At 42.2% G+C, this 121896-nt stretch overlaps 1 protein-coding gene across 1 annotated transcript; it reads left to right on the forward strand.

The window, feature by feature from the left end:
• The first annotated feature begins 41874 nt into the window (after positions 1–41874).
• LOC144688508 (myelin transcription factor 1-like) lies at positions 41875–121438 on the forward strand. The gene is made up of 23 exons (XM_078555166.1): positions 41875–42125; positions 49754–49860; positions 52390–52444; positions 52855–52885; positions 54869–54931; positions 55229–55509; positions 56529–57422; positions 59302–59436; positions 61083–61173; positions 63450–63557; positions 65200–65411; positions 65853–66055; positions 66713–66973; positions 71884–72038; positions 72620–72682; positions 72813–72881; positions 73454–73516; positions 75163–75246; positions 101792–102013; positions 109859–109950; positions 111037–111140; positions 113088–113231; positions 119940–121438. The coding sequence occupies exons 3-23, from the start codon at positions 52390–52392 to the stop codon at positions 120081–120083; spliced, it is 3474 nt and encodes a 1157-aa protein (XP_078411292.1). The 5' UTR covers positions 41875–42125; positions 49754–49860; the 3' UTR covers positions 120084–121438.
• The last annotated feature ends 458 nt before the right edge of the window (positions 121439–121896 follow it).

Consider the following 121896-nt stretch of genomic DNA (forward strand, 5'->3'; position numbering starts at 1 on the left):
ATGCCGGGTCGCTGGCAGAGCGCCACTTGATTTGCCACCCCACCATTACCTCAGGCCTTCAGTAAACCGGGCACCATATTTAAAGGCAGCCCCGGCAAATAGCTAGCACTCTTCAAGCGATAGGAAGCTGCTGGGAACTGATGGCTGCCAGAGGGAGGAATCATGCTGCCCCTGAGTTAGTGACGCCTCCCTCAAGCGGCTACTGGATGCAGTGCAGTTATGTCCTGTACACCCCATGCTCTGGATGAAGGCCAACAAGCAAGGTCACTAATCCAGCATGGGAAGCGGTGGCAGCAGTGATCATCACCAACGCCCTGCAAAAGAGGACAGCCATTCAGTGCAACAAATGAGTGAATGGTTTAATCCGTTCTGCCAGGGTAAGTCACTCTTCTTATCACTCTCAACTCACACACTCACAAACCCATCACACATCCACTGGAATCTCACACCTCAAGGGACAATGCCACTAACCCTCACACACACTCTCATATCTCCATCAGGCTCATATCCTCTGGTGCTCGCATCCTCATCCTGTCCATGGCTCTGCTCACCACACAAACATCCCATGCAGGGCCATGCATCCTGCTCACACTCTTGGCATCTGTTTTCACGCAGGAGAAGCAGGCTGACAACAGCAAGGAGAGGTTCCAGACTAGGGGTGGAGTGGCCCAAATTAGACACCTCACTCACTGTGAGAAGCGTACCATCATGCTGACTGGTGAGGACATGGACCGTGCCTGCGGCAACAGTGAGATCGGCAGTGAACGCCCATGTTAGGATCCTGCACCACATCATCCCTCTCTCAATGCAACTGTGAGTGCTCTCTCCCCTAATTTTGATTCTGCTGCCATGTACTAATTATCTCAACTTTGGTTCACAGGGAGCTCTGCCGAGTGACCGACACACTCAGCCAGCCAGTCCTTCAGCTCCATCCAGGTCCGCACCTCCAGCGAAGAAGACACTTCCTCCATTCAAGAGCTGGAAATAAAGAGCCTGGGAGACCCATCACAGCGCTTACCCACACCCTCCACCAGCGCAGAGACACATACCTCGATGGGACCTAGATCTAGAACAGCCTTGGGTTCACAATCTGGTGATCAGTGCACGGACACGTGTCCGCAGCAGAAAGAGGCAGGTTCAGCCGAGCTCCCCAGCACTCGGAGGATGCTGGGGAAGAGACATCTGTGATGTTCAAGTCAGATGATGAGCCTCTGGGTTAAGCTTTCCAATTCATCGAGGAGAGTCAGCAGAAAGCAGGGGAACATCGCGCAGAGCAGTTGGAAGCCCTCAAGTGCCACATGAGTCAGAGGAGTGCTATTGCCTGCTCTGTGATGATGTGATGCCCACATGTGCGCGAATGGAGGTCTCCATGGGAAGGATGGTGGATGCCAAGGAGACCCTGGTCCAGCAGAACATGGAGATGCGCGCAGACCTGCACTCCATCCTGGTAGCCATAGGTGAGTTCCTGTAATGGCAATGCAAGAGGGAAATGGGGCACCTCGATGTCCCTCCAGGTGCTCCTTCCCTTCAAGAAGTCAGGCTGGGGCCCTTGGGACCCGAAGGGAGGAGGAGCAGTGGCAAGACACCACAGGGTCATCCATTCAGGAATCTCAGAGGTTGCTCTCTCTCTCTGAGTCCCCTTTGCCTGTGATCTCCTCAACCTCGACCTCTGTCACTGCAGAAGGAGCAGCTGGCCCACAGGAGGACAGCCAAAGCAAACCGGAGCCCTCAAAGCCTCGGCTCTCCAAAGGACCCATGCCGAAGTCATCAGAGCCAACAGGACCAACCATTGCACAGGCTGTCTCCACCCCTGCTGCAGATGTCAGGGCAGCAATTAGAGGAAGTGGTAGGCCTAGAAAATTTAATTTCTGATCACAAGTGATTGCACGGGTGAACACGTTTTGTCACTTTATAATCTGAAAATATATTCACTTTCACTGAATAATGTGTAATGGTGTGTTTCAGCTTCATTAACAGGCTTCACGAGTCCTCCCACTGTATCCACCCCCCGTCATAGCAGTTCAGCAGCACGCAGCTGGCCCACGAGTGATTCTGGAAGGAGAAGTCTGTGTGTGTGGTAGGGCCCTTCGGAGCCTCGTGCAAGCATTTTCTCACGCATGCGGAGCCTTCCTTCATCACACTCAACTCAATGTCCTGAGCATTTTCAGTGATGCCTGCTGGGGTTCTCTTTCACTTGTCCGCCTGAGCTAACCTGTGCCTCCGGCCACCCACTGATCGCACTCCCATGCAGCACCTGTTCCCACCCAATACGTGGCTCCGCTCACTTTTTTGACTTTTGAAGTATGGTGGTTGTTAAGTATGTCTTCAGCTCCCCATGCTTTCCCTTCCACCAGGCACCTATGTCTTTTTCCCCTGTCACTGTTCCCCCCCCTCTCCGGCATCATCTTCCAGCTCCCCACCATCACCTACCAACCAGAACCCTTTTCTTTCCGGGATGTCTAAGTGAATGTGCACGTTCCCTATCTTCCTGAGAATCCCACCCCCATCCACATTGACTTCCACGTCCTCTTCCTTCCCATCCCCAAGGTCCGTGCCTGCCTCCAAGTCCCCACCAACCACTCTCGCCATCCATTCTACCATTGCACGCTCACCCTCCCACCCTCCTGGCTCACTGTCCTCGGTCATTCACACCATTCCCTTCTACCATGCCCACCATTATTTCCCTCCCCAGGAGGCAGTCATCAAATCCACAGACCCCTCCCTTGCATGTGCACCTGGATATCCCCACTACTTTACTCTTTCCTCCACCCTTACTCCTTCCTCCACTCTTATTCCTTCCTCTAACCTTACTCCTTCCTCCCCCGGACCCCTTCGCCCTTCCGAACTCTTTCCTCCCCTCAGACTCTTTACCCTCCTCCGATCTCTTTCCCCTTCTGAAGTCCTTCCCTTTCACCCTCCTCCCCCTTACGCCTACCTCCTCAGTTGCCACATTCTCCCCCATTATATCCTCTTGCCCCCGTACTCCCTCCCCCTCCCAACATCACCCCCCACAACACCATCATTCCCCCTTTCCTGCCACCCTCCCACCTCCCCCCTGTGTGGCATACCTTCCTCTCCCAGTCAAACCTAGACCTTCCTCTCCACCCCCTCAACGATCATCCATGGCCAAGACACTGATGTCCCAAAGCAGACTCCAGACATCAACAGTGAATTTCCATCTTCTGAGAGCTGCTTCGCGGCAGAGCCATGTCCATCAGAATCCACCCAGCATGTGGTGCACATGTTCCTCCAGGGTCCTGTAGCTGTAGGGCTCCAGCATCTTCTGCTTCTCCGATGTCCGCGATGTGAGCAAGGCCCTAACGGTAAGTCCCAACTTCTGCATGTCACACTTGTCAAGACATGTTCTGGGCTGGCATGTTTTCCCACCGACATGGGCAGTAAATTTGATGTGGGGGGGATGGTTCTGGTGAGCAGGGCTTATAATTAGATGCAAATGTATTAAAATGATATTCACGACGTGCAGCGGGAAAGGCAGCCGTCCATTGACAGGTGAAGCCAACAATTACAAACTGGCTTCACGTCGGCTTGAAACCGATTTTTGCCCTTTCCATCATATTGTCCGCCCATGCCTGTCATGACACCCGATGCCAACAGGGACGGAAAATTCCGGCCATAGAGGCCGACCAAGAGGATCTCTGCTCAGTACAATAACAATGCCTTCCCAGTGGCATCGCTTCGGTCAATCAGAGTCAACTTGCGAACCAATCAACACCCTTTCTCCTATATGATAAATTGTTGTGATTCTTTGAAACTTGACATTCGTGTGTTTGCTCTGATGAGTGCAAAACAAAAAGCTTCAACCACATAATTCAAGAAAAGAATGCTAATTCAAAACAGAAATCTTTGTACTTGTTCAATCCATAAAGAAAATTTTGATTTTGAGACATTGGGCGGAATTTTAAGTTGTTGGTCCCTGGTGAAACGACAGGACCTGTCTCAGGAACTTGATTGTTGCTGGAGTGGGCTTTAGTGTGGCTCTTTAACTGAACCACAGCATTAGCATCCACTTCCAGGTTTCTCGACCAATCAGAGAGGCTGGCAAGATGATGTGTCTCTCAGCCTTCCCTGGAAGTCCTGCTGCTGGATCCAAGGGCCTGCACTGAGTTGAACTCTCCCAATGATGTCATGAAGAGACTTCTATCAGACTAAGTAGGCATGCTTGGAAAAGATAAAGGAAGTCAGCAGTAGGAGTGCGGTCCTTCTAAACTGGAGACAGTGCACCAAGAGAACCCAAGACATCAGGAGGTTTGGAGAGCTGAGTGGCACAACAATTTCATATGCCAACCCTACAATTTGATTTTCCTAGCATTTTCCTGCACATCATTCTCATGCACAGCACTCCTCACAACAACACATCTTGCAGCTGCACTCATTCCTCACTCCACTTCATATCCCCATCTGAAAAGCCAACAGTCACATTCACCCTCATCTTTGTGCCATCTCACAACCATGCCTCACAGTCACCCTTTACAAATGTTGTCCTTCCCTCTTCTCCACGTAAACTATTTCAAATTGTCATAACTCTCCACTTTCTCTTCTTTCACCAGAAGACAGTGCACAACTTCAGGGAGAGGCAGAGACCCAGGGGCAGGGGGTGGCGATGCATGCCTACCTGGTCCACAGGGAAGGAGGTCTTGTTCCAGGAGGCTGCAGATGTCACCAAAGATCTGCTGTGAAAACCTGAGCCTCATGAGGAACTAGTGCTTAGACATGTCAAGAGAACTGATCCTCTCTCTCTCTCCCTCTAGACTCTGTGTTGGGCATATCATCCCTTTTGAGCTCTGTGGCCACCCCCTCTGCCCTTTGGAGCGGCATGTGCTGAGAAGAAGACAGCTGGGACTGCTCCTGGTGCTGTTGCTGGCAGCTTTGTTCTTCATCAGAGGTGCAAGGTAGAGCTGCATAAGTGATTCCTGTACCATGGTGCAGACTGACACCAACAAAATGCAATTCAAGGTGACAGACTGGGTGAAGCGACCAATATTCAAGGAGTTATCAATCGTCTGTTAAGCAGTGAAACCACACTCCCAAGGGAAGTGTTGTGAACAGCAGCCTCTTGCTTGGCATGGCTGAAGCTTGTCAAAGCTGTTCAGAGCTTTCCCAGCCTGCCATTTTCACTGAAGAAACACTCACTTGGTTGGTTCTGGGGTGTTGCTTACAGCTCAATTGTGCTGGCTGTTAAAGTTAGAATGATTGGTCAAAAGAACAGTTAATGTTCTATTTGCACATGACAGTTACTTACCTGACAACCACAAGCAGGCTCTCTGCTCGCATGAAACCTGGGTAGGTGAAACCCGGAAGTTGGCAGGATGAAGATATTGTGATCCTGATGCAATTTAACTCTTAGCGCATTTAATTCTTCCCCCCCCCCCCACCCCACCCCACAAATGCTGCCCATTAAGTTGCAGCTGTGTGGAAAGGATTTTGACTGGCAGCTTGCTATAATTTATCACCTTTTTCTGTGGCCACAGTTTAGTTTGAAGCTGCTAACTTGGAGAAACTTTTTTTTTTAACAAGCTGTAATTTGAAAAGAAATTAGTTGACCTGTATAGTTTAATGTAAGATGGTGGCATGGTCTGTCCCACTTCAGCTGGCAAAGTGGTTATTCTGATTAAGTATTCAGTTTTTGTTTAAAGATAGCCCAATATTTTTCTCTATTCATTTCTGTCAAAACCTGTTGTGCTAAGTGTACAATAATAATTGTAATTTTGTGTTAAGTGTGTAGTTCTGTAGTCCATTAGTTCCACTGTTACGTTGGCCTCACATCCAGCTGACAGAAGTGTAATACTAAATAATAAGTGGTAGAAGCAACTGAGGAAAATCAATTCTACTGAACTCCTAACAAGAGCGCATTGTAGCTCTTGTTTCAGTGTGTGAGGGAGAGAGAAATTGGGCAGTGTATAACAGAAACTGCTTCACAGGTCCAGTCTTGGGGCATATTTTTCTCTGTTGGCTGTTATTTAGTGAAAGATTAGGCACAAGTATAAGGCATTAATTGTGTTTCTGTTTATTCTTGGGATGTAAATGACACTGGTAAAACTACCTCTATAGTCCATTCGTAGTTGCTCTTGAGAAGGTGGCTGTGGGCCTTCCAGAATTGCTGGTGACGGTGATCCCACAATGTTGTTAGGTAGAAAATTCCAGGATTTTGATGATAAACAATGATGATAATATATTAAAGACAGTGGGACTTAGAGGGCAACTTATAGGTGAGGGTATTTTTATAATGGTAATGCTCTTGTTCTCCTCATCAGCCCTAGACTCACTGAAGCCCAAATGTGCAAATGTGCCCTAGTTATAACTTCAGTTCACCCCCAAAGAACCCACATTTTTTTTCTTAAAGCTACATAACAGTATTTGGCATTTAAACTAGATACCAGATTTAAGATTTTCTTATCAACATACCCCAAAATTCACAAGTCACCTCAATAATGCATACAGATTAAGACTTTTCATCACTAAGCTTATGTAATGGTATAATTTGATAATTTAAGCCTTATTAATTACACAAATGTGCCAACAAGGTGAAGTCTAACATCTTTAGTCACACAAATAGTTCTAATCCTATTACACCTTTCCTATATCCCTTCAACCCCTTTCCCTTTATCCACTTATACAATTTAATCTTCAATGTTAACACAGGTTCTGCCTCAACCACAACCCGGCTATGAATTGCACAGTCTCTCAATGCTTTGTGTAAAATGTTTTCCCTGCTCTCTGTTCTAAATCTCTTACATTTAATCTTCTACCATGGACCCTCATTCTTAATCACCCAACTATCATTATTGATCACACAGCTAGTCGAAAAGCCTGCTTCTATCTACCCTGTCCCATCTATTCTAGTTTTAAACACTTCTATCATATCAACCCATAATGTGCATTGTCCTAATGAAAAAATTTGTTGTCAAAGTAAGTTTGACAAGCTGCTGCAGTGCTTCCTTGGGATAGTATATATTTTACTTGCTGCTTTGTCCTGGATGCTGTCGAGCATGTCTAAGCATTACCAGTTATACTCTACAAGATACACCCCATTCAGAAATGGAATAAAAATTGGAAATTGCAGTTTAATTCTTTCAGTCAACTTATCCAACAACAGAAAATATCCTTTAATTGACCTCAGGAAATACATATTTACCGCAATTAGACTAGCGATATGGCAGATTACGTACAATTCCACTTTAGAAGCAGCATAATCATTTGTGCATTACATGGTGTTATGCTCCTGCTGTAATAAAATAACATGGCCTATGTATCTCATGCTATATTTATTAAAGTGACTTCTAATATCCAGAATGCCTGCTTCAGGTCCATTGCCTAGGCAAGTCAGGGACCTAATGCCTTCAAGCCCCTTTCTGATATTAATTGCAGCATGTGGCATGTATGCCGCAGTTTTCTCAGGTGAACAAAAACCAAGCCGTTGTTTTTTTTTAATTTGCTCATCTGACTGTGAAGCCTGAAGGAGCAAGAGTGCATTGCTGGCATCGTTTACCTGCTTCTGATCTCCTGCCTCACTCTATGGAATCACAGTAGGTCCAATGTCAATGTACCCACTGGCTGATTAGCACACTGCTTCTTGGGGCACAATTGCCATTCCTAGCATGTCCATTGCAACCTAATGATACAAGAGGACTAATTTCTGATGCTCCTCTTGCTCATCAGTTCTGGTGGATGGTTTATGTTCACCCGAAGCCGGATACAAAACTCTTTCTTAGCTCCATAGCCTCAGGCTCAATGTCAGCAACACCATGGGACAGCTAACAGTAGAAGTAAAGAATGTTAATGGTGCCAGTGACATTGCATTTGCTTAACTGTATTTATAGTGTTAAAATAAATTCTGAAGGGAGTGCAGCATTGTTGGAGATGTTAAACCAAGCCCCATCTCCCTGTTCAAGTAGATGTTAAAGATCTCACGAGTCTCTTTAAAGGCTCCATTGGACTACTGCTGGTATCCTAGCCATCATTCTTTCCCCAACCAACATCATCACCAACAAAGACTAGTTATTCATCTCATAGCTGCTAGTGGCATTTCGTGCACAAAATAGATGTTGCATTTGCAAAGCAACAGTGATAGCAGTCACTGGATATTAAACGCCTTAAAACATTCTAAGTGTTGTAATAAGGCACTATGGAAATTCCAAGTTTATTTGATTTTTTTTTGGACAAAAGGGTATCTTATATTTATAACTATCAGATGAATATATAGAAGAAACATGATTTGTAGTATTTTGTACCAAAAGCTCTGGTGAGTATAATTCTCTTATAATTCTCTTATTGCTTTTTATTAGTCACTGATTGGGCACCCAGAGACAGCGCTACGTGTGCCATGTATTTTTTTCTGATCTGACTTAGCTTGTGCTGATAAGGTATTTATTAAGTTATTAAGCTCTTATGTTATCTATGTATATTGTCATTATTTCCAAAATTTCAATCTATGAGCTCCCTTACGGATATGTGAACATAGATCTACAAAAATAAAATTTACAATAAAAATAAGGTTTTTTGAAGGACTGGATGGTGCAGTGGCCTTTTAGCCTCTTATCATGGGACACAGATTAAAATCCAGCCCTAGCTGATGGGGTGAAAGTTTTCCCTGTCCACTGGCTGCAGATGTCGCCAAGATATGTGAGTTTGGGCAGCCTTAGTACAGTTCCTAGTGGCCATACACTTACAGGACAAGATACCTTAATTCAGCATCAATTGAAAGAGCCCACCGAATAGGCTGGCCTGGGAAAGAGAGGGTGCTCTTTAGAAGCTGAGGAATATTGTTGGGGCAGAGCAGAGAGAGCTTTACTCTACATCTAGCTGTGCTGTACCTGACTTGGGAGGGTTTGACAACTAACGTGCTTCAGCTTAATGATCATAAAGATAAGCATGGCTGTGGCTTCAAGATTCTTTAAGATTTTTCTTCAAGATATTTAAACAATTCTATGTTTTGTTATGATCTCAGCCGATGTTTTTACTGGACAAGTCAGATCCCAGAATGGAACCTGGCTTGATAGATCATAACTTTTTTTAATGTTTTTTTAAACTGTGGAGGGTACTTACTGAAACAGGTTCACAGGAGTCAGCTGTTAACTTTTTAACAAAAAGATAAAACATGTATTAAGCAAGAAACATTAACTATATTACACTAGACAACAAAAAGGTTGGAAAGATTTCAACTCAGACACCAAGAAAAAATTATTCGAACTCACACTATCCCTTTTATCACAGCAATAACCTTACAGATCCAACACTCCAGTGAAGAGGTACCACTATTTCCACACCAGGGGTAGAGTTGGTTCAATTGCAAGGAGATTTCTTTTCTAATAGACTTCTGAACATTCACTGGAAGTCCTTCCACAATTGGTATCTCCCTTGAGATAACCAGAAAACTCACTCTAAATTCACTATTACCTTAACTTTAGAGCAATACATATGGGTTCCTTAACAGTCTGGCACCATTTCCAGCTAAAGAGAGTCTTAGACCTTTTCTGTCTTCACTCTGTGGTATACACATAACCAACTGAACTAAAATCTGCCTTTCTGTTTCTCCCTGTATCTCTGTGGGTCTCTCTCTTATGCCCTGTTGCTAGGCAACAGCACAGTTTTTTCCTACTTATTACGTTTGTTAGCTTCCCTAAACTACTGACCCTTTGGTAACCCATCTCTTTACTTCAAGAGTTGTAAAACCTCATTAAAAGTGCCTGTATGCAAACAAGGCCTGGAGACTTCCTGGTTCCATTTTTTTTAAAAACTCTAAAATGAAACCAAACCCGGATTTCACCTTTCTTAACATACAAGTTTAAAAAACAATATATTAAACTTAAAGCTATATCTTGTTCCTAATATCCACAAATACAAATACAACTTACTTAAAACTATACCTAGTTCCTAACAGCTTGTATGGTTACACATTACATTATGGTTAGTGTAATATTTTCAAACTAATATGTGCTTGGCCGATTGCTCAGCCCTCCCAATCTCAGTTTTCCAGTGATCTTGTCCTGGATTAAATGCCAAAACAGTGCCAGATAAATATTATTTAAATATTTTAACCTGAACCTTGTCATTGCTAGTGGCAAAATGACAGAGGTCTAAAATTAATTTTATCTTTCATGTTTAACTCTTTGTGCCCAACCAATGAAAATATGTTTGCTCTGCAGCTCACAAAGTGTAGCAAGTCAACAGACAACAAGCACATTGTCCACAGGAGACACCTACAGGTGTACATGATGCTGAAGGAGAAGCAAGGGGGAAGGTGGTGGCATAGTGGTATTGTCACTGATTAGCATTCCAGGGTAATGCTCTGGGGACCCGGGTTTGAGACCCACCACAGCAGATGGTGAAATTTGAATTCAATAAAAGTCTGACGATGACCATGAAACCATTGCTGATTGTTGTAAAAACCCATTTGGTTTTTAGGGAAGGAAATCTTCTGGCCTACATGTGACTCCAGACCTACAACAATGTGGTTGACTCTTAAATGTCCTCTGAACAGGGGCAATCTGGGATGGGCAATAAATGCTGGCCTAGCAAGCAATGCCCACATCCCATGAATGAATAAAAAAAATGTCTTAGTACCATAATAGCATTATTACCAACAATAAGGAATACAATAGCATTCAATCCTTTGCAAATAGAAATTTTTGAAGTGTGATATAAATGTATTGGTCGGAGTACCCAGAGTTTTGTTATTGAGAGATATATAAGCGTAACCATGGAACCTCAGGAGCCACACGTAAAGTTTAAATCCAAATTGCTGTCAATTCGCATAAATTACAGATGCTAACAGATCTTCCTGTTCCAATTTAGGATTTATCCACCAATAAGTGAACAACTTTCTCCAAACCCCTAGACTAATGTGACTCAAACCAATGAGTTAGAAAAATAAATACAATAGGAAAGTGCGTTGTCTCGAGTTTGGGTTGGTTTGCTTGGCCTTGCATGTGGCTACAGTTTGTACTGAGGCATAGTATTACATAGTTTTTAACAGTACAGAAACTGAGCACTGGGAGCAACAGTTCCTCTTTTTCCTTTTTATAATATGGAAACCAGAACTGTTCCAAGTAAATTGAAAGGCATCTTCTGGGGATGCCACTGATTTTCAACTACAGTATATGACTTTCACCTGGATTACATTTATATTTTTCCATATAAAGGACCCAAGTCTGTTATGTGAATGATAATTTCTTGAATTCAGCCTCCCGATGAAGAGTTTTGTTTCAGTATTCTGAAGTGGATATCAAGAATTTTGGTGTTTGCGACACCCTCAGATTTCCATCTATAATGGATGGAAGATCATGGGGATATGCATACAAATTCTCAGTAAGCATTCCCAGCAGGAAAGCTCCTTGCTGGGAGTGTGAGTTCATGAAATTTTCATTCACATCATAGGCTCTTGTCCTTTATATGGAGGTATATCAATGTAATCCAGGTGTAATGTTAGGGTAAAAATTACAAATTTGCATGCCTAATACAGAACTTTGCAAGATGGGAAAACGTTGAGGATTTTGGCACAGAGTTCAGAGGGTGCTACAGGATTTCCTGTTCATTAAAATCCTATGGGGCAGTGTAAAATGCTCTGTGGCAGGGGAAGAATCTCAAGAAAATCTACCTGGTAAGCATTACAGTTTGTTGCAGGACATTTGACTTTTGACTCGGCAGTTCTCACTCTTTGCTTCATCCTGTGAAAGTTACTCTAACATTATTAGAAACTGTAATGTCTTAAGTTCATTGTATGATCATGATGGTAGGATAAGATGATGTAAGGTGTGAGGAGGCTCATATGGAGCATAAACACCAGTATAGATCTGTTTAGCCCATTGGCCTGTTGCTGTTCCATAAAATTCCATGTACTTTGGTGTATTCATGTTATCCAATCCACCTTCTTTCAATCCTTGATAAGATGGACTCGAGTTAAAGACAGTAGTCGGGTTCCATTTTTGCCCATGTGACCAGCTTCAGTAGCTGATGCGACTATCTCTCCTTATTAATTAACACACTTTTTAATACATCGGTAGCCATACATTCAAATCTCAATAAGGTGATCACCAAGAACTAGATTTCCTGCATATTGAACAAAAGTGGGTTGAAATATTAGCACAAATAATTGGGTCCAATTTTCCTGTGTGTTGTGTGTAGCGATTGCATATTTTCTGGGCGCATGAAATAGGGGTGGAAATCTATGATCTTGATTTTCTGTCCCTGGTATTTCCAAGGATTCCCCCAGCCGGAGAGAACAGCAACCCAGCATCTACAACAGATGCAGGAAAGGTGGGCCTTTTAAATGAGGCAGGAGCAGGTGTGGTTGATTGACTGTGTGACCTAATTTTCCTCAAGGCTTGCTGGAAAAGCATTTTATGTAGGGGCACTCAAAGAAGCCGGCATTTTTAGGTGCCTTTCTCAGGTATTCTTATTAGACCTTACCTCCCTGATCAGCATATCTGAGAAAGGCAAGCAGCAAAGTGAGAGGTCCTGAAAAATAAGGATTGCATTTCTGTTCAAGCCTGGAAGCCTTCCGGCTCCTGCTTTGTAAAGGCAGGCAGAATTCCCAGGATCAGCGACCAGGCTCAGAGTGGCACTTGTGGGCTGTGAATCAGACATCTGTATCCAAATCACTGAGATGTACTCCTGTCTAGCAACATTCTGCACTGGGAGATCTGTATTGTAAAATTTATCCTATGCCTTCTCTCATTAACCAAGCAATTAGAGGATCTCCACCACCTGTGTGGGTTATAAGGCACATTTTTATGTGAGTTACTCATGAACAATGTCACAAGAGATTGGCTAGTATAAATATGAAAAAAATGTACATCAAATGTGAGTGCTAAATCCATAAATACTGCAGATGTGAGTGAGATTTTAGGCACTAAAGCAACTTTGTTTTGTGAAGCCATAAGGTTCTATTCTCTATCCTATTTCAATGGCTATAACAAGTATAATAATTCTTTAAAAAAAAAGGAATGTTGTATAGGTTTTAATTTATGCTAGTTTGTTACTGTTTTCAGATATAATTGCAAAGATAGATTTCATGAATTTGTGCTTCGGGTGCTGAACTTTGCATAGGGGAGCACATAACAGGAATTTGGGTACATCCGGAAAAATCATACTGACTTCTGCCTAAAAATTTCGGATATGCACTGCCAGCATGTGAAGTTCGGCGCTGGCATTGTGAATTTGGAGTGTACCCTGCTTTGTTTAACTGAGCGATGCAGGTGATGAGGCCATAGTCTGTGTTATATGGTAGTTTTATTTTACAGTATTTCTCCACATCCTGCAATCCTATATTGTCATAAAAAATTAAGAATAAAAAGTGCCCTGAACAAGAAAAAGCCACCTAATCTATTAAGCTTGCTTCATTCATAGTCCATGTATGATTATTTGATCACGAACTTCACCCCCCCCTTCTACTTCCCGTTGATTCCTTACTTTAAGAAATCTTCTAACATTTCCATAGTGGTATCTCCCTTTACAAAAGATACCAACTAATTTCCTGTACTAGCCATTCTGTGGCTTCTCTAAACGAGAGATTACCGATTAATGCCAAATTAGGAGCAGTTTTGTGCCCAATGGAAACTGAATTGGGTCTGATAAATTCATACCCTTACAGCCAGAAGGCAGAGGATACTTCCATCCCATTTTGGATTTGAAAACAGGTCACAAAGGAGAAAAGTCACCCAGTTCAATTTCCTTCTTAATTCCATAGAACTTTTATTGATGGGGTCCTCGAGTTCCTTGCTGTCACTAAAAAGTGATTCATATGAGAAAAAAAATTGAAGAATTAAATTTAATATTTGTGACGAGAGAAAATTTGAACAATTCACAAATCCTTCCTTGATTCTTAGCATTTGGTGTATCGTTTGTCTTTTTAGTTTCTCCATTGAAGACCCCTTTGGAATTCAAATGACTGGGCTTCTACTGTACTGTAGAGTATAATTGTATTTGCCATCTCAAATTAAATATTATTTACCATGACCTTTATGATTTGAAAATTATTAGAGATTTATTTCAGTGTATTAAAATTACAGCTGAATGTCTGCTCAGCACTGAACTCAGAAAAATAGTAAGGTTCATATTGCTTGTTTATGGCTGAGTGCACACAAATTTGTTCAATAAGTTTCTGTCCGTATATAATCAGAAATAAGTTTCTGTTTCTCTGATAACTGTGTTCTAATTTTGCTCTTCAACTAGGTGAAATAATAATAAAAAAAATTACAGCCATAAAATCCAAATGATTCTGTTAACTTGAGAAAGCAATGATCTGTCATAAACATTGTTTTTGTTAGAAATTTTTTTTGTTATTTCGAACCCACCATTTACAATACTCTAAAGTAGATTTTAAATGTTGTGTAAATCAATGTACAGTCACTTTTTGTGATTGCTAAGCATTTGTTTGCTGCTCAGCTGGAATGTGACCAATGTTTTAAAAACTGCTTTTCGAGGTTAATGTTATTTCTTGGGCAATATACAGAGTTATTAGAATGTGTTCATAAACCTTAGTTTACTCACATTTACTCTTATATGCATTGATTTTTATGAAACATGTTAAAGACACTGCCGGGTTGCTGTAACTGCTCTATTTCCTTTTTACGAGTCTGTTCAAATAGACCATTGTGAAGAGTAAATAAATTACGCACTGCTTTGTTGGCTTTTTGCAGCAGCAGGCATAGTTCCAAGCAGCTGCTTTATTATAGATGCAGACCCAGCTGAACACAAAACAGGCAGCAGGCCGCACACTTCAAGGTCAAAGGTTTACAAACTGATGGCCTCATGCATCATTGAAAAGTTTTGTTAGCTATACACCTACATGCCTTCTGTATGAGTTTTGCTTGTCTGTCAGCAGCTCAGGCTCGACAGCTGAAATTCTTGGGGGGAAGTAAAGATAAAGAAAGAATAATCATGACCAAAAAAAGTTTGTGTGTTTGTTCCAAACCTACGTGTTCACTTGTGATAGTTATTGCTAGTGCCAACAAAGGCCCTTCATGTGGAATTTGACAGCAGACCCTGGTTCACTTTGAGTGCAATGTGGCATTTGATATCAGCATGACAGAGCATTCTATAGCGCTGTACTGACTACAATTTAAGTGTGTGTTTGTGGTGTGTTTTTCTAAACTAAATGTCTACTTCAGAAAAATAACTAAACTAATGATTTTTTTTAATTCTGCATCTTTGCTATCTAGCTGATTTTCTAAAAATGGCATTATTTTCAATATTCAAAATAAATTTTGCATTAAATATTCACTGGAACCTTTTGAAACGGAAAACAATGTCGCACACCTAAGACAGACATTGTGAATATTTGCATGTGAGCTGACACTTAGAATTATTTCGAATTATTTCTGTTTAAAAGAGTTATAGTGAGCATTACAGCCTGGCAATTATGTGAGTGATGCCAATGTACAAACATTTAATATCTAATCCATGTCTTCACTATTTTAACAGTGCACCAACTCATTTAAAATAAACGGATAAACCATCTTTTAAAATAGCATAGAGTGAAATTTGATATGAGCACGTTAAACGTTCATAGAATGATATCACCCACAAGGGGTAATCTTACAAGTCTGAGCTGTTGGCAGGCAGCCTCATCTGACGGCAGGATAGACTCATAAAGTTACGCCTACAGTGTCAAGCAAAATGGTGAAGCAAATCATCTGTTGATAAAAAGTAATTAGTATTGAATGCACTTCTAACAAAATCATTGGTTACAGTGCAAGCTGCAACAAACTGTATCTAATTTATATCACCTGCAAAAAAAAATGTTTCTCACTTAATGTAACAACTAAAACTGTTGCAATAAAGCCGCAGGATTTAATTTGGCAGTTAATTTACAATTTTTAGCTAAAAGAGAACCAAGCCCAACCTGACTACAGTGCTCAGTAATGCATGGCTGTCTTTATATTATTGTTCAAACTTAGTAAAAACTAGATGCTACAAGCTTTGCTTTCAATGGAGCTAATAAACCAGGAGATTAAACTAACAAACTTTGTATGATGTATGGAAAAAAAATCCATGAATTGAATTGTAAACAATACCAACGGCAGGTGCTGTCCCAAATTTGTTCCAGATGGAATTATTTGTTTTGTAGCTAAGTTTTTGAAACTTCTTTGTGTAAGTTAAGACTTTATTGTGCAGGTTAAATGAAGGCTACCCCAGGCAAGGTTTGCTGCAACAGGTGTTTTATAAGACCATTTACACCTAATACTTTGATGTGATTGGTGAATGACAGCAGTCACCTGCAGAACAGCATGAAGAGAAAAAAGTGGAAGAATTTGAGTGTTTCTAGAAGCTGTTTACGGTGTCAATTCTATGATTCAGAGTAAATGAAGGGAGACTAAGCACTAAAAGCACTACCTACTAAGAACTTTTGTTGAGTTTAGACCTTCTTTCTCTTCTTTGTTAATGAAAACTTTTGAACATTGCTATAAGTTATACACTTTTGAGGAAAAATTCGATTTAAGCCTGTTTTTTGGCAAGGGAATGCGATTCACGATCTGCTGACACCCCATTCCCTTTGAGACGGGCAGCATGCAAGCTTCATGCTGGCCCCTCATTTCCATGATTTCTGCCTGTAGCCCTGGGCGACCCACGCTGCTGGAAGACTGGAGGCTGCATCTGTTAGGGAAGCTGCACTGATTCAAAGGAGGCACCTACTGACTGCCAGTGTTGCAATTGGAGACTATTCAATGGAACGCCAGGGCAGTTCACTGATGCACTACTGGAAGCTTCAGCCATGGAGACAGGACGAGAGATGCCAGGAGTCCCTCAGGAAATTCTCTCCAAAGAGAGTAAGAGCAGGTGACCAGGGAGGTCAATGCAAGGAGCTTGGTGATGATGACTTGGCAGCAGTGCCAGAAGAAGTTTGATGACCTCACATAGGTGGTCAATATCGATGAATGCATCTTCACACGAAATCTCATCCTCACTACACCAACTTCTCACTGAGTCCAATACACATGCTTACCCATCAACAGTCCCTAACACTCAGGTCTCAGGCCTAACATTCAGGTACTCCAGCTGATATTCACAAAGCTTCCAATGATGCCTGCCTCACACCCACCTCTCACTGCACATAATTTCAACTATGTAAGTCACATCACCCAAATACACTGCAACACACTAACTGACATACAGATACTTTGCTCTCTCTTACAAGATAAAAAGGTGGGGTGGAATACAGGGGAGCACCAGAGAACTGGGTGTTGGGGGGGTGGGGCCAGGCATGCATTCATCCCTGAACCCAATGAAGGAGATTGTTCTCCATATCATGGGGCTGACTGACAGAGCCTGTGGCATCCTGCATCACCGAGAGCTTTCAGGGTGATGGTATATTCATGCCTTATGCCCCTTCTCAACTCTCAGCTCACCCTCATCCTGGTATCTGACATGATGTGCCATCTGTAGATGGTATGACCATTTGCTTTACGCCCCATCAGCCGCCTAACCCAATACCACCATCCCACCTCCACTTCTGATTTTATACTTGCAGAAAAGCAGGAACTGGCACCAGGCCAGCCAAAGCAACTAATAGCCTTGCACGTACCATAGAGGTAGTATAGAGACAGGATCACATATGGTGAGATACCAGGCATGAATGGGCTGCAACGGGCAGTGGGATAGGATAACTCATGTACCAGTTCACTGGAGGGCAAAGTCGCAGACAAGTATTGCTACATGGGTCTTACATGAGGACTTTGGTGTTGCAGCATACAGGAGAACACATGATGATGCACTTTGAGATGCTTGGGTGCATTGGCTGGCCTACCAGGCAGCCTTCTGTCACTATCAAGGAGCATGGGGGAGTTCAGCTCCAACATGGCAGTAGTTGTCAACTCCATGACAGCATGAGCAGACCTAGATATGACGCAGTGTCTGTTGGGTGCTGTCTCAGCTTCCTCTGCTGCACAGGTGGAAGCCATCCAATGTCTCAGTGCTGCAGTAGAAACTTAGACCGTAGTCATGACATCTTTGCAGACTCAGAATGCTGCTATCACGGCTGCAGATGTCAGTCCTCAAAGGGGCATGTAAGCTCTCACAGCAGTCCAGCAATCTGTGCTCCAGCAGATTACTAGGATTGCTAAAATGCCACCCTGTGAGAGCAGCACTGTGTGGCACCATGGATTATGAACCTCACGGCACGATAGTATTTATGCTGCCACCACTGCTGCTGCACTAGTGCCTTGCTGTTGTCTCGCAGCGAACCAACCCAGAATACTGCCGCCTACGCCAAGGTGTGCATTCCGAAGTTGGGCCCTCAAGGACCAGAGCTACTCAGGTTCATCGGCTTCCTGCCCGGTCACAATTTTTTGGCAGACAGGAGGAATTCAGGAATGGGAGGGGGAAGCTCGGCAAATCACCTTGCTCAGGCCCTCTCCGGCATGAAGGTGGGAAAACGTGACCCCTCTATCAGTGGCCCCATCTCCAGTTCAGATAACCTCCCCGCCCCATAGCCTGACCCCACCACCACCACCTCTATCTCCCTACCCCCCACCCCCACTCTCCGCCGCCCCACTTGGGTACTCCATCCCCTCTCCCCAACACCCCCTTCCTTCCCCTCTGTGAGACCCCACACCTACTCCTTCCTGTAGAAGACTGCTTCTAGTCCCAGCAGTGGCCATCACTCTGGTGGAGCTGCTGGGACTACAGAGCTACCAGCTCATCTGATAGACTGGCAGCTCTCTGAGACAGGTCTCCCACCCGATCGAGGTGCGGAAATCCCACCTCCAGCCAATTAATGCTCCTAAATGGCTGTGGGGCAGCCGGCATCAGTGAGGATGCGTTCCCCGCTGACTGTTTGGGCAGTGGGGCGGGGAAACCTCACCACCCGCAAAATTCTGTCCCTTATATTTAGCAGTAAACTTAGAAAATTGGGGTGGGGGAATTAAAATGAATGGGGACAAAGAAATCAAATGAACCATTTGTTGAGATTGTTGTCAAAAATTAGCACAAACAACTCCCCAAGTTGGGATAAAGTCTCACATTCAAGCTCATGTGGACTTGCTGCATTAACATAAGAAACAATGCTTATCCTTAAACTGAACTATACTGTAACTGAACATTTGATCCCACTAAAGAGCTTGTGGACCAACTGCCCAGAACCAACCAACCTGGGGCTGGACTTTGGGGTTAGGATTGGAGATGAGCAGGCCCTCAATTTTGTGTTGCCAGCCATCATGCCAGTTTGGCACTACAGTCCTGACCCTGAGATGTTTTTGGAGAGGCCAGGTTGGGGTTGGATTGGCTGCTGGCCAGCAAGTGGTGGGTAGGAAATTAGGGCTAATTATGGAGCCTAGTAAGGCCTCGTTGCTGTGCTGAGTGGGATTTCCAGTCAGCAGTGTGGATAAGAGACACCAGCCCGGACCACAGCCAGGAAACCATGGAAGGCTCACATCGGGAAACAGGGGAGTCCGTGATTGATCCCGTAAGGAATGCCTCCCCCCACTCCACCCCTACCCCCTGCACCATTCATGGCCTCTGAGCTACAGCTGCAGTCACTGGCTGTCCCGTGGAGGGGTTGTCCTTTCACAATCACACCCAGGCAGCTGCGGCCATTTTAAATTTTAAAAACAACTGACCTCTTCTTCAGAGGGCACCTCCATGCTAAGGCTCCATCTCTCTCTCTCCCCATTATGAGTCAGCTGCTCCCATCTCGGCCGGTGGGGCTGCCGATGTATCAGTTCCAGAGGGCCCCCTATTGCTTCTCCAGCTTCAGCCAATAGGGTGAGCCCAGCCCCTGCCATTAATTGATCAAGCCCTTTAACAATCCATGTCTGGAACACACCATGCGGAGTCATGACCCCAAAACTGGTCCCAACTTTGGGTTCCCAAACCCAGACTGAAAATCCAGCCCTGGTATCTGCAGAACCTCATCTTAGTTATGGCGAATCATCACCATTTGTCCTGGTACATCCATACTCCTGCTTATTCCAAAACCCACTGTAATGGGAGAGGAAGGCCCAAGCTCCAAAGGCCCGGAGTCAGATTTAGAAAAACGCAAGGATTACGATGTTGAGCATCAGATAGAGAAGCTAATGGTCAACCCCAACTTCAAGCATGTTTTTAATGAAGATTTCCACTTTTCCTTAATTGCCTTCTGCTGGAAATTCTTGCAAAAGCAAGATTTTATTCTGCTTTAAATGTGACTATTTTGTTGGGAAAGTATAAGCTCAACAACTGCTATCTAAAATGCAGGAATTAGAAAGTGCCTTGAAAGACCATATTCACTCTCTGTTTACCATTGCAAGTCCAATGTGAGACTGGCCCAGTATGAGGTTCAAGTTTTTTTAACTACTCTGCTAAAATAAATGGTGCTCTAGACGTAGCACTGTTTTCACAGAGAATATTCCTGTACAACGAATTGATTGGAGATCGATCAGTAAAGCTGTAATCTCTTTCCAGGATAGAAATTTCATAGCATGCCAAAAAGCTGTTTCTGTACATTTGGAGAAAATTACCCACTACAAACAGACATGACAAAAAATACTTTATTGCAAGAATAAGTATTGTAGTGTACCTTTATTTCTTTACCTAGTGACATTTTTTGTTATAAAAGTATTCTCACCTCAAGGCAACTTTGCTATATTATCATATCAGAAAGCTATTCCAAGTGTTCTGTTCACACTGTTATATAATCTGCTCAGAATAAGGCAGTGCTGTAACTTCTGCAGCTCTGAGGAACCTGGCTAAGATCCTCAAAAAAGACTGGTCATGCTACCTATCATCATCTAGCTATTTGTTTGGTGCTATCATCTGAAGAAAAATGCCTGGTGAGATCTTGGATGTTCCTAAAGTTTCAGGTGACAAGCACCTTTATCAATAATTGCTCCTTGGACAAACTTCAGTGCACAGTCAGTGTCTTCACAAATGTCATTGGTAATCCCGCACCTGTTCCTGAGGGCAGAGTTCGCCTTCAGACAGTCTCAGCCTAATGGGCAATAGGCTTTATAATGAACCCAGAGAAGTTCCAAATCAAATTCGCAAGGATATTAGTTTTGTCCAGACCACTTTCCAGTATTTCCCGATGTATCTTGACTGGTTTGCTGAACTGTAGGACATTTGTTCTCGGGTCTTTACAAGCAGGTTAAAGGCGGGTTGAGTTTCCCGCCAATAGTGTAACAGTGTCGGGAAGCCCTTTTGCATGCATTAGCATCTCATGCATGCTCATTAAAAGACCACCTCGCTGGAATTAAATTCCCTCCCCAAATTAAGTTCTCCACCAGCAAGAAATTAGAACATTCACTTTTAAGACTGTATAGAAATGGTATGCACCTGGCAAGATTGACTTCTTCCATGAATAACAGTGAGTTGTCACTGCATTGCCCTCTTTGGGGAAGCATCTGTAAATGCCAGTCTATGCTTCAGACCTGGTGGTGGCAATGGAGGATAACCAAAGGAGAGAGGAAGAGAGGCAGGTTTAATGGGGAAGGGTGGAGCAGTGGCCAGGCAAAGGTGGAAGGGATAGTGCAGGCTGGCTGGGGAAGGAGAGTGCAGGAAGTCCAGGGATAGTACAGAATGTCTCGGGGTAAGAGAGGCAGGCTGATCTACTCCAGTGGCCATCAGTCCAGTCAGCGTATGGCATCTGGAATCTCTGCCTAATGTTCCCATGCTTCTCTCTGCATCTCCATCAGGTCTCTTATGGCTGAGTCCAGAGGCACGTCATCCGCATGGGGCTGAGCAGGTGCCTGGTTTCCAGCGGTCCTCCAAGTGTCAGAGACCTCGGTTGTCACTTCCTTCATCAGCTGAGACCCGTGTCTGTGATGTGCTTACCAGATTGCTGGGCCAAGCCTACTCTAGAATGTGCACCTACCACAGTGACTATATCTGCGAAGGTGCAGGTGAAGACTGTAATGGTCCACCCTCTAAGGATTCTGAGGCATTCTCCTCAGAGGTGGTGATGTGGCTGATACGGTGGCTGGTCTCCATTGTGGACCTCCCCCTTTTCTTGCTTGTACCCAGAATAGAGAAAAGAAAAATTTAGTGATTGACTAAGCAGGTTCATTTTTTTAATATTCATTTATGGGATGTGGATGTCGCTGGCTAGGCCAGCATTTATTGGACATCCCTAATTGCCCTTCAGAAGGTGGTGGTGAGCTGCCTTCTTGACCCGCTGCAGTCCATGTGGTGTAGGTACATTCACAGTGCTGTTAGGGAGCGAATTCCAGGATTTTGACCCAGCGACGGTGAAGGAATGGCGATATATTTCTAAGTCAGGATGATGAGTGGCTTGATGGGGAACTTCCAGTTGGTGGTGTTCCATGTGTCTGCTGCCCTTGTCCTTCTAGGTGACAGTGGTCGTGGGTTTGGAAGGTGCTGTCTAAGGAGCCTTGGTGAATTCCTGCAGTGCATCTTGTAGATAGTACACACCACTGCTACTGTGCATCAGTGGTGGAAGGAGTGAATGTTTGTGGATGTGGTGCCAATCAAGTGGACTGCTTTGTCCTAGATGGTGTCAAGCTTCTTGAGTGTTGTGGGGATTGCACTCATCCAGGCAAGCAGGGAGTATTCCATCACACTCCTGACTTGTGCCTTGTAGATGGTGGACAGGCTTTGGGGAGTCAGCAAAGCAATGTGTTACTCTGCAGGCACAGCTGACAACAACATACTGGAGGCATCCTCACTAATTTCCTGGGGGTGCCCTATCTTGCCTTCAGCACAGGCATGGTCCTGCTCCTCCCTGGCTATCTCAGCAGCTTGCTCCTCATATGGGCTGAGGCTTCTAATGTCTAGAATTTTGCCCCCAGTCTTGGGCCGTTCCTGCTTATTGTGGGCCTTCTTGTCCTGCAGAAAGACAGAGGGATTGAGTGTCATCCCAATGGTTGCATGAACTCCAATGCCTGCCATTGAACTTAGACTTCAGAATGGATGATTCCGCCCTTAATGTCTGCTAGGGTAATCTGGTCTATCCCACTTTCTGACACCAGGGCAGGCATTGGTGCAGGGTGTATAAAGTCTAGAAGTGCTTTAACATGAAAGATGATGTCATGTTCTGTTCTGATTTCCAACTGCCCATGTTACTGAGTTCCAGATCAAGAAAGTATAGTTTTTGGGAAATCCAAATGAAGCCCCTATCCATTTAGTCCCCAAGTCTGTCAAGACAGAGGATATGCTGAGTCAAGAGTCTGCATAGTCCTTGTATAAGCAAGCCTGAGAGATGCTATTAGCAGTGTTAAAGACATCTGCGGTGGGGAAACTTAGAAGCTGCATCCAGTGATGTGACTGCAAACTACATGGTTGACTGCAGAATATCAATGCCATGTGCAAGAATCCCACAAATGTTGGTAAAGCACTCTACAAAATGATTCTGAAACTTGGTAGCAAGCAGCTCAATACATTCCGCAATCGTTAGTGACTTGGAACCATCTTTTCTTCAAAAGGCTAAGCCCATAAAGTCTGCAATCTGCATCCTATTCAGCAGAGCTGAGGGATGAGCTGGCTCTTGAGCTGTTCTTGATACCACTACCTGCTCCTATTCACTTGTACTTGGTAAAACCCGTTGTTCAGATCCTTCTACCTCACTAAGGCACACCAGTAATATCATCTTTCAGGGATATTTGTACTGAGGTCACAAAGGCTCAGAGCTCACCTCTCTCTTCTGCCTTCAATAGGCTGGGAGACCAAAGGATTAAAGGCTTCAGTCAGATCACAGATGCTCTGCTGTTTGCTCTCTCCTATTGCATAACAGCCTTCCTGAAAAAGTGGAAGTGGGTTAATACATATGAGGCAGCTTAACATAGTTTGCATGATGACAGGAAGAAGCAGCAAGTGAGGGCGAGCAGGAAAAATTGTTGTGAGATAGGTAGGGCACTTCTCAAGCAGACGTTTCTCAGTTTTCATATATATGTTGACAACATCCTGTTCTATCTCACCACCACCTCTCTCGACTTTTGCACTGTCTCTAAAATATCTAATTGCTTATCTGACTTGAGCAGAAATTTCCTTTGATTAAATATTGGAAAAACTGAAACCATTGTCTTGGGTCCCTGCTACTAATTCTATTTCCTAGCTATCGACTCCATCCCTCTCCTTGGCAACAGTCTTAGACTGTGAACAACCTTGGTGTTATAGTTGAGCCGCCAACCACATATCTACTCAATCACTAAGACTGCCAATTTCCACCTCCATAACATCACTCGATTTTGTCCCTGAAACAACTTATCTGCTGATGTAACCCGCATTTATGGCTTTGTTATCTTTAGACTTGACTATTCCAATGCACTTCTGGCTGGTCTCCCATATTCTACCCTCAGGAAACTTGGGATCATCCAAAATCCAAGCCCATGTTCTTATTCACAGCAAGTCCTGTTCACCGATTACCTCTGTGGTCACTGACTTACCTGGTTAAGCAATACCCCTATTTTAAAATTCTTAACCTTGTTTTCAAATCCTACCATGGCTTCACCTCTCCCAATCCCTGTAATGTCCTCCAGCTCTACAAATTTACACAATATATGCACTCCTCTAACTTGGCCTCTTGGGCATCCCCTGATTTTAATCGCTCCACCATTAGTTACCGTGCCTTTAGCCATCAAGGCCTTGAACTCTGGAATTCCCTCCATAAACTTTAGCACCTCTCTACCTCTCTTTCCTCCTTTAAAGTCCTCTTTAAAACCTACTCCTTTGACGAAGCTTTTGGTCATCGGCCTTACTATCACGTTTTGGTTTATAATGTTCCTGTAAAATGCCATGGGATGTTTTAATGTATTGAAGGCACAATATAAATGCAAATTGTTTTTGTTTCTTAAGACATTCCTTGAAACCTACCTGTATGACCAAGTTTTTGGTCATCTGTCCTAATATCCTTGTGCATTTTGATGTTTGATAACACTGTTGTGAAGCATAGATCCTGCCCACCAGGTTTCCACAAGCACAAAAAAATGCCCTCCGAATTCCTTAGGATTCATAGGAGATGCCTTTCTTTCTGATCGTAAAGGACACAGAGGCCAGAATTTTACGTTCAGCGGGCAGGTGCGCGTCCGACCCGAATGGACATGAAATAGCACGAGACGACATTGGGCGAGTGTCCCGACATCATTGCGCACGCACGCGACATTTTGCTCAGCAGGCGCACACAGCAGTTGGAAGCGTGCCCGCTGACAGTTAAGCAGGCAATTAGGCCCATTATGCAATTAACAGTGATTTTACGTGGACCATCCGCATTTACAGTTGGCGGACAGGGCATTGTCCCAGGTGGGATTCACATTTTTGCTCAAACCTCGATCCAGCATGGGTTGAAATCTCCGTGGGGAAATAAAATAAAAAGAGATATCTGGGTGCTTTTTTTCATGAGATATGCTTTCAGGTGCTTGATTGTGCTGCATGGACATATGTTGCTGCATTTTTGTTGTTTACTTTATTCTGTGGAGGTCTACAGCTCCCTGGGTAGTTGTCTGCCTTCAGGGAGCTCACTAGAAGCACTCACCCACCCCCTGAGTTAGGTTGGCACCCGCCCTCTTCCCCAGCAGCGCTCAGCATTCCTCAGTGCACGTTTCACACTGGCTGGCTGTAAATTGACCAGCCAGTGTGAAATTGTGGTTGGGAGCTGATCGCGGCCAGAGGCCCATTTCCCGCCCGCTTCCGGGCCTGCCAATTGCGTGCCCTAAGAACAAAAAAATTCAGGCCATAAAAATAGATAGAATACATGATACCATTTAGGATTGTAGTACCATATCAATAAATTGTTGGCTGTGACCTTATTCTAGATTATTATCAAAAGGCAGAGAGAGGGCCACAGGCAAAATGAAAGATAATTCTGTAAGAATAGTACTTGATATGCGAGATATGTCGAAGCATTTGCAGTACAACACATTTCAACAAAACATTATTATCTCAACCTGATTGCAAAGGAGAATATACATTTTAATTTAAGGCAGAATTTTGATTGCTTCAGCCTTCAATCCTGAACGGACAAGCCCTTTTTCTGTTGAAATGGTATTGATTTAGGACAATTGCCCATGGGATTTCAAAAAATGTTAAATAAATTACTTTCAGTACTAGTAGCCTTTATTCTCAAGGCATGCAGCAAATTTCCGACCCTCCCTTCCTTCCATTCTAGAAATTACAGTTAACAATATTACAGACTAACATTTAACACATTCCCCTGTGTTATTATAGCTCAGATGTTAACTTATTTATTTTAAATGAGTTGATGCCTCTGCTAAAATATTGGAAAAAGGGAACGTTTGTGTTGATATTTGCAAACAGTTATTTGGTGGTTTGGAGATTTGAAAATTATTCTATTAATGGATTGTTTATTTTGTTTCCTATATTAATTTAAGCTTTTGCGATCCAGGGGTTGAAATTGGGCAACACCAGTAATGCAAGGTAGACTGATTGTGATTCTGCTGCCCATTTTATACCACACCCAATTTTTATTAGCTGTTGACTTCAAAGGAAAAGAAAATCAGGTATGTTGTAAAATAGGCTGCTAAGTTGCCTGTTTTGTGCTGCTGGCAATGACCAATTGCATGTTCCTTCCGCCCAAGTATATTTTTAAAAAGGCTTAATGTTTCCCATCATTACGAACATATGAAATAAGAGCAGAAGTAGGCCATTCGGCCCCTCGAGCCAGCACGCCATTCAATAGAATCATGGCTGATCTTCTTGTGTTTCGAGTTCCACATTCCCATCCACCTCCGATAACCTTTGGTTCCCTTGCCTAACAAGAGTATATCTACCTCTGCCTTAAAAATATTCAATGACCCCGCCTCCACCGCCATCTGAGGCAGAGAGTTCCAAAGTCGCACAAGCCTCTGAGAGAAAAAATTTCTCCTCATCTCTGTCGTTTAAGGGCGACCCCTAATTTTAAAACAGTGCCCCCTAGTTCTGGACTCACCCACAAGATGAAACATCCTTTTCACGTCCACCTTGTCAAGACCATTCAGGATCTTATATACTTCAATCAGGTCACCCCTCATTCTTCTAAACTCCAGTGGAAACAAGCCCAGCCTGTCCAACCCGTCCTCATAAGAAAACCCATTCATTCCAGGCATCAATCTAGTAAACCTCCTCTGAACCACCCCAGCGCATTTACATCCTCCCTTAAACAAGGAGACCAAAACTACACACAGTATTCGAGGTGCGGTCTCACCAGTGCCCTGTATAACTGAAGTATAACATCCTTACTTTTATGTTCAATTCCTCTCATAATAAAGGATAGCATTCCATTAGCCTTCTTGATTACATGCTGTTCCTGCATACTAACTTTTTTGTGACTCATGCACAAGACCACCTAGATCCCTTTGCACCTCAGAAATCTGCAGTTGTTCTCCCGTTAAGTGATACTCAGCTTTTTTATTTCTCCTGGCAAATTGAACAACTTTGCATTTTCCTATGTTATACTCCATCTGCCAGATTTTTGCCCAGTCACTCAACTTATCTATATCTGCCGCAAACTTCTTATGTCTTCTTCACAACATACTTTCCTACCTATCATTGTGTCATCTACAAATTTAGCTACCATGACTTTGCTCCCGTCATCTAAGTCATTGATGTAAATTGTAAAAACTTGAGATACCAGCATAGACCCCATGCAGGGCTCTACTCGCCACATCCTGCCAATCAGACAAAGACCCATTTATATATACTCCCTGTTTTCTGCCAGCCAGCCAACCTTCTATCCATGCTAATATGTTATCCCCTGCACTGAGCTTTTATCTTCCGCAATAACCTTTGATGTGGTACCTTATCAAATGCTTTCTGGAAATCCAAGTACAGTATGTCCACAGGCTCCTCTGTATCCACCACACATGTTACTCCTTCAAAGAGCTCTAATAAATTGGTTAAACATGACTTCCCTTTCATAAAACCATGCTGACACTTCCCGATTACCTTGAGCCCAGCTAAGTGCCCAGCTACAACCCCTTTAATGATCGACTCGTAACGCCTTGCCCTCGACAGACCTTCAAGCTAACTGGCCTATAATTTCCTGTTTTCTGCCTCCCTCCCTTCTTGAATAGAGGGGTCATTGTTTTGAACCATGTACTGGTGTGTTTGTTCCTAGATTAAAAAGTGGAATTTTTTTGTCTACCAGCTAGCTTCATGTTACCTAGGATAAATGGAAATGGATCTTTGGACCTTATAAACATATTTGGGGTTTGCAGTTTGCAGTTTGTCCATCCACTCAAGGGAAGTCATCAAATTGCTTTTAATTATGTTGCCTTTTCTGATCTAAGAAACTTGAAGGTGACAATGTGAGTCGGACTGTCTTATGAAGTATGCAGGCAGGGAAATCAAATGGCACAAGATACGCTGGGGATTATTTTCCAAATGTCAGAGTAACATCATTGAAAAATTAGCACTATCTACATCCTTTTGTGTGCATTCTGAACCATCATGACCAAAGATAAAATTCAGATACTAATATTGTTGAAAACCTTTTGCAATTTATATATGGAGATTTCCGGATTGATTAAATTTTCATAACCTAATCTATTTAAAATCAAATCTTTAGCAACAGAAATGTTTAGTAATTATTTGAACACTGAGATAACTCTTCATTGGACTCCTTAGAATTAGCTATTTATGTACCACAGCTGTTTTAGAATGTTCAATTTTCCTACTCCAAACTACTTTTCTTTCTGCATTATACTTTTCACGATGCTGCAGTAATTTTCTAAAGTTTCCACTGTGCAGGCTAACTAGCCTTGCCAACCAATACCCCTTCTGGATCTGGGTGACTCAGTTACAAATTGCTAACTTCTTTCACTTACAAACAATGCGAATAAGTGAGGCAAAAAATTTGGCAGAATTTTCAACTGCGGTGTAAACCATGTAATATTGGATCAAGCTACTGTTAATGCACCCAATCCAAATTTTACTTAAAGTAAGTTTAAAGCACGTCTTATGCCCCCTGCCAAAGTTAAAAGTCCCAGTTTATGACCGGAATTTTATGGCCCCATCGCAGTGCGGACAGGGCCATAAGATGCTGCGAGCTAATCTAAACTCCATTGCCTTCGGCAGGGCTGTAAAGTCCCGCTGGCGTAAAATTCTGCCCAATGAGTATTGCAGATATTGGTGAAGTAACCTGGGCACATCATGGTGTCAGTGAAATAGGAGATTGCACTCAAGCACCATGAGAGAAAATATCTTGAGAACAATGGGCCAAATGATCACATTACTTAAGATTGATTCTTAATAGTAGTGTCACTTTTTAAGTTGCTTTAATGCAGTTAGTGCAGATCAAGATCTCAGGTCTCAAGAAGCCAAAAAAAGGTTGGTTTTTACACAGAAGGCACTCGCTAGACCAGTGGTATTGACACTCTGGCCCATGAGCCATATATAGCCTCTGAACTAGGCCTCATGCTGAAAGCGGTCAGCAAAGTTTGGGGTAGGCGTCAAGCTCTAAACCTTAAAGGCCTGGCAGCTCATTCCTACTTGTATTTATATTTCTTATTCTCTGGTTCATCAAGTTTGGAAAGGGCTGTTCTGTCATTGGTGAATAAGTTATAAATTAGGACAGTAAGCTCTAATATTATCAGCAACTTGATGAGTTTCCTCGAGTGGATGGGCAAACAACTTTGCCACTCGCCCCAGATGTGTTGATGAGGCCTGACAATCCATTTCCAATTATCTTTAGGCCTTTTAGTGTGGATATGCGCTGCTCATGAAAATGGCCCCAAACAAACTTTTACTCCTTTGCTAGGGACAATGAGTACCGACATATTTCCATTTGTGTTCTTATCAAACAGCTGTGATATGGCATTAGTACATACTGGAAATACACAGCACGTCCATCAACAACTGCAAAGAGAAAAGACAGGTTAACATTTCAACCAAGTTCTAATGAAAAGTCTACCCAAGTTGTTATCCTGTCTTTTCACAACCTACTAATTGTTTCTAACCTTTTTTATTCTTTTCTTTCAAATTTTCAACTTATCTCTTTATTTTCATTGCTACACTGATGTATCCCACTCAAAGGGCTGAATTTTGCCCTTGTCGGGCAGGCGTAGCTGGCGGGCCCAGGAGCGGTCGCAAAACCGGCTGCCGCCCGCACTCGGGCCCCAACATTGATTCCAGGCTGGCTGGCCAATTAACGGGCAGCCAGGGTGAAACACGCTACAACGCTGAGCGCTGCTGGGATGTGAGGAGGGCGAGCATGGAAGTCTGCACACGCACGCAAGTGCGCGCAATTAAAGCTCCCTGAGGCACGGAGCTTCCTCAGGGAACTGAAGATTTATAACAGTACATGACAAGATTTTTTAAAAATATGAACATGCCCCCTCATGTGACTCTGTCTGGACACTCACCCGACATCACCGCGCACTATTTTACCCTTGTTCGAGTTGGGCATGCGCCCGCCCAACGAGAGAAAGATTCTACCCAAAGGGATTTTCCGGACCCTCCCACCAGTGGGATCTTCTGGTCCCACCGAAGAACAGGAATTTTCACTAATTGCGCTAAGTGTGGCAGCGGGTGTGAAAAATGGTGTTCTACGGTAGGTTTTTGCACTGTATCATCTGCTTCACGCCGCATTAATTATGCACGCGTGAAAATCACGCTGGATCATGGGCGGGCGGCCTCTGATTCGCCCACCCCACTGTGAGCTCACTGCTTCCTCATTCCAGACACCATATTTAAACAGCTTTGTAAATGTCTGCAGCCCAGGACTACCCCAGATGAGAGAGATGGACCTGAAAGGGAAAAGGACGGCACCCCCCAAGTTTAGTGACACCTCACTGAAATGCCTGCTGGACACCATGGAGACCCACCGCGATGTCCTGTATCCCTATGATGGCCGGAGGAGGCCCACCAATCTCGCCATTCTGGCTTGGGAGGCAGTGGCAGGGGTGGTCAGTGCTAATGCTGCCTAGAGGCAGTCAGCCCTCCAGTGCAGAAAGAGAATGGATCCATTCCACCAGAGTAAGTCAACCATCTCATCACTCTCAACCCGTACACTCACAAACCCATCAGACATTCACAGGGATATCACACACTGCCAGCTCAAGGGACATCACCATTCACTCTCACACACACCTTCACATCTCCATCTGAGCTCATCTCCTCTGGAGCTTTTGGCCTCATCCCATCCATGGCTCCACTCACCACCCACACATGCCAGGTGCCCTTGTCATCTAGCATGCATGCTGCTCACGCTCTCCATCTGTCTTTATGCAGGACAAGCTCGCACACAATTGCAGGGAGAGATCCCAGACTGAGGATGCAATCCCAGAAATCAAGGTTCTCACTGCCTTCGAGAACAGAGCTATTGAGCTGGCCGGAGAGGATGTGGAGTGAGCCTGCGGCGATGGTGAGGTCGGCGGCAAACACCCACGTGAGGATCTTGCACCAGCTCATTCTTCAGACAACAATACTATGAGTGCATTGTCCTGTTTTACAGCTACCTGCCATGCACTAATTATTCCTACTTTCTTTCACAGACTCTTCTGCAAAGCGCCCGCAACCCTCAAACAGCCAAGCCCTTAACTTGAGCCCGCCGACACCTCAGATGAGGAACCTGAGGACAGCATCGTTGAAGACTCGTCACAGCGCTCACCCACACCCTCCAGCAGCGCAGAAACTCACACCTCAGTGGGACCTAGTTCTAGGGCAGCATCAAGATCACAATCTGGTGAGCACAGCACACAATATGGTCCACAGCGGGCAGAGGTAGGCACATCTGAGGTCGCCAGCACTCAGAGGGCTGCCGGAGGCCATGATTCTGCTGAGTCTGAGTCAGATAACGGGCCTCCGGACTTGGTCCTGAATCAGTTGGTGGAGCTGCAGTGACAATCACAGGAACATCAGGAAGGGATGTCAGCTGCATTCCTTAGATTGCAAAGGACGATGGAGGAGTCTGTCCGCATTCAGTCTCAGGTGTTAGCACCAGCATGCCAACAGACCAAGGTCAACACTGGTAGGATGGTGGCTGCCATGGAGACCTTGGTGCAGGACATTGGTCCTGCGCTGCTGCAGGGGCAGCACTCCATTGTTGCAGCCATTGGTAGCATCCATCAGTGGCTACACGAGAGGGGGGCAGGGCACCTTGATCCCACTCCAGCTGCCCCTTCTCCTCAAGGAGTCAGCCTGGGCCCTCAGACACCCAAAGGAAGGAAGACCAGCAGCTGAACACCCTGGGGCTATCCACCCAGGTGATTCTGGGACTGCCTGGCTGATTCCAATACCCTTTTCCTGTGACCCGTGTCATGTCCAGCTCCATGGGCCGAGGAGGGTGCACCTGCCCCACAGCAGGACACCCAAAGCAGGCCGGGGTCCTTCAGGCCTCGGCCCTCCAGAGGACGCCTGTCAAAGTCATCACAGACAACAGGGTGTAGCAGTCAGCAGGCTGCCTCCATCTCCACTGTGGATATCGGGGATGCACCAAGACATAGCGGTAGGGTTAGGAAGATTAAGAAAATTTAGGAACACAGATGTGGCCCGGGTGTTCTGAATATGCATAGAATGTTCACAAATGTAAATAGAATCGCACCCATTTCATATCTCCTCTTGTGTATGCCTCCTTTTTATGATATGAGATCATGGCCCCTCCCCCACTTATCGTAGATGTCACTACCATGGGCTTCTCGTCTATGTAGTGTGCTTCCATATCACCACAGTGCGTGCCCCTTTTTCAGATCATTCTCGACATTAGCGATGCCTCAACCTTCATGTTAAGTGTGCTTGTGAAACAGACCTCATTCACATGCTTTGCAGGATCATGTCTTGTTTATTCTTGATGGTGCAAGATTGAGGCAGAGGTGTTCTCCAATCCGTTCTGCATTCTTGAAAGGTGAAGCTGTAGTGTACGAGGAGAGATGTGTTCACGAACAGAGAAGGGTCATATATCATGCAACTCCATGTGCTCTCTGTCCCTTAGTCACCAAGGAGCCAGCCCTGGATCCCGTATAATCCCTCGAAGATGCCCGGGATCTGTAAACTATTCAAGATGTATGAGTCGTGGATGTTTCCTGAGCATCTGGCACAAACCTTAATGATGAGTTTCTTATGGCCGCAGACCAGCTGTACATTGAGCAATTGAAAGCATTTCCTGTTTATGTATTGGAGTGCCTGTTGCCAGGGAGCTTTTATAGCCACATGAGTGCAGTCGATGACATTGTGCATCTCTGGGAATCCAGAAATCTCTGCAAAGCCCAGTGCTCTGGTGTCCTGGCTTGCTTGACCTCTGTCAAAGTTGACATAACTGTGGGCCTTGGCAAAAAGGGCATCTGTTACATCATGTATACGTTTGTGCGTGGGTGCCTGAGAGATCCTACAGAAGTCATCAATGGAGCCCTGGAAGGAGCTACTGGCGTAGAAGTTCAGTGCGACCGTTACTTTCACAACCACTGGCAATAGATGCCCTCCCAATCCCCGTGGCACCAATTTCTGAAGAATGTGGCAAATGTGAGTCACTAGATCCCTTGACACGCGGAGGCATCGGCAACACTGCCTCTCGCTCATCTGCAGATGAGACATGCAAGTTCTGTACACCCTCAGTCTTGCGAGCCATCTACACAGAACGTTTCTGTGAGCGTCATCCTATGTGTCCGGAGGGTCCCTTCTGCTCCTTGGACTTGAAAGTTTTGTTGCTCCCTTTGGCGAGCCAGGCACCTCTGCCACAATCTTCCCCGTTTTCTCTCCTGTCTGTATGGAGCTCTCACCTCATCGGGCGGGCTCGGGGGGAGTGGTCGGGAAGCCGACTGCCACCCCCGATCAGGGCCAGACCGTGATTCCATGCTGGCGGGCCAATTAAGGCCTTCCCAGCATGAAACGTGCACTGCAGCACTCAGCACTGCCTGTGTGAGGGGGAGTAGGGCAAGCGCACAAGTTCACACATGTGCACAAGTGGGCGCAAGAAAAGCTCCCTGAGGCCCAGAGCTGATGAAGATGAAGATATAAAAAAATTAAAATGAAGCATTTTAAGATGTTAAAAAATCATATCCCCGCTCATGCGACTCTGTCACATGCCCAGGGACATGTTAGAAATTAGTATGAATTTTTTTTTTTCTCAAATGATGGATCGAAACCTCATCCCGCCCCTGGATGAGGTTTTGCAAAAAAGTGCCGAGGCCGTTTGGCCTTTTCGCCTGCCCGCAAACCGTAAGACATTGAAAATTTTAATTGAATTGGATTGTTAATGGCCTTAATAGGCCTTTTAATTGTCAGCAGGCACATTACCGACTCTCGCGTCCCAACGTCATCGTGTGTCATTTTACGCTTATTTGGGTCGGGCGGGCACCTGCCCGACAAGGTAAAAATTCAGACCTATGTGATAATGCAGGCAGCAATAAATCCAGGCTTCATCTTCCTGATGGTCCCCTCTCTGCAGTATTAAGAGGAACAAACATGACTCAACATCAGCCTACAAAGGTCCAGTTTCTGTCAATGACTCGTCAGTGAATGTGTGTTCAAGGGCTTGGTTCCAATTTGCCCCTGAAATCCTGGCCAACGCATGGCGTATTTCTAGGTGCTCCTTCCGCCCCCCCGCACCCCCACCTCAATCCTTGACATTACCGGCTGCTATGAGATTGTTTTGGCCAAGCGCTTGGATGTGCTGCTTTAAGCCCAGGCGTTGGGATCCTCATTCGCTGCACTCGAACACTACACCCTTTGAAATAAACACAACGGAAGATGTTTAGTAAGGACATGAGATTATCTGAGAGGTCCTGAGGCTTCTTTTATCTGAAACTGCCAGCACCACAATTCTAACACACATCTGAAGGTTGTCCAGTTGCCCAATTGCTCTGGAGTTTGTTATCGCACTGGGAATTTTCCATGTTGTGAACAAAGGATTAATACAAGGAGATCAATTAGAACCACTTTTCTGGATTAGTCTTGAATGAATGCACATCATTGTTTCACTTTCCTGATTCCCTGAAATGTCATTGAAAGGCTCCTAACATGCTCACCTCTGCATCTCTCCTCATTTGGGAACGCATAGTTTAGTCGGGTGCCCCTTTAATCGCACCCACCCCCCCACCCCTCGGTGCATGCACCTGTCTTCCAATAAGACCATAAGACATAGAAGCAGAAGTCTGCTCTGCCATTCAATGAGATCAAGGCTGATCTGATAAATCCTTAGTTCCACTTTCCTGCCTTTTTCCCATAACCCTTGATTCCCATACTGATTAAAAATCTGTCTATCTCAGCCTTGAATATACTTAATGACCCAGCCTCTACAGCCCTCTGTGGTAAAGAATTCCACAGATTCACTACCCTCTGAGAGAAGAAATTCCTCCTTATCTCTGGCTTAAATGGGCGACCCCTTACTCTGAGACTATGCCCTCTGGTCCTAGACTCTCCCACATGGAAAAAAAGCCTTTCAGCATCTACCCTGCCAAGCCCCCTAAGAATCTTATATGTTTCAATAAGGTCACCTCTCATTCTTTTAAACTCCAATAAGTACAGGCCCAACCTACTCAACCTCTCCTCATAAGAAAATCCCTCCATACCCAGGATCAACCTAGTGAACCTCTGGACTGCCTCCAATGCCACTATAGCTTTCCTTAGATAAGGGGACCGAAACTGTTCACAGTATTCTAGGTGTGGTCTAACTAGTGCCTTGCATAGTTTTAGCAAGACTTCCCTATTTTTATACTCTATTCCCTTTGAAATAAAGGCCAACATTCCATTTGCCCTCCCCATTACCTGTTAAACGTGTATGCTAGCTTTTTGTGATTCATGCACAAGGACTCCCAAGTGCCTCCAGCTTTCTGCAGTCTTTCTCCATTTAAATAATATTCAGCTCCTCTATCCTTCCTGCCAAGCTGCGTAACCTAACATTTTCCCACATTCTATTCGATCTGCCTGTCTATATCCTTCTGTAGACTCCTTGTGTCATCCTCACCACTTGCATTCCCACCTATTTTTGTGTCATCCGCAAACTTGGCAATAGTACATTCACTTCCCTCATCCAAGTTATTAACATATATTGTAAATAATTGTGGCCCCAGCACTGATCCCTGTGGCACTCCACTAGTTACAGGTTGCCACCCTGAAAATGCCCCCCTTATGCCAACTCTCTGTCTTCTATTAGTTAACCAATCCTCCATCCATGTTAATATACTACCCCAAACACCATGGGTTTTTAATCTTATTAAGTAGCCTGATATGTGGTACCTTATCGAACACCCTTTGGAAATCCAAATTACATCTACTGGTTCCCCTTTATCCTTCCTGCTTGTTACCTCCTCAAAGAATTCTAATAAATTTGTCAGGCATGATTTCCCCTTCATGAAGCCATGCTGACTCTGTTTGATTATATTATGTATTTCTAAATGCTCTGCTATTACATCCTTTGTAATGGATTCTAATATTTCCCCAATGACAGATTGGCCAATAGTCCAGGGTGAAGAAATACTGTCAAGACTGGGTAAAATTGTAATTGTACTTTTCGTTTTCTGACCACAAAATGCCTTGACAAGAGAGTGAAAATAAAAAGTCAGGTACTAGTGAACCTTTAGAAGACTTAAAAACATTAATGCATTGTTGCCAAAAAAGAATGCTTGTCCCAAAAATATGTTTTAAAAAGCATAGTTTAAGGTAAAAACCATATACATTTTAGTTCAGCATCTTTACCTAATTGTATTTAAAACAGCTTTACTTGTTCAAAGTTTAACTTTCATGTTTTTTAATTTACTTCTGTGATTACAGTAATTGTTACTTATGGTCTTAGGGGTATAAAACACTATTAAAGGAAAAAATATATAGCTCTACCCTGAAAGTGCATTAGAACACAGCACTTTAGAGAAGGAACTGGCTTTAGTACAGTTGTGTTGAATAATTCATGTTGTATTTTGAGTGCCTTCTGCTAAAATGGATAAAAGTGGTAGCTGCATTTAAGAATTTGAATAAATTAGAGATCTGAAAAAGGAATAGGATAAAAATAAGACTCAGAAATGAAATGCTGCTGGAAGGAAAAGGGCTATCACAGTGGAACCAGAATGATACTAAAAACTTGAAAAGTACCATTGCACGTAAAATACAGCATAGAGAGTTAAAGAGTACTGTGCAAACATCACACATGAGAAAGCTGTTGGAATACTAGCTCAGTATAGCACCTCTGCATAAAGTACTCTCACATCAAACTCCAAGGCAGAATGTGATTTGCATACAGATGCCAAAATCTCTGGCTCGGTTAAAGTTGAGAGTTGCATGTGTGGCCACCTAAATCCCCTGTAGTACATGAGCGTGCTGACTCAGGGTGTCCAGGTGGCTGGACAATGACCATTCATTTGGAGCCATTATTTTCCCTGGGGTTCCCCCTTGCTTGTAGTTGGTAATCCTAAAACCCAAGATGAACACATGGCGAGGCATTATGTTTTGGTCTGTGCTGATTGCTCTAGATTTTTATCGCGGGGAGGGGAGGGTGGGGAGAATGGGTGGAAGGCGGTGGTTAGTGGGAAGGAGACGTTGTTGGAATAATTGTCATTGGCTCACAGGCTGACAGTCTTAATTCACTTTCTTCCATGACTGAAATTTAAAAGAATGCAATTTTTTTCACTGAAGTGTGCCACCATTACTTTAGGACATCTGCTAAGCTGATTTATGGGGCTTAACTGCAAGACTATCAAACAGATTACTTGTCGCTACAACTAATACAGCAGCAATTTCATTCTTTTATATGGAGCTGGCAGCAAAGTTTGGTTCTTTCTAAACACTGTGGTAATTTTCTGAAAATACAGTGCACTTACTCTGTTACAGAACAGTAATTTATTTGCCTTTGCAGTGCTTGTTTCTTTTAGAAAATCAAATATTCATTAAAAGGATAGACAAGCTATTCAAAGAAATACTTCCACTACACTTGATTCAAAAAAATGGTGGGGAAGAAGATTCAATGGGTATTCATCATGAAAAACTATCTCTTTTATAAATAGCAATTAGATAAAATACTTGCTTCATTTTTAAATCATAAAGAAATTACTGGTATTCAAGTTTATTCAGTCTACATGTCACAGTTATACAGCAAGTGATAGTTTCTGCCCACGGAGAGCCATGTTAAACTCGTACTGTGCTTTATATCCTAAAGTGCTGATTTGAGTAGTACCCTTGACCAACTAAATTTTCTTAGTCTCTTTGATTTATCATTGGACACAATCAGTAAATTGTGCTCAATTCATTTGTTTTTGTATTAATTGCTCCCTTTCACTGGCTGTCCTTAAATCCACAGTCTGGATCATTTTGCTATTCTATAGTGACAGCTGGTAATGGAAGCCTAGGCTTCTGTAGAAAGCCTATTAAGTATGCCGCTCACTCAGTGGCCTGTGGTCCGGGATAGAGAGCTCCTCCCATAAGTGTGGCAGGCTTTTGTCATTGTAATTGGGCTCTGTTTGTAGAGTGCTGTCTGTATTTACTCTTTGCCAAGGCTCATATTTACACAGCCTGTTAGGGGGCTTGATGTCTCCCTGCCATACCACAAATGCATGCAAATATTGCTACAATGCCTTAAGGCACTTCTGCTTTCTTGTAGGTCTACTAAGTTACTCTGTCAAAGGGTACAGTATGTGTGCAGTAGGAGTAAAAGGCCTAGAGGGGTTGGGGAAGTTAATAGGTTAATGACCCTTAGACTTTGGGAATAATATTAAAGGTGCCTGGCGTTATGGGATTTAAAAAAAGCTATCCAGATACATTAGCTGGCCATACCTCTTTCACTGAGCTCATTCATTCAGGAAGCAGAAAGCACAGAGCTAGCAAATTTAATAAGCGCTGCATCCATTACACATTTAGCTTCTGCCATAGCAACAGAGTCAGGGCCATTCAATCTCCTGTGCTCAGCCATCATTATCTCCTGAGCCATCTGTTGTAGAGGAGTACAATTCCATCTTATTTAAATGAAGTGAAGCTAGCATCTATTTAGCAGGACATATGTCACAGAAAGCATGCAACTAGAAATATAGCTGCATAGATTTGGCTTGTCCTTTCTTTTGAAATGTTTGTATGCTATTGTGTTTTATGTGACAGACCAAGAAGAATTTCAGGAGTAACTCTATTATAGTAAAGTGTTCATATTCTGACGTAAAGTGGGATGTAAAATGAGTGTGCGGTGACTTTGCATTTAACCATGGTGTGTGTCATATCCTGGGGAGCTGTCGTGTGAGCCCTTTGTAACTCTAAAATCAACAAACAACAAAATAGGAGAAGGGAAGTTTTTAAGTCTATGGTGAGGCTGAGTCTAGTTTTTGTATTGTATTCTTCTTGAATGACAATTGTGTTGTGTACACAGCATTGCTGCAACATGATTGGCTCTTCTGTGTTGCATTGAATTTTAATTATGTGCAAAATTGGTTGTGATTGGTGCAGCTGTCAGGCTGTGCTGCCCCTTCAACTGATAAGTTGCATACACTTGGCAGTAACTTTCCAGGAATGATACTCACTTCTGTACTGTTCTTCCAGATATACAGAGACTAGCAAGAATGAAGCTGTGTGGAACATTTCTTGGTTTGTACAAAACATAACTTATTTACTTTCCTTACAGCTGTTCCTCTGATAACACAGTTGATAATTCATGGAATTGGTCAAGCTGTGGGGATCAATTGTGGACTTTTTTGCAATTGCTAAAAGGAATAATTATATTTTTTATACAATTCTGTGCAAAACAAAAATGTACATTTGATCTACTCCTTGCATTATATTATAGTCTCTTAATGATACTTTCCAGGTTCTTTTTGTTTATACTTTCTTCAGGTAGTTTGGAGTATATTAGTTTACACTGCAGTGTTAGATTCTGTAATCTTGTGTGGTGGGGATATGCAAAATTAACTTTAAACTTTAGTTTCCTTGAAACTAATCCTTGTGCTGAAATAGAAAAGGATAAATACTGTTCTTGGACTTTGGACAAAGAAGTTTTGTTTCTTCAGTGATTCTGATATGCCCCTGACAAGGATCATTAAGACAATGTTAGCCTGAAGGCTTATTAAAAGTTTCTGTATGCTGTTTCCATCTGCCAGGGTCTGCCACAGGCAGGTTTCACTCCAAATGCTCAGCTGTTACGTATACAATATTAATGCTGACCAGTTGCATCCAGCATACAACAGGACTAATTGTAGTCTGGTGAATTAGGGTTGCCCATCTGCATAGGTTCAAAATCTGTTGTAAGACTAACATGAAAAATGAATTCAGTCCCAGCTGGTAATTGAAGGAGTTGCCTTAATTGATTATGCAAAAAGTTTAACTCAGAACTTGCTCAAAGTAAAACTTCTATTCAGCAGTTGTAGAACTGAAAATAGTTCAGCAATAAGCAGATTCACTTTCATGTCAATTTTTTCAATAAAATGTTTGAAGTATTGATAAAATAACTTTGTTTTTCTAGATATATAAACTCTTTTACTATTACAATATTGTGCAAAATGTTCATGTTTAGCTACTTTATTGTAGAAAAGGTTAGGAAACCCAGTTGGAAAAGTAGCAGATTAATGAGAGTTGTTCAAAAGAGCACAGTCGTTTTACTTTCCAAGACAACTCCACTTCTGAACTGTTAACTTAAAATGTATAAGCCTAAAAATTACTACTGATGAAGTTATTGTATGAATGCTTAAAATGCTCAAATCAAATTGCTGTCTCTCTCTCTCTTTCTCTGTATTTTAACAGAAGTATTAGTCCAGTTATTGTAAATATTATTTAGTTAAAAGTATTGATATAATCATACAATAACCAGTCAAAAAACCTTGGGTATCTTGAGTTTTTGAAAAGTTAGGAATTGCATGGCAGCTTTTCAACAAATCTTCATAAACTACTTTTACTAGTGTTTTTACTATAACTCTTCAATAATTGATATATATTAATATTTATACTTTCTCTTTGGCAATATTTCTGAAATTGAAGTCATGTTTACAGTAGCAAATTGAGGTTTGTGCAGGAAATAGAAATCTCTGGAGCTGACTGAAGTGCTGAACCATGTTTTTGTCCTGCACTGATCATACAGACTGAAGGGAGCTGTCCAAGGTGTCTATCTTGTAGAACTTCTCGTATAGGGATCCTTGTTTAAAAAAAACTTATACATAACCCGTCTAGTTTAGTTGATAAAATGATAAGGTTTACTGATTGTGTTGTAATTATTTTAATTTAAATCCATGACTCACTTCAGATTCCTTCCTAAATGAGATTTTTTTTGTGAAAATGTGTACTTTTTCTCTCTGTGCTATTGTTCAACAGTGGTTTGTTTAATTGCACAGCTAGTAGTACTAATGTGAGTTAAAAGTATATTGTAGGAAACCAAAGTTTTCTTGCATCTAGAGATGTCCTTTGGTTGAGGCTTGCCTCTGTGCTTAGTGCTTTGTGGTCTCTGTTAGTTGTTTGTTTCTTTGTTATTCTTTTAAAAATGGCATGATACAGCTGATCCACACCAGACACTGCTGATTGATTTCAGCCATAATGCATAACAAAAGAAGTGCAATGTATAATACTGCCTGGTGCTTTGAGATAAGAATTTAATAGAATTTTGGCAAGAGGAGATTGGCTTGTAGGAGCTTACTATATGCACAACCTGGTAAAGTGAGATAGAAAATGACATTTGAATGCAAATCTCAAATGATCTTAATGAATGGCTGCTGTCCTTTGCCTCTAATAAGGTTTGAAGCCAACAAAGGAAGTAGCTTTGATAACCTAGGGCATCTGTCATATCCTGGGCCGCTTACAGTGTTTCTAATAGGAATCCTAGGACTCTACCACAAGTATGGTTAGAGGGGGGGAGGTTGACAGTTGTGACATTAACAAGCTTTTAGTTCAAAGCATAAATTAAAGTAAGTAATCTTACCCATTAAATTTTAATCAGATTGGGTGCATTAACCAGTGGTGTTTAGTGTTCCTTTTTTACACAGTAGGTGCAGGAATATTTGAAACTATAGTTCTGAAATGTTTAAATTTCAAGGACCACCTATTAGATAGTATACAGTAAATTCATTTCTCCTCATAGAGTAAACAGATATATTGCAACCCCAAGGGTTTATGGGTAGTGTATTTACACAGAAAATGCATCAAGCCTTCTCTGCCATCTAACTAATGAGACTGGTCATTAAGTAAATGACACACAGCCTTTAGCAGGCTTATACGACACACTGGAGTATCAAATATTTAATTCAACCACCACATGTCTCATACTCCGTTGTGGACTGCCGTGGCCCAGCCCCTGCTGTAGATTTCATTATTGCTTTCCGTGATGTCATTTCACCGAGGTGGACAATAGCTGTGGGGAAAAGGTAAGTCAATATTAATGTTCTCCTCCTGACAAAGGAAGACAAAGCTTGTGTTCTTGCCCTCTGTTGAAGTCTGATGAATATAACTGAAACTGCTTGTCCTGCCTTGTTGGGAAAAACTATTTGTTTAACTGGGACAGCTTGGAGAGAGCTTAATTTACAGCTACATCCAGTATGTTGTTGGATCTCTTCTGTTCTCTAAGCTTTGTACGGACACAGCTGATCTGTTTGTCAATAGAAGCCACTTCAGGTTGAATTTACATCACTTTAACTGTATCTCGTGAACCTTCCTTTCCTCATCTGTTTCCTTCATCGTCATCTTCCATATGGTGATTTTAATTTTGGAAACAATGACCAACACATACTAATTCCAGAATTACCCTCTTGGCGAAGTTGATCTGTGCACTCTAAAGTAAAAAAGGATTGTGGTGCCGTTTTGATATGTCAGCTGTTTGTTTGAACTGGTAGGCTCTTGATGCTACAAAAACTATATAACACGATGATAACTTGCTTAGGTTCGAAATCAAGGCTGACTTTTTGATGTTCTTTCTGTAAAGGACTTTTGCATTTGATAAATTGGGTCTACCAGTGAGATTATTTTTCAAAAAAAAACAGAGTAGTAGAGATCTCAGATAAACCTTGAGTTCCAGTGTTGGATTTGCTCCTTGTTTCTCTGTGTTTTCTACTTTGATTCCTTGCTCTTGGAGAACTCATTCTGTGTGATTTAAGCAGGATAGTAACATCTATTCAAATAATAATTCATGAAAAGATTCTGAATTTCTGTTGTAGTATTTCAAAAGAAAAACTCCTTGGGGAATTAAGGCTTGAATTTAGAAAAATCTTGGGCAATCACACAAGAATTTAACTTAGTTGATATACATTTCCTGCTTCATAATATTGCAAAACTAATACATTTATAAATAAGATGTATTATAACTTACCACAGGCTTTAGTTAGCTACCCCAATTTTATTTTGATACCTTAAAGTTTCACTTTTCACATGAACTTTAAACAATATTTTATACACTCTGATAAACTGCAATCACATTCTTTCAAACATGCAATACAAAATAAGTAATTTCATCAAAAAAATCATGGTTTAAGTTGTAAGTCCTGTTAATTTACTGCTTTTTAGCAAAGTGCAAAATTCTAGCTAAGTGCTATTTTGTTCTAGTGTTAAAAAACAAAGACTGCTTTTATGTGGAAGCCTTGCTTGAAGTTAAATAGCTTGAATACTTCCAATCTCCTAATTGTTTTGTATTTTAGTTCGAAGCCATTTGGCAGACTGTTTACGATGCCGACAGATAATTTGGTGGTAGGTGTTTTCTGGGACCAGCTTTGCACAGATTTGTTTGCATGATTTGTGAGAAAGTGCTGATTTCTATCATTGATTACACAGTGACAGGAACAGGTGACTTGCTAATAAAGACCTGGAATAAAAGCAATTAGCTGTGAGAAAAGAACAGCTGTTTCAAGCAGCTCCTTGCTTCTCAGAGAACATGGTCAATAATCGGTGAAAAAAATACTTCACCTATAGAAACAAATCCTATCATTGCAGCAAAGAGAAGAAGCCCATTATTCCCATTAAACCGCCTGTGCATTTGTTATATTATAATTAACAAATTCGTTTCCTAAAACCACATAATTTGTGAATTTGTTTTTAGGGATTTTCGTATGTTTTTTTGGGGCTGTATGATAGAAAAGCCTTCCTAAAACGATCATTATACAGAGGGATTCACTAACAGTCATGTACAAGTATTGAAACTGCTTTACACCTTATACCGCAATGAGAAAATAACCGTGTAACAAAGTTTTATCAAAGCTGTTTGAGTATTATTGAAGATTAGATCCTTCAGTTCTAATTTGAAATAATAATTACACTGACACTGTTTAAAAAAAAATTCAAATACGGGATGAAGTGTAAAACATGTGTTGTACTGTATATCTCCTGCAAGCTGTAAAGGGGCCATTTACATTTGTAAGAAAGGAATCACGTGGTTTCTGTAAGTGTAGTCAGCAGGAAGCCTTTGTTTAACCTCACCACACTTGTCACATTTCAAATTGAAATCTGCTGAACATGAGAAGAGTCACAAAGGATTCATTTTTAAATGTGTATGCAATTGGTCATTTATTTTTAATTTGATCTAGTGATTTGTATATAAATGTTATTATGTTCAGCTGGTAAAAGTTTTTTCTTATATATATTAAAACTTCAACTAGCTAAGCATACTAACTTTTATATATGCACACACATACATATATATATAGATATATATACACACACACATAGACTATGCACTACAGTGTAAATGGAACAACCTAGGGAACTACTATGTGTGTCAGGTAGCCACCTAAGAAGCTTGATTTTATAGATTTTGTGCAGGTTAATACTGATCACAGCAAGCAAACTAGAAGATTTGAACATTATTTATCTCAAACTGAACAGCCAAGATTCCTTAAATCTTGGCATTGCTTTTGCTGGTCTCAGGATTAATACTGTACACATTCCTCCTAATGTCGCAGCATTTTAAATAAAATCAAACTATAATGTTTCCTGTTTTATAATGAGTATTTTTTAGCTCTTCACAGGATTTTAAAAATCACATGTCCAACATTTAGTCCAAAAATTCCAAAAAAAGCAGAAACCAAGGGCCCCCCCGCCATGGTGATTTTGGCGATGGGGTGGCATTTAATCGGGTGGAAGGGTGGCAGCTGAAGCCCGTGAATGGTCTTCCTGCCACCTCTAATTGAGGCCCTTAAGTGGGCAATTAACGCCCATTTAAGGGTCTTATTCTACCACCGCTGGTATTCACCCAGCAGCAGGTGGGGACTTGTCATGCGGGGAGTCTGACAAGCAAACCTTGCTTACAGGCTCAGGGGCAGGGGTGGGGGAGTCCCTCGTTCAAAGGCACTAGTGCCTGATCGAGGGATCCGGCATCGGGAAGTGGCAGGGGGTCCACTGAACGCCATCCTCTGCCCTTGCTGTCAATCCTTCCCTAGCGATAACCTCAGCCCCCACCATCACTCACCTCAATCCGAGGTCTCAGATGGGTATAATACTGATAGAAGCCACTGCCTCCCCAGTGGTGCTGCCAAAGCTTCTGATTGGCTGGCAGCTCTTGGAGGGTGGGAATTCCGCACCACCACCCCCACCCCCCCCACCATGGTCCTTGATCCCAGGGAAGGCTCACTGCTGCCCAGTTAAGTGCCCGATTGGTGCTTAATTTGTTTGCCTTTCCTGTAAAGAGGCAAAGCGGTGCTCTTGCCTACCACCTCCATTAATTATCGCCCTAAGTTTGTGGTTTGCTGCACTGACAGACAAAGTCTTCCAATTTGTCAGGATGAATTTGCTGATGTTGCCTACTAAAATGATAAAATTATAAAACAGCGACTGTGCAGGATAAGAGAAAATAGATAACTGTGAAGAAAAGCAAGATAGAAAAAGCTACTGTTACTGTATTTCCATGTAATGATGTAGTTTATTTCACCAAAATTTAATCTCTATTGACTAGTCATTGGACAACAAACCTGTATAGCATGCAATTGTGTGTTTCATTGTTTATGCACTTTGGTTGTGAGTGTGGTATAATACATTGTGGTATAGTGCATTGTTAATTGGAGCTGTAAGTTCAGTAAGTGGACTTCAGCTCAGTGCAGATGTCTGAATCCCTAAATTACCAAAATGTAAATCAATACATTCCAAAACCATGTTGCACAATGGGAAGATTATATGCAAGGATATAACCATCCTCAGTGCTGATTGGGAGTCTAAAATGGTCATTAGTTGTTCACTGTTGTAGTGTATATAACATGCTGTGCTTAAATACAGCTCAAAAGTGGTGTAGACCTAACATACATGGTGACATATTCAGTAAGGTACAAATCAGAAACACTTTTTAAATACCTGTGCTGCAAGTTTTACAGAAACCTGCCTTACCTTTGCACTGCAATTAAAAATACTGAATTGATTCAAATTGGAGAGTAAATTATATTATTAATAAGGATTAGGATTGAACAATATGGAATAGTTCATTGTCAACAAGAAGTTTAAGATCTTGAGTTAAATGTTGTAAAATTGGATAAGGCACAACTTGTTTAATTGTTGTTGGTGTTCACATTTGTGCAAGAGGTAGTTATCAGCTGCGTCCTACTCCTTTCTTGTTTTCTGGGAAAAAGAACAGATGGAGTTGCAGCCAAGATCACTGCTGCACCCAGAAAATAACCATATGCAGTGCATAAGGAGTGATTTCTGGAAAAGTGGTTTACCCTGGGGAGAAAAAGTTGGTGGAGATTTTCACATGGGAAATAAGTAAAGAAGAAGGATATGTAATTATTTATACACATAACACAGCCCATTGAATGTGTACGAAATGGAGGAGAAAGTAGCGCTCCATGTTTAGTGGATCACATACTGATAATGTGATAATGTTATAACAAATTACAACAATAATACTATGCTTACTTTTGGAACAAATTAGATTGTTTCTGGGCAAACGTCATACATTTATACTCAGCAACCCTGTCAACTGATTGTTTTTAAGATATATCAGTTAACAGATTCTGTGTATAGAATTTCAATCAATTAAATGAAAAATGACCATTGAGGTAATTGCTATCATTTAAGAAAGGCAAAAGCATTTATATTTTTGCTAGTTACCAATATCCACTGATCTGTGGGTTTCATGACATAAAGAGCCAAATCAAGGAATACTGCAAAAACATACAATATAAGTAACCCTTGAAAATTGTTTAACCCCATATAAGAAAAAGGTTTTTTTTTAGTCAGCATAAACCAATGGAGCTAAATTCTAAATGTATGGAATCATGGATTGTGATCACCAAACTGATAAATGGCACAGAATAAAAATAGAATTTAATGTCACTGATTAGAATAGCGGTCCTGGATATCAACAAAGGACACAAACAAACTACTCTGCTAAAATAGAATAAATAGAACATGTTCATTTCACTATGCAGCAAAACTTTGGACACCCATTAAATTCTCAAATTACTGTCAACCTGTCAAGCCTCACCATTTTCGTAGTGAGAGTAGCACTTTTAAATTAGAAAATCTGTAACCTGTTTTGAAGTTTCATCATAAAGAAACAGCTTCAGTAAATTCAGACAAGCTTGAATGTCACCCTGGGCTGAGAGTTGAACTGATAATGTCCTGGTAGGAGTGCAATGCTGCTATCAAGTGACCTCTCAGTTTAACTGTTTCAAAGAAAATGCAAGCTCAAGTCCTGTATCAATTACTTTGGAAGTATTTCTTATTTGAATAGGTGCTGACTGAAAGACTAGTAAACATGAATTTTAAACTGTTTCTTTTCTTGCCAATTTAAGTGATATGTATTTATCTGATCACAGTCCCTTATTTATAATTGCAAATAAATGGACAAGGTAATCAGAGCTACAGTGGTTTTTAACCAATAAAACACAGCTTCTGATGTCTGAGCTACATCTTGCAAGGTTAGAGATTGAGTCAATAGTATGGTTTCCATTTTTATATTCTTTCAAATCGGCTCATTTTTGGTTTGGGAAGAGATACAGAAATAACATTTTATTTTGATTTTTTTAAAGCAGGAGAAAATATTGCAAATCAGTTTTCTGTCTACAACAGGATGATTTATAATAACTCCCTATGTACTACTGCAGATACTGGATAGATAAACAAAGTTTGCTGAATCTTTCCTTTCTTCTGTCTAAAAGTTTGTTGATGCTTGGTTTGTCAACTTGGCTCATGAAAAACCTGGAGAAGCAAATCTGTCAGCAAGGGCTAGGAAGTGATGAAGGACACTTCGAATTTCTTGTCTTTCTTCCAATTCAACTATGCTTGCAGTGTATAAGACGCCTGCAAACAGCTCTCCCTTAGGGTTCAGGAGAAATAGATGTGAAATAGAAGAGTTTACTCTGACCCACATGCAAATTTCAAGATCAGGCTGTGCCACCAATTTGAGTCAAAAGGGGAACAATTGTAGGGAAGGCAACAATCTTGCCCCCCACCCCCCCCCCCCCCAAACCATTAAGTACTCTTGAGAAGGAGCCAGCCTCAGAGTGCACATGCCTCTTTACCAAAGTCCCTCACTTGAGGACTTAGATGAACCAGTTGGAGATGATTATGCGTGGTAAGTGGCCCTGAACTTGGAAATCAGGAACATTAAAGATGACTGGCATGTCACAAGCTGCTCCTTGCATGTTAAACTCCACTACACTGATGCAGCTGTCTGTCATATACCTTATGAGAGAACTCTCAGACTTGAGATAACAACTGCTGGAAAGTGTTACCTACAGATATATGATTAGGTTAGACAAACAACTGCTGCTGAAGTTCCACATCTCTGGTGAAGCCTTTGTTCCATGGTATGTATCCATGCTATGGTAGGAAGATGGTGGAAATGTGCTCCAAATTTTATGGCGGAGTTATGGTGCTCATCAAGCCACTCTTAAGGAGACCCTAGTGCATGTTAACCAGTTAGCAGGACTCATACCTGCACTTATCAGTTGTCTAGTGACCAGCTCAAGACTTTAGGAGGAAGAAGGTGGGATCTGTATGAGGTTGTAGTGCCTCTAAGTAAATATAGCTGCCGATGGAAGTTCAGAACTCTGTGGCAGATTCATTAGTCCAGTACTTAACTTATGCATGTCCTTAGTACCTAAGATGCCATTGATTGACCTGACAACCTGGTTTATTAATGAAACCTGGAAGAAGAGCCTTGTCACTGAAGTCTGAGATTCTTCCCATTTGTTTCCAAAGACCCTGCAAGTCAAAGCCTTAATTGCTAAGGTGGTCTTGCCATTGCTCTATGCTAGTAGATTATGTGATCTTAACTTGCTAAATTGCAACAGTATCCATACACACAGTTAAATGTCCCTAAACTTTTGCTCTGCCAACTTGCATCAAAGTTTTCTGGATTTGCATATGTGCTGTAAGTCCTTACTGCAAGAGAGCTGTTCACTCCATCTCAGGCAAATAGAAACTTGTATGGATTTATCGATAACTTGTATTTGACTCTTAAGCATGGTGCTAGGTTTCTGCATATGTTGGACATTCAACTGTCCAAAGGAAAAATGTCAAATATGCTTTCTGCCACCAGCAACTTGCAAAATAACTAGCACAGCAACCAATCTCGCAGCTTTTACAGAGTTCCATGTAGCGAAAAAAACTTCTGAAAACCTTCAGTTTAATCCAAATATATTTTGTAGCGTTTCATCTCCGTAACATTTTTACTTTGAATTATGACTGCCTTGCCTGTTGCAAGATACAATTACAATAGAGGAATGCATATTGTAGAATTTTGTCGCATAACTGTCAAATCATGTGAGTAAGTTACTAGTAAACGTTATTGCTTGATATAGATTTAAAATGCTATTTCAATCATTTGTACAATGAGCTGGAAAAATAATTAAAAAGAGATGAGTGATCTCATTAATATTATGCAGGATTCATGGGGTAGCAGCTGTGCCATGATGGCCAAATAGATAGTTTGCATGTTACTTACCATACACTAAGCATGTTTCTCTTATGAAGCTTGGCAAGTTTTCAAAATGTGTTCAAGTTGACTGTAAATTGTCTTTTGAGCAGTTATGTGGTGCTTTTTTTCTTTAAAAAAATCTTACTTTAAATCACACAGAAAATGAATTTAGAGGTGAGCTGCTGAATCAAACTTGGACTCAAGGAAGTACTGAAAAGCTCAGAACTTGTGAAACACCCAGTAACCTGCATAACAAACACACCAAGGTGACAAAAAGGTTTCCACTCTCTCAGTGAAACATTTGCTGTAGTCATGTTATAAATAATAGTAGAACTCTGCAATGGCCCCAGCTGCAGCTGGTGCACTCCAATGCCTAAACACTATAAATATGATAACATATCGTATACATATTGCATATAATATGCCTAGTTCCCAGCAAACTGCTCCACATACTTGCTTTAGAGTTATATTCAGAATAGCAATCTGAGAATTATTGCATCTGCAGTTCTAACTCCTGTACATAATGTAGAACCAGAGCACACTTAAAATTATGAAAGTTTAAAATTTAGGATCCTGATTTCCTACATCCATTAGCGTATTATTTCCCATGGTCATTTGTTAATTTCAAATTTATGTTTTTATTCTCTATTTTCCCACAGCCACCTAAAAAAGGAAAATCAGTAGAATTAGATATGTAAGTTAATTTAAGTGGGATGCTACAGCACATTAAATCAATAGATCACTTCCTGCAAAGTAGCAGAATTTAAAAGACCAAAGAGTGTCTATATCTAGAAAGTCTGTGGCCTCAAATTACTAATACTGCAGCACATATAAACACTTATGACCTATGGAGCACTTCAATATAAAACCTTCATTAACAATCATCCTTCTCAAACCTTCTTTGCCTCTTTTCTGTTAAAATTCAGGGAAGGAATACTATCTTATTATTTGTTTCTGCCAGATCAACACATAGATATAAATTTAACAGATCGTGTGTACTACACAGAGTTTCATGTGGCATCTATTTTAATAATTTATTTGCTGAAAGCAGCAATTGCCAAGTCATCGTACATATAATTTGCATTGCTGCCAAATTCCAAATGTATGTGAATAAAATGCTAAACAGGGATTTAGCTGAACTTAGGCCTCCATAATGAAAAGTAACATGTCTATTGTGAAAAAAGCTTCTGCAATCATGGGATTGCTGAAGTCCTGTATATTGAAAGCCTAATAAATAGAATTGCAGCCTGTCCCACACCTGCTCCACTGCAAATGCAGTAAGTGCAAGCCATGTTACCAATGGGAATTTACACTAAAAATAGAAATTAATTGTGTTTCTGGTATTGCTGAAGTGATAATACAGCATTACATCTTTCAGTCTTTAATATAACATATAACATAACGTTAACGTATGCCATGTCCACAAAAATCAAGATAAATCCAACACGGCCAATTGCCACCCCATCAGTCTACTCTTGATCATCAGTAAAGTGATGGAAGGGGTCATCAATAGTGCTATCAAGTGACATTTACTCAGCAACAACCTGCTCACTGATGCTCAGTTTAGGTTCCACCAGAGCCATTCAGCCCTTGACCTCATTACAGCCTTGGTCCAAACATGGACAAAAGAGCTGAACTCAAGAGGTAGGGGAGAATGACTGCCCTTGACATCAAGGAAGCATTTCACCGAGTGTGTTATCAAGGAACCCTGGCAAAGCCAGAGTCAATAAGAATCAGAGGAAAACTCTCACTGGTTGGAGTCATACCTGGTGCAAAGGAAGATGGTTGTGGTTGTTGGAGGTCAATCATCTCAGTCCTGGGACATTGCTGCAGGAGTTCCTCGGGGTAGTGCCTTAGGCCCAACCATCTTCTGCTGCTTCATCAATGACCTTCTTCCATTATAAGGTCAGAAGTAGGGATGTTTGCTGATGATTGCACAATGTTCAGCACCATTCACGACTCCTCAGATACTGAAGCAGTCCGTGTCCATGTGCAGCAAGTGCTGAACAATATACATGCTTGGACTGAGAAGTGGCAAGTAACATTCATGTCACACAAGTGCCAGGCAATGACCATCTCCAACAAGAAAGAATCCAACCATCTCCCCTTGATATTCAATGGCAATAAGAAGATGACTCACCACCACTTTCTCAAAGGCAATTAGGGATGGGAAATAAATGCTGGCTTGGCCAGGGACACCCACATCCCATGAACGAATATAAAATAAAATTAACCAATCTTAAATATATCAGTTATTTTGAATAATATAGCCTGAAACTTACTATCAATGATGTTATCATAAAAATATGTTGATGCCATACCTTCAGCTATAGATCTCAAGCTGTAGAATTTCTCATTTGCTCCTCCACCATCTTCTCCTCCTTTTTATCCCTCATTAAAATCGACGACTAGGTCCAAGTTTTTTATCACTACTTCTAATGTCTATTTTGTGGGCTCAAGATCCTTTTTTGCCTGATTATACCTCTGTGAAGTTCCATGTGATATTTTAGACATTAAAGGCAACTTGTTGCCATTGTTTGTATCAAATTCCTCTTTCTGCTATTTTGGCAGATGAATAGATTAAAATAAATTGGTTGATGGCTCCATTCAAATAGTGGAGAGAGGATTTTGGTATGAGTTTCTTAAGCATTTATACCATAATAATTTAGAATAAATACTACAGTAATTTCTCTTTTATGTCTTTGGAAACCGATCTGATCATGCTTAATATAAGCTGCGCATATTTGAGGCAAATTAAACCTACAGTCCATTAACTGCAATTTTTCGTTTTACAGATGAACCAAGATGTTGATGAAAAGAGGCTGCGCACCCGCTCAAAGGGAATCAGGAGTAAGCATAACTACCTTTCACTTTCTATTATGTTTTGGTAATCACTGATAGTTTACTGGAATGTTTTGCAATAATTTTGCTGCTAATTTTATTACTGCAAGTTCACTAACCAATGCAGGTACAATGTAATTTAGTACAACTGACCTTATAATACCCTGTAAAACCTATATATACTGATGCTGCATTTTCCATCATGCTTTGTAATGCAATAGCCTATTGCATAGATTTATCCATCTATTTCAGTGTTACTCTTGTGGTACTATGTTTGAAACTTTGCTGCATGATTAAGTTTAAATTTCGGTTACATCACATATATTGTATGATGGTTCATTAGCACCAATGTTTGATATCAAACGCCTCTCAAAACTGAGTCATGGTTATTCACTGTTCTTTTTCATCAAATTGCCCAGTACCCGTGGAACCTGTCGGACAGGATGTAAGGTACGATGAATTCTTAATATTCAATTGGACTTTAGCTTGTTACATTTTTCAAGTCTCGTTAAGATTGTTTCTGAATAGTCATGGGAGAGGTTTACACTGGTCCTGCCAGGCAGAAATAGGCAAATACATCAAGATAATCATGAAAGCCTTATTGTCCTGTTCCCAATCCTTTTTTTCATTCTTTCATGGGGTGTGGGCGTCACTGGTGAGGCTAGCATTTATTGCCCATTCCTAATTGCCCTTGAGAAGGAGCTAATGAGTCACCTTCTTGAACTGCTGCAGTCCATGTTGTGTAGGTACACCCAGGGTGCTGTTAGGAAGGGAGTTCCAGGATTTTGACCCAGCAATGGTGAAGCAATGGCAATGTAGTTCCAAGTCAGGGTGGTGTGTGCCTTAGAAGGGAACTTGCAGGTGGTGGTGTTCCCATGCATCTACTGCCCTTGTCCTTCTAGGAGGTAGGGGTTCACAGGTTTGGAAGGTGCTGTGAAAGGAATTTTGGCTAGTTGCTGCAGTGCATATTGTAGATAGTAGTAACTGCTGCTTCTGTGCAACAATGGTGGAGCAAGTGAATGTTTAAGGTCGTGGATGGGGCGCCAATAAAGTGAGCTGCTTTGTCCTGGATGGTGTCCAGCTTCTTGAGTGTTGTTGGAGTAGCACTCATTCAGGAAAGTGGAGAGTTTTCCATCACACTCCTGAATTGTGCCTTGTAGATGGTGGACAGGCTTTGGGGAACTAAGAGGTGAGTTACTCGTCAGAGAATACCCAACCTCTGACCTGTTCTTCTAGCCACAGTATTTATATAGCTGGCCCAGTTCAGCTTCTGATGAATGGTAACCCCAAGGATGTCAATAATGGGGGCTTCAATTTGGTTAGATTTTCTCTCTAATCCAGCAAATTCGTCCAAGCTCCATAAGAATAATGTAGGTCATTGCCACCCTGGCACCCCACCAAGCCTTCAACCACTCAGTCACCCTCTTCTCCCTGCCCCAGGACCTACATTTCAGTTGGATGAGTTGCCCTCTGGGTTACCTAATCTTACATAACCCTGAGCTGGCAAACTACAACGTTGCATGTTTAGTGCCTGGAGCTCAACAGCAGCAGAATAATGAAGCCTGGCCCTCAAAATGGACTGGATCTTCTGCTGGCACCATTGGATAGCAGGCTAGTTAAAAACTATACCTATCGTTCTAGACCAATGTTGTCCGCTCTCAGGATAAAAAGTCTATTATACGTATAAAGATAAGTGCTGTACACTGAGAAGGAAAAAAACCTGGAAACAATAAAAGCCCGGTTTCTTCAATAACACTTTGGTAAGATTTTATTCTGTGATGTTTTAAATCTGAAAAATTCATCTTGTTAGCATGATTATGGCTTGTCAAAATATAAATTCAAACAGCGATATGGGTGGATGTAATAATTTAGCACAGCAACGGGAAAGAACCAAGGCACAGATAGTTACTGTAATCTGGAAAGTGTGTTGTGACCTCTTTAAAAAAGGTGAGTGTGGCTCCAATCTCAAAGGTAATCAATTTTCCTTGGAGCTTTTGGCTTTTAAAAGAACAATTATAACAGCCAAGTGAAACAGTGTTAGATACAGATCATATAAAATGTCCCCAAATACTGTAAGGCATCTGTATCTGGGGCAGTAGTTCAAAACTGCAGGTCTACTGACAGCCAAATAGTGGCAAAATTGAAGCTTGTGGCTTTTCTTCTACACCAAGGTCCTAAGAATGAACAATGTTTAACACTAAGAATAAAAGGTTAAAAAATGAATATTATTCATCACACATTTTTGTAACTTAAGGCTAGAATGGGCACAGAAGTTGGAAATCCCACCTTAATAATTATCCCTCTTTTCTCATTCAAATTATTGACTAGAACATTGCCATCCCGAAAGCCAAGGAGAAGAGATTGACCGTGTAAAATTGTATTGTGTGCTCTACTTTGCAAAAGTGTTGATCTTGTAATCACTTTATTGTTCAGCTGCCCTACTCCAGGATGTAATGGCTCAGGTCATGCTAGTGGAAAATATGCACGGCATAGAAGGTAAATCTTTCTATTCTTCTAGAGTTAAAGACAAATGGCCAAAAAATTGCATCATGGGATACCAGTATGTTCAAAATGGGATAACAAAAAAAGAGGAGATTAGTTTAAGATCAAACTTTTTGTGTGTTATATCTCATGGTGTAATTTCAGGGCCTGAGATTATTGACAATTTTCATTCTATACTTAAAAACTTGGAATAGTTGACGAATCTATTTAAAGCAAGTATATTCAGACTTTTATGTTTAAAAAAGTTAAGCTGCCTTTCAAGTAACTGTAAAATTATGGTCTTATTATAAGTTCACAAGGCTGCCCTTTAGCCAAGAAAAGGAAAATACAAGACACCGATCCTGATCAACCTCTAACCAAAAGGAAATCCCATCCATTGAAACTTGCTTTGGATGAAGGTTATAATGGAGATAGTGATGGAGTAGTTGAATTGGACTTAAAGGAGGAATCAGTTATAGATGAATCAGAAGAAGCACTTGAAGTTGAAGACGAAATAGAAGAAGAGGAGGAGGAGGAGGAGGAGGAAGAAGAAAAGAATATGGAAGAAATTGAAAGCGCTGAATCAGTACCAGGTGCAGTACAAATTATGAAAATCCATAGTAATATTGAATTAATTTTGAATCAATGCTATAACATAATGAACAAACTTCCAGATCACCATGATAAATGCCACGAGACCTTGTAGCATTTATAACAGTTTAGTGAGCACCTGTTGCAGTCCAGATGTTCCATTTTGCTACAGCTACACACCATCCTTGCTGTTTTTTTCTGAACTGGAACCAATATTTTTATTTCAGCTATTGTTACCTGGAATTTCTTAGTTAGACCTCTCTTCTCCTGTGGAGTATGTGAGTAATGGCCTTGAAGGGGCAGGCCAGATTCTATTTTGGCAGCAAGATAATCCATGCTCCAGATCCCAAGCAAACATAAGCAAAGCTACCAGAGATCTGCTATGTAAATTACATCTTGCAACTATAAGGAGATCCGAGAGACCATTTTGTGCTAAATTATAAAGATAACTACGAGAGTCGTTAACATCTGCCCATTTTGCACTGCAAAAAATATCCAAAAGATCAGTGTAATCCTCAGAAACAAAATCATAAATCAGTTTATTAGATTAATGTAGATGGATACCATAGTACATTTTGAGGACTGAAAACACATCTGTCACACTTTGGGAATCACACCCCAAAGTGCTAGAAGTATAAATAAAGAAAGACTGTCATTTGACGCTAGTTTCTTCTGACCTGCAGCTAGGAATTTACAAACACTTGGCAATCTGAAAACTTCATTCACCAACCTATAATTTCTCTAACCATCCTCAAGATTTTCATCGTTTAGCCTATGTGGCTTTCAAGGGACTAGCTAGTTTAAGCAGTTTCATTTTTGTAGCAAAGGTAATTGCATGGTTATCTGATCTAACACTCCTAACATTATTGAGTGGATATTATTTGACTTCCCACGAGCAAAGTCACAGGTGATCAGCTAGTATAAGTGTAATAAAATATTTAATGACAAAGTTCTGGGATATTCTTCTGAAAGTGCACAGTCATAATTGAAACTAAACATGTATCATTTTCCTTTATTGCAGATTCCAGGCATAAAGGGCCAGATGATAGGCATTATTGGGAGGATGGGGCCAAGCATGTCAGTACTCGAAAGGACGATTTTGTTAACTATCAGGAATTAGTTGCCAAATCACTTCTAAATCTTGGCAAAATAGTAGACGATACCGCAATTCCTTCATTCTCAGATAAAAAGCCAAGTAACAGTGAGTCACAACCTACAGAGACTTGCATTTATACAAAAGACAGCACACATCAGGAGACAACAGAAGAAGAAAGTGATTCTGGAAAGGAAATTATTGAAAGTGAGACTGTGACTGAAGATTCTGAATGCGAAAAGGAAGTTGACCAGGATCATGACTCGATTGAAGAAGACACAATCGAAAATGTGCTTCCATCTACTGATGAAACAAATGAAGAACAGTGTAAAGAATTTAAGGGTACAACTGATTCCTCTCACTGCGGTGAGCAGAGAATTGTTTTCCAACAAGAGGTTGATGAGGCTGATAAGCAGGATATGGAGGAGAACAAGTCCACTGATGTGCAATACAAGGACAGTGCTGAAGTAATAGTGCAGCTATCACAAGAGACAGAACAGGAAATTCAATGTGAAGGACAACCAAAGTCAGAAAGCTCAGCGATTGCAGAGGACAATCTGGAGGAATGCACTGATGAGAGTGAGAGTTTACCTCCAAAGTCTGCAATCACTGAGGAGTTAGAAATTTATGACATGATGACAAAAGGAAATCTTGGGCTCCTAGAACAGGCCATTGCTCTGAAAGCTGAGCAGGTGAAGATGAAGAGAGAAGATGTAAGCAGAGAGCCCAGTAGGATATCAGGGGAACAAATGAGGCATATCCACATGGAAGACAAGCCAAATAAATCTTTGGATTCCATCAGGAAGAACCTTTATAGTAAAGGTAAGTGGCAGGCTGTAGCCTGGATGACAATTACTTGATTATTCTATGTACATGGATTTAATTTTCAGTGCAGTGTACATTGTTATTCCACCACATTGAGCATAAAACGTGCTGTACCATATGCATAAAATAACTGATCACACACTGAGAAAATTACACATGCTCTGCAGCTGTGCTAGTGCTGAAGCCAGAGCTATTAAACACATTGAAGCATTTCTCAAAATTATTCAACCTAATGCAGCTTAAAAACACAAAATATTGTAAAAACAGCAGTTGATTATAGCATTTTGGTATTTTACTTTTGTGAAAAGCGAAGAGAACTTTAAAGTGACTAATTATTTATGCATAACATATCCAGCTGGTAGTCCACAGGGTGACTTTTGTGATGCTATGTAGACAAGAGAAGTCCAGTTTCTGTTCATAGTATGCAGTGATCTTAGGAAGGATGGCAGTGGGAGGCCAGAGTTGGCCTCTGCATACGGGCAATAGGATGATAAAGAGTTACTAGAGACTCTGATTCTGATCTCTATCAATCTCTCCTCTGATGAATGTCTATCTGTAAACGTTGGTCTATCCATGGTTAAAAAGTCTTACCAACACTTAGTGTCCAGGGTCATTCTGTAAAAAGATCCCCTCTCTTCGGGGTACAAACGGTTGTTGCTGCCAAATGCCAGCATGAGCCACAGTGTTCACCAAGCAAGGACAAATAAGGAGAAAAACAATAAAAGGCTCTGAAATTGAGATATAATGATATAGTACAGACACTTAATATGTTTTTTTCTGGAATTCCTGACTCTACTATTTTATGGAGTCATTCACCTGTTTAGAATCAATGGATAGTGCCTCTGCTGAAATAGCAGAGAAGCATACAGACAAAGGCATTAAATGTTTATACGTTAGTGTCACGTTATAATTTCAATATCAGAGACCCAATGCATAAAGCATAAGCCATTTGTGACTGTGGTTAGAACAGTAAATTATTGCAGGGGACTTTGATACAATTGGAAGAACATCAGTAATATACCAATGAATAATGCAGTAGTCTATTTATTCCATGTGTGATTCATTTTTAAGATTTAAATCCTTCTTGAAATGACCATTAAGTAACAATTTGCTGGAGTGAACTATATATATTTTTTTAATTTCACATTGCTGAAGAGTGGAATTATAATTCACATCCTTGGAATAATGGACTTTTACACTCATTATTAACCATAATCAACTGCAACCCATGTAATTTTCCATATTTAATTGAATTACATTTTGTTCAGTGAAGATTGTATGAAACAATTATCATTTAAAATGTATCTTCAGATGTTCATTAGCATACAGTTAGTTCAATGTTTTTATATTTAACTGGAATGAAACTTTCTAAAATCATCAGCAAAAAAATTACCTTTCTTTGGAGTTGACTGAGGGGACTTTATAGTTGTGTATAAGAAAACAAGCAGGAAGTTCCTGTTCACTCAAAGAGTAATCAATATAATGGAATCAGCTTCCAGGTAAAGAGGTGGAGACAAAAACCCTGGAATCATTTTGCAAGCTGATGGGAGAACATATGGTATTTCTGGATGGATGAGATGCTCCTTCGACATGTGAATCTTATCTTGTGATCTTCCCTTTGATTAAATTATTCACTGGTTTAGTTTACTAAAAAAAAGAAAAAAAAGACTTGTACCAATAAAGTAAATAGATCTTAGTATTTTATCAGCAGCAGAAATAGTGAATGTGACAGGGACACAAGCTTTTACTACAGTTCTCTGCAGCTTACACAAATCTGTACTTCACAAGCTTCCTGTGACCTTAGAGGATAAGCTAATGACAGGGAGCACACAAAGGAATTCTTAGTATTGGTGTTTTTGTACACACTGTTGTATAGATCCCTCAAGGTCCGAGAAGAGGGAGATCAAGTGCCCTACCCCAGGCTGTGATGGCACCGGTCATGTGACAGGATTGTATCCACACCATCGTAGTCTTTCTGGCTGCCCGCACAAGGATAAAATACCTCCAGAGAGTGAGTAGTTCCTTTTTTGTGAGATTGATCCTTGTTTGATTTAACTTCACAGCGCTACTAAAAAGGGTTCGTTTTACCAATTGGTGCTTTCAGCCCAGAGCTTCATAGCTTTACTAAGGCAATTCTACCTCTGTTATTTTTAATGGATGGAAAACCATGGGAGTTTTCACACAAAGTCCCAAATTCACTCTGAGAAGACAAAGCACTGACCCAGGAGTGCCAATGTGTAAACTCACTCTTGTGTGTCATTGACAGCTCAGAATACAAAAATCATTGGCAGCAATTATATTGTACAAACAAATTATTTTATCACATTAATTATCACTCTGGTATTTTAAATAGAAGTGTTAACCCATTTAAAGTAAACGGGTTCATGCCTTTATTAAAAAACTGGAGGAATTTAATATGACTATGTAAAGTATTTGTGCACTAACATTGCTGACAGAAATTGTCAGATCTAGCTTAGTAATTTTTCTGCTACTCATGCGTTTGGGGTGACCATGATGAATTATTATTTATAACCTTACAATAAAAAATGTGTAAAGGTTAATATTGGCTCAGCTACTGATAATGAAGATCACTTTTAAATCAAAAGCCTAGCATCAAAAATTAACTGTGTGAAAGCAGTCTATTTTGTTAAGAAAAAGTAGCCTTAAATCAGCAAATACATTTTACAAAGAATTACATAAAATATGTAGCACAGAAACAGGCCATTTGGCCCTACCTGTCCATGCCAGCATTTATGCTTCACTCAGGCCTCCTCCCATCCTTCTTCATCCAAATCTATCAACTAACCCGCAATTTCCTTCTTCCTCATATGTTATCTAACTCGCTCTTAAGTAGATATATACTATTCACCTCAACTACCCACTGTGATACATGTGTGATAATAATGAATCTGTATGAACTGAACAATTTGACAAAAAATATTAAATAAAAATCAATACTTATGAGCTTACATTGACATAAATGCATTTGTCCTAATGTTGGAATGATTTACATTGCCCATGGTATTATCATTAAGCCCCAGTACCTTGATTAGTTGAAAGCAATCCTAGTAATGACAGCCACAGAGATATGATACTCTTTTTGTTCACTTTGTGTTCAGGTTAAAACTTCCCACATTTTAAAATATTGATAATGTAAATTGGTGCTATTCAGTGTCTCGGTGGTTTACTTGTATATAACATAAGCTTATAACTGAATCATACAGACCAGAAGGTTCCAAGTTCCCTTGCTAGTCGGTGCTGAGTTAGTAGTGGTTAGAAGTGATACAGTTGGCCTCTGCATTCCTGAGCAAGGAAGATGAAAATCATTCAGGGTTCCTGTCCTTGATCTCTACCCAATAACCTCTGCTGCTGGAAAACTGTGAATGTGAATAATATGTAAAGATAGAATCATATTCCCCTGTGTTTCCCCCTCCCAAGGTTAAATATCCTGCAACACTCACATATAAAGAATTGCCACTTAACTGATGGTTATGATTTGATCCATGAAACTAAAGCTCAGACGAAACTGGCCAAAAATAAAACTGCCAAACAACTTACATTTTACAAGCTTTATCTGAAAGCCAGCATGAAGTGATGATGCTACTTACAAAAAGGCAGTCAGTGTTTGATACTTTTTGCTTTCACTTGCTTATTCAGTCCTTGCCATGCATGAAAACGTTTTGAAGTGTCCCACACCAGGCTGCACAGGACAGGGGCATGTCAACAGCAACCGAAATACACACAGGAGGTAGGGACGTTTTCTTCATTATACATTATATTTTGACATAACTTAAAGGTGAAAGATACTGCAGAACAATTGTACTACGGTGTATTGGAATGGATGTTAAATCTAGCTAAAATTTATTGTTGAAGCATTTAGACTCAATGGGCCGAATGGCCTAATTTCTGCTCCTATGTCTTATGGTCTTAATTATTTTCAATATCTGAACCTTTTGTTCTTTATTTAGCCTTGGGAAAAAGATGTTTTGTGTCAATTCTTTTGGATTTTCAAAGAGGATTGAACAAATGATTTCCTAATTTAGAGAGCAGGCAAGTAACTGGCATTGCACGTTAATACTTCAGTGCACTATACCATGCAGTCATGGTTAATCTGTCAGCAGGGGCAATGCTGGACATTTCCCTAATGCAAGGGAGGGAAATCAAGACGTACCTAAAGGCAGAGACCTGGTAGCACATTGTCACCAGTTCTCTCAGGCAATATGTTTGATTTCTGAAATAAATTAAAAATTACATTAATTATGGCAAAATAGTTTTTCAAAAAAGAGGAAACAAATTGCCTTCTTCCAGAACTCACTGTCTCAGAACAGGTTGCTAGAAGCTGTGCAAGACTAACCAGTTTAGACTTTGCTGGAGGAACTTCTGCTACCTGATGCCCCAGCCAAAGTGGAACCCTCATTATGTTGACACAATGCTACTCATTTGCACTGTACACGGCTCAATGCAAGTATTTAGTGGGCAAAATATTGCTGTCAGCGTGCGGGGGCGGGCCCGACACACCGACGTGTAAAATGATGCGAGATGACGTTGGGCATGCGTCCCGACGTCATCGTGCGTCATTTTGATGTTGCATTTAGCGGGCGCGCGCCGCCGATCTGTCAAAGGCCTATGAAGGCTATTAGGAAAGTAATTTACCTGATTAACAATGCTGCCCGTCCGACCTTAAGGTTGGCGAGCAGGCAAAGAGCCCAAGCGGCCTTCACGTTTTCCAGGATACCTCATCCACGGGCGGGATGGGGTTTCCTGAAGGGTTTTATAAAAGTAATAAATAAGTTTGGTACACTTCACAAACACACCCCAGCTCATGTGGGGACACGTTTACATAACTTATTATTTACTCAATCTCCCTGAGGCATTGCTGCACTCTTTCATGAAAGAGCGCAGGCCCTGACTCTCCCTCCTCCCCCCGCCTGCATAGGTAGTGCTGAGCATAACCAGCTGCGCGTTACGCTGGACAGGCCCTAATTGGCCCACGTAAAATGGCGGCGCGCAGCCGATCGCGGACGGCAATCAGCTTCGCGCCCGCTCACACCCAGCCTGCCCGCCACAGGTAAGATTCTACCCAGTGAAAAGTTGAGCCATACAGAACTGCAAGGTCCCATGTGCTGCCCACAGCCAGTGCTGACTTTGCATATCTCCACTGGGGTACATTTGGCCTTCCTTGATTTAGGGCAGAGCGTAAAAATGAGCATTCCTGACTATTATCCAACCTCATGGGAAGTATCACAACTGAACCTGATCTTGTCTTCACCTAACATTCACACACGCATAATGGAGCAGAAACCATGGTTACACGCCTTGGTCAGCTGGCCAGTTGTAGCGCATTCATTCGCATGGCGGAAAGTAATGGGTTCAAGCTTCCGCCTCCCCCCAGATATTTGCGTACATATCCAGGCTGACACTGAGGGAGTGCTGCACTGCCAGGAGGTGCTGTCTTTCATGTAAGGATTGTATTTTTCTGGTAGAGATGAAGTCACGCCGCTGAGGCCGAAAGCGAGAGGCGATTCCGCTTCAGCGGGTGGCAGGACCCGGAGTGGCATATTGCCCGTGAAGTGTTCCAGAGCATTCTAAAGTCATGAAACATGCTTCATAAATACAATTTCCTCATTTTTTTCTTTACTATTAAGTTTCTACAATTTAATATAGAGATAAATGTAGAGAACTTAGAAGTTGATTTAATAATTACCTTACCAAATATAAGAAAATACCGAATACAGTCAGCAACAAAATAGTGTCACAAGTTTATTTATTTACAGCATTCTAGAAATTAAGGAATATAATTTTCTGTCTGGTATTTTTTCTGCATGACACGGTTATAACAAATGGGTTAATCTTTACATTCAAAAAATGACAGAGGATTAAGCACAAGATTGTGAAGGGTTCATACAGGGCCATTTACAAAATGCAGCCCGGAGTAGCTATAGTATAGTTTTTCTTTATACCATTTTGATGCAAAGCTGTCCTCAAAAGTATAGCTAACTTATGTTGCTGCTTTCTTTGTCACAGCCTTTCTGGGTGTCCCATCGCTGCTGCTGAGAAACTGGCAAAATCTCATGAGAAACAGCATAACAGTGAGTCTCCCAAGAGCAGCCAAAGTTCTGACAGAGTGTTGAGGTAGGTTTACTGCACCAAAGAACCCAAGGCAACTCAGCGAAAGCTGCAAAGATTAGAACAAATTAGAGGAAACACTTTCTGTGCTCCGCTATTTAGATAATCAAGAAATAACTATCAGGTATCCTTTTTACATACACAGATCCTGAAATGGTATAGTCTGCAAATTATTCTTTATGTCAACTAATAAAATATTTTTGTATTATCAGCTTAGCATGGAAATTTTGCACAACATTTTGACAAAGCTGATTTTTAAAAAGCAATGTAAACAATATCTTAGGGAAAAAATTTTCCCCCGTCAAGGGGGAAGTGCAGAAGCGGGCGCGGGCAGGCGCGCCTCTGATCGGCGCCCCCAATTGGGGGTGCGCTGCCATTTTACGTGGGCGGGCCAATTAAGGCCCACCCAGCGTGACGTCTGCAAAGAAGTGCTATGCGCTCCCTGTGCGGGCGGGGGCGGGGATTCCCTCAGCTGGGAGTGTGCTCTTTTACACATGCACACGAAAGTGCGCACTGATCTCCCAGAGGTTAAGTGCTGCCTCAGGGAGATCAGCTCGGAATTAAAATTTGCAATAAAAATGATAGAAAAATTTCCCTGACATGTCCCCTCATGTGACACTGTCACATGAGTTGGGACATGTCCATAACCTTAACTGAAACCTTTATTTAAAACTTAAATACCCTCATGAAACCTCATCCCGCCCATGGATGAGATTTCATGCTTTTCCTGAGGCCCGCCTGTTCTCCCGGCCTGCCCGCCAACCTTAAGGTTGGACGGGCAGGCCCATTAATGATCTTAATTAGTTTCCCAATGGCCTCAATGGGCCGTTGACAGGTCGGCGGGCGCACAGCTGACTCAGCTGCGCCCCCGCCGACCTGAAAATGGAAATGAGGTGGGGTGACGTCGGGAGTTCCACCCGACATCATCCCGCGTCATTTTACACGTCGGCGAGCGGGCCCCGCCCCCGCTCACCAACCTGAAGATCCTGCCCTTAAAATAGGCAAATACCTACAATTATGGGTATTTTACAAATTCACGCAGCATATAGCTTTACTAGACCAGGAGCGCTTATTGGGAATTCGGGCACAGAAATCAGCAGATCCAAGCACTGGTGGACAATCCAGCAGATTTGCTGACCTTCATCCTTGAAATAAATTTCCAACCTTAATTTCTGTTGGGGAAGGTCTAGATCAAGTGTGCAACTTTGTAAAATATCAGAACTGTGGATATTACATTCATTCACATGTTTTCAGCCTATTGTTCAAAACTCAAATAATAAATCTGATAAAAATATGGATGGTGTGTATCAATGTCAGCAAAGTTTCCATATATGACATTCAGGTAAATTACTACAAGGTGCAACCTTGATAATGCAAATTTGAATAAAAGAGCTACCTTATTCTTGTAGCAGTCTGAAAGTGAGCTCACATCCAGAAATTTCCACTTTAGAAGAAACTGGTAGGCATTGTCAGCTTGATTAAGTTTCTTTTACATATTTGCACAGACTAATGTTGTTTGCGCAAAATGAATAAAAATGAAGATGGCTTTGTTCATTCAAAATGACACCTTTAGAGGTGAAATAAATGGAATGAGACCTTGTTCAGACATTGCTTTGCAATTCAGTTTTTAACTCCTTATGACTTCCAGGCCGATGTGCTTTGTGAAACAGTTGGAGATTCCACACTATAGCTACAGGCCTAACATGCTGCCAGTCACCCCTCGTGCTAACCTAGCAAAGGAGTTGGAGAAGTACTCCAAGGTTACATTTGATTATGCCAGTTTTGATGCACAGGTATTTGGGAAGCGTGTGATTGCTCCAAAACTTCAGGCCTCTGAAAGTTCACCCAAAACTTTTAAATGTAAGTATGTATTTTGAAACCCAAAACAATCAAACACCAAGATTGAATGAAAGCTAGAAACTGCAGCCTCTGTCACTTGATATTAGGAGTGACAGAAAAGCAATTTATTTCACATTTAAGATTAAGTACTACTGAATTGATTGCGTTATTAGCAATTTTAGCATGAAAATTCAGCATAACAAAATGACAAAGCTGATTCTTAAATGGCATCATAAATAGTATCTTAAATATCTCCAATAATGATTATTTCCGATTGCATCTGTCAAACACAAATGCCTGCATTATACCTGGAAAGGTTAAGACTGTTCGGAATCTAGATCTGCTGAAATCAGCTAAACTCTTGATATGATCCACATCATTTTGTGAACCATGGAATTAATATTGAAATAATTTGAAATTGAATATTTCTGACTTATTTAATATTCTATATTTCCTGTACAGCAAAACCATTCCCAAAGGCCTCCTCACCCAGTCACAGTCTGTCTACAAACTATGTTAAAACCTCATCCTCATCTGGTGGCTACGACTATGCTCATGATGCAGAAGCTGCACATATGGCTGCCACGGCTATCCTCAATCTATCTACACGTTGTTGGGAAATGCCAGAGAATCTAAGCACTAAGCATCAGGATCATCCCTCTAAGGTAGGTCACTGTATTCCACTAACTGCATTCCACTAGATGTGTTGTTTAGGACAAGGCAGATATAATTCAGGGGTTGGAACATCTTAAGATTCTTTGGCAATGGACAAAGCTAACAGTTAAAACTATCAGAATATGTGTGTTGCACTTCATTATTAATCATCAACTCACATAGTTAACAGCAGTATATGTACAGGAATGTTTTGAGACATGACTGTCACAGTTGTCACCGATGTAAATTTTTATCTCACCTATTAAAAAAAAAGCAAAGGCAAAACTATCCTGAAATCCTGATTTCCTCCGAGCTTAGCGAAAGCCAGGGATTTACAAGCTGTCATCCTGTACAGAAACGTATACCCTCCAGTTGACCCCAGCATGTGCCTAGTCATGTCATTTTGACTTGGTGGCCTTCAAGAAAGCAGCTTACACACAGCTCCATTATACAGCAGAATAATACATTGGGTGAAATATTGTGTCGCCCTCTTGCCAATATAAAATAGTATTACCCAACAATTTACTATGAGCAAAGATATGGGGAGATGCATTCATAATATCAAACGATGTTAACCATGCTGACCAAAGCAACAAAACATATGATTGGATTTTCAAAAATAAGAAGAAGTAGTTTTTTGATGAAACCCTTATTCAATTGTTTTTCAGAATATGGATATTGAGGTAGATGAAAATGGAACCCTGGATCTCAGCATGAATAAAAACCGTAAAAGGGAAAATGTATTTTCTGCAATAAGCTCGAATGTCAGGTCAGCCGATTTATCATCCTCCTGCCTTCATGGAAGCAACAGCACATGCAGCAGCGTAATGGGTTCTCCGCAGTCCAGTCAAAATTCTAAACAGGATGAATACGATGGCCCTATTGACTACACAAAACCAAGCAGACCAAGAGAGGAAGAGTCTGAAGAGGTGAGTTCCTGGACAGGTCACACTTGATTGACTACTAATGAAAAATATGCTCTGTTTCCTGTAGAGTCAGTGACACCAACAACAAAAAATTGAAACAAAAATCCACCATTTAGTTTATGAACAAATTCAGTTACCTGATAAATGAAACAATACAACACATCATTAGGTTCAAAATACTTTAGCAGGATTTCCTGCTCTCACTGGTGGCAAGCTTGGAGGCAGGAAGGGCATGTAATTAGGCGGGGTGGTGACATACCTGTACTCCGCCGCTTTCCGTCTCCACCAGAATTAAGTTCTGGTCAGGAAAGCCCATGGTGGACCTACACACCCCTCGGCCAATTAAGGCCCTTAAGTGGCCAATTAATGACCACTTAAGGGCCCCATCCTGTCGCCACAGCGATTAACCCAGCTGCAAGCAGGCCTGTCGTCATATGGCATGCACAACAGGTGAAACTCTGTGGGTCGCTTGTCGCCTTCTGGGGAGGAGGATATCCCTCAATCAGTAGCAATCATTGTCTTATCAAGGGACTGGACATCGGGGAAGTGGGGGGAGGGATGGGCACTACGAGCCAAATCCCTGCCATTGCTTCTGACCCCCCCTCTGCCTGCCTCTCCTTGCATCCCCTACCCCACAAAACCACCCGCCCTCAAATTACTCACCTGTGTCCTCCGCAATCCTGGGGCTCTGATTGGCGGGCAGTTCACACTATGTGGCACTTCTGCCCCCAGGGTCTTGATTCCAGCCTCACCAGTGCCTGTGTGGCTTGTGATGGATGAGCCTTCCTGAAAGAGGCATCTCGGGACTCTTGCCATCTCTCCAGCCAGCAGGCGAGACCCTGACGCTGCAACAAGATTCCGCCCCTCATTTCAGTCATATTTCTGTCAATTCCCCTTTTCTCCTTTATTCTCTTGCAAGCGATGACTGACTCATAAAAATGACCAATGTTGACTCAAGATCCAATTTTTCCTTCTTGCCTGATGAGTCAGCTCAGATTTAGAACTACCCATGTGGGAAATTTTGATTATTGTTATTCTTTGACTCAGTGCAAACAAGTCTAAGTGTCTTGCCACATTAGATCATCTCAAAAATGTCATATTTACCAAAAAGAAGCTTGCTGCGCACACGTGGTATCTCCAATCCTGGAATTCACTTGTGACTGTCAGTGGGGAAATATGGAATATGGAGCACAGTATGTGAACAGGTGCTCCAATTTCAGCTATTCTTTCCTGATCCTTCAGTGAAAACACCTGCCAAGTATGAAAATCTCATTTTGCATTTAGACCCAGACCACAGGGGGGAAATTGGACCCAAGAGACACTGTAACAGCTGAATAGAAGGTGTTTTATGGTGGCATTTACGTTGTATGCTGATCTAACTTAAATATCAAATCACAGCATTTCTCAACATGGAGCATCTGTGAATTAAAAATGCAAAATTAAACTAAATCAGAACCCCAAGAAACCGCATTTCATTTGCAATTGGGCTACATACAGCACTATGTATGTATCTACACACAAAAGGAATAGAGCAGTTCAAGACCACCGTCTTCTCAAGACAATCAGGAATGGACAATAAATTCTGGCCTTGCTGGCAATACCCACAAACAAACAAAAAACACACACAGAGAGGATAACGCATGGAATATGACAGCCTTGCTTCAAAGTTTTATACTTGTATTATAGTTCTAGTTACTTTCACATTTATACAAAGCAGTTCTATCTGCATACTAACAAAAAAGTGGCAGTATTATTCCATAGCCCAGGATTCAATCTGACTTTGGACTGCATCAAATAAAAACTGTTCCCAGAAATCCAATTTCCACCACTTGGCCTGGGCAACATGAATATTGATGTCAGCGTGCGGGGGGCGGGCCGACACAAGGATGTGCAAAATGACGCGCGATGACGTCGGGCATGCGTCCCGACATCATCACGTGTCATTTAGATATTACGTCCGGTGGACACGCACCAGAGGCAGCTCCGCGCCCGCCGAACTGTCAATGGCCTGCTAAGGCCATTAAAAAAACAATTGAAATAGTTATCAATACTGCCCGCCCAACCTTAAGGGTGGGATTAGGTTTCCTGAAGGTTTTATAAAATTATTAATTAATTTTTGCGCAATTCATAAACATGTCCCAGCTCATGTGACACTGTCACGAGGGATCATGTTTAAATATTTAACTTTATTATATAAAAACTTTTATTATGTACTTAATCTCCCTGAGGCAGCTCCGTGCTCCCTCCTCCCTCCGCCCGCACAGGTAGCGCTACCGGGCGCACGTTACGCTGCGTGGGCCTTAATTAGCCCACCCATGTAAAATGGCAGCGTGCAGCCGATTGCAGGCAGTGACCGGCTCTGCACCCGTTCCCGCCTGCTCCCGCCCAGCCCGCCCGACATAGGAAAGTTTCTGGCCATGGAGTATAACATAAGTGACAGGTGAAGCTAGATTCCAGGGTGCCATCCTGACCACCTGTGCTGTCTCCACTTCTCCAACCTGACGTATGTTATGACACAGCAGTTGGTAAAGGCCAAGTTGTTTAAATTCCAGAAGGAAACTTGAACAACTGTCATAACCTATATTTTCAATTGGTATATTTGAGATGCAGCTCTGAATTCAGGAATAAAACCGCCAATCCTCAAGAGGTTTTTTATATACAACTAAATTAAACATTTATTAATTTAACAAGAAATTAAACACATACACATATCTACAAATTACTACTATAATAACTTTTAAACAAATCCCCAAATTAATCACTCCCATGTAAATCTTCACCAAGGCAACAATAACCCATAGACTTTAAACAGACACCAGGCAAAGCACATTTGACCTTATGAATTCAAAATGAGATTCCTTGCAATTTGCAGGCACATTTGTAGGGCTTACAGTCTGGTTAGCTCTTACATGATTCTGCCTCACACACCAACTCCCTTCGGTTTATACCTAGCTTTCTGTTTGAATATAAATTTTCCATTGTATTACTAGGTTTTTTTTAATTTTACCTCTACTAACAATAATCCTTTCATTCCACCAATTTTATTAGTAATATAAACACATTGCTTGGTGTCTCCCAGCTAGGCGCAAGATTTTATCCATTCTTTTGAATGGTTTATTCAACAAATGCAAATGTAGTCTTTACCTTCTATCCTTACGTTGATCTAATTAACATCTCAAACCACTATACATCAAAGCACCCAAACTAGCTGGCTTTAATCCAATTAAGCCAAACACATAGACACAGACCCTGCTACAAGTCCAATTTTAAAATAATTTCCGATAACATTATACACGTTAATATCTCTTCATGACAAGTATGTTAAATGGTTGTACAATATGCATATTGTACAAATTATGCACTTTAATACACATTGTGCCTCCCATAAATGGCATGTTGAGAATGTACAGCAGTAGAATATATGTATAAATGCTGGTGTACAACTTGTCTCTTTAAAAAAAAGTTTTGCAAATTTAATGTCTAAAAAGTATTAATACCTGGGCCATTAATTGTTAAATACTTCCCTGCTTTTACTCATAATCTATTTGTGGTGTTTAGGTTCTTAAAATGAAACATAGTAGAACAAAATACACTAAGGGCTGAATCTTCGGCTTGGTGAGCAGGGATGGGGCCTGCTCGCCGAGGCCTAAAATGACGCGTGGTGACGTCGGGTGTGCGTCCTAACGTCACGGTGCATCATTCAGACTTTCATTTCGGCGGGCGCGCAGCCAACTCAGGCACGCCCAACTGTCAAAGGCCTATTAAGGCCATTCAACTCTCAATTTAAATAATTAATGGAGCTGCCCGTCCAACCTTAAGGTTGGCGGGCAGGCAACGAGCCCAGGCGGCCTTTGTATTTTTCATGGAACCTCATCTATGGGCAGGATGAGGTTTCATGAATGATTTTAAATTTTGACAAAAATTTCTATTGAAATTAATGCACATGTCCCAGCTCATGTGACAGTTTCACACGAGGGGACATGTCATAACAATTTTCTCACCACTTTATTAAACTTTTTGGACTTAAAACTAATCTCCCTGAGGCATTTCTGCGCTCTTTCACGCACATGTGCGGAAGAGCGCACTCCTGACTCAGGCAACCCCCACCCGCACAGGGAGCGCACAGCGCTTCCAGATGCACGTCACGCTGGGTGGGCCTTAATTTGCCCGCCCACGTAAAATGGCGGCGCGGACCTGATCGGGGGCGCCGATTGGTTCCCCGCCCACCCGTGCCCGCTCCCACACCGCCCACCCGACAGGCAGAAAATTCTGTCCTAAAGACTTACTGCAGTTTTATCATTTTCAGAATATGAATGCTCCCACCTGCGTCCTCAAAACATTAAAACCTACCAGTCAGGAAGCAGAGTCCTATATCATGTTACATTATTATTGAAATCAAATTGCCAGTCCCATATGACTACACCCTAGATGTCACCAACTGTGGGACTCTGGCATGATGTGTGATTTTTTTAAAAATCAGCAGCTGAAATAACTATACTCCAAAGAAGCTACCCCAGTGCAAATTATATTTAAGTAATGCAGTCGTAATATCCTACTGGTCTCCTCGACAATAGGTGATACTGTTTGAGCTTGGTTATGGTAGATTTCTGGTGCCTTGTTCAGACTGTTCTATAAGCAAGCAGATGACAGAGGTTGCTACTTGGAAGACATGGTACAATCTAGAAATGGTTTTGGCATCAATTGAAAATAGGAAGTTTGCACACCAATTTCCATTAAATAATAAGACTGTTATGTACCCATCACTCTAAGAGATTCAGAATTTAATGGATTATAATTCCTGACAAGTGGCAGCCAACTCACCATCATCAGAAGTCTTTATGAGACAATGGAAGAGGAAGGGAAGATAGTGACTAATAAAGTATGTTGAAAATAATTATATTCTGTGATCCTAGATGGAACCTGCCACCTCTTCATTCCCCTCATCAGAGGCAGGAGATCTGGAAGTGATGGATGAAAGTATAGAAGATAAAAAGTACCCAGGAGAGGTCACAAGCTCCAGCCTCAAACTGAAATTTTCATGCAAGGATGCCAAGAAAGAATTAATAACGTAAATAACCTCACTGCTTGAGAGCTTTGTTACCTGTAGATAGCAAATAAACAAGAAGGATTGGCATGCATGAAATGTTATGTAAAGTTTCTCTTAGTGCCACAGTGATAGTGTCTGTTTCCAAAGCAGATGGTTACAGTTCTGAGGCCCAGAACTGCTTGGTGTTTCAGCATACCTGTCATTGATACCAAATTTCTACATTCCTATTGTGTCACTAATGATACATGGATGTGTTATCATGGAGAAATTGAGATGGGCAGCTCACTGTGTAGCAAACACCTTTCATCAAATCAGTCACAGATAGCAGATTATCCATTTATTCAAGCTGGTAGTGATAAACAACTCTTCCAGTGAGAGAAAATAGACAGAAAAAATAAATTTTGCATCCACAGAACATTTTTAGGAAAGAAAGGCCAGGCATCATTGTCATGTAATTAATTAGGTCAAGGGCTGAAGACCCTAACGGATTATAAGACAGTTTTATTTAGTTTTGTTCGGGCACATTCCTTTCATACAGTTTCCACAGGTAAAATGAACTGGTGCCATTCTAACTATTCGGTGTTTCTTCAATTTTCTCTCAGTTGCCCAACGCCTGGATGTGATGGCAGTGGTCACATAACTGGAAATTATGCCTCTCATCGCAGGTATTTTGTGCGATTTTTTTTTCCATGGAATTACTAATCAGTTATTTACAACGCAGTAAAAATTTTATAAATGACTCACTTGGCGTTCAAAAATACATTTTATTCAATTCTATTGGTTCTTCTATTGCAGCCTTTCTGGTTGTCCTTTAGCAGATAAAAGTCTAAGAAACCTCATGGCTGCCCACTCTTCAGAACTCAGGTATGATTGGTTTTTATAATACTTGCATTTCAGCCACATCGCATCATTTCCTTACACTTCCTAAAACTGTTTAACACTGGAATCATTTTCTGATATCCAGGGAATTTTTTTTTGCAGCAACTCATGATGACTATATCGTTCATTCGTAAGTGAGTTGCAGCCAAATTTGCTTAGGTGCAAATCTAATGGGAGCATTTTTTAATAGATTCTGTGCTTGTTCAAACCTCTCATATAAAAAATTGTTGAACTACTAAAATCCATAGGTCTTTTACACGTGTTTTTATTATCTTATATCTGTAAATATTTGTAAATTGTTGTTGAATCAGGATCCTATTTATAAAAGTTTTGCTGAATTGTTAAATACCTCCCTCTGCAATTTTTCCATAATTTCAGCAGAAAAGAAAATTGCATTTTACCAGACCAATAAATCTTTTTGAGTTGAACCACAGTCGTTGCTGTTATAGCTATTCTTGCGTGATTCAACTTATAGGCAACTCTTTTGTCTGTCCTGACTGATTACACGTAAAAGGAATATACTAAGTATGCTAAAGTAAGTTTTATTTCATTTTAAGGTGCCCAACTCCTGGTTGTGATGGGTCTGGTCATGTGACAGGGAACTATACTTCTCACAGAAGGTGAGGCCTATAACACTGATCAGCTAATGTGTGTTAATATCTGGTAGGTTGTCTCTTGGCCAGACATGCTAATATAATTCACCTGTTTTTAAAACCGGAGTCTGCAAACCCTGTGGGATCCATCTTACCATGTGCCAGCAACGCTCAAGAGCTCCAAATTCTATATTTTTCTGTACTTGTTGATTCACTTTTGTTGTTGTATACTAAGAAAAATAATTTCTACAACCGAGAGCATTGGTTTCCTTTAGTTAGCTGACACTGTCTTTTCTTGAGGTTAGGTGAGGGGACCTCAAAGAGTGCGTCAGTATTTTAAGGGAGTTCCCCACACAGAAATGTTTGGAAACCACTGTGTAGCTTTAAGTTACTGTGTTGTATACAGAGCCTGAACCTGAACTATTCTGTGCTGAACTGTTTAAAATACAAGGACGAATCAAGAAATAGAAAGAAACCTTCCAATCTCTTCAGAATTAACAAGGTCTAGGTTTTCTGGGTAATGATTTTCCTTGAAATTAGTGGTCAATTTTTATTTAAATTTTGTATAGTTTTAAACTGTTCAAGTACAGGATGGTTTAATTATCTTACTGGCCCCTAATCTGCCTTATTAATAGATGTCTTGAATTCATTATTCATTTTTAAATTAATGACAAGGCATTAATGTAGTTTGCTATAGGACATCTCTTCTGTACAATATAGGAATCAAAAGCTTAACAGAATGACCGACTACCCTGAAAGGCTTTATGCTGTAACCATGGAGTGGAAATTACTGTTGGCAATAACAGTACATTAACGCTTAACATCATTGTATACTCATTATTTCAATGGAGATGGCCTGTTTAATTTAAATGGGTTAACACACCTCTAAAAAAGTTGACAGAGAAATGTTACACAAACAAATTGGGGCCAATTTTCACTTGGCCTACTTGGCCTTAATGGGGCCAATAGACTGTGAACGCCGATGCTCTAGTCAGTACAATTTTAAGGGGGCCTTCCTTCGGGCAGCCAGAGGACCCACCTGTTTCAGACCGTAGGCCTCTTTATTATGCACATCAAGATACTGTGACACAGTTAGGAGGCCGATTGCAATTTCCAGGGACACATAACTGAAGTGGGTGCCACCCGTGTATCCTGGCATTCAGCAGCCTTACAGGCACTAATGCTGTCTGCTCCAAAAATGGTCCAAAAAAAGTTAAATTTTTACAAAAGAGCCAAAAGGAGTGGGAGTGCTTGCCCTGACTCCACAATGAGAATATGCCCCATCCATATTCAGCTGGCTGAACCTTCCTGTGGGCTAGCGCGACTGCCTGATATTCCACTGGCCCAGCGTCAGCAAGATGCAGCAGGACACCCGTCCAGTACCTGTAGCTCACCAATGCCATAGACATGAAGCCCAGCCCTCCAAATGGCTCAGGCTTCCTGATAGCAGGAATGGGCAGACACCCAGTGCACACCACCAGGCAGCCACCTGAACGTTAAAATCTACCTCATTAAGTGTTCATAAGCTGTTATTGCAAACAGTTTAACCCATATATCTTCTCAACAATCACACAGCGACCACAATTATTCATTTGTGTGAGATGCGTTGATATCAAGCAGCAGCAGTTCATACCCTTCATTGTGAGTCAGTCCCATTCTGGTTGTTTTTACAGCTTGTCAGGGTGCCCACGTGCAAAGAAAAGTGGACAGAAATTAACACCGACCAAGGATGATAAAGAGGACCCTGAGCTTATGAAGTAAGTTTTGAACATATTGCTGGCTCTGCTCTCCTGTGGCAGAAGCTAATTCAGTTATGTTTCATAACTTGCCCCACTAGAAGCTGAAAAACTGCTAAAACTCTGAACTACCTACACATCCTGTAAATAGTTAGAGACCAGTTTGTTTTTCACTAATCACACCAGCGTTAGTTGCAGGTCAGTCAATAATACAATAGCAACAACTTGAACTCAAAGCATCACCATTAACATAACAAACTTCCCAAGGCACTTTACAAAAAGAGTTTGGGAAATGAAGAGGGATTAGGAGCAGAGGCAGAGAAAGTGACCTGAAGATTTGGTTGCCGAGCTGCATTTTGAAGATACATTTGAATGTAAGGAGAGATGTAGCAAGATACGAAGATTTTACAGACAAAATTCCAGAGTGCAAGCTGTAGTGATTCAAATCGTTGTCACTGATGGGTATACAGCAAGTTTGAGTTATAAGAATAGGGAGCGTGAGCTAATTCGTGCTATTGGAGGAAATTGTGGCAGTAGGACGGAGTGTGACTATGGAGATTTTTAAATAAAGATGTGGGTTTTGAAATCATTGGTTGAATGGTGGACAGTGGTGGTTACTTAATGGCCTTTAAAAATGCTGATGACAAAAGTTTGTGGAGAGGGGTAGAAAATGGGAACTATTGTTAGAAATAGTCCTCGTACATACAGCATAGGTGTAGAACCTTCGGCTCGGCGAGCGGGGGCGGGGCTCGCTCGCCGAGGCATAAAATGACGTGTGGTGACTTCGGGTGTGCGTCCCGATGTCACGCCGCATCATTCAAACTTTCAGTTTGGCGGGCGCGCAGCCGACTTGGGCACGCCAAACTGTCAAAGGCCTCTTAAGGCCATTTAACTCTCAATTAAAATAATTAATGGAGCTGCCCGTCCAACCTTAACCAAGCGGCCTTTGCATTTTGCACGGGCAGGATGAGGTTTCATGAATGATTTTAAATTTTGACAAAAATTTTTACTGAAATTAAAGCACATGTCCCAGCTCATGTGACAGTTTCACATGAGGGGACGTATCATAAAAATTTTCTCGCCACTTTATTAAACTTTTTGGACTTAAAACTAATCTCCCTGAGGCACCTCTGTGCCTCAGGGAGATTTCTGCGCTCATTCGCGCGCATGTGCGAAAGAGCGCACTCCCGACTCAGGCAACCCCCACCGCCCGCACAGGGAGCACACACCGCTTCCGAATGCATGTCATGCTGGGCGGGCCTTAAATGGCCCGCCCATGAAAAATGGCAGCGCGGACCCAATCATGGGCGCCGACCAGGTCCGCGCCCGCTCCCACACCGCCCACCCAACAGGCAGAAAATTCTGCCCTTGACTTTAAATGGGCACTCTTCTTGATGATGTCATTGGAGGCTATTAGTATTTGTCATTGATAAAACTAACAATTTTTGAAGACCGCCACCACGTTATACCTTGAATCATTCTCTATCCCAGTTCCAGCAACCTCCCAGAGCTGGTAAGCTATGGATGGAGAATGAGATACACTTAGAACATTATGTCTGCTGAAGGTCAAAGGTGAGGTGGAGGTCAGGCATAAATGGTTGCATTGCAATTATCACTGAAGCAAAACATTTTTAACTTCTGAGGTTTTAAATCAGAACACTTCAACATGCCAAAGCTCAACCCCTTCAAACATTTTGCCTTTTTGGGCCGCTTAGGTGCATACTATAGATCCTTGCAGGCTGCATCTACAGTTTAATCGATTTTCTCACTAACTTGCATTTCTACCCACCTGTGGAGATTGTCCCAGATTACGTGTGGTAGCGGGTGTGATGAAAGACGTTTTACCCGCCAGCCGCAATGACGGGTTTTCACGCCATATCGTCCCCTTCCCACCTCATATGTTATGCAGTCACAGGAAACACGTGTGATCACTGGCGGGCAGCCTCCGATTTTCCCACCATGCCGTTACCTTGCCACTTCCTCATGTCAGGCGCCATATTTAAACTGCAGCCGCGCGCACAGTTCTTAATGCTTGCTGCCCAGGACTGCTCCGGTGAAGACATGGCCCCAAAAGCCAAGAAGGGTACAGCCCTCCGATTCAGTGGTACATCCCCCGGACGCCTTCTGAATGCCATGGAGCCCCGCCATGATGTCATCTACCCCCGCTCTGGCCACAGAAGGCCCATCAGACTCACCACTCCAGCTTGGGGAGCGGTGGCAGGGGTGGTCAGTGCCATGCTGCACACAGAGGCTGGTCACCCAATGCAGAAAACGAATGAATGATCTCATCTGTGCGCTGGGGTAAGTCGACCATCTCATCAATCTCAATTCACCCACTCACAAGCCCATCACACATTCATAGGCATATCACTCACTGCCAGCTCAAGGGGCATCACCACTCACTCTCTCACACGCACCCTCACATCTCCACCTGGCCTCCTCAGCCGCCACCATTTTGAGGCCACTTGCACAGATCAACATGTACCCCCTCACACATCTTGGAATACCCTCCTTCCCCAGTACTGCCCTAGTCCTCTTCCCTTGCCTGAGGCCACTTATCCCCCATCTCCAGGCAAGCCCTAGCCCTGCCACATTTGAAAAGCTACCCCCGCTGTATGGCTTGTCTGGTAGGTAGAGACCTGCCCGTGAGCCCCCCTAAAAGTGATGCGGTGCTGCCTGCGAAGCCTAGCGCAGATGACCGAAGCAAGGTAGGCAAACAAATCTTGAAGTCCCAAGCGAATTGCAGCTTGCCAGGTGCAGGTTGCTTATGTACCATTGTGAAACACGTCAGCTGCCCAGATGATCTAGCGTGGGGGGATGATTCTGATGAGCAGGGTGTATAATGAGATGCTAAAGTATTGAAATTAGGTTCCTGGCATGTGGCGATGGGAAACGTGGCCTGCCATTGACGGGTGGAGCGGACGATCGCAAACTGCTTTCACTATGGCATAAAACCGACTTTTAGCCTTCTTGACATATTGTCCGCTCACGCCCGTCATGACGCCCGCCACCAATGGGACCAGATGATTCTGCCCTGAGTTACTTGAGCATTGTGGGTCAAATTGACAGGGCTCATACCTGCAAGAAACCTATGGGCCACAGTTTAAAATGCCACATTCTTGTGTCTTTACTAACAGATATACAGATTTTCAAGTCTGTAAAACTGAGTTTTATTATTACCAAAAAACATTGGTTTGTGTCAGAGTAATTCAAAGTAATGAATGCAGAAGTTGAATTCCCTAGAATCTACCGTTTTAGAAGAGGCAGCATAGGTAAAAAGAAGCCTGGTTTAGAATGGGTGTGGGTTATAAATCATCATTCAATATCAGGGCATGGTAGCCTTGTGGTTACGTTACTGGACTAGCAACCTAGGGGTTCAAAGTACCCCATAATAAGTTGTGAAATTAAGTTAGTAAATCTGGTCATCTTTAGCTAGGAGGCAGCTAAGAATGATTGAAAAAGGACCTGTGTGCTACATGTGACTCACATCCCACATTATGTGGTGTCTCTCAATGTCCTCAGGGCAACCAGGGATGTACAATATCCACATTCCAAGCACAAATTTTAAAATAATTTTTAAAAGTGTTAATTTCAGAATAAGATGGACAACATGGCCTACTTTTTATTGTAAAATGAACTGACTCAGGTTGTATCAAGGTCATAGGCTTTCATTCACAATTTAGAAATGATAGTCATTACAGATATAAATATGGTATTAGAGGACTGAAATATTTCCTGGTGATTATTGTCTTCTGAAACTAGTGCTATATTGTTGACTACCTTTGCTGGTGACGTGTGCAACGTCCCTACTAAAAATAAATCTGTCATCTTACTCACTGATATCAAATCTCAACATACTCAACATTCCAAAAAAATGAACAATTATCAGTTATTTCAGTTGCTTATACCTGCACAAAATCAAGTCACTTTCATGAATTTATTGTGTGAAATACATGCAGTATATGCAAAATTTGGCCCACTGATTTTGCATATGAAAGCTAACTACGTTCAGTAAGACATAGTCAGTAATATTTGCCTCAAGCATTAGAAAGGCTTTTTTTGTAAAACTCCTTCTGAGATTATTTTAGGATGGGGAAAAAAAAAATCTTGTTTTTTCTTTATAATGTTTGATTCAATTTACAAAGTAAATGGTTATGAAATACGTGCTTGCTTAGAATGTGATAATGGTAGTTGAGAGACTAATATTTAACCACAATGCACTCGTAATAATTATATCCTTTAAAATTTCACAAGCAGCTGCCACCTTATTCAGCTTATTTAATGTTTCAATGTTCGTTAAGATGTGAAGGACTCCGTTTTTGTGTTTAACGTTGAAAGAAAATTGAGAAAACCTGATTTAATCTAGGAGACTCTGTATTTCCATATATAAAGGGCCTAACGCATGTTTTTTTTTAATTCGTTCATGGGATGCGGGCATCACTGGCTGGGCCAGCATTTATTGCCCATCCCTAATTGCCCTCATTCAGAGGGGCATTTAAGAGTCACATGTAGGTCAGGGCAGCAGATTTCCTCCCCTAAAAAATGTTAGTAAACCAGATGGGTTTTTACAACAATTTGCCATGGTTTCATGGTCATCATCTGACTTCTAGATTTTTATTGGGTTCTAATTTCACCATCTGCCATGGTGAGCTTTGAACCCAGGCCCCCCCGGGGAATTACCCTGGGTCTCTGGAATACTAGTCCAGTGATAATACCACTATGCCACCACCTCTCCGAAGGGAAGGCAGAAAAGTGGTCTCACCCATTATCAGGTCAGGCATCTTTCAGGTGTCTTGAAGCACAGGATGTTGCTCCCCTAAAGTGACTCTTCTTACATCCATGTTTTACCCCACAAATGTATGCAATGCAATCAAATTTCACCTCCCCCCAACCGCCCCCCCCGAACCCTCTCCCGGCAAAAACTTTCATCAAATCAACACTTGCAGAACCACCTATTCTTTTGTTTAACAGGTAGGTTAGATTACTTCCACACTGAACATGTTCATTGCAAGAGTTGCCTGTTTTGCTGTTCAACAGCAGTTTGCATTTATGTTGTCACTTTTTTAATTTTCTGTGGTTTGCATATGCACAGTTGACGAGAATGAAATAGGAGTACCATTAATGTGACCTTCACACCAACATTTTCCCAAATTAATGGAAGTGGCTAATAACTGATTCAAGGCTCCAACCCTGAACTCACTCCCACACTCCTGATTGATGAATTTCATTGTTAAAATTCCATTTAGAATTATACTGTTAGAGTTACTAAACTGCATGACTAAATATTTCTGAACAAATTATATTCTGAAAAAGGTTTATACAAGGTACAGGATAAAACTCCAACTGATGTGTTATTATACAGAATACTTTGTTTATATCATGTGGTTTTACAAAGCAGAGTTTATTTTTGACCTCATCCCATAAAATTTATTAAATCAAATCAATACTAACTGACAGTTACAAGGTAGTGTGTTTATAATTACACTATGCACAATTTGTGATGCTACAAACTTTTATTTTTCACATGTTTGCAATCTTAATTTGTGGGTTTATTAGGAATTGAATTTTTTTTGTAGTACAATGCATTTTTCAAAATCTAATCTTTATTTGCACTGTGAACTTAGCAATATTATGTCAGGCACTCATGCCACCTGTTATGATATTGCAATATCACATTATAGATGAGCTTCAAACTGAGCTATAAGCAACAACTTCTGTTTTCTGATTGTCAGACTGTTGCCATTTTCGAGGATTCAAGCCTCCCACCTACATATGGGCATTTCCCATTTCCTGTTCTCTTCTGTTCCTGCAACAGTGCCACTTCAAAATCTTCCTCCTTGTTAAAATCATTAACATCAGGCTTGTTCTGGAGTTCCACACAATGTTTGATTTGGCACAGGGCAATGCTATGTTTTAGCAAGGCTAAAACCAGCAACAAAATAGACACGCTGGGGTTTGACACCCCGTCCGAGGAAGGTGTAACACAGGCAGCCAGTTTGTTAATGATACTGCCCAAGACCAATTTCACCTCTTTTAACTCAATTTACATTGCGCTTGTTTTATTTTCAGAATGAAGTAAATCCTGAAAACAGCATTAAACAGATGAACAGAATAGAAATAGGAGGCTAGTCCAGATGAATGCGTGGCTGGAGAGATGGTGCAGGAAGGAGGGCTTTAGATTTCTGGGGCATTGGGACCATTTCTTGGGGCGGTGGGACCTGTACAAGGCGGACGGTTTACACCTGAACCGGAATGGGACCAACATCCTTGCGGGGAGGTTTGCTAGTGCTGTTGGGGAGGGTTTAAACTAACTTGGCAAGGGGGTGAGATCCTGAGAGGATGTTCAGCAGGGGGAGATGCACAGCCAAAATTAGAAGAGAGAGCAAGTGAGTCTGGAAGGCATAGAAATTATAGGCCAGTTAAGGCACAAGGGAGTTTGGCAAGGTTGAGTGGTATTTATTTTAATGCAAGGAGTCTGGCGAATAAGGCAGATGATTTGAGGGCACAAATTAATACATGGAAGTATGATGCCATTGCTGTCACAGAGACATGGTTGAGAGAGGGGCAGGATTGGCAGCTCAATATTCCAGGATATAAGGTCTTCAGGCGAGACAGGAAAGGAGGTAAAAGAGGAAGGGGTATCGCAATATTGAGCAAGGAATCAATTACAGCAGTCAGGAGGGATGACATCTTAGAAGGCCCTCAAATGAAGCCATATGGGTAGAACTGAAAAACAAAAAAGGAGCAATCACATTGATGGGAGTGTACTATTGCCCCCCAAACAGTCAGAGAGAAATAGAAGGGCAGATATGTAGGCAAATTTCAGAGAAGTGTAAAAATATTAGGGTAGTAGTAGTTGGGGATTTCAACTTCCCCAACATTAACTGGGTTAGTTATAGGTTTAGAGGGAGTGGAATTCTTAAAATGCATCCAGGAGAGCTTTTTAAGCCAGTACGTAGAGGGTCTTACAAGAGAGGAGGTGGTCCTGGACTCAATTTTAGGGGATGAAGCCAGGCAAGTGATAGAGGTATCAGTGGGGGAGCATTTTACAGATAATGATCATAACTCCATTAGATTCAAGGTTGTTATGGAAAAGGATAAGGGTGGGGCAGAAATCAGAGTTCTAAATGGGGGAAAGGCCGATTTTAATAAGATCAGATATGATTTGACCGGAGTGGACTGTGAGCAGCTACTTTTCGGTAAATCTGCGTCAGAGCAGTGGGACTCATTCAAGGAGGAAATAGGGAAAGTACAGGGCCAACATATTCCAGTAAAGACAAAGGGTGGGCGCAACAAATCCTGGGAACCCTGGATGTCGAGGGGTATACAGGATTGGGTGGAGAGAAAAAGGGAGGCTTATAACAGATACTGAGGGCTCAAAACAGCGGAAGCCCTAGAGGAGTATAAAATGTGTAGGGGGAATTTAAAAAGGAAATTAGGGAAGCAAAAAGGGGGCATGAAAAACATTGGCAGGTAAAATAAAGGAAAATACAAAGTTATTTTACAAGTACATTAAGAGTAAGAGGATAACTAGGGAAAGAGTAGGGCCCATTAAGGACCGTAGTGATAATTTGTGTATGGAGCCGGAAAACGTAGATAGGGTTCTAAATGAATACTTTATGTCGGTGTTCACAAGTGAGAGGGACGACATGGGTATGGAAATCAGGCAGAAGGACTGTGATATAATTAAAGAAATTAACATAGAGAGGGAGGAGGTTCTAAGTGGTCTGGCAGGCTTAAAAGTAGAAAAGTTTCCAGGCCCGTTTGAAATGTATCCCAGGCTGTTGAGTGAGGCAATGGAGGAGATAGCAGGGGCACTGGCAATAATTTTCAATGCCTCTCTGGCCACAGAAGAGGTGCCAGAGGACTGGAGGACAGCCAATGTGGTACCATTATTCAAGAAGGGAGGAAGGGATAAACCAGGGAACTACAGGCCAGTCAGTCTAACCTCAGTGGTGGGGAAACTATTGGAAGCAATTCTGAGGGACAGAATTAATCTCCTCTTGGAGAGGCAGGGATTAATCAAGGACAGTCAGCATGATTTTGTTAAGGAGTGGTCATGTCTGACCAATTTGATTGAATTTTTCGAAGAGGTGACCAGGTGTGTAGATGAGGGCAATGTATTTGACGTAGTCTACTTGGACTTCAGCAAGGCTTTTGATAAGGTCCCGCATGGGAGACTAATAACGAAGGTGAGAGCCCATGAGATCCAAGGCAATTTGACAAATTGGATCCAGAATTGGCTGAGTGGCAGGAAGCAGAGGGTGATGGCTGGTGGGTGTATTTGTGACTGGATGCCTGTGTCCAGTGGGTTTCCACAGGGATCGGCATCGGGTACCTTGCTGTTTGTGGTTTATATAAATGATTTAGACTTGAAAGTAGGCGGGTTGATCAATAAGTTTGTGGATGACACAAAATTGGTGGGGTGGTAAATAGTGAGGAGGATAGCCTTAAATTACAGGAGGATATAGACGGGCTGGTCAGATGGACTGATCAGTGGCAAATGGAACTTAATCCAGATAAGTGTGAGATGATGCACTTGGGCAGGACAAACAAGGCACGGGAATACACGACGAATGGTAGGACCCTGGGAAGTACCGAGGATCAGAGGGACCTTGGTGTGCATGTCCACTGGTCCCTTAAGGTAGCGGGACAGGTAGATAAGGTGGTTACAAAGGCATATGGGTTACTTGCCTTTAATAGCCGAGGCATAGAATATAAGAGGAGGGAGGTTATGCTGGAACTGTATAAAACACTGGTTAGGCCACAGCTAGGGTATTGTGTGCAGTTCTGGAATCCGCATTTTAGGAAGGATGTGATTGCACTAGAGAGAGTGCAGAGGAGATTTACCAGATGTTCCCAGGGCTGGAGATTTTTAGTATGATGAGAGATTGGATAGACTGGGGTTATTTTCCTTGGAGCAGAGGAGGTCGAGGGGGGACATGATTGAGGTGTATAAAATTATGAGGGGCATAGATGGGGTTGACAGAAAGGAACTTTTCCCCTTGGTGGAGGGATCAATAACCAGGGGGCATAGATTTAAGGTAAGGGGCAGGAGGTTTAGAGGGTATGTGAGGAAGAATTTTTTCACCCAGAGGGTGGTAGGAATCTGGAACTCACTGCCTGAAAGGGTGGTAGAGGCAGAAACCCTCATAACATTTAAGAAGCATTTGGATGTGCACTTACGATGCCACGACATACAAAGCTATGGGCCTAGTGCTGGAAAATGGCATTAGAATTGTTAGGTACTTGTTTGACCGGCGCAGACCCGATGGGCCGAAGGGCCTTTTTCTGTGCTGTAGACCTCTATGACTCTATGAGATGTCTGTGTGCACTTTTTACTGAGACCACACCTTTTTGTGTGATGTGGTTGACTCTTAAAATGCCCTCTGAACAAGGGTAATAAGGGATGGGCAACAAATGCTAGCCTAGCCAGTGATGCCCACATCTCATGAATGAATAAAAAAAAATTCACATCTTTTTGCTAACGTTAACAAAAAGAAAGAAATCTTACCTGTGCTAATGAAAGCAAAATGGTACTTTAGGTAATGAACAAAGCAGTACTATAATATTTGGCACGGTTATCTTAAGATAGATTACCTTGTACTATATGAGGGGGGCAAACATATGGATGAGCAATGTTTAACAGCCTCTTTCCCAGTTGCAACTCTCAGTGCATTTTATATCAAGGGACTGCTGTTTAATTAATCAATTATCTCTGTGCATGCTAAAGGAACAATTTACACCAGATGCTAAATATATAACAAGTTTAGCTTTTCTAATTGCTATTAAAATAGTGCTAGGTTTTCCATTAATTTCTGCTTTAGCTATTATATATATATATAATAAAGCAAGTATAGTCCTCAGGTGAAACCGTGTTAGAGGATGATGTAAATGGACCAGGACACACAATTTAACCCATTTTAAAGTCATACATTTTGCCATTTTATTTCTATTATAAATTCTCATGTCCATATCAGGATTAATTGCTACAGTGAGTTTCTGAACCACAGTAAGTGCTGACTTGGTTCTTGAGGAAATTTTCAGTTTTTCTGTCTGATGCAGCAAATGTCATGTCTTCTTATACATATGTCCGGGAATATTTCTAAATAAAATAATCTTGGTCTAAACATCCTGGAGGATAGGTGAGAGGATATTTGCAGTGTTGCATATAAGCCTAGCCTCCTGTTCCACCACCTCTTCATTCTCCAACATATATAATAATAAAACGGGCAATCCCCATTGGGAAATCCATACAGCAAATTTTAGGGAAATTTCCCAAACAACAAAAAATGTGTCAAGCGATTGTGCCAACCAAAACTAGAAGCCTCAAAAGTAAAGAGCAAAGAAATTTGACAAAAGACCAGCTGAAAATAAAATTAGGAGTAAGCACAATGATGTAAAGCTATTTACTTCCAGTGCCCTCCTTTCCCTCATCTACATGTCTCCCTTTGGCAACATCAATCACAGGAATCAACATCTGCAAGTATGTTGACAACACCCAGCTCTTACCTATCTACCACCTCCTTTGACCTCAGTACTGCCCCTGTATTGTAAGGTTGTGGGTGGAGTCTTCTGTTCTGGAGTATAACTTGAGTGGTGGGAGTGGAAATGAGAGTGATTTCCACTCCACGACCGACCCCTGCAATCTCGTGCTGTTCAGCTCATTACTTTTGCATGCGTGAGGAGCATGGCAAGTCTTGCAGCAGAGGCAGGTAAGAAGTCACCGTCCCCGCCCTTAGTTCATGGGGTCAAAGGTCCTAGCACCATATCTAAAGGGAAGGGCATCCAGACAACCATTCACTCACTGCAAACCAACAGTGTCAGCCTGCCTGTCGTTCCAGAGGGGAAGACCTCCTGCAGATACGAGAATGTTGCAGAGCAAACAACGTGTGGCCCCCATGGTTCAGCTTTGCGTCTCTGCAGGACCTGCCCCAGGTCGTCCAGAAAAGGAGGCAGGTACAGTTTCCCAGAGATGGCAGCAGGAGCCCCCCCGCCCCCGTCTGATCAAGGCAGCCTGAGCGGAGGTCACAACAGAGGTTAGCCTTTGTGGGGCCCACACGTGAACCAGCTTGAAGTGCCGAAAAGGTTGAATGATCTGGTGTGCTCCACCAAGGTGAGTGGCACCATCTACTCACTTCAAAGTGACACTTAAAAGGGCATCAGGGAGTGTAATTGTGTGAATGCAGAGGGATGTCAGACAGGAGTTTGAGTTGCAGGACGCAGCAGCAGATGAGATATGTGCACTGAATGTGTGCCAGCCACTTCATGCTGTCAGTGTTCTATCAGTTGGAGGACATCCTGCTTGTTAGTCACTTACTGCGAAGGGCTCAGGAGCTGGCATAGGCATACGTGCTCCTAAACTGCTCATTCACCCATTGGGATGACAATGAGTCCTTCTGTCTGTCTGCAGGACAAATGTACTCACAACAGGAGGGAGCGGGCCAAGACCAGCGGGGACTGCCGGATATTTAAGCCCTCACCACATTCAAGGAGAAGGCCACATAACTAGCCAGAGAGAGGACTGGGACTGTGCCTGTGCGGAGGCAAGACAGGACTCTCCCAGGAAGCCAGTGAGGATGCCTCCAGTCTGCAGTTGTCAGATGCACCGACAGAGTGAGACATTGTTTTAATAAGGGAGCCTGCAGGCATCCACAATATCTTCATCTTCTCCACTCCTAGGCCCCAGCAAGAAAAGAAAGGGGAGGAAAAGATGGCAGCCCACCCACAACTTAAACTGCATCTCCACCACCACCTCTGAGGATGGTGACTCAGAACCCTCAGAGGTCATCACCTGCACCCTTCACCACCACAGAGACATTCACCTTGGTGGGCATACATTCTGGAGTAGGCTTGGGGGTCACAATCTGGTGAGCACATCACAGGCACGGGTCCACAGCTGACAGTGGAAGTGACAGCTGAGCTCTGTGATTCTTGGAGGACTGCTGGAGACCAGACCCCTCCTGAGTCCCATGCAGATGAAAAACCTCTGGACATGGCCATAAGAGACATGTTGGAGATGCAGAGACAGGCAGCGGAACATTAAGCAAAGATGCCAGAGGCCATGCACAGACTGAACTAAAGGCTTAGGGAGTTAGGGAGGTGCCATCGCACACTGACAGGGAGGAGCACCAGCAGGGCACCCCGGGGGCTTCATCCCAGGACACTCCAAGGGTGTCTTGCCATTCAACCTCCCCTCTGTCAGTGACCCCATCTCCTCCAGCAGGTCAGGCCAAGGATGGTGCACCTGCACCTGTGCAGGAGACCCTTAGCAGGCTAGGGCCCTCTGGGACTCAGGCCACCAGAAGAAGCCCACCAAAGTCATCACAGTCAACAGGGCATAGCAGTCAGCAGGCTGCCTCCACCTCAATTGTGGTTGTTGGGGCTGCACCTAGGCAAAGTAATAGGAAAAGAAAGATAAAGTATTTTTGAAGGCACATCGGTGGCACAGATGTCTAACCATTGTAAAAACCTTTTGCACTTGTGTATGTGTGAGGTGATACACTTTTGAAGGAGTAATTTGACTAGGAAGTATTCAATGAATGACATGGCACTAGGAAGTTCTGAGGAACAAAGGGACCTTGGCATGTGTGACAATAGATCTCTGAAGGCAGAGGGGCATGTTAGTGGGATGGTGAAAAAGGCATATGGGACACTTGCCTTTATCAATCGAGGCATAGATTACAAAAGTAGGGAGGTCATGTTGGAGTTGTATAGAACCTTGGTGAGGCCACAGCTGGAGTACTGTGTGCAGTTCTGGACGCCACGTTATAGGAAAGATGTGATTGCAGTGGAGGGGGTGCAGAGGAGATTCACCAGGATGTTGCCTGGGATGAAACATTTAAGTTATGAAGAGAGGTTGGATAGACTTGGGTTGTTTTCGTTGGAGCAGAGAAGACTGAGGGGTGACCTGATCGAGGTGTACAAGATTATGAGGGGCATGGACAGGGTGGATAGGGAGCAGCTGTTCCCCTTAGTTGAAGGGCCAGTCACGAGGGGACATAAGTTCAAGGTGAGGGGCAGGAGGTTTAGGGGGGATGTGAGGAAAAACTTTTTTACCCAGAGAGTGGTGACGGTCTGGAATGCGCTGCCTGGGAGGGTGGTGGAGGCGAGTTGCCTCACATCCTTTAAAAAGTACCTGGATGAGCACTTGGCTCATCATAACATTCAAGGCTATGGGCCGAGTGCTGGTAAATGGGATTAGGTAGGTCAGGTGTTTCTCACGTGTCGGTTCAGATGCTTGGACCGCTCACTTGGCTCACTCCAATACACTCCCAACAGGGTTTCCCCCATCATCACAGTGTGTTGTGCCCTTCGCAATCTGGCAATGCAAAGAGGTGAACACCTGCCAGAGGGTGAACTGGAGGAGGATGACTGCTCATCGGAGGATGAACCTCACAAGGCTGCTGAGGGTCAGTATGAGCGCAATCACGCCATGGAGGAAGGAAAACTTGGGAATAGCATCCATGATACGTTAATCACTGACAGGTTCCAGGAAGAGTAAAGTTAAGGGAGGGAATGTGGCCACATTTCTCCTCGCCCTCAATGCCACTTTCTCTCAACTTAGGGGATGTCCACGCACTTGCAGTGAGAAGAGTCCCGCATTCACACTTGCACATGCTGACCTCATGAATCGCCAGGCCATGATCTTTGCTTTTGTCCGTGGGGCCGTATGAGTGAACTCACTCTGGAAACTGAGAGTCCACTTAGGAACAAAAGCAATGCGAGAGAAGACTTGAAGCCTTCGCCCCCATCTAATGATGCAAACGCTCCTGTGACTGAGATGTGGACATGCCTAGGGATCTCCTCCTCCCGTGCATGTCTTTTCTTCTGCCACAACCACTGAGGAGACACAAATGCTGCTAGATTATCAATGCTGATGAGCTGCCCTGACTCAATGGTGTTCCTTGAGGAAGAAGGTTTAGAAACGTTTACATCACATATTTCCAATGAAGATTTAAATACATCTCCCTGACATCACACAAGGGTGCGGAGGCTAATTCAACTGAGGTTGACATCACAGGAATATCAATCTCACAGTGGGACACTATCACTGAATGGGAGCAAGGCTAAACCTCAAAATAAGAGGATCCCAAAGTACAAAATAACAACACCTTCAGCTGACAGGAACATTCACATAACCATCAAGTGTGTTCACAAAAGTGCAATTTTTTTACATGTATAGCACACCCGTGACCAAAAAGTGACATCAATTTTTCCTAACTTTCTTAACTCTATTTAACTCTACTGCTACGCTTGGGTGCAGCGCTGACACCTGCAGCAGAGCACCTGCTGACTGCTATGTCCTGATGTTTGTGATCACTTTGGTGGATGGCATTTAGTAGCCTGAGGCCTGGAGGGTCCCAGCCTAATAAGGGTCACCTGCTCAGGGGCAGAAGTGCCCTCGGCCGCCTGAGAAGTTGGAGTGGATGGGGAGTGGATGGAATCCATGGCAGAGGGGGCTGTGAGCGGTTGCACACCCTTGGAGTGTCCTGAGAGGAGGATCCCGAGGTGTCCGGCTGACACTCATCCTCCCTGTGGGTGCTCGAGGGCCCTGCCCTGACTCCTGGAGGGGATGGTGCACCTGGAGGGAGGTGAAAGTGCCTCGACCCCATGTCATCTTGATGGCGCCCACCAGGGTGTGTAGCTATGGAGTGCAGGGCCGAGCGTGAATCTGGCAAGAACTGCTGGGTCAAGGTTTCCATGGTAGTCACCGGCCTTCCCATGATGACCTCTAGGCACTCGCATGTTGGAGCCGTGACATCAGACAGAATGTGGACGGACTCCTCCATTGTTCACTCTAGTCTGCTGAGTGACTGTCAAATCTCTGCCTGATGTTCCGCCGCCTGTCGTTGCATCTCCTGCATTGAGTTGGTGGCCATTTCCAGAGACTTATCATCTGACTCGGACTGAGCGGGTGGCTGGTCTCCAGCAGCCCTCCGAGTGCTGGAGACCTGGGCTGTCCCTGCCTCCAACTGCTGCGGGGACGTGTCAGTGAGGTGTTCCCCAGAAAGTGAGGCCGAGCCTAATCTACAGCTGTGCCCCACCGACCTGTGTGTCTCTGAGCTGGTGAAGGGTGCGTGCGGGTGCTGTGACGGTACTTCCAGAGCTTCCTCTTCGGATGAAGTCTGTGGTCTCGCACTGGTGCTGGACTGGCTTGGTGGCCTTGATCTGCTGGTGCCTAGAAAATAGAAAAGAAAATTTCAGTTATTGAGCATGAGCTAGATAAGACTGCATGTGACTCAGTGTGAATGTCAGGATTTGATGAAGTGATGGAGCTGTGATCCGTACTAGGTTGCTGGGAGAGGCCGATCTCCCCTTCCCTACAGAGTAACCCCTGTCCTCCCAGCCAACTTGGCTGCAGCTTCCTCAAACTCAGTGAGAGCAATGATATCAGCCGTCCCTCCCCAGGTCCGTGATCTCTCGTGCCTGTTGTGCACCAGCTTGGCCTGTATGAAGACAGAGGGGAGGCGGTGACATAGTGGTATTGTCACTGGACTAATATCCCAAAGACCCAGGATAATGCTTTGGGGACCTGGGTTCGAATCCCACCACAAATGGTGAAATTTTAATTCAATAAAAATTCACTAATTCCTTTAATGAAGGAAATCTGCTGTCCTTACTTGGTCTGGCCTACATGTGACTCCAGACCCACAGCAATGTGGTTGACTCTTAAATGCCCTCTTAACAAGGGTAATTAGGGATTGGCAATAAATGCTGGCCTAGCCATCCCATGAACGAAGCAGAGGTTGGGTAAGATGCATGTCCCCTATGCGTGGTCAGCCCTCCCCAGAAAGGCCAGAGGATGGAGTGTGAGCAACGTGATAGATAGGATAAACATGATAGTTGGCTCTGAAGAAGTCATATAGACTCGAAACGTTAACTCTGTTTCTCTCTCTCCATAGATGCTGCCAAACCTGCTGAGCTTTTCAAGCATTTTCTGGTGTTATTTCAAATTTCCAGCATCCGCATCTGCTTTTATATAATGATAGATGGGATGTGAAAGTCTGAGAAAGTGAGGGAATGAGTGTTGATATGTGTCCCCCTAATGGTTGCATGAGATCCCTGAGGAGAGTAACCGTTTGAGTGCATGATGCCATGATGTGAGTTTGATATTGGAGAGAGTTGAAGGATGACTTACCCTGGCAAAGTTGATGAGATCATTGACCCTCTTCCTGCACTGGGTAGCATTTTGGGTATGGTTGCCAGCTGCACTGACCTGCTCCGCAACGCCCTCCCAGGCCAGAGAGGTGAGGCCTTTGCACTTGCACCCCTTTGATCAAGGCCTGGAGGGCCTGGTCCATGAAGCCGGGTGCTGCCTTGTTCTTCAGACTCTTGGCCTTCCTCTTCTGGGTGCCAGACATCTTTGGTGGGCTGGAAAGAGTGAGATTGCGTGTTGGACTGGCCTTTAAATATGACATACGGACCTTCGAACCTGCCAGTTGACAGTGTCCGCACAAATCAACTCCCGACCTTCCAGGTGATTCGGACTGATACACACCTTTGCATAATTAATGAGACTCCAAGCGCAGAATGGAGCACGAGTTCCCACCATTCTGGACAGCGGGGTGGCCACCCGCCATCGCACATAGTCTCATTTATAGAAAATTCCGCCCATAGTGTGAGGATTAAATGAGTGAACCTCTCCACTGTGGTGTGAGCAAAAGAATACCAGAAGCTTCCCTAAATGTTAGGAAAATGATGAGATGTGCTTATATCCTCTGGAGTTTAGAAGAATGAGAGGCAATCTCATTGAAACCTACAAAATTCTGAAGGGACTGGATAGGGTAGATGCTGAGAGATTGTTTCTATTGGCTGGAGAAACAATCTCAGGATAAGGGGCCAATTCACTCGAAAGCTTCTGAATCTTTGGCATTCTCTACCCTAAAGGGCTGTGGATGCTCCATTATTGAATATGTTTAAGGCTGAGATAGACAGATTTTTGGTCTCTCAGGGCATTGAGGGATATGAGGAGCGGGCCGGAAAATGGAGTTGAAGCCCAAGATCAGCCATGATCGTTTCGAATGGCAGAGCAGGCTTGATGGTCTACTCCTGCTCCTATTTCTTATGTTCTTATGGCCAATCATTCCTGGCTGTCCTTGTTCAAATGTAATATTGAGCTAACATGCAGCTGAAGGCTGCAACTAAGGAGGCAATGGACAAGCTGGCCTTGAATGCAAGAGGGATTGAGTGTAGGATTAAAGAGGAAATGTAGATTCAAGAGGAGAAATAAGGAAATAGCAGATGAATTTAACAGGTATCTTGTATCTGTCTTCACGATAGAGGATACATCCCAGAAATAGCTGCAAATCAGGAAATGGAAGGGAGGGAGGAACTCAGGAAAATTACAATCTCAAGGGATGGGCTACTTAGCAAATTGTTGGGGCTGTGGGCTAACAAGTCCCCTGATGGACTTTATCCTAGGGTCCTAAAAGAAGTGACTAGTGAGATAGTTTGTGCGTTGGTTTTAATTTTCCAAAATTCCCTAGATTCAGGGAAGGTTCCATTTGATTGGAAAATAGCAAATGTAACTCCTTCATTCAAAAGGGAAGGAAGCAGAAAGCAACAAACTACAGGCCAGTTAGCTTAACATCTGTCATTGGGAAAATGTTAGAAGCTATTATTAAAGATGTTATGACAGGGCACTTAGAAAAATTCAAGGCAATCAGGCAGAGTCAATATGAAGTGGAATTTTACTGCCCCTCCTGCTAGCAGGATGTTCCAGTCCAGCCGAAGTCAAGCCCCACACTGCTGCAATGGCCTGTAAAATTCTGCCCAAGGTTTTATGAAAAGGAAATCATGTTTAACCAATTTATTGGAGTTCTTCGAAGGAGTTACATGTGCTGTGGATAAAGGGGAACCGGTGGATGTACTGTACTTAGATTTCCAGAAGGCATTTGATAAGGTACCACGTCAAAGGTTATTGCGGAAACTAAAAGCTCATGATGTAAGGGGTAACATATTGACATAGATAAAAGATTGCCTAACTAACAGGAAACAGAGAGTAGGCATAATTGGGTCTTTTTTCTGGTTAGCAGGATGTGACGAGTGGTGTGCCACAGTGATCAGTGCAGGGGCCTCAAACTTTTACAATTTATATAAATGAGTTGGATGAAGGGACCGAAGGCGTGGTTGCTAAATTTGCTGATGACACAAAGATAGGTAGGAAAGCAAGTTGTGAAGAGGCCAAAAGGAGGTTACAAAGGGACATAGATAGGTTAAGTGATTGGGGAAACATCTGGCAAATGGAGTATAATGTGGGCAAATATGAAATTGTCCATTTTGGCAGGAAGGTAAAAAAAAACATATATAAATGATGAGATATTACAGAGCTCTGAGATGCAGAGAGATCTGGGGGACCTAGTGCATGAATCGCAAAAGGCTAGTATGTATGTTCAGCAAGTAATCAGGAAAGCAATAGAATGGTACCATTTATTGCATGAGGAATTGAATATAAAAGTAGGGAGGTTATGCTTCAGTTGTACAGGACACTGATGAGACCACATCTGGAGTACTGTGTACAGTATTGGTCTCCTTATTTAAGGAAGGATGTAAATGCATTAGAAGCAGTTCAGAGAAGGTTTACTAGACTAATACCAGGAATGGGCGGATTGTTTTATGAGGAAAGGGTGGACAGGCTAGGCTTGTATCCGCTGGAGTTTAGAAGAGTAAGAGGTGACTTGATTGAAACCTTTAACAACCTGAGGGGTCTTGACAGGGTGTGGAAGAATCTAGAACTAGGGTTCACTGTTTAAAAATAAGGGGTCGCCAATTTAACACAGTTAAAAGGTGAAATTCTTTCTCTGAAGGTTCTAACTCTTTGGAACTCCCATCCTCAAAAGGCAACGTAAGCAGCGTCTTTGAATATTTTTAAGGCAGAGGTAGATAGATTCTTGATAAACAAGGGGATGGAAGGTTATCTGTGGTAGGCGAGGGATTACAATCAGATCAGCCATGATCTTATTGAATGGCAGAGCAGGCTCGATGGGCTGTTTGGCCTACTCCTGCTCCTAATTCGTATGTTCGCAAAAGGTGTGTGTGCAGTTGACTGCAGCCTTTGTGCGACCTCATATAGAGAATTGCCCTGCTTGTCTCTTTATCAAGGGTTGGAATAAACCTCACATAAAGGGATTGCAACCAAAGTGCACTAGACATTATTAAAGGACCGGTTTTATCCCATGAGGTGAAGCCAGGAAGGATAGGCCTGTGTGCCAGAACACACGGAGGTTTGTGAGGCTATCTATGTGAAGCATCAAGAGCTCTTACAGAGCTCTGCAGGGTCCATGCAGGAAAGATGTTGAACTTTGCTGGGGTGTCCAGAATGACAGAACACAGTCTCACAGTAATATTAAGGCCACCTAGGACTGGGCTGTGTCGGATTCTCTGCAATTGGAAAGTGGTGAGTGGTTGAACCTCCACAACCAATAGTGCAGTTGTGGCACTGTCATTGACTAAACTCCAAAGTTACCTCGATACTTTTCAGGATGATAAAAATGTCAAGGGATATGGGGTTTCTGGGGTTGATTGGCAATCGGGGACCAGTTACAAGAATGTCCCTGATCAAGGTGAATGGCAGAGCAATCTCGAAGGGCCAAATGGTCTACTCATGCTGTTCTTCCCTGTGCACTTATGTTTCTGGTACCACTTGAGAGAGCTGTCTGTAATGTCCACTCCCCATTGGGCGCAGATGTGAGGGTGACATGAGTGCATCCCTGCCAAGATAACAAAATCATGTTGCTTTCAATGTACCATGCATATGGACTTTGTGAGGGCATGGAAAAAAATTTAATTTCTATTTACGGGTGCCCGAGGTCGAGGGAGAATGGAGTGCTGTGCAGGTTCTGATGCGCGTTTTTGGTGCGAGGGATCTGTATATCAGCACAGTTTGGTGTATGCAAAATATCACACCAGCAGCAGGGCTGATGTTAAGTTGCGCAATTTAATTCAGCTGTCATAAATCAAGGTATATGAGAGTAAACTATAATGTGTGTTACAAATACAGGGCCATGGCCTGCCTGTCAGCAGAGGATTGAAATCAAAATAGTAAAGAAAATTTCTCGGCAGCTCACTGTGCCTGGAACCTGTTAACTATCAGATTGTCGCAGGCCTGTCTGCCATGTCGTACCCTTACAATGGCCTCTGCATGTGCCTTGGTGACATCCTGGCCCTCGCCATCACCATTGCCTTCCCCATCCACATTGTCGGAGGAGACTTCTCGGTCCTCCATGTCTTCCTCTGCAAAGACATCCCACCCCTTCATGGTAGATGACACCCTGGAGGACCACAGATGAGTGTTCCTTCCATTCATACCTGAATGTACATGGAGACATTGCCCATTGACTGGGATAAGGAAGCCTCCCTCAGACACTATTCAGCTGCCCTCCATTACCCTCGAGATTCTATAGAGAGACCATTGGCTTGGCAGCGTAGAAAGACTTACCACATAAGCCTGTGTCAGCCATGACCATTTAACTGAGAGAATGGAGGTTTGGAATCGGGACTTTGCTACCCATGCCCCTTGGAGGCATCCACCTCCCTCACTCTATCCCTGCCTGTGACAGCAGCAGATGCCAATCAGCACACAATGTATGGCAGCTCCAGACTTGTTAGGTCCTCACTGGAATAGGACCCATTAGTCATGGAGCAATGCTGGTTTATTGGGTATTGGAGCCTCATGATCAGAACTCAGCTAAGCCTGGTTCTCCATGGAGTGGACTAATAATTCTTAGGGTGTCCCTTTACTCGGCCCAAAACACAAAGCATTAACTCCTCTCACCTAAAGAGAGACTTCTCCCATATCAAATGCTTGAGGTTTTATGAACTATGCAACAACCTTGATTGCTTCAGCATGACGTTTGTGAAGTTTGCCAGTGCATCAAGCACCTTCTACTCTCCCCATTACACCCCCCTCAAGTAACCCCATCCTCCTGCACAATCACTACCTTGTCATTCCTCTTTCTCCAGTAACCCTTCAACCACCCACAGTTACCATGGATCCTATTGTTATCTATGTGGACATTCCTTCTCCTCCACTGAGCCCATAACTATCAATATGCCCATGCCCCTCCTGAGACTGACTCCTCCCATTCTCGAAGCCAGCTGTACCCTGACTTTCCGCGAAACCACCCATGAGACCATCCACTACCCACCCATAATCCTAGCACTTCCACCCTACCTGATCCAACTTCGCCTGCCCCCACTCCATCTGTCACTGTACCCGCTGCCTCCCTGTACTTCCCTGTACCCTCATTTAAACCCTTAGGACCAAACTCTTGACATCACAGACCCTGCCCTTTAGACCCATCTCTCCACGATGCTCACTGCCCAGACAGCCCATCCATTGCCCTACAATGGGACAAAGGCATGTATGACATGCTTACCCTCCTAACATGTCCTGGACAGTCTGGCTTCCTTCTCTGGACACCCTCCTAAACAGCCCTGGACACCCTTACGCCCTTCCCCGCGGACCCTGCCTCCTTTGCCCAGCCTCCTCGCAGCTTGGACTACTGGCTTCTGGTCTCAATCAACAGGCTGATATTTACAAGCGGTCCCCAAGAAGGACAAAGCAGTGGCAACTCACTACAAAGTCCAGGAAGAACATTACCTTGCCAGGGTGCGTGCCACTTATATGCAGTCGTGAATCTGAATGAGACAAATTTCTTGCTTGCAGAGAACTTAATTTGGAGGGGGCACTTAATTCTGGTGAGCTGGCCTTTTAATGAGCATGCATGACATGCAAATGCCTTTAAAGTTCCGAGAACTTAATTGCAAAAGTTTGATCCACCGCCGGGAAACTGATTTTTGCCTCCCGCTAAATTAAGTTTCCCTGCCCACCAAGCTTCCCACTCCAGACGTGCCTGGAAGATTCCACTCTGCGTGTCCCACATCCAATCTTAATGCTTTCTGCAGCTAAAGGTTGGGAAAGTCAAAGCTATCACCTTCGGCTCCTGTCACAAACTTGTACCGTTGATGCTGATTCTGCCAAATCTACATTCTATGTATAGAATATCGACATATTCTACAAAATCTCAATCTTTCCCTCCACAGTGTTGTCAAACTAAAATTATCCCTGTTGCATACCACCAAACTCCAGCACCTCCACCTCAGCATCACAATTATCCTTCAATGCTGGTAAACCCAGTCTCATCCCCAGTGTTACTAAATACTAGAGGAGGAGTTTCTGCTTTCTGTGCCAAAAATGTGCTTGAAATCACACCATTCAGGATACAGTTCAAGGTTCTGCAAAAATCATTTGCACAATCACAAATGCAAAATCTTCCATGAACCAATGCAATTGGCCAGTGTAATAGAACATAATTGTTTTCTTTTTTTTCCCATTAAAAGGTATTTCTTGATGTATTAATAATGGGTAATTTGATGTTTTATTTATGCAGTTCAAAATGGACTCATTAGCAAAAATGAGCATTTTTAATTTGTGTGTCCAGTCCGCCACATTTGAATAACCTGATTTGAAATCACTGAAGTGGACTTACAAAAACTATACTAAACCATTTGACAGTTTTATTGGTGTACACTAGTCAGTTTCTTAGTAAATTACATCGTTTGTGATATGAAAATGCTTTTAAAAAGTGCAGACTAGTGCCTCTGCACCTAAGATAATAAGTAAAATTTAAAGAGTCTTCCTGAATCAGCGCAGTCGGCAGGATCTCGCATACTCAACCTGGGATATAGCCAGTTTTGCGTGCGGGGCCTGATCCAGGTGAATTGAGCATCAAATCAGCGTAAAAACTCATGGAACACTTGGAGGGAAATGGTTTTCGTCATAACTCGCATTTAAAATTCCTCAATCTTTAGCATTGGTTCTGCCAATCCCACTTGGATTGCACGGATATTTCTAGGGTAAACAGGATTCTTTACTCCCAGATCTGGAGTATTTTGTATACTACATTGATATTCATTGTCAGCTTTAAAAAAAAGGTAAGAAATTAAAATTAAGGCACAAGAATATCTATAAAGACCACTCATTTATAGATGTACGGTTAAACTAGTCCAATTTTACTAATTTCATAGTAAAAAGTAAAAATGAACAGCATCAGAATCCAGTCTCCTGAACACCAATAAAAAAATCCACAATATCTAAAAATAAAAACAGAATTTATCTTATGCAGTCACCATAAGTCACTGACCCCAGCAACATATTGTCTGTTACATGACATAACATCCGTATATAAATGTCTCACATCAAATGTGTCTCTAACACTCTAGATAACACAACAACAAATATCACAAAACAGTAACAGAAAGTGCTGGAAAAACTCAGCAGGCAGCATCTGTGGAGAGAGAAACAGCATTGTTGTGAGTCCAATATGACTCTTCAACTTGGACATGTCTTAGACTCGAAATGTTAACTCCATTTCTCTCTCTACAAGTGCTGCCAGACCTGCTAAGCTTTTCCAGACCTTTCTGATTTTATTTCAGATCTCCAGCATCCGCAGTATTTTGCTTTGAACAAGTATCACGATCCGGAGTTTCTGCTCAATTGTGTTGCTTTCTTTTTTTCTGATATTGATATCGGCATCACTGCCACAAAAGATGGAATTTTAAGCACAAATTGCATTTCACTCAGCTTGAGTTTCCACAATCCTTTGTGTTAGTTTTAAAAACAATGCGCTCAAAACCAGTCCTGCTCACAAAACGACCACAACCCCTAGGGCAAATTGGGAGTTTCTGCCAGATGTGGTTGTTCACAGATGTTCAATGAGGTTCCAAAAAGTAAGCTGAATCTTTTTTTTTTCTTTATTCTTTCATGGGATGTGGGCGTCGCTGGCAAGGCCAGCATTTGTCGCCCATCCCTAATTGCCCTTGAACTGACCTTGCTAGATCATTTCAGAGGGCAGTTAAGAGTCAACCGCAATGCACCCTAAAAAATTGCCAGGAATGTAGTTTGCCATAGGCGGGTGGTGGAGGGGGGTCATGATTACAGAGGGTGGGAGGTCCCAGGGCAGCAGTGGCCAAGATTATTTTTGTGGACTCCTGCTCCTCCAGACACAAAAATTATTCAAAACTTGCCTTTGCTTGGCCCTTTCTCTTCCATCACCCATAGAATGTATTAGAGTCTGCACTGTGTCGCCTCCGATCCTAGATATTCCCAGATACATTTTGAAAGTTTCAGGATGATTTTTTTTTAAATTTACTAAGGAACTGTATCCATAACTAGAAAACTAACTAGAAAACAGTTTTGTAATTTTTTTTTTAAGTTACTTTCAGTAATTTAAAATCAGGATACTCACAGGTGGTGGATTGATACTGTGATTTAAAATGGTTTTTTGTGATTAAACTCATTATTAGCTATATTAATCAAATTTTGCCAAGTTACCACTCTTAAATCAATCAAGGAATATTTTGAAAGCAAAATGAATTTTTCTTCTAAATTACATTTTAGAACTCTGATTGTAAGTGTTCACGGCACATTTTGCACTCTGTGATATGCATCGGAGTTTGGAGGAGAAAAATCACCTTTTAAGATGGGTGCAATTTGCAGCAGAGCCACTGATTGCTTCCCAACGTGAAAACCTTAACCCCAAATTTCAAAGTACCATACTTTGTTACAAATGAAAAACTATCCTTAAATGAAAAGAGGCATGTTGAATTTAAGTGGCCTCACCTGGCATTAATGGGATGGTAACGGTAGCAAAATGAGGTTGGTAACCTTATCTCACCATTAACGGCGGTGATGTGACCAGCACCATTTTAAAAAGTTTCGGCCCCTGGGTATCCAAAGCACCCACCTGATTTATAAATAAGTCTGCCATTTTCTTTAGGAACTGATTGGAGGCGACACAGTGCAGACTCCAATAAATTCTATGGGTGATGGAAGAGAAGAGACCAAGCAAAGGCAAGCTTTGAATTATTTTTGTGCCTGGAGGAGCAGGAGTCCACAAAAATAATCTTGGCCTCTGCTGCCCTGGGACCTCCCACCCTCTGTAATCATGACCCCCCTCCCTATGGCAAACTACCTTCCTGGGCAGCAGCTCTGACCGATATCTCTGTGCTGATGCTGGCCGAAGCCTCAAATCATGGGTGGCTGACCAGCGTACTCCACCGGTTGGGCACCCAAAAATCAAAATCAACCCCCAGCAGTCATTGCATGCCGGGTCCTTCTGGACCTGGAATTGTAAATTGACAAGCAACGACAATCAGCTAACTCCACCTGTTTAGTCCATCTTCTCATAGGGACCACTTGAGCAGTGACCTTGCAGAGACATCTCAAATTAAACACAATCCCACTTGAGCACTAATCATCACAACATTGCCTGTCAGAAAAATCATACAAACAGACTGACAGCTTATTGGATCTTCTTGGGAAAATAAATGTTTATGTAAAGCAAAGCTATACATCTCATTTGCTTATGTCCGGATCATATATAAATGGACTTAACTGTCCAGTCAACATTTCTTTAATTGAGTTCACTGTAACTTATAACATATTACCTACATTTAATTGTAAAAATTAATATCAGTTTATTTATGTGTTAAAGTTGTAGAGTAAAAGGTAATTCAATAAAAGTAGCAATTTAGTTTTCCAATATTTTTAATTAGCAACTATAAGATGAATAAGAGCTGGAAATTTAGTTGTCAGAGTAATTGTCAGAATTGTGAGAGCTTAATTAACAGCCAAATTCTATTCAAATTAGAACATAATGAGACAGGTCCTGATTTCCTTGATCTTCTGCATAACTCTAAACTCACCCATTTATAAAAGGCATTAAAGTACAGCTAGGTTATAACTTCTGAAAGCAATGGAATAAAAATCAATGGGTTTTATAAAGTGATACGTTCAGCTCTGTTTGATTATCACCCAGGCAGTGAAAGTGATATGTATGCCTTTTTCTAAAATAACATGATGGGAAATCTCCATTTGCAAGAAACACTAATTGTGCCATTTAAATTCAAACGGCGAAATACAGAACAGACACTTAAAAACGGCTGAGAGAAATTGCAAATGAGTAAATATCATCCAGTTCAAAAGTATAGATAGATATTACACAGGTATTAAAGCCTTACATCCTGTGCTCATCCATCACACACCAGACATCAGGTTTCAAAGTGAAACACTTTAAGGATGCAAAGCCATATTTTAAAAAGAAAAGTTAGGCTCAGAGCTTGAAGTTCACATGCAATTTACTAACCACTATTTAATAAAAACAAAAAAACTGCGGATGCTGGAAATCCAAAACAAAAACAGAAATACCTGGAAAAACTCAGCAGGTCTGGCAGCATCGGCGGAAAGGAACAAAGTTGACGTTTCGAGTCCTCATGACCCTTCAACAGAGTCAGTTACAAGCAGTATATTATTCTTATCGGGTATAGTTGAGCAGTGATCTTAAGGCACATGCCTGGTTTGCAGTTAAACATCACAGCCATACTGCAAACCCCATACTAATCGTGAACAACACATGATAGATTCTTCACATTTGCATTTGCGTAGTATTTTGATTTTTTTTTACTGAACAAGTTTTCCTTAATTTTTTGAGGCATTTCTGCTTTTAGTTTTGTCAGAATTATTAGCACAATTAACCAGTCTCAAATTTTTGTTTTTCTTTAGATGCCCTGTTCCTGGATGTGATGGGCTTGGGCATGTAAGTGGCAAGTATGCATCGCATCGCAGTGCATCTGGCTGTCCTTTGGCCGCACGCAGACAAAAGGAAGGATTCCACAATGGGTCACCATTCACCTGGAAACCTGTGAAAGGAGATGGGCCAGCTTGTCCAACCCCAGGGTGTGATGGCTCAGGACATGCTAATGGCAGTTTTCTTACGCATCGAAGGTATGTTTCATTATCCTGAAATGGAGTAAACCAAACAATATTTAAAACTACAGCATTCAGCAGTTTAAAATAAATGGGTTAATATCGCCACTGAAGCAACAGTGAAAGGAATTTCAGACAAAGAGCGGGATTTCCCGCCCCCACCCGCCACCGGGATCATCCAGTCCCACCGAAAGTTAATGGACTTTTGGCTGGGCCGCCGAACCTCCTGCAGCGGGTCCCACCACGACAGGGCCTGAAAATCACAGCCAAACATGCTAAACATTGGGACCCAGATTTATTTCTCACCTTTTGTCAGTTGACACCAAACATCTGTATGGAATGCCCATTTTACAAAAATACTAATCTCCCAATCCTAATGCCGCAATATTTAAGTTCTGATGGGTGAAAAGTATCATTATGATTTGGAACAGTGTGCCGTCAGTAAACTAAACACGTGGAAGAGGAGTCTGACAAACAGTAATGAGTGAGGTAATAGTGCAGAATTAAACCCTAGAAGGAACAAGAAAACCATTTATGAGGCACTGCAGCTTTACGATCCAACTAAGCTACCATCATTATATTGCCAGCAGCTCTGGAGGTAACTGTACTCCCTAGGCATTTTGCTGCAATCTCCCCTGTCCACCTTTTACAGCAACAACCACATGTTTATATAGCGCTTTCAACATAGTAAAACGTCTCTAGGTACTTCAGAGGAGTGATATCAATCAAGATTTGACAGCAAGCCACATGAGATATTAGGGCAGATGACCAAAACCTTGATCATAAAGGGAGGTATTAAGGAGCGTCTTAAAGGAAGAAAGAGCGGAAGAGAAGTATGGAGAGAAAATTCCAGACCTTAGGCCTTGGCTGCTGAAGGCACGGCTGCCAGTAGTAGAGTGATTAAAATCAGGGATGCTCAAGAGTCTAGAACTGGAAAAGCACAGATATCTCGGATGGTTATAGGATTGGAGGAGATTACAGAGATTGGTGGGGGGTGGTGTTGGGGGGAGTGGATGTGAAGCCATAGATAGATTTGAAAACAAAAGATAAGAATTTTTAAATCAAGGCATTGCTTAATCGGGAGCCAATGTAGGTTAGCAAGAAAAGGGGTGGTGAGTGAGTGGGACTTACTGTGACTTATTAGGACACGGGCAGAACTTTAGATGACCTCTAGTTTGCAGAGGGTAGAATGCGGGAGGCCATCTAGGAATATATTAGGGGATGGTCAAATCTCGAGGAAACAGCAGTATGAATGAGGGTTTCAGCAACAGATGAGCTGAGACACAAGCAGAGTGGGTGATAGTAAGGAAGTGGAAGTAAGCAGTCTTAGTGATGTGTGATGTTAAATATGTGATTGGAAGCTCATCCCAGGGTCAGATATGACACCTAGTTTGCAAACTGTCTGGTTCAACCTAAGACAGTTGCCAGGGAGAGGGATGGAGTCAGTGGCTAGGAGGGATGAAAACAGATTTTGTAGCGAGAACCGAAAGCAATGGGCTTCAGTCTTTGCAGTATTTAGTTGGAGATTATTTCTATTCATCCAGTACTGGATATTGGAGAAGCAACCTGACAATATAAAAATAGTAGAAGTATCAAGGGAGGTGGTGGTGAGGTAGACCTGGGTGTCATCAGTTTACATGTGGAAACTTACGCTGTTTTTGGATGATATCGGCAAGGGGCAGCATGCAGATGAAAAAGTAGGAAGGGGACCGAGGATAGATCCTTGCAGAACACCAGAGGTTTCATGCAGGAAAAGTAGAGAATTCAATAAATAAGATTAGGTAGACATGGCATGGATGGTCGTGTGCAGTGACTGCAACATGTGGGAATCTGTGGACCTATTGCAGTCCCGGACAACAATATCTGAGGTAGATGTTTGCAGCTTGGGCAGCTTCGGCTCAGAGTTGCTGAGCTGGATTCTGGATTTCAGACATTAGGGAACATCAGGGAGGGGGATGCTCCCTGGACACTTTGTTCCAGGAGGCAGTCACACCACTTAGAACTTTAGAGTTGGTCAGTGAGGGACAGGAGGTGTGACTGCGAGTCAGGCAGGTATGCGGACCCAGCAGGTAGCCTTAGCCCGTGACTTTGACTAACAGGTAAGGGGTGCTTAACTGCCTGTGTGGATGAGGAGAAGGCCTGCAAGGTGGATGAGCAAACTGACCATGGCACTGTAGTAAAGGATGCCATTCAAGCGGGGAGAAAGCAAAAAATAACAGGATAGTGATAGGGGACAGTATAGTCAAGGGGATAGACAATGTTCTCTGCAGCTGTGACCGGAAGCTCTGACAGTTGTGTTGTCTGCCCGGTGACAGGGTAAAGGGTATCTCCTCGCAGCTGGAGATAAACTTTGATTGAGTGGGGGAGGATCCAGTGGTCTACGTAGGTACCAATGACATAGGCTAAACTGGGAATGATGTTCTGCTGAGAGAGTTTCAGCAGCCCAGCCAAAAGTCCATTGTCTTTCAGGGGGACCGGACGATCCTGCCCATAGATAAAATAAGATAGTGGCACAAATAGATATGAGTTTCGATCCAATCACCATTAGGGCCATGAGCCTGGATTATGCACTGAGGGCAGACTCTCCGTATCCCAGTGTAAATTTGGGGAATGAGCTCCCCTCTGTGTAGCCAGCTCATCCCACTTTAATTTTTTGGGCGATGACCAATTAATTAGTATGTGGCAGGAGCACATTTCCAGGAGGAAGTCCTACCTCATAGAGCTGCCAGCCTCCCTGCCGGTGCTGCAGGTTGACCAGGAAGTTCAGCAATGGACCCAGTTATTCAGGCATGTCCAGGATCTCACTGGGGCCAGGGGACATGTTGGACAGGGACTGGACATGGCAAGGCAAAACTCTGGGGAGCGACACCAGTTAGCAGCAGGGGCCCAGCAAGAGGCACCCTCCTTCTAGCTTGCCCGCAGCCCACAGGTTTGCATATTCACCACCAGCCTCTTCCGCTGCCCATTAAATCAAGAGTGGTGGTGGGATGATTAATTGCCCATTTAAGGGCCTCAGTTGGGTCATGGGTAGGTGACCCACCTGGCCCCTTCACTGCCAGTCTTAAAATTATGGAGAGGGCAGGGTTGGATGGGCCAGCAGTGGACATGCCGCCGGTGGTACGGCGCCCAAATTTACAGGTTCACCCACCTACTTTCCTGCCTGCAGGTGGCTTGTAAACTTCAGCCCCATTACATGGGGCAGAGTCTTGCCCTGGCCGGGCAGGCTCGGAAGCCGACCGCTGCCTGCGATCGAGGCCGGAAGAAATTTCATGCTGGCGGGCCAATTAAGATCAACCATGAGGTTGGACAGGCAGCAAAAAATTTAACTTAATTGATCCTTTAACGGCCTTAACAGGTCTTTTAATTGTCGGAGGGCGCGCTGCCGATTTCCACGCGCACCCGCCAACAAACTGACTGCTCGTTGACATTCGGACACTCACCCGACATCAACGTGCGTCACTTCACGCTTGAGCGGGTCGAGCGCGCACCTGCCTGCCGAGGCGAAAATTCTGCCCATGGTGACCAAGATTGGGAAACAAATATTCCAGGGTACACAATATTTTGAAAATACAGACAGAATGGCAAAGGAGGAAGGATATCTCTGTTGGTAAAGGATGACATAAGAATGTTAGTGAGGAAGGATCTTGGCTCAGAAGATCGTGAGGTAGCATTAGAATGTGTGGAAATTAGGAATAGCAAGAGTCAGGAGCTACTGGTGGGAGTAGTTCATAGGCCTCCTAACAGTAGGTATACAGCTGGACAGAATACTACGCAAGAAATGATTGGAGAGTGTAACAAAGGCAATATAAAAATTGTGGGGGGCTTTAATCTTCATGCAGACTAGATCAATCAAGTTGGCAAGGGTGATCTAGAAGATGAGTTTGTAGAATATATTTGTGACAATTTCATGGAGCAATTCATCATGGAACCAACTAGGAATAAAGCTATTTTAGATCTAGTATTATATAATGAGGCACGGTGAATTCGTAATCTTATAGTAAAAGATCCGCTGGGAACTAGTGACCACGATACAATTGAATTCCATGTTAAGTTTGAAAACAACATAATCCAATCACAAACAAGAACCATATTTCTAGTTTTGTAAGTTACGTTTCTAGAACATTGCATTCTTAATCCTCTAATGAGGCAAACTGCATTTGTGCATGTTCTGTGGAAAACTGTTTTGAAAATGTTTTATAATGCATGTTTCCAATTCTTTCCCGCCTTCAGTAAGTGTACATTATGTGCAGTGGAACCAAACCATAAAAGCTCAAATAGCTTGTCAATAAAATCGATTTGCTAAATATTTTCTAAAAAAAAACAAACAAGAACCTAGTAAACAGACTATGACATGGCCGTAATTAAACCGTGGGAAACACTTAAGGAAACAATTCAAAATATTCAACAAAATTACATTTCATTGAAAAACAAAACATCAGTGAGAAAGCTCCATCTGTGGCTCACTCAAAAAATTAAGGATGGTATTACATTAAAAGAAGAGGCTTATAGGATTGTAAAGAATGCTAGTAAGTCTAAGGATAGAGAGTGTTTTAGAAACCAGCAAAGAGCCACTAAAAAGTTGATAAAATGGGAAAAAAATAGAATATGAAACAAACTAGCCAGGAATATAAAAACAGCTTGTAAGAGCTTTATAAATATATAAAAAGGAAGAGAGTAGCTAAAGTAAAGATTGGTTCCTTAGAAGCAGAGATAGAGGAAATTATTGTGGGGAATGAGGAAATGGTAGAGGTATTGGACAAATATTATGTGTCTGTTTTCACAGTAAAAGACACACGTTAAATACCAGAAATAGAGGGTAACTAGGTGCTAAAAAGAGTGAGGAAATTAATATCAGCAGAGAAGAAGTATTAGAGAAGTTAAGGGACTAAAATCCACCAAATCCCCAGGACTTGAGTGCCTCCATTCTAGGGTTCTAAAAGTGGTAGCTGCAGAAAAAGTGGTTGTTCTGGTTATGATTTTCCAAAATTCCCTAGATTCTGGAACAGTGCCAGCAGATTGTATGAAATGATGGAGAGAGAAAACAAGGAACTACAGACCAGTTTGCCTGACATAAGTCATCGGGAATGTGCTGAAATCTATTATTAAGGATGTTTTAACAATGCACTTAGAAAATCATAGTATGATCAGACAAAGTCAATATGGGGCTATATTTTACACGCCCCCACTGGGCACATTTCGGGTGGGGGGGGCACGTAAAATAGGGTGGTTGCCCATCCTACCACCTTCCCACCCACTCCTGAGCTCACCTCCATAATACAGGGTGGGGTGAGCAGGCACCAACCATATTCAGATAAATAATCAAGGATCAATTAAGCTTGTTACCAAGCCAGTTGACCCTGATAATATGTTGCCCACGCCAGAAAACATTTGGCATGGGCAGCCGGGTGGTAGCGGACAGCCCAATTTTTTTTTAACAAAGTTCTTCAAAGAGCGGGAAGGAAAGGGAGGTTTGATCTTCAGGGGTTACCCTTTGCCAATCAGGGCCGATCCCCCCTAAAATCGAATGCCCCCAACCCTTCCTTCCTAATTGTTTGCAGCCTTAAAACCAACCCCCTGCTCGCCTCCCTGGTCTGTCCAAAAGCTACCTGCCCAAAACCCCGGACCTACCTGCTTCGCGGATCCATGGGCCTTCTTCCTTCTTGTCATGCAATCCCGGCAGCGGCCACTGACGTGCTCTTGGAGCTGCCGGGACTAATGGAGCTGCTGGCAAATCCAATTGGCCAGCTGCTTCAGAGGGTGGGAAATAGAGGGCACAAGTCCCACTGCCATTTTGGCTGCCATGCTCCACGCCAACTTTGCTTCGGGGGGGGAGGTGTGAGCCGGCCACAGTTTTACAAAAGGGAAATCGTGTTTGACTAATTTATTAGAGTTTTTTGAGGATGTAACAAGTTGGGTAGATAAAGGGAACCAAAAGATGTACTGCACCTGGATTTCCAAAAGGCATTCAACAAGGTGCCACACAGAAGGCAAGACCAACAGCTCATGGAGTTGGGGGTAATATATTAGCATGGATAGAGCATTGGTTAATGGAGAGGAAGCAAAGAGTGGACATAAACGGGGCACCTTCAAGGTGGCAGGCTGTTACTAGTAGAGATCCAAAGGTGCTGGGCCTCAGCTATTCATAATCTATATTAATGATTTAGACAAAGAGACAGAGAGTACTAGTATCTCAGCTTGCTAACAGTCCAAAGCTAGGTGGAAATGTGAGTTGTGAGGAGGACACAAAGAGGCTGCAAAGAGTTATAGACGGTTTAAGTGAGTGGGAAACAGATGCAGATGGAGTATAATGTGGAGAAGTGTGAAGTTATTCACTTTGGTCATAAGAATAGAAAAGCAGAATATTTTTTAAAAGGCATGAAACTTGTAAATGTTGATGTTCAGAGAGAAAGTGAGCATGCAGGTACAGCAAGCAAATTGCATGTTGGCCTTTACAGTAAGGGGATTGGCGTACAGGAATAAAGAAGTCTTGATACAATTGCACAGGGCTTTGGTGAGACCACACCTGGAGTGCTTTGTACAGTTTTCATCTCCATATTTAAGGAAGGAGACACTTGCATTGAAGGCAGAACAGTGAAGGTTCAATAGACTGGTCACTGACATGAGAGTTTTCCTATGCTGAGAGGGTGAGTGAATTGGGTGTATATTCTCTGGAGTTTATTAGAACGAGAAGTGATCTCATTGAAATGTACACATTTGTGAGGCGCTTGACAGAGTAGATACTGAGAGGATGTTTCCACTGGCTGGGGAATTTAGAACAAGGGGGCATAGTCTCAGAATAAGGGGCCGACCCTTTAAGACTGAAATGAGAAGAAATTTCTTCACTCAAAGGGTTGTGAATCTTTGGAATTCTCCCTCAAGATGGTTGTGGATACTCCATCATTGACTATGTTTAAGATGGGGATAGATTTTTGGTCTCTCAGGAAATCAAGGGATATGGGGAGCGGGCAGCGGAGTTGAAGCCCAAGATCCGTCATGATCGTGCTGAATGACGGAGCAGGCTCAATGGGCCATTTATCTACTCCTGCTCCGATCTCTTGTGTTCTTGAGAGAATTTAGAGCCACGGGTGATTCTCTGACTACAGTTGGATAGGTAAAAATGGAACCGGGCATGTGCATTCCCACCAAGCTGGGTAACGGGCTTTGGAGAAGGATGATGTAGACAACAGTGTCACAGGCAGACAAGTTGAGAAGGACAAGGATGGACAGGTTACCGGTGTCATGGTCAGATAGGATCTCATTTTTGGCTTTGATAAGGGCCACTTCAGTAACACAGCAGGTAAAAAAACCTCTGATCTGGGAAAGTTGGTCATAGATTTGGGAGGCATAGCACATTCAAAGAGTGACGGTTTGCAAGGATGGAGGGGTAAAGGGGTGTTTCTTGAGGAGGGAGTAATGACAGCAGATGTATTGTAACCAAAATGTAATGGAATATAGCTGAGACCTGTATAGCTTTGAATCGGTCCAGAATTTACTAAAAGAACAGTTGCAAAGTATTTGGAACAAGCAAATAACACAAATCTCAGAAGCCAGAATTAATCTGAGTGCCAAATCAGATCAGTCATCAGGTTAACCTGTTTAGCCTGTATAAAGTTAGTGCAGACAGGCTGTAGCATAAAAATGTTAAGCACTCATATGCAGATTTCGCTGACCAGCATGTCTGACCTATTTTCTCATTTTGTTCAAGCATTTAAAAGTTTAACAGGTGCTGACAACATTATAATGTTTTAATTCCAGTTTTGATAAATGTCCATCCCTAAATGTGCATACAAAATCCTTACCCTACTTTCAAATTTACTTTCTTGACTCGTTCACTCTTGTAACTACTTTTTCTTTTTTTTTAAGTCTTTCTGGCTGTCCAAGGGCTACTTTGGCCATGAAGAAAGCAAAATTCTCAGGGGAGGATCTACTAACTACCAAATTTAGAGCTAGTGATGGTAAGAATTAAAATAAATTAAAAATCAATGCAATCTTCCATGTGCTGTTAAACAATGTAAGTACAATTTGCAAGGTCACTGGTGATTTGCATAGAAAACAAATGGAATCACAAGACTAATACCCCAAATATTGGTAACAATTACATATATAAAAAAAACAGAATATGATTTACCAGGTTGCTGTAAATGAGTGGCCTTGTATTATAAATGAATTTGAACGTTGTCTACAATTCGACTATAGGAAATAACATTTATCTATCTGAATTCAAGTAATTAAGTTCATTTTATCCTGAGGTACTAAGTAATAATAAGAACTGCATTGTGGGACAAAGCAAGCAATGGAGTGTTATTGATTGCCTTAATGGGAAGAAAATTGCTGGGAAGTACTTCCTGTTTGCAGACGAGAATTATACTCTCAGCAGTTATTTTTTAAATCGTCAATGTTATGATCAATCTGGAGAGCCTTAAACCAGGACCTCCTCCTGCACTCAACCCTGGCAGTGATAGCCATTGCAAGAAATAATCTCATAGTGGCTCCATTGCATTCCCCAATAGGTAAGACCAGATCAGCCTAAGAGTTGCTCCAAAGCTGACCAAACCCAGATACAGGCGAGTAAATTTGTCTTCCCAAAATTTGGGATGACTTCACAGTGTCATCCAGTTCCAGGGCAGCCCATGGTCAACTTGCCAGAAATGGAGCTGCATTACAATACTTTCTATAATTGACATCACTGGAGAAGCTGAGGCGGAAGGGAGGGAAGGAGATGCTACTCAGTAGTCCCTTTGGTGGCACCAAATAAGTGTATTTTTTAAATATCTGGTATGATATAAAAGGAGGGTTTTGAAACAGAAGCACTTGTCTATCATTTTACCTCTTCTAATGACTGCATTTCCTATCTAGGGGCTAGAAATGAATGTTGGCAATAACACCAGGCAGGCACATAATGCATTCTTATCAGTTGTTTTCAAAATAAAGAATTAATGTCTCCACTAAGAGAGTAGATAATGGAGTGTCACACAAACAGCCTTTTCCAGATTTTGTATATAAACAATGACTACTTTCTTAAATATATTTTTTGCTCACAGCAATTGAGAATGATGAAGAAATTAAACAACTTGACAAAGAGATCAGTGAACTAAATGAATCCAACACAGAGATGGAATCCAATATGGTGAAATTGCAGTCACAGGTACTATTATAGGAGGGTGTTTATTCAGTGAGAGTCTTATTTTAATACAGATATTTTTTTGTCCAGTGTTGTTGCAACAAAAATATACAAATAAATTGCTAACATCAAAACATACTAATTTTAGTCAAACTGGACAAGTAATTTAAGCAAAATAATGTGTATGCTGCAAATTTGAAATAATGAGCAATACAGTTAACGTTTCAGGTTGATGATCTTTCATCAAAAAACCAATTCTTTCATCTTTTAGCCTGTGAAATAGATAAGGAAATAAAGCATAAAACAGTTGAGAAATATGTCATTTAGTTTAGGCATCTTTTACACATTATTGGGGTGAACTGGCACCAGCACTGTTTTTGCCAGAGAAATATTGGAAGGCACCTCACCTGTTTAAAATGTTTTTGACTTGGAAATCTTGATGATATTCTTATGTGACCTTTCCTGCTCCTGTGCAATATATGTAACTTCTTGTAGAGTAAAGCGCTCTCTGGCCCAGCCTCAGAAGAGCACCCTCTACTTCAACAGTGTGATTTTTTTTTGTGTTTCCCACACTAGCCTTGCTTGGGCCTGTCTCGGTGACATTACCAATTCATGCCAATTTTGTTCTAAAACCATATCCTAGGAACTGATTTGAGACTGCCCAAACTCGTGTCACATTAGACCATAACAGGCGCCAAACAGAGGAGACTTTTATCTTAATAGTCTCGGCTGGATTTAAAACAATGAATGGGCTGGCAAGAAAGTCGGCAGATGGACCCGTACTTTAGGACACTGTGCCATTGGCAGTGTACTCACAGCCAGCCCCATTGCGATTTTACGAGCAGCAGGGGAGGTATCGGGTGGGTTGCCTGCCTGTGGAACAATTGAGGCCCTTAAGTGGACAATTGATGCCAAATTAAAGGTCTCATCCTGCCACCACTCTGATTATACACCCACAGCTATTTCAGGTTTAAACCATCGGGCTGCTGACCATTAAGGGTGGGGGTGTGCATCTTACTGGGCTCCAGGTGCCAATCAGAGGCCCCTCCACAGTCTTGCCTGCCCATGTCCATCCTCCCCACCCTCGCCCTGTCCAATATCCACCCCACCCTCCCTCGCCAGGGCCTGTCAGCCTGGCCCCAGTAAGATCTCGATGTACTTGAATGTCTGGGTCCATCAATGTTTGCCACCTCCTTGGTCTATCTGCACTACTGGCACTGGCCACCACTCTTGCTGGCGCTGACCTCTGGCTGGCAGCTGAATGAGGCAGGACTTCCTCCTGGAGACAGCCGGAAGTCCCGCTTCTTATTAATTAAAGGACCGTCACCCAAAACATTAAAGCAGGGCAAGCCAGCTAAGCTGAGGCCAGCTCACCCCCATCATTTACACTGAGGTGCAGGGAGCCCATCCTCAGTCTATAATCCAGCCCAATGTCCCAGAAATGAAAAGCTCGCTAATTATCTACTTGACTTAGGGATTGGTCTCCTAGGTATGCCCTCATGGTAAACTGCAATATCCCATTTGTATTTTTCAATTATAAATTTCTTTATGTAGTTACTCTCCCATTATATAGTCTCTTTCTGTCGTAAAAGGTGATTGAAAATAATTTATTTAGGTTTCACTGTGTGGAATAACACATTCCCATGATGTAGAGCTTTCAGGATCTGACACGCTATTGATGTCCCTCTGTTCTGGCGTCAGTGTATGAAGGAATTCTTATTTTTGTGAGGCAAGTTATTCACCATGTACACTTCAACGGCCACATCATAGTTGATAGTAAGAGCAGTATTTGTTGTTTTCACATGGTCTTTAACATGTTTAATTTTCATTGGTCTGAAATAATGCCAGGAGGAACTGAAATAGTTATGGGTGTATAATTAAATGCATGAATTAACCAAATTAGAATCAGAGTTAAAGGTGTCTTATGTTCGCTGAACCAGTGTGCTAAAATTCAGCACTAATGCTTTTCAGATTTCCAATATGGAAAAGAACTTGAAAACCATCGAGGATGAAAACAAAGTGATTGAAGAGCAAAATGAAGCCTTATTCAAAGAGCTAGCTGGGTTGAGTCAGGCGCTGATACGTAGCCTTGCTGACATAAAACTGCCTCAAATGGTAAGCAAACTTGTTCTGCATTATATTCTCTTACTATCTGTTTCTGTTGAGGTGTTTCATAGCTGACTGTTGTTCTGATGATATTGCAGATAATTTTACACATTTGTGCTGCTGATGCAGTGTTTCGCCTGCTGTGAGCACATATTGGGAATTTTAACATAGAAATGAGTATGCCTACCAGATTTCCTGTCAATAAAATTATTCATAGGATGTAAAATTCATGAAATTTATCCTGCATTTTCCTTCTTCAAGCTTCCAATAATAAGAGTCAAAGTCCTGTGCCATAATGTTGCAAAGGAAATGTTTATCTATTGATGAAAAGAGTCATTGGATAAGCATCAACATTTGAATCTGATTTATTGTATTTATGACTTACGATTCCACAATACAACTAACATTCCTTGGAGTTCAGCATCATTTTCAATCATTTTCCTCATCTTGTGGGTTTAGCCATGAGTCAAAATTGCAAACAAGATAAAATAATTGTCTGCTAGGCTGATCTCACAACTATTGCAGGCACTTTGCATTTTCAATACCATGATTGTTTAGTTCCATTTCTCCTTTTACTTATTTTGCAATTTGCTTGTGTGCCACTAACTCTGAAACATACTTGCTGCACGTGCATTGCAGCCAAGGCCTCAGCGGTGCAAGCTGAGTCACATTTCCCCATTAATGGGCAGTAAAGTGTTCAGTGTACTTGCATGGCTGCTATGATATTCTGGCTAGCGATTACAGAGTAGGTAACATCATGTTGATTTATCCTGACATCACGCAAACATAATGGAAGCAGTTTCTGACACAATGGGCAGAATTTTCCATGCCCGCTGGCGTCAGACATGTTTGGCGGCGTGAGCGGACAATATGGCGAGAAGGCCAAAAATCGGTTCACGACATCGTGAAACTAGTTTGCAGTCGTCCGCTCTGCCCGTCAATAGCAGGCCTCCTTTCCCATCGTCAGACGTCGGGAAGCTTATTGTGATACATCTGCATCTCATTATAAGCCCTGCTCGCCAGAATCATCCCCCCCACGCTGAATCACCCAGGAATCACGCCGACATGTTTCACAACTGTACATAAGCAACGTGCACCTAGTGAGTTGCACTTCGCTTGAGACATCGAGGTTTGTTTGCCTACCTTGTTTCAGGCAACACTCGCAGTCATCAGCACCAAGCTTCACAGACAGCACCGCGTCACTTTTAGGGAAGTCATTGGCAGTTTTCTACCCACCAGACCAACCATAAGGCGGGGGTGGCTTTTTAATGGCTGCAGGGCTAGGGCTTGCTTCGGGAAGGGGGAGAAGTGGCCTCAGGCAAGCAAAGAGACTGCAGAGCGAGGGCTGTACAGAGGAAGGGAGTATCCAGGGTGTGTGTGGGGGCACAAGTTGATCCGTGCAAGTGGCCTCAAGATGGTGAGGGCTGGGGAGGCAGTCTCCAGAGGAGATGAGGCCAGATGATGATGTGAGGGCGTGTGTGAGAGAGTGAGTGGTGTTGTCGCTTGAGCTGGCAGTGACTGAGGTGCCAGTGAATGTCTGATGGACTTGAGTGTGTGAGTTTAGAGTGATGAGATGGTTAGCTTACCCTGGCTGCACAGATAAGATCATTCATCCTGTATCTTGCATTGGATGGCCAACCTCTTCTATGCAACATTGGCACTGATCACCACTGCCATCACCTACCAAGCCGGAGTGGTAATGTTGCTGTCCCTCCTGCGGCCAGAGCTGGGGTAGAGAGTTCACGGCGGGCCTCCACGGAGTCCAAAGGGTGCTCGAGGGATGCGTCACTAAACTTGGGGGCTGCAGTCTTCTTGCCTTTCGAGGCCATGTCTTCTTTGCAGCGGTCCTGGGCTGGAAGGCTGGCTGGGCTGAGAGGTGTGCACATGGCCGCACTTTAAATGTGGCGCCCGACATGATGAAGCAGCAAGGTGACAGCCTGGCGGGCAAATTGGAGCCCGCCACCATCTAAACGATGTGTTTCCCGGGAATGTATGATTAATGAGGCAGGATTGGAACGATACGTCGTGAAAAGCAACCATTGCAGCCGGTGCGTAAGACGCCCTTTTTCCTGCTCACTATTGCACTTTGTGCAAATCTGGGACAGTTCTGCCTAACGTCTTGCCAGTGAAGCAGGGCCTTCTCAGCCCCAGTAAGACTGACAGCAACCAAGAAGACTCAGTGAACATTGGCCTATATTTTATTTATTCATAGGAATGTGGACTTTGCTGGCAAGTCCATTCCTCAATGCCCTTGAGAAGATGCTGGTGTCCTACCCTCTTGCACTGCTGCAGTCTATGTGGTGTAGATACACCCAAGGTGCTGTTAAACATCGAGTTCCAGGATTTCGGCCCAGCAAAGATAAAGGAACAGAAATAAATCACAATAGTGTGTGACTTGGAGGGGAACTTGCTGGTGGTGGTATTTCCACGTCCCTGCTGCCCTTGTCCTCCTAGGTGGTAAAGGTCGCAAGTTTGGAAGTTGATGTCAAAGCAGCCTTGCTGATTTGCTGCAGTGCATTTTGTAGATGGTACACAATGCTGTACCTATGTGTCAGTGGTGGAGGGAGTAAACTTTTAAGGTGGTGATTGGGGTGCCAATCAAGTGGGCTGCTTTGTCTTAGATGGTGTCAAGCTTCTTGAGTGCTGTTGGAGCTACATTCATGCAGGCAAGTGGGGAGTATTCCATCACATTCCAGGCTTGTGCCTTGTGGATGGTGAACAGGCTTTGGGAGTCAGGAAGTAAGTTACTTGCTGCAGAATTCCCAGCCTGTGACCTGACCTTGTACCCAAAGTATTTGGGTGGCTGGTCCAGTTAATTTTAGGAACATAGGGACATAGGAACAGGAGTAGGTCATTCGGACCCTCAGGCCTGCTCCGTCATTTAACTAGATCATGGATGATCTTCTACCTCAATGCCATCTTTCTACACTATTCCCGTATCCCTTGATATCATTGGTATCTAGAAATCTATCAACCTCTGCTTTGAACATACACAATGACTGAACCCCCATAGCCCTCAGGGGTAGAGAATTCCAAAGATTCACCACCCTCTAACTGAAGAAGTTCCCCCTTATTCCGGTCCTAAATGGCTTCTTATTCTGAGACTGTCTTTTTCTTTAAATATTGTGAATCTCACTACCAAACTACACTAGTTGTTCCACTTACTTATTTCTACTGCTTCAAATAACTCACCTATTAAAGAATTACCATTAAACATTGCTTTTAACAGATAATAAATAACTCATGCTTTGTTTGAATTATTTCTACTACTTTATCCAATGAAGGGTATGAGAAACGATGTTCCTCCACAACTAAAACATTCAGAGATTGATTTAATAAATGTGAAGGTATGATTTACTCTTTGGCATTGGATGGTCCTGGGAGTCTTACAGCACTGCACAAAGGTTAAATAAACAATCTTAATAATGTGCAAGCATTTGAAGTTGCTGATATCAACAGACCTTGATGTTCAAATTGAAGATTTATCCATCAAATGAGAATGCAGTGCCAAAATAGCCTTTACTAAACTCCCAGACCCACAACATTGAAACAGGACAGATCAGTAAATAGGACAGAGTTACCTAGGCAGACCAAATTGCCAGGGTTTAAGAATCACATGACCCTAAGCCCACAAGTTGACCCACTCCCCCCACCTCCGACCTCAAAACTAGTAAATGGTACAAATGGATCCTGAACAAAAAACTAAGTCAAACTTTGTTTTTCATCAGGAGCTAACATTCACATTAAATTGCTTAGAACGGTGATCAACTCTAACTATTGCTTATACGGCAAGCTTTGGATGGCAGGACAAAATACTTTCATGCCACATGTAAGCAAAATTTATAACAGCTGAGAAAATCTTCAATTAAGTTTTCGATTTAATTTCTCTAAAAGGGACATTTATTCTAGACTGATATATCAGTGTAAGGAGTACTGCATTGGCAAAGGTTTTTGCCTTTCAGAGATGATGCTAAAATGTTTCCTGGTCTGCCTGTTCCATTGGAAGCACAAGATCAAAAGACATTATTCAAGGAGCAGCCAGGAGTTCTGTGTGCTGGCCAATTTACATCCCTCAACCAACATCACCAAATCAGACTATGGTCATTTAAATTGTCTGTTTGAAGGATCATGCTGTTTGCAAAACCACTACCACATTTAGTGACATTTCAGAAGCACTTCATTGGCTCTGAAGTACTTTGGGGAATCCTGAGGACATGAACAGAGCTATATGAATGCAAATTATTTTCTTTCATTATGTAACCATTCCTACTGATTAAACAAAGACAAGACACCGCATTGAGTCAAGCATGAAAAATTTCTGTAAATGCTGAAGAACAATTTCTTCCCCCGTGACAAGCTTTCTCCTTTATGCACATTTCTTCCCTTCCCACTCATTTCCCCAACTGCCTCACACCATCGTAGTCAATAATCATGAACCATAATCTCTTATCCTTTTCCCAGGCTTCTGTATTTAGAACGAGTACAACATCGTGAGGAAGGCAAAGTGAAAGTGTAGGCTGAACAAAGCTAGACAATTTATGCTGTTAGTAAGCTAAATCTAACTGAATAACTTACATACTCTGGGCATCCCGAAACCTTGTACGGCAGTGAACTTTTAAGCCCACTTCTCTTGCTTCCAACTTCCTGCTACTGTTTCCTTGGTGTGCCTCAGTTCCCACACCAGCAGAAATCAGGGATTACAAAAGCAGTGCTATCCAAGCCCCTTGTGCACCCTAACTAGAATGTCACTAGCAAAATCATTTTTAAAAAGCGCCCAGGATCCAGGTGAGAAGCCCGTGTTTATCTTCTGCAGTAAATCTACTGGATGTTGTGCTGTATTTATATTAAAGAACTGTTAGCCCAGAATGATAACTGGTATGAATTAAAGAAATCCACTATTGGTGGAAGCAAGGCTGCCCTGAATTCCAGCACCAGAATTCTGGCTACCGTTCGTGTATTACGCTGGGCGGGCCTTAATTGGCCTGCCCGCGTAAAATGGCGGTGCGGAGCCGATCGCAGGCGGCTGGCAACTCCGCGACCACTCCCGCCAAGCCCGCCCAAAGCGGGAAAAATTCAGGCCTTAAAGATGTTACACTCAGGTTATCCTGGGTGCGGTAGCTGCCTTGCCTTCTTATGTGGGATGTGAGATATGTCTTTATTAAAATAATGATGTAAACTACTCCAAGAAGAGAGTAATTAGCTATTTCACTTGCTGGAAAAAAATAAATCAGTTTATGTTATGTCAAGCAAGAGATAGATGTTAGTTTATTAGGGTAGGACAATGATGCAAGCTAATTAATGTAGTTACGATTGAATTTTTAATGTAATTTTCTTTGCAGTTCTACAATTTTCATGTGAAAGTTCAGATAATAAAGCTTGATTACATAGGCCCTGTTGAAACTAGCAGAGTAAATGTGGCAGTAAGTGGATTATAAGCATGCATCATGAAAGTAAATCCTATTTCACATTACGAGAGCTAGCTAGTGGCCCTTCCAGCAGAACTTATCACTTCCGACAAAGACTGCCGTTTGGATTGTTGGCTTGGGTTACATGCATTTTATAGGAGTGAATTTTAATTTCCAGAGTGAAGATTACTGTGAATTAATAACTAGTGTTTTGCAATCAAGACATCTACATTTTTTTACTGTAGACTGTGTATTTGTGAAACAGGCAATGCGTTGGAGTTGGTGTGTACTGTACCAGTGAGAATCTGAAGCCCACTCATAGTCTGCAACAGTTACATTCTGCAAGGTTGCTTGTAATTATAGCAATGTTATTTAATACATTCATGGTAGAATTGGTTAAAAAAAAAATCATTTTCAATGGTATATCCTTTGAAATTCTATAAATACAGTGGAAATGGTCCTAACCAAACCGTATTTTAAATAGCCTTCTGAATTTAAAAGGTGCTTACGAATATTTCAAACTTTTAAAATAATTTAAGTATCAATATCGGTTTTTCTTGACCATATATTTAAGGTAGACATCCTTACCTTGTCATATTCTTGTTTATTACTACATAGGGATCTGATTTATATATTGTGTTAAAAATGTGTCATTTTTAGCCATACTTACAAGTGTTCAGCCGGTCAGACCCAGTACCACTAGGATCAGACCACCTCTTCACCTGTGCTATCAATCATCTCCCCAAACCTTCTTCTCCCAGTTCCTGCTCATTGCTCTTATTCACAACATTGGATTTTTCAGTGCATTATAGGCACAATATAAGAGCATATTGTCATTTAACACTTAGTTTTCAAGTATTACCACACATCTAAATTTTGTTGCATCATTCACCCAGTTAGTGATGGGCAATAAATGCTGGCCTAACCAGTGATACCCACATTCTGTAAATGAATAAAAAACACAAGTTTAGAAAATTCCAACACTTCCGTTTACATAGTGCTCTTAAAACAGGGAAAGATCCCAAGATGGTTTACAGAGGGTATCGCCATACTACTGTGCCTATTCGGAGAGCTGACCAAAGGTTTGAGTTAGAATTTACGAAGGATGGAACCTAGTAAATAGGGTAATGAACTATTGCGGTAGAAAGAGTAAATAAGAGGTTACGTGATGGTGGGAAAACCGTAAGAAATTTCACACTTTGTAACAATCACTCTGAAAACCTCCAGTTGTATAAAGTTCAAAATGTCGCTTTTTTCAGAACTGTAAGAATGTCATTCATGGTTTGACAATTCTTTTTCCTTTATTGTCCAGCAGGAACCAATCAGCGAACAGAATTTTGACACCTATGTTAATACCCTCACAGATATGTATACCAATATGGAATGCTACCAGAACCCAGAAAACAAAGCACTACTGGAGAGCATCAAACAAGCTGTAAAGGGCATTCAGGTCTAAAAAAAAACATTGTATATGAACTGATCACCTATCCTGTAAATACAGTAAATTTGTGATTGATATTGATTTAGAAATATTTATAGCAATTACGAACATAGAAATTGCACTTGTTTAGAGCAAGTAGTCCGTAATCTTATTGTGTAAATTTTAAAATAACGTTTAAAATGAATCTGGAAAGCAAATATGTAAACTATTCTGAATTCTGTATGTTGACTCTACCTATTTATTTAACGTTCGTCTATTTATTTAGCTTTGTTTTTAATCCAGAGGAAACTGAATTTTTAAAAAATAACACAAGCTTCTGGAGTTCATGACGGCTGTAATAGTCCTTATGCTGCTCCAGTACAAGCTTTTATGAATTTAATTAACACAAGTCAAGTTATTTTTGTATTGTATTATTTATTACTTAATTAATGTGATTTATTCCCTTTTTATGTGGAGTGAGAATATTTTATAACTGACATGTTTTGATAATTTTTTCAGAAAATGTTTTGATTTTGTTAATATTTTTTCATATTCATGAAAATATTTTTCAGACATTTACCACAGCTAAAGCAAAATTATGTATTAACTACTATTTATTTGATATTTAAGCAAATTAATTTAAAGAGTCCTTACTGTAATACTTAAGAGCCATTTTTTGTGATTGATGTATATTTATTTTGTAAGTCAATGTGTCTGTTATGTGACATTGAGTTTGGAATCAGCATAGTCTGCGAACTTAAATGTATTGTAGAGTGACGCATTTAGAAGCCTTCCTCATTGAATAATTTGAACAGTTTCAAATAGGGATGTAATGATCAGAAATTTTCATATGGGACGTTTACAGCCTTTTTGCAGCAGCAGCAGGTATACAGAGTTATACTGGGGCTCTATTGCATTAATTCTCCACTGGCCAAAATAAAACACTTAAAAATAGTCAATGGAGTAAACCACTCATCATTTATAGGGCAGAAGTATAAAAAGAAAGAGCAATTTCAGACTTCTGTACAATGTACCGGAGTCCAACTGTAGTTTTACACATTCCAGGTACTAAACTGTGTTTGAATTTGTTGAAGTCTCAGGTCATTAAAACTTGAGATCAGGGCATTAGTGGCGCCTTTGCCTCACTGAAAGATATGTAATTTATAAGTGATGTTTGTAAATCAGATAAGAAAGCTGAACTTTGTTGCAGTGCTGAGTATTGTAATTATTTACGGAAATAAGCACTGTTCAGACACTGTTTTAGTGCAATTTTTGTTGTGATTGTGCATCCAAATGTATGTATCTATGTTAAAAGACAAAATTACTGTTTACTTGTTTAAATACGTACATCTTGTTGTTCCACCTACATAATGAAATAAAACAAAGCTGATAAAAAAGAATTATCTTGTGGAGCTTAATTTTTACAGTTGAGAATTGTGCTTCAAATACATTCTCAAGTACAGCATTGTTTTATGGTTTTAAATTAGGAGTTCTTGAGGAGCAGTGGGTAGTGTTCCTGTCTCTGAGCCATAAGCTCTGGGTTTAAGTCCCACTCCAGGACTTGATGGCCAAAGTTCATATCCTGGCCGAACAGACTGAGTATCAGCTTGTAAATCCTTCCAACATACGCCAATGGCAGGCAGCAGAAATTCAGCCATGTGGTGGAAAGAAATTTGAGTCTCTACCATCACTATCCATAGCTCCAGGTTACAACATGCATGTAAAAGTGCATGCTGCCACAGCAACTCAGACTCCTTAGAGGACTGGTTTTTAAAGGAATAGACAAACTACTGTAATAAGTACATCCTGAGATCAATTAAAGGCTGATTGTTAAAGAAGAATAATGTTT

Source organism: Cetorhinus maximus, chromosome 13 (genome assembly GCF_964194155.1).
Source record: "Cetorhinus maximus chromosome 13, sCetMax3.hap1.1, whole genome shotgun sequence".
NCBI lineage: Eukaryota > Metazoa > Chordata > Chondrichthyes > Lamniformes > Cetorhinidae > Cetorhinus > Cetorhinus maximus.

What these genes read in the sequence shown, in the direction of transcription:
- LOC144688508 (XM_078555166.1), top strand. Translation starts at nt 52,390, where the DNA reads ATGAACCAAGATGTTGATGAAAAGAGGCTGCGCACCCGCTCAAAGGGA. An exon ending in AAGCGCTGAATCAGTACCAG is followed by an intron (nt 55,510 to 56,528) that starts GTGCAGTACAAA and finishes CCTTTATTGCAG; the next exon opens with ATTCCAGGCATAAAGGGCCA. An exon ending in AGTTTTCTTACGCATCGAAG is followed by an intron (nt 102,014 to 109,858) that starts GTATGTTTCATT and finishes TTTTTTTTTAAG; the next exon opens with TCTTTCTGGCTGTCCAAGGG.